At 38.1% G+C, this 142,734-nt stretch overlaps 4 protein-coding genes across 5 annotated transcripts; 2 read left to right on the forward strand and 2 right to left on the reverse strand.

Moving 5' to 3' along the window:
* Positions 1–1,907: 1,907 nt before the first annotated feature.
* LOC127635631 (endonuclease domain-containing 1 protein-like) lies at positions 1,908–3,294 on the reverse strand. Its single transcript, XM_052115789.1, has 2 exons — positions 2,949–3,294; positions 1,908–2,836 (listed from the first exon to the last, which is right to left on the reverse strand). Exons 1-2 carry the CDS (start codon positions 3,252–3,254, stop codon positions 2,228–2,230), a joined length of 915 nt encoding a protein of 304 aa, XP_051971749.1. The 5' UTR covers positions 3,255–3,294; the 3' UTR covers positions 1,908–2,227.
* A 2,068-nt stretch (positions 3,295–5,362) lies between these two features.
* On the reverse strand, positions 5,363–7,319 carry LOC127635632 (endonuclease domain-containing 1 protein-like). Its single transcript, XM_052115790.1, has 2 exons — positions 7,005–7,319; positions 5,363–6,206 (listed from the first exon to the last, which is right to left on the reverse strand). Exons 1-2 carry the CDS (start codon positions 7,293–7,295, stop codon positions 5,613–5,615), a joined length of 885 nt encoding a protein of 294 aa, XP_051971750.1. The 5' UTR covers positions 7,296–7,319; the 3' UTR covers positions 5,363–5,612.
* A 256-nt stretch (positions 7,320–7,575) lies between these two features.
* LOC127635629 (GRB10-interacting GYF protein 1-like) lies at positions 7,576–40,381 on the forward strand. 2 transcript variants are annotated; one of them, XM_052115783.1, is made up of 25 exons: positions 7,576–7,840; positions 9,440–9,879; positions 10,099–10,160; positions 11,145–11,274; positions 11,460–11,555; positions 15,670–15,784; positions 15,929–16,031; positions 16,308–16,501; positions 17,381–17,598; positions 17,702–17,807; positions 18,049–18,198; positions 24,646–24,770; positions 24,873–25,104; positions 25,213–25,391; positions 26,314–26,411; positions 26,495–26,595; positions 26,713–26,786; positions 27,043–27,174; positions 27,374–27,571; positions 27,869–28,050; positions 34,817–34,974; positions 35,081–35,247; positions 35,893–36,004; positions 36,389–38,783; positions 38,869–40,381. In XM_052115783.1, exons 3-24 carry the CDS (start codon positions 10,126–10,128, stop codon positions 36,436–36,438), a joined length of 2,955 nt encoding a protein of 984 aa, XP_051971743.1. In that variant the 5' UTR covers positions 7,576–7,840; positions 9,440–9,879; positions 10,099–10,125; the 3' UTR covers positions 36,439–38,783; positions 38,869–40,381. The 2 variants fall into 2 exon arrangements, with proteins under 2 accessions (XP_051971743.1, XP_051971744.1); XM_052115784.1 differs by having other exon boundaries at positions 25,213–25,379.
* Positions 40,382–42,790: 2,409 nt separating this feature from the next.
* On the forward strand, positions 42,791–100,672 carry LOC127635410 (ephrin-B3-like). Its single transcript, XM_052115445.1, has 5 exons — positions 42,791–43,872; positions 59,421–59,716; positions 85,540–85,632; positions 95,394–95,456; positions 95,842–100,672. Exons 1-5 carry the CDS (start codon positions 43,724–43,726, stop codon positions 96,258–96,260), a joined length of 1,020 nt encoding a protein of 339 aa, XP_051971405.1. The 5' UTR covers positions 42,791–43,723; the 3' UTR covers positions 96,261–100,672.
* The last annotated feature ends 42,062 nt before the right edge of the window (positions 100,673–142,734 follow it).

Consider the following 142,734-nt stretch of genomic DNA (forward strand, 5'->3'; position numbering starts at 1 on the left):
ACATCATGCCGACTTCATGTGTGATCATGCTGCAGGAGGGCTGGAGAGCTTTTTTTTTTTACTATGCCCAAATATATATATATATGTAAGAAAATAGATTGATTAATTAATACAATTATGTAAATCTGATGTCCGTAATTAAAAAAAACTTTTATTATTCAAGATGTGCTCCAGATTTTTATGGTGAAAAGCAATTTATAATGTGAGTTTGACAACACCACCATCTAGTGTGCTAAAGACGGATTTATACTTTTGAGGGTGACCAGTCTACAACATATAATATTTGAAGATAATTTTTCTGAATTTATTAAAAATATATATATTAATGAATGTGCTTTCTACAGGGTGGCTAAACACAAAGACCTGTGAAGAGCCATGTTAAGGGGCACTACGTTAGTAAGTGAGATGATGTCTACTTTGATCATTTTGTTAGTCTGGTGCTGAACTGAGTTCGTAAATAGAGATGTCCCAAAAAGTAGTTGGACACTTAAGTGACAGTTTATCTATGAATTGAATTGCATTAGATAAAATATCAAACCATTATTGTCTGGCACTTAAGAAAATTGATTACTAAATAATGATATATGTGTTAACGCATTTAAGGAAGCAAAATCACATAATGATATCAATAATGACAAACAGTTTGCAGAAAAGAATACAAGAGAAAAACTGAATATAATGAGAGGACTGAAAGAGAAGGCTCATGCATTTCTCCCTTATTCAACCTTCAGCTTCATTACATTTGCATATCCTTCCTCATTTGTGTCTCACTTAGATTAGATTATGGCCTCATGCAATAAAATAAATATCCCACAAGAATACTAATCTCACTCATGGTATTAGTTTTCAAATGAGTGGTCTGTCATTAAGGCTCATCTTGTGTGACTTCTGAATAATTGTGTCATTTTAACAGGAGCTGTATTTAAAGAAAATCCTCTGTTTATGTTTCTTTAGTTTGGGCGATACAGAGTAGTATTTTCTCTTGAGGTTTCTCTTACATATGTGGGCAGATCCTCATGTATGACCATCCCAGTAGCTTTTTTGTTCTACTTGGTGTAGGCCCTCGATAAACCACTGTCCATGCAGATCTTTACCACCTTACAACTCTCTATTCCAAATTCATGTTCTCATCTCTCCAGTGATGGCCAAAACTGGTAATACTTCCTGGAATTGACAAAATGCAAAGGTCTTTTTATTCCTGACAAAAATCGTAAGAGAGGACCATCTGAACATCGATTACAGAGACATAGAGACACTTTTGCTTGATGTTTTTGAATTGTTCATTAACGTTTTTAAAACTGATAAAGAATTTCAGAATGTCCATAGTTCTTTTTTCATGTGTTTCTCACAATGTTATATTGATTTAATTCAGTCACTGTGTTGTTACTGAAAATTATGCCAAATATTAAGAGTTCTATGAAAGTTCAGGAAAGATAATCTGTTGTAATTTGATATAATCTACTCTTTACCTCACTCCTGTGACAATTCTTCCAGCATCCCTCCATCACTCCAACTCCACCTATATTACTAATTTCACTTTAAATAATGCAGGGGGGCTTGACAGAGCTTGAGTCAATTATCACACTCAAGCCCTCCATCATGGAAATGAAGCAAAATATGTTTACCTTTATTTCCCTGAACAATTTTATTAACATTTGAACTTGTGACTCAAACTCAATTGTGGTATTACAAATGTGCGTAATGATGATACTAACCTAGAATTCTCCTTAGATTTTATTGGTTTGTATTAGTAATTATTATTGAAGAAACCACAATAATAAAAGAAATAAGTTGGTACACCTTTTTCAACATGACATCATTGCTTGTTTTCATTCTCACCCTTCAAACCTTCAAAACCAGCCAATATTCATCCTTAAAAAACACTACTTAGAACTTTATGTGGTGTCAGTGAGCCATTTAATGTGTATATGCAAATTGAGGCAGGTCACATTTACATTGTGCATGGAGTACAATGTTAAGATAAAGACAATAAAATGGTTTCCCAAGTGTAGACAAGAGAGCTGACAAAAAACAAAAAAAAATGCATCGCTACACTAAACTAAGCAACCAAAGTTGTTTTCACTCACACAGCCATTTTTTTACACCATAAAGTGACATATTTTCCATAAACAGCTTCAATATCAGACTGCTGTATTTAAACCTTATTTAAACTTCTGAAAAAGGAAACCTCAACCAAAGCAAAGCTGTAAATTGAAGAGGGGTCAGATCATATAGTATGGTACAGGTAGGGAGGAAGAGGGGAAGGAGCTTTGCAGTTCTCATAGAACAGTTGGAAGTTCTGGTCTACATCAATTCTTTTCTTCAGGTACTCCTCCAAGTCCATCAATATGAGCTCATGTACAGCATTCCCCTCCTTGGCATTCTTGGCGAGGGCCCCTTGGGTTGGGAAGTGGATGCGTTCTATGTGTGGTGCATTCCGGTCATAGTCAGTGCAGCAGTAGGCAGACCACACTTCGTCAGGGATGCCAACCCTATTCTGGTTGTTACGTCGGATCATATTACCGGTAGAGGTAACCCCAGTAATTATGTAGGCCGTGCCCCGGCAGTAGTTGTTGAGCCGTACTCTAATGCGCTCTTCATATTCACGCCATGGTCCTATGTTGAACTCCCGCACCTCTGGAACAACATTGGTGAGTGTGTAGGTGGCAGCTCGGTCACGGGGGTCAGACTGGTGCTGGTCGGGGTTCAGATGGCCTCTCTCGTACAGTACCACATCAGAGTAGTCTTCCAAAACGGCCTGGCTATCCTCAAACTTCATATGTAGGTAGCCAGTAGGGAAAGGCAACATGTTCCCATTTCCATCAAGTTCTGCAAGCTGAGAGGAAGTTAATGACATCCTTTACATCCTTTACAATTACAATCTTGACAAGGAAAGACAGTCTTCTTTTATCAAACCCTAAACTCAAAATAAATGGTACCATAGTTACCTGAGGCTCATACATCCAGGGGTAGTCCACACGGCGATCACCCTCTGTTTTCTTGAAGGTATATGCAGAGTACACTGGGATACGTTTTTTAGGGTCGTACAGGGTCACATATCGTGGTTTGTCAGAGTAGCGCTGACAAATCTTTTTGAGTCTGGGATCATTGAAGCCCCGTGGTGGGGTTCCCATGTAGAGTGAATCCTTGCATCTCTCAACATGGTTGAAATCATCAACCACGGTTGCGGTGACCCAGTGTACAGTGAGCCACTTTGTGAAGGTGAGAGCCACAAGGATGACGGAGAGATGCATTTTAGTCTGAAGCAATCCGGTGAACTTCTCAACTGTCTCACTTGAGCGTTTCTCAGATAGAATGAGTGAGTGAGAGAAAGTTGAAGCTGTTTCTTTCGAATGGCTTTGATTAGATAAGCAAAGCAGGAGAACTGATGACACTTTGCCTAGAAGTACAGTGCTGGTGTCCTTAGCAACAATTATACTCCTCTCCTTCAGCAATGAATCCTGAGTTTAAAAGAGAATGGTTTACATGGATCTTGGAGTAAATGCTGTGACGAGGAGGAGGGCATTGTTGGGCCGTGATAGTGCATGGCCGTTGCTGAATCAGCTGATCAGCGGGAGAGTGAGATAAAGAGGAGCCAGAGGCACCAGTTCGAGAGAGACGCACACGGCCCCGCTACATGTGTGTCTGTGTTCGTTTATGTTTCATGTTGTTTTAAGTACATTTTTATCATTAAACCTTTATGTTGACTGTTCAGCCGGTTCCCACCTCCTCCTTGCCCATCCTTATACTGTTACAGTGGTGCCAAAACCCAGATAGGAGGAGAGATGTGCTGTCTCGGAGTCCTCGCTGCTGCCGTCTGCCTGGCGACTGAGGGGTTGCTGCTGGCCACGAGAGCAGGAAGAACCGCTGCCTTCCGCCAAGAAGGGGAGTGGTTCTGTCCGCCGGGTGCCGGAGGACACGCTGCCGTCCACTAGGGGAGGAGCAAGCTGCCCATCCTTATACAGTTACAAATGCATTGTAACATGGTCAGACTATGGAGTAATTATTATGTGCCATAGATTAATTTGACCTTATTAAGGGTGATCACATTTTGAATAGTTTATGCTACCTTAATTTATTAAATGAAAAGAAAATAGAAAAATAGTGACCCAGGACCTCATTCCATCCTCAGTACCTCAACTATTTTTTGGAATTATGTCCACACCTCTTTAGAATTACTCAACCTTTCTCTTTGCAAAATTGCCAATAAATAAATCAATAATGATAATATTTTTTTATCACTGGTTAAATAGCAAAAGTACATAGGGTCATTAAAGACACAAGATATCTAATAGTGACACTTTTTTTTGCGCTTCAATAAATATACAATAAATATATATATATATATTTTCTCTTAGCTATATGACAAATTAAACATCAAAATATATCAGAATGTAATATATTATATTACTTTCTAATCTGACACTTTGGGCATTTTGTAGATCCATTCGTGATAGATATACAGTACATGTGAGGTTGCTAAAGATCCAAGGTATTTAAAAACATTTGCCTAAACACGTGTGTATGTAAGGGTTAAAATTATGCTATGTACATGAAAGATCCCTCAAATTGTGCAGCTTGTTGAGGAGAGGTGCACTTGCTAATACTTTTCTGAACAATTGCCTTGCATGCACCCAAGTATCATGGTAGCTAGTTTCGACTCAATAGTGCTCCTTAAAAATCCTACGTATATACTCCAGAGTGAATATCACACATTATACAGTAATTATCCTCTCCATTATGCCTTAATTTACTGAATGATAAACCAACAGCTTTCTATTGTAGTTATAGATAAATACAGACATGATAGGTCAGAAAAATACAATGTAATACCTAAAACAAACTTTTCTATCTCTTTCTCCATAAATTATCTATGTGTGTTCTCTTATCTGTAGAACTAATCATCGACTTGTATGACTGCCTTCTAAAATGTAAATCAGGCTATTCTACAGGCCCCATCACAAGAGAAGAAATGTCAAGAACAAATTTAGTATTAATGTATAATGAAAGAAAAAGTAATACAGACATAAGCCTGTCGTTAAGGAGCCGGTGTCCTGAGCGAAACCTTGCTTGTATTCACTAATTTGATAACATAAGCTATATTGCCACAGTGTGAAATGACTTGCACACACACACACACACATAAAAACTGATATTTGTTTCAGAAAGACTCTGTACGAACACGTTTTATATGAAGTTTTATATGTAGAAGTTTTATATGTTTTTCAGGTGTTCACAAGTACATCTCAAAAAGGGTGTTACTGGTTATTGAGAGACTGTAGGCAAAAAGAGAAGATTAAGAGTTCAATTCTTTATTTTAGAAGAGTTACACTCAGATACATTGACGTAAACATGCTTATCATGTGAAAAAAGATTTGATGTGGCATTTTCATTTCATGTTAATGGACCTAATAAAACCACTGATGTCCCAGATGACTTTAGTCATTAAACTAATTTTAACACTCTCGGAAGAATTGGAAGAAATTGTGTTACAAAAGTAATTAGATTGTCTACCACTTAAATATTTGGTTACATCCTTGCGTTAGCCCAGGGTTAAAAAATAGCCCTCGGCTAACAAATGGTAAGCTACGTGTACACAAAAGTGTAAAAAATCATCCCAACACGATGCCATCGTTAGGCTTACAGTTGTCAAAGAAAATCTGAAACCTCTTGTCTACAAAGGTGTTCTTCTTCAAAAAATCTTCCAGTTGACTCACGGACATCTCCAAGACCTCCGATCCTTCTTTCTCATTGAGCCCATGGGATGAAAAGGCTGGGAATTTGGATCGTTCTTCAAAGGGTGCATTGTGATCGTAATCTATACAGCAATACGCTGACCACAAGTAGGTGGGGATGGCCACTCTGTCGATGTTGTGTCTGCGGATCATCCTGCCTGAGGTGGTGACACCAGTTACTACATATGCCGTGCCACGGCAGTAGTTGTTGAGGCGACGGCGGATGATGTGCTCATGCCTTTTCCAGTGACCGATGTTGAACTCGCGTACCTGTGGGACCACATTGGTCAGGGTGTAGGTGGCCGCCTTGTCGTCAGGGTGAGCCTGGTGCTCATCAGGATTTAAATGGCCTCGTTCGAAATCGACAATGTTTGAGTAGTCTTCCAACACAGCCTGGGCATCAGAAAAACTGCCAGGAAGATAATCCTGGGGGAATGGTTGCATCTCACCAGAGTTAGAATCTTTGGAGAGCTGCGGCAGTACAATAAAAAATGGTGTGAGTGATATGTTAGTATATTGAATATGAATTCTCATTTTCCTCTTCTTAATAGGCTATTGAATATACCCTGATAGTGCAAGTACATCAACCAGATGCCAATTTGATGTGTGTGTTTATCTGGAAGGCGTATTTTTTAGGTAGTTTGCTAATCTGCAATACGTCTAAAAATACATTTCCTCTCGGATGCCAGTAAGACATTCAGCAGACGTCTTACGAGATGTTTATGATTTAGAATGTTTGTCAATCTGATCTTGTTAAAATGTTAATCAGATGTTAATTCTAATGGGATGCTTTCCAGATGAAACGGTCTTAAACACACAATTCGGAGATGTACGTATGCTATCTGGGTACATTTATAATATATAATAATATAAATACAAAACATATTATACATATGGTGAATATACAAGCATAACCAATATAAAAATGTCAATATTTTCAAATAATTGTAATAGTTGGTAGCCTATATCAAATAACAAAGATTAAGATAATTTATCTGTGCCTTGTTTTTGAGCATTACGCCCTTAGAAATGTTGTTGTAACCATGACTGTAGTAGCCATGCTTAATTTTGTGATTCCTATGGTTTTACTACTATTAACACAGCTAAACTATGGTTACTGTAGTAAAACCATGGTGTTTTTTTTAGCGCATGTTAGAAAAAACAATTGAAAGAGACGTTCGGTGTGAACTTCCCCTAAAACTACTGAAAGTTCTTAAATCACCCTCTTGTGGTCAGTCAAATGGAAGAGTCTATAAGTATGTTAACTACCTGAGGCTCGAACATCCAAGGGACGTCAACCTTCTTGGAGCCGTCGGAGCGCTTGAAAGTGTATGCAGAATACACCGGGATGTGGTCTACTATATCATACAGAGTGATATACCGTGCCTTACCATTATAACGCTGACATATCTTTTTAAGAGAGCGGTTCTCAAGACCCCGTGGGGCGGTACCCATATACAGAAATTCACGACATTCTAGTGAAATCTCTTTCTGCACTTCCGAGCGCACATTCACCAACAGAAAGCAGGCGATCAGCTGTAAAACGGTTCGGAAGCCCATTACATTGAAATAAAACGGATGACTCCTTTGAATAACTTCTTTGGATGTGTCAAGGTGTCCTCATTTTCCATGCATACATACTGAAATGATAGTCAAATAACCTGCGCTCACCTGACGCACCGCTCAGTTGCATTGTCTTGCCAGAACGTGACGCTGTTTGGAAGAACGCACTTTATCTCGTGCAAACTGAAGAAGCGGGTCCCTCAGAGACAACCGCGCATGATTGGACGGATTTGTCATGTGGTTCGCGTCCAACAGCCATTTTTGTAAAACACAAACAACAAGACGACCGAGCGAGATTGAGAAACTCATAGCGACCCTTGCAGATACACGATAAAACTTAAATATACAGTTCAGCTTCGATACACATACAAGATAAGTGTTCAAAACTAGAGACATACAAGTTAAATCGTTGGTTACTGCGGAGCACATGTTTGCAAAAGGAGTGAATTATTTCAAGAAGATCCAACTCTGGAGAAAACAGTGGCTGGCTAGTTTAGCCTAGCCAGGCCAGCAAGCTCGCTTTGGCACATTTCGCAGATGAGGTGCGGACAAAATAATTTTCCAATTTATTTATGGGCAGCGTGGTTAGTGCATTGACTTACATTAGTTGTTTTTTTTACTGATAATCAACTTATGTCATTAGAGGTAGTTACACATATTTGTTAGAGGGGTTAAGAGGCTCATAGTGGAGTGTTGAAGGCCTGCAGCGAGGCGCGAGGGGTCAACTCGAGAATTTTTGAGACTACCTCTCCATCTTGTTTAGGCAACATAATAGCTGTTTATAATTTGATTAATTCTTAACTTCCATTATAAAGTTTCTCTCATTCCAAGCTTGTTGCATGTTTCTGTTATGCAACAGCGCGGTGAGCTTTATTATTTAAAACGTTTTCAAATTAATTTCACATGGGATAATGCAATATATCTTTTGAACTGAATTTTGAGTAACTGTTACTTAATTTCTCGTTTCAGCAAATGTGAATATCCCTATTGTTTTAATGAAACCGTGTTAGAAATACAGTAGGTTTATTTATATACAGTATCAGCAACAGCCAATTGAAAAATATCATTCGTCCACTATTTGTTGTCATCTTTTAAAGGGATAGTTCACCTCAAAATGAAAATGTTCTCAACATTTACTCGCCCTCATTCAATCCCAGATATGTTGTGACTATTTCTTCTGTTGAAAACAATGATTTTTTGATGAATATCTCAGCTCTGTAGGTCTGTACAATGCAAAACTCCAAAAAGTACATAAATGCTGCTTAAAAATAATCCAAATGACTAATTGATCTATTTGGTTTTGGTGAGTACAGACCAAAATCGAACTTATTTTTCACTGTACATCTTAACATTGCAGTCTTTTGGCACGATTGTGATCTGAAACTCCATTACACTTCCTAGAGCTTGACTCATGTGCAGAGCGCTAGGTGGCGCTACAGGAAGTGTAATCTGACCTGAAATCTGATCGCCAAGGAGACTGCTGGTGACAAGATTTATAGTGGAAAAAAGAGTTACATTTTTGGTCTGTTCTAATCCTAAACTGATTTGATATCTCCAGAAGCAAGAACTAAACCACTTGAGTTGTGTGGGTTACTTTTATGCTGCATTTATGTGCTTTTTGGAGTTTAAAATTTTGGTCCCCAATCACTTGCTTTGGACCAACAGAGCTGAAATATTCTTCTAAAAATATTTTTGTGTTCTGCTGAAGAAAATCATACACATCTGGGATGGCATGAGTGTGTGTATACAATGAGAACATTTACATTTTTGGGTGAAATCTCCGTTTAACTCTTTTGCAGTTCACCAAGTTCTATAGTGACAAAATAATTTAAGTAAATATTCCATGAATTCTGAAGTAATATGAGACCTTAACTGATTTATATTAATAACAAGAACTAGAAGAATGTTGTTTAAAATAGCTTTAGATGAAATAGAGTGTGTCACACTGCAGGACTCCTCTGTCAATCATGTAAACTCACCAAATGTTACTTTGGTTATCATGGCGTTTAGTCATTTGAATATGGCTCATGTTATGTCGTTTTCAAGCTTTTAAAATGTACATCTTGATTCTATCTTGTTAGGTATGCAATGTTATTCTTATATTTACTATAAGCTGTTGTGATTTTTTTTTTTCTCTGCAGGTGTGAGGAGTTGGGAGCTGAAGGCTTTTGTAAAAGCAAAATCTCAAATTCAGAACAAAAAAAAAATTAAGAATTTAGAGAAAAGATTTCTTCATCAATAGATACGGCATTACAAACTTCACTGAAAGTTTTGTCTAACAGCAGTTGCTGTTATTAATGCTGCCACCAGTTCTTAATTATGCTGTGTATTTTCTCTAAGGTGTTTTCAGATTGATTCTTTTTATTAAAGATCTGAAGTTATTGGCACATTAGGGTGGTGTGCCATCTTTTGGAGGTCTTATTTCTGGCTTGAAATTCATCAGCTTTTATCTCCCTGAAACTGGCAGCTATTGAAAACTTGTAAAGAGTTTAGAATTAACAAGTCCACCTCCGCACACAGCACCACCTCATTCCTGTCCCCCGTTCATCCTGGTCCTTAAAAGTCCTATTCTTTGGACTAGGTAAGAACTCTACCCGGTCTTGTGTGATTGATGTGAAGTCTGAAAGACCTAAAGCTCATGCAAACATATTAGTAAAGTTAAATTTGAAAGTGGTTATGTTTGAGTTTTGTATTTTTGTAGTGTCTCACATGTGTTTAATGATCGTGATTAATGCCCTCAGTGTTTTGATTTTCATGCGAATTGTCAAATTTTTCATTTTATTTTTCCTTCTGTTAACAGAAATCTTGAGCCCTCTGGACACAGAATATGACTGCTGAGACACTTAACTTCGGTCCAGAATGGTAATTCACACATTTGGGGTAGTTTGAATTTAGATTAATGTGCAGTACGTCCCCTCATTCCCTGTTATTTGATCTGCATTCAGTCTGTTAAGATTGTACTGATGAGGAAAAGCAGAACTACAGAAAATATTATGTAAGCTTTGACTCTTGTCAATGTCCTTTCTAAATAATATTTAATGTACTCAAATGTATGAGCTGCCAGATTCTGTTGTGGGTAAAATTGAGTTTTTTTTTTTGTCCTACTTCCCCAGTCATTTTAATATTAGGAAACAGATGTTTCCCCTTTCTGTGTAGTTTTGTGATTTGTTTTGACTTCAAAATAGAAGTGATTAATGTCTCTTTACTGCTAAGATGAGTCTTAAAGGACTGTTCACCCAAAAATGAATGTTAGCCAGAACTTTTAATGTCCAAAAAGAGGCAGCATAAAAGTAATCCATAAGACTCCAGTGGTTAAATCCTGTCTTCTGAAGAGATATGATAGGTGTCAGTGAGGAACAGATCAATATTTAAGTCCTTTTTTACTATAAATTCTCCTCCCTGCCCAGTAGTTGACGATGTGCACAAAGAATGTGAATTGCAAAAAAACAAACAAAAAAAATAAATGTGAAAGTGGAGATTTATTATAAAAAAGGACTTTAATATTGATCTGTTTCTCACCCACACCTATCATATCGCTTCTGAAAACATGGTTTTAACCTCTGGAGTTGTAAAATTACTTTTATGTTGTCTTTATGTGATTTTGGACCTTCAAAGTTCTGGCCACCATTCATTTGTATTGTGAGGACAATACATCTGAAATATTCTTAAAAAATTTTTGTTTGTGTTCAGCAGAAGAAAGTAAGTCACACATCTGGGATGGCATGAGGGTGTAAATGATGGGAGAGTTTTAATTTTGGGTGAACATTTCCTTTATATCCTGAATAGTTAAGTGTCAATTGCCCATTTAAAAACTAACAATGTCATAATTAATTTTGCTTTCTTCAGGCTCCGTGCACTATCCAGAGGGGGGAGTGTAACGTCCCCTCCCCCTTCCCCTGCAATGCCAAAGTCCAAGTTGGCCGATTACCGCTATGGCCGCGAGGAGATGTTAGCACTTTATGTCAAAGATAACAAGGTGGGGGTCTTGTGGCATTTGTCATAATCGTCCGAGCACAGTGCATGCTGCCAGCTGCACAGTGTAAGACCTTTATACAGTATGCTTTCAGTATAGCGGTTGTCTGAATGTTAAAATGTTCATGTAAAAGTGAATATGTATTTGTTCATTGCCTACCTTTTATTGAGATTTGTTTTTGTATTCAGATCCCTGAAGACATGCAGGAAAAGGAGTTTGCTGCTATCCTGCAGGAAGAACCTCAGCAGCCGTTGGCCTTGGTACCCCTAACTGAAGAGGAGCAGGTTAGCTCTCTCTTCTATGATCACTTCACTAATGGCTCCTTGTAGCAGTCACAATAAACTGCAGTCACTCCATTCTAGAAATAGACACTTTAAACTAGGGCTGTCAATCGAATGAATTACATGGTGTCCCGATTAATCGCATATACAAATATTTGCTGAGAAAGCCCCTCATATAACAATAATTCAATATATAATATTAATATACATATTTATATAATTATACATGGTTCTCTTTAAATATTAAAAAATTATATATTTATACACACACACAGGACATCCGGAAACTATTCACAGCGCTTCACTTTTTCCACATTTTATGTTACAGCCTTATTCCAAAATTGATTACATTTATTATTTTCCTCAAAATTCTACAAACAATACCCCATAATGACCACGTGAAAGAAGTTTGTTTGTAATCTTTGCAAATTTATTAAAAATAAAAAAACAAAGAAAAATCACATGTACTTGCACATGTATTCACAGCCTTTGCTCAATACTTTGTTGAAGTACCTTTGGCACCAATTACAGCCTCAAATATTTTTTTGAATGATGCTACAAGCTTGGCACACCTTTTTTGGGGCAGTTTCTCCCATTCTTCTTAGCAGGACCTCTCAAGCTCCAACAGGTTGGATGGGGAGCGTCGGTGCACAGCCATTTTCAGATCTCTCCAGAGATGTTCAATCTGGTTCAAGTCTGGGATCTGGCTGGGCCACTCAAGGACATTCACAGAGTTGACGCTCCCCATCCAACCTGTTGGAGCTTGAGAGGTCCTGCTAAGAAGAATGGGAGAAACTGCCCCAAAAAAGGTGTGCCAAGCTTGTAGCATCATTCAAAAAAATATTTGAGGCTGTAATTGGTGCCAAAGGTACTTCAACAAAGTATTGAGCAAAGGCTGTGAATACATGTGCAAGTACATGTGATTTTTCTTTGTTTTTTTATTTTTAATAAATTTGCAAAGATTTCAAACAAACTTCTTACATGTTGTCATTATGGGGTATTGTATGTAGAATTTTGAGGAAAATAATGAATTTAATAAAATTTTGTAATAAGGCTGTAACATAACAAAATGTGGGAAAAGTGAAGCGCTGTGAATACTTTCCCGATGCACAGTGTGTGTGTGTGTGTGTGTGTGTATATATATATATATATATACATACAGTGAGGAAAATAAGTATTTGAACACCCTGCTATTTTGCAAGTTCTCCCACTTAGAAATCATGGAGGGGTCTGAAATTGTCATCATAGGTGCATGTCCACTGTGAGAAACATAATCTAAAAAAAAAAATCCAGAAATCACAATGTATGATTTTTAAACTATTTATTTGTATGATACAGCTGCAAATAAGTATTTGAACACCTGTCTATCAGCTAGAATTCTGACCATCAAAGACCTGTTAGTCTGCCTTTAAAATGTCCACCTCCACTCCATTTATTATCCTAAATTAGATGCACCCGCTTGAGTTCAGTTAGCTGCATAAAGACACCTGTCCACCCCATACAATCAGTAAGAATCCAACTACTAACATGGCCAAGACCAAAGAGCTGTCCAAAGACACTAGAGACAAAATTGCACACCTCCACAAGGCTGGAAAGGGCTACGGGAAATTGCCAAGCAGCTTGGTGAAAAAAGGTCCACTGTTGGAGCAATCATTAGAAAATGGAAGAAGCTAAACATGACTGTCAATCTCCCTCGGACTGGGGCTCCATGCAAGATCTCACCTCGTGGGGTCTCAATGATCCTAAGAAAGGTGAGAAATCAGCCCAGAACTACACGGGAGGAGCTGGTCAATGACCTGAAAAGAGCTGGGACCACCGTTTCCAAGGTTACTGTTGGTAATACACTAAGACGTCATGGTTTGAAATCATGCATGGCACGGAAGATTCCCCTGCTTAAACCAGCACATGTCAAGGCCCGTCTTAAGTTTGCCAGTGACCATTTGGATGATCCAGAGGAGTCATGGGAGAAAGTCATGTGGTCAGATGAGACCAAAATAGAACTTTTTGGTCATAATTCCACTAACCGTGTTTGGAGGTAGAAGAATGATGAGTACCATCCCAAGAACACCATCCCTACTGTGAAGCATGGGGGTGGTAGCATCATGGTTTGGGGGTGTTTTTCTGCACATGGGACAGGGTGACTGCACTGTATTAAGGAGAGGATGACCGGGGCCATGTATTGCGAGATTTTGGGGAACAACCTCCTTCCCTCAGTTAGAGCATTGAAGATGGGTCGAGGCTGGGTCTTCCAACATGACAATGACCCGAAGCACACAGCCAGGATAACCAAGGAGTGGCTCTGTAAGAAGCATATCAAGGTTCTGGTGTGGCCTAGCCAGTCTCCAGACCTAAACCCAATAGAGAATCTTTGGAGGGAGCTCAAACTCCGTGTTTCTCAGCGACAGCCCAGAAACCTGACTGATCTAGAGAAGATCTGTGTGGAGGAGTGGGCCAAAATCCCTCCTGCAGTGTGTGCAAACCTGGTGAAAAACTAGAGGAAACTTTTGACCTCTGTAATTGCAAACAAAGGCTACTGTACCAAATATTAACATTGATTTTCTCAGGTGTTCAAATACTTATTTGCAGCTGTATCATACAAATAAATAGTTAAAAAATCATACATTGTGATTTCTGGATTTTGTTTTTTAGATTATGTCTCTCACAGTGGACATGCACCTACGATGACAATTTCAGACCCCTCCATGATTTCTAAGTGGGAGAACTTGCAAAATAGCAGGGTGTTCAAATACTTATTTTCCTCACTGTATATATATATATATATATTCAGTTAATTAAAATGCATTACATTCTTGTAGCGGAAGAGTTAATCATTGATAAGACAATACAAAAAGTGGCTTTAGAATACAATGTATTGTTTACTACCATATTGATCATAAGACAATCATTGGCATACAGTTCACAGCAATCCATTACACAAGTGAATTTGTCAATCAGTTGGAGATTTGTTATGAGGGCTTGTTTAAGGACCTTGTTTACACCTGCGTCAGACTTGTTTTATTTATTTTTATTAATGCTTACAAAACTTTTACATCTAGAGCCAACAGGTATATTAAAACAAACAACAACAAAAAGGAAAATAACAGTTTAAATAAAAATATAAAATTGTTTACATATTTCAAAACACTTTACAGCTTTCTTGTTACTCAAATTGGAAATTGTTCTTAGGTATTGCTGAACCTCTGAATTAAAAATTAAAACTAATGGTTTATAACCAACATACTTATACATTTATGAATACTAAACTTTGCCAACAAAAGCAGAGCATTAATCAAATAATATTCCTTATGAAGAGACATGTCATAGCTAAAAAAAAAAACGAATAAAACATTTTCAAAACAAAGTTGAAAGCTGGGAATAATATGATCTCTAACAATCTTGCAGAAATCAGACCAAAAACAAGTTGAGTAGGGACAACTCCAAAATAAATGAAAAAATGTTTCTGCCTGCAGACCAAAAAATTTATATAAAGAATATATCGACATCACAATTAAATCTCTCTACAAGAAAATAATTAGTGGGGTAGTACTTATAAGTTTTATTTGTGATTAAATATTTATCTCATTCCAGCTACACCCTACGTCAGACATGCTTGTGTGGCGTCTCGGGTGCGTTGTCATAAACATAAAATGTTTAGGTCACTGTGTCAAGTTAAATATAGTTTAATACTCAATCTTTAAACACATCTCGAGATCCCTTAGTTCGCATTTGCGCTCCATCAAGTGTTTTGAACGCAAGAACGTAATGCATGTTTGTGTTGTTCTGCCTACTGAAGTGTTTTCTTCACGGTATAAACTGAGCGTTGCTCATACAGCTGAAATTTAACTTACTGCCCTCTGGAGTAAACAGGTGGTACTACAAGCTTGCATTTCTCAGGAATCTTCCTTATTATGGTCCGGGGGCATTGCAATTTAATTGTTAATTTTTTTAACGTGTTATTTTTTGTAAAATTAATCAAACTGAATTAACGTGTTAAATCGACAGCCTTATTGTAAACATTGAATTATGCCCATGTATTTGTTTATTATGAGAAATATTGTTTATTTCAAGTGTCTGTATAATCAGTCATAATTTTCACTTGATCTCTTCTACTTTTCAGAGAAACTTCTCAATGTCTGTGAACAGCGTGGCTGTGCTGAGGCTTATGGGAAAAGGAGGTGGGGCTGTACCAACAGGTGTAATTAGAGGGCGTGGAAGCACTCGAGGAGGCCGAGGTGAGTTGGCTGCATTAGTCGACAAAGAGGGGTGTTAAAAATACATCAACAATGAAATTCAATGCGTCTAATAGGGAATTTAATTGCTGATCCCAGCACAAAACCAAATGTAAAACCTGCTGCTTTTTTACTTCTTGACTGCAGGGAGAGGCAGAGGAGAGGGTGGACTCTACCAAAGAAATGTGGATGAAGAGGTTGGGTTTGGCCTTGGAAGAGAGATGCACCGCAGCCAGAGCTGGGATGACAGGTGGGTTCAAGCCATGAGTTTTCCAGTAATTTGTGCACTACTAAGTTTACATTCTACGCATACAACTGTCAGTCTGATTGTCTAACTATGCATCTTTTACCATATTAAATTTACAATAAAATATCTGCATCACTTGTATCTAGCCAAATCATTGATTCTGTGGACGATTCTTCATTCTTTAACAGTCTGAAATGTGTATATGTTTAGATCGTTTTTTTTTTTTTGTGCTGAGCTTTAGTATCATATAGTAATGCAGAGGTTTGTTTTGCGGTTCAGAGGTGAGCGGCGCTTCGAGAAGCCTTTAAGGTGTGACAGTGTCAGTGGTGGATTTGAGGAGGGTGGGACAGTAGGACGAAAAGACTATGCCCGCTCGGACAGCAATAACTGGCGAACACTCAGAGAGGAGCAGGAGGACGATGATGGGTCAGAGCCTGGGGGAAGCTGGAGGATTGCAGGCGGACGGCGTGACGGTACATTCGTTTGTTTTGTATATATTATATAATTCCCTTACAAGGCAAGCCAGTCCACTCTGCGGTAGGGGTGCAGCGGTATACTGGTTTCACAGTATGAAAATTGACAGTTATCATACCATGTACATTTGCTTATCTAGGGAATTGGGAAAAAAATGCAACCGAACGGAGAATCTCACCTGCGCGTGCGCATCTTTCCTCCTTGACTGCCTGTCAAACTTTCTTATTTATGCTAATTATTTATTTTCAGAAGTGAGACATTTTTTTAACCACTTCCATTTAAAAAAAATATTTAATTGTTTCAAAAAAAAAAAAAAACTTCTATTTTCATTCCTTCAGATGTCATTGTAATTGATAATAATAATTGTGTAATACAGTGATATATTCTGAGACTGTTATCATACCGTGAAAATGTCATACCGCTGCAGCCCTACTCTGCGTCCATTTTTGGAACTCTCCAGAGCAGGCTTGGCAGCTATTTTTCTATGTAAACAAGCGACATAAAATTACAGCTCCTATCTACTTGAATGAGGAAATACTGAAATTTCCAAAATGATTGGTCAAGATTATTATCAAAGAACATTTTTCAAATTAGCAGTAAACTCTGACAACAGTGGTATCATAAATTGTGCTTCTTTAGCTTAGGTCACGCAAAAAAAAAAAATATATATTTTTCAGGCTGGGTCAGCTAGTACGCATGCATGTTCTTAAGTTGACTGAAAATATCTGAATCAAAAAGGTAATTGGCTCTTTTACCTGTAAGACGGGACTTCCTTTTCTATATCCACTGGACGTTCCAGTTTCTCCCATTCGTTTTAATAGCAGTGGTCCCTTTCTGCTAAACTCTAATATTATCAAATATGTCTCTTTGCCACTTAGATGGTGGTCCTCGTTCAGCAGGTTGGCGGGAACACAGCAGTGGAGATGCCCGTCGTAGGAAGTTCGACTTTGACTTCCGGGATGGAGAGAGTGGGCGGAGAAGGGCTGGAAGTGAGGGTGGAGAGGAAGATAGAGATGGCTTACCTGAGTGGTGTACAGATGAAGAAGAGGGAGAGATGGGAACATTTGACTCCTCTGGAGCTTTTATGTGCATTAAGGTGTTGTGCTTCTTCAAATAATATACAGTTTGTTCCATTTAAGATGCTTTGTCATAATTAACATCAGTTAAAAACAGTAATTGAGCCTTCTGTGACACCACAGAAAAACCACAGAGATGCAATCCCTGAAGACCGTGAACTGGAATTTGAGGCTCTGGAGGAGGAAGAGGAGGGTGGTCAGGAAAATAAGGACATCTCTGCTGATAAACGTGAGGAAAAGCTTGATAATCCAGAATCTCATCTGATTTGAGGCTGTGAAAGGGAAAATTTTACCTGAAGAATTGAGAGCCTTGCTAGCATTTTGCCTTTTTTTTTTTTGGCAACAACTGACCTACAGAAGCTCTGACCTAGAGAGTATTTTAAAACCATTAGAATGTTATAGTTCTTCTGCCAAAATTTTCTCTCACTTTCTTCACTGTTTACTTGTCTTGCTTTTGTTTTTTCTTTTAGGGGAAGATTGTGAGGTAGCATCTGTGTGTGAGGGCGATGGGAAGTCGTCATCTTCTCTTGCTGCGTTTGCCCCTAAACACCCTTCAGATGAAGAGTCTCCCAAACAGATAGTCACTCCTCCCTCAAAACCTGCACCCCATCCAGCTGAAGGTTTGTACAAATTGTGTCAATCTTCAGGCCATTGACTTCTATTTTTCTTCATTTGGGCTACCATTGTTTCAAGAACATGCAATGCAAAACACTCAGAATTAAAGCACCAAGTAAACTTAGGTCAGGCGTGAATGCTAAGTGTCTGCATAGCATACACTTATAGATGAAGTTACTGTTTAAAAACAAATGCTCTGCTCAGGAACTTCTGGGTTCTTTTTGCAGTGGAGATAAGAACTGCTGTCTATGGCGCTTCACTCAAACTGAGCAGAAAAATGCCCAAAAAGTTGTTTTTGGGGTCGAGACTAGGGCTGGGACAATTCATCAACGTAATCGATGTCATCGATTACAGAAATATGTTGATTTGCATAACATGCGTCGGTGCGTCGCAATGGAATAAATAAAATGGCATCACCCGGTTTAAGCATGGATTCCCCGAAGAACAAACTGCGGCTAAAAAAAACGTTCTCATGGTGATCTAAAGCATGGAAGTATTTTAGCCGGAGACCACCCAACGATGTGGTGCTGTGTAAGATATGCAAATTGGAAATGGTTTATCACAGCCGTACAACCGCCATGAACAAACACTTGAAGCAAAAGCATCCCGGAAACACTTGTCAAGACGGCAGCACCGTAAGTCCTGTTTACTTTTTGTCCCCACCCAAACATGATATAGTATTACAACACGTGTATCTGTTAGTAGTAGTCACTTAAAATATATTTTCTAAATGTTTCCTCATTGCCCCCATGTTAAAAATTATTTCTGCACCGCTACTAACGTAACTTTATACCATGCATGATCTAATTTTCTTATTTGGCCGTTTTTTATTTTCGGTTTACTTTAGCAGCCATGCAGCCCTCTAAATTTCGTGTAAATCACTCGCATATGTGAGGAAGTTTCGCACTATGCGACCAAAAACGTCTGTTATTAGACACTGGCAAGTCAAATTTAACATTTCGCTCACCAGTGAGCGCGGAGGAAAAAGCACTTGTCTCATTCTCTTGAACTCCAAACATCTCAGGGAACTGCACCACCACAGCAGCTCTCTTGAGTGTGTGAAGATGAACCACTTCTCAAATGCTCTGAGCACGCCGTCTACAGGGCCGTGCGCAAATCTCCCGAGAAAATATAAACAAGGTATAAACGGATTCGTTTTGTGAACGCAAAGCGCTCCAGTTTCACTTTACGGCCATGTAATGTCAAATATCTGTGGTCATTATGGGTTTATTCACACAGTGTTATAACATGCAGTGAGACCGAGGAGATGCTCTGCTCTATTTCGGAGGAGATGATCAAATGCAAGAAACAGAATCTCAAAGTCTTCCTTCATGAGAAATAAGGGCTTGTGAGTTAACCAGAGAGCCTTAAAATAATTTGTGAAAATGAAGAATTTAAGGCAGAAATATTTTACTATTGCATAATATAATTTAATAGCTATACAGGTTAGCTGGGTTACAAAAGAAGCAAATGAAAACAAAACATTGAAAGTCCGATGGATCAAAAATAAATCGGACTCATAAGAGAGAGAGATATTAGTTATTTAGACATATTTTGATAATTAATATATTATTTTAAATATTTTATAATATTATTTGACTGTCATTCATACGTTTCTGAAGCCTGAAAAGGAAATCCTATACCCTTATTTTATTATATAACCTAAGCTAAATTTGTATAAATGACTTTGTGTGCATGAAGCACACAGTGAGTTTGTATGGTAATTAATCATCATATTCGTGAAACACCTAAAACAGACAATTTATCATCATAGTCCTAAAACAGTAATCATAATCACAATTATTTGTTTGACAATTAATTGTCAGTCAAATTTCACAATCGTGACCCATAATTTTCATTATTAGGTTCCTACCTTGTGAATTTTGTTACAAATGTTTCTTTTACTGAGAGTTGATTAAGCATGCACAAGTTTGAGTTTCCCCCTGAAATTGACTTTTACATTTTACATTTAGTTTAATTTATTTTGTTGTTGGATTGCTAAAATCTCACCAAAATAAAATTAATGTTGGACTGTAAAATGGAGAATACCATTTAAAACGGCTATTTTTGTTGCAGAATAATGCCCTACAGTGCTTACTTTGTTTCTTGTACATTTGTTTAAGATAAGATAATTTATTAAAATATTAATGACAAGTTTTTTTTTTATTTATTTTGGGTTATTTAATTGTTATATTAATCAAGAAATAATAATTACAAATCTTTAGAAAAATCGGCAAATTAGTCATAAGAATAATCGACTAATCGAAGAATTATTTATTTTTAAATCGTTAGATTAATTGATTAAAAAAATAATCATTAGGTGCAGCCCTAGTTGAGACAGCACGTTTCTGAAAGATTTTTGGAGATTCTGTCTTTTTAATATTTCCATCAGGATCAGTGGATCAGAAAAAAACTCAGGATTTGACATAATTAATGAAATTACACATTGGCATTGTTATGGCATCTGCTCTAATGAGACCCAATTGACCCGCAGCTGATGTTGGTGGATTTGAACTTTTTACAAAGGAATTGCACAAACTATGATCGCAAACCTTTTTTTTGTGATTTATCATTTTTATTGATTTACAAAACAAACAAATAAAAGCAAAACATATATATGTAGAATCAACATTTAACCCCTACTACCAGCCCACCTATCTTCAAACACCCCACATGAGCACATACACAAAAAAATTATAATAGTAATCACACACATCAATAACTACACCTCTCTCTCCACTGCCTCACCCCGAGAGCCCTCCAAGAATGCCATGTATTTGCCCCATTTCCCAACAAATGAATCCAAATTCCCCTGTCTTCTAGATGACCCTTCTTCGAAAGCCGCCACCCTCCCCATCTCCGAGCACCAATCCTGAAATTGGGGCACTCCAGCCGACTTCCCCTTAAAACAACTTGTCTGGCGATCATGACTGGTTAGGACCCAAGTTTTGGTGTTTATTCCCTATATTGATGACTGGCCCATTGCATAAAATAGTGTCTGGGGCAAAATGAAATTTAAGTGCCCAATACGTCACACATAAAACTCTGAACCTTCAACCAAAATTCTTGGACCTTGACACACCACCAAAAAACATGGGTTGTGTCTCCAATTTCTGATTGGCATCACCAGCTGGTGGGTGTGTCTTTAAGACCAAGCCTTTGCAATCTAGAGGAGGTCCAATAGAATCAATGTAAAATCTTGAATTGCATAAGGCACAACCTTGCATCTCTAGTTGCAGACTTGGTGTTTTTTAGAATCCTAGCCCACACTCCCCCCTCCAATACCAAGTTTAAATCTTCCTCCCATAATCTCTTGATAGAAGTTAAAGCTCTGTCCCCCAGACTCTGAATTAGCAGGGAGTAATACACTGATGCCTCATGACCTTTTCCAAAGCAGTAATCACCACTCCCAGATTATCTGCCGCTTAAGGGGGTATATGCTACTCCCCAAAATAGTACAGAGCAGGTGGCGCAGCTGTCCTTAAGAACTGAGATCTGGGAATTCCAAAATGTTGAACTAAATTTTCAAAGGATCTCAACACACTGTTCTCCTATAGGTCACCGAGCATATTAACCTCACTCACAATCCACTCTGACCAGCAGAAAGGGGATTTATTTATACATAATTTTGGGTTTAGCCATACGCTCGATGCAACATTTAAATAAATGTCAGAATTAAACACTCTGGACACTTTTGTCCATTTTGAATGCAAATGCGACATAACTGGGTGCAACTTCCTGTTCAATATAAAACCAGGGAGGGGCTCTCTAAGGTGGAAGTGACCAATGAGCCAAATGTCTGAGACTAAATGCATAATAATTAAACAAATTCTTGGGTAGGCCTAGCCCACCTTTGTCAATCGGCCTATGCAATTTACTGAACTGTAATCTGGGACATATACCATTTCCAAATGAAGGACTTTGCTATGCTATCAAATTGCTTGAAATAAGAGAGGGGGACATCTATAGGGAGAGACTGTAGCAGGTAGGTGAATTTTGGAATACAATTCATTTTAATAACATTAACCTTCCCAATCATAGATACATGTAATGAAGCTCACCTGCCTACATCACTCAAACCTTTTTATTAATGGGTCAAAATTAACCAATTCATTTGCTGTGAATACAATGCCACTGGAAGGCGCAGTTCGCTGTCGGAGCTACAGTTTCGAATTTAGACCAATTGACTCTGTATCCTGAGAACTTAGAAAAGGAATTAATAATTCTGTTGAGGCAAGGCATAGATCTAGTGGGGTTGGAGAGGAATAATAAAATATAATCTGTTTAAAGCAAAAGCTTATGCGCCATACCTCCCGCCACCACCCCTGGAAAATCATCTTCCTTTCTTATCGCAGCTACTAATGGTTCCAGGGCAAGACAGAACAATAATGGGGGAAGAGGGCATGCTGCCGGGTGCCCCTATCCAGAGTAAAATAATCTGAAATGAATACATTTTTTGGTAACTCCGCTACCTGATGTCTATAAAGTAACTTAATCCATCCAATAAAAGTATTCTCGAACCCGTACATTTCCAAAATCATAAAAAGGTAATCCCATTCTACCATATCAAAACCTTTTCTGCATCAAGTGAGATGGCAGAGACTGGTGTCGGAATATTTGCCACTGACCACATGATATTGATGAAACGCCTAATGTTATCAGAAGAGTTGCAGTCCCAAATAAACCCCACCTAATCTATATGTATAAAAGATGTAGTCATTTTATCGGTTATTCAAAAGTTTTACAATATTTTTTACATCTAGATCAGAGAAATTGGACGGTAACTCTTATACTCGTTTGGATCTTTGTTTAAGAATCAGACTGATCTGTGCTTGTGTCATGGTTGGCGGAAGCTTTCCACTCTTTAATGATTACGTATAGATTTCTAACAAAAGTGGAGCCAGTTCTGTAGCATAAAATCAAAAGAATTCAAAGGCAAAGCCATCTTGCCTTTAGGCAAGGCCTTCATTACCTCGCCAAGCTCCTCCAAGGTGATCTCAGAATAATTATTTTGCTTAGTTGTCAGTTTAGGGAATTCTAATGGTTCCACAAAGTTTCTAATATCTTCATCAGTAGACAAAGATGTTGAACTATAGAGATCCAGATAGAATTCTTTAAAAGCATTATTATCAATGGCTGAGGTAAATATTTCCCCACCAGCAGATTTCACTGAGGGAATGGTAGAAAAAGACACTGTGCTTTATATATCTAGCCAAAAGCTTCTCTGCTTTGTTACCCAATTTAATATTTGACATTATTGCCCTGAATAGCCAAAACTCCACCTTCCATGACAAAATAGTATTATATCTGTATTTCAAATGGGTCAATTCTCTGAGGCCATCAGACGACATTCGGCGCTTCGTCATTTTTAATATTCCCTTTCAACTCCATGATTTCTCGTGCTTTGGAGGTTTTGGTGAATGAACAATGTATGATTCGACCCCTAAGAACCTCCATAAGTGCCTCCCAAGCCATGCCCACAGATGATACTGAGGACTGGTTCGAACCCATATAAACATTGATTTCAAACATTGATTCTGCAAAAGGGATACATTAAAGTGCAAACTATATGATTTATTTTTTCCCGTATGTTGCAACACCTCTAACCTCACCATGACATGTTTCCAGTTGAGCAATCAACAACAGATGATGTTAGGGATATATATACTGTATACAAATCTATTCTAGAATACATTTTATGGACTGATGAAAAAAATGTATAGTTCATACCATATGGGTTCAAAAGATTTTTACACATCCTGTGAAGCGTCAATGTTGCTCTAGGGAGCTTAAACACTTTTGCTTCACTATGATCAAGGACTGATTCCATCAATAGATTAAAGTCTCCTCCCAATATTATATCATGAGGGGTGCCAGCACTTCAAGATGTACAAAAAAGCCCTGACCATCAGCGTTAGGTGCCTAAGTATTAGCCAAACTTCAAGACATCACTGTAGTCCTTATTTCTTACCTTATTTGCACCGATCAGCCACAACATTAAAACCACCTGCCTAATATTGTGTAGGTCCCTCTCGTGTCACCAAAACAGCATCAAACCGCATCTCAGAATAGCATTCACCACAATTGAGTGGTTATCTGATTTACTGTAGACTTTGTCAGTTCGAACCAGTCTGGCCATTCTCTGTTGACATCTCTCATCAACAAGATATTTCTGTGGAAACAACAACAGTGCATGTGCAAGTCAAGATTGTGTGTGTGTGAGAGGAGGTCAGGGGAGACCTGCATTTGTATAACGCAAGTCTTTAGAAATATAAAGACATATTTATTTCTCTAAACTCTTGAAGAGAAATAGTCCAGTGTCTCATAGCAATGAGTCTAATGAAGTATACTTTGAAAGGCTTGCGTTTGACTGTGCGCAGACGCTTAGCGTTTGCTTCAAAACGATTGTATAATATACTTTTGGGATCAAGACTGAGTTTGTGTTCATGTAGATGCAGCTCCAGCAGGTGTGCGCACACAGCAAACATGGAACTCCTCCCCTCTGTCCAGAGGTACTGGCCTGCCAACAGTAGGGAGGGACACTGAGGAAGAAGATGGCATGAAGCACCTTCAGCAGGTCAGTTTGTTTGCTTGCTTTTGTATACAAACTATGCAAACCATGTAGGTGGCTTCCCATTGATCATCGCTCTTCAACTACAATTCTGGTGTCTGTTGAAAGGAGGCTGAAAAAATGGTGGCGTCCCTGCAGGATACGTCCCTTGAGGAGGAATGTTTTACTCAAGCACTTCAGGAGAGCCACATTGCAGCGGCACACACTCACACACACCCCACTGTACACACACACTCTCATTCCACCCCACACACGCTCCCACACTCTGCCAGCGCTCTTCCCCTCTCCCATGAATCCGCCATGAAGTGGTTCTACAAAGACCCTCAAGGAGAGATTCAAGGTAACACTTTCTCCAAGTACATTTTCATTACTCAAGGAATTTTACGATTTCATTATTGCCATGTTCACTCCCTAATTTGTTGGGCTAACTTGATCATCTCTCTCTCAGGTCCATTCACTACTGTGGAAATGTGTGAGTGGTTTAAGGCGGGTTATTTTGCCATGACTCTGCTGGTCAAACGTGGCTGTGATGAAGGTTTTCAGCCTCTGGGTGAAGTCATCAAGATGTGGGGGCGAGTGCCTTTCTCTCCTGGCCCTTCCCCTCCTCCCCTGCTGGTAAGAAAGAAGGTGAAATATAAAAAAATGGCTTTCATAATGCTTTAAAAAAATGCTCTAATATGCATTTATTACTGACTGTTTTTAAGAATACCCCTTAACCAATGTAAAATCGTCTTTTATAAATTTGTGGCAACTGCAACATGATGAAAGAAACAAGTTCAATACCTAGTTAAATTTATCATTAATAATAATCAGAATTCTTCCACAAGGTAATGAGTTCATTAGCCTAATATTATTACACTGCTCTCTGGAATAATCTATTCTTATTTGTCAATGGCGCCATCTAGAGGTTTGATATGACTTCTGAGTAACATCTGATCCTCTATATAACATACCGCTCATCATGGTGTTGTGAGCCATTTTTCCTGCTTTTCGGATCACTGTGCAATCTCTATTTATGTGGCAAGTCATCTTGTAATAAGATGCATAATGAGCAGTCAGACATTCATTGATTACAAAAACACCAATCGGATGTGAAATTCAGCTGTTCAGTGATTTCTTTCTTCTCACATAATTACATTAATTTCAAAGCAAATCTATGTTTCATGTCCATGTTTTTATTTATTTGGTTAATATCCATGTAATAAGCAAGATAATGTAAAGTCAGCAGGTTATCACATAAATAAATGCCTTAAGGATGATACAAGACCCGTACTGATCACCCTGTAAGATTTTATTTTGCAGTGAAAACCAGCTGACTGTGCATTATCCCTTACATGGTGTAGTAACTTAGAAGATGAATTTAGAATTTAATTCATATGACGTCACTGATCAGGGTTTCTTAGCTTTATTCAACAGCAAAATATGTGGCTCATCCAATCACAAATATCTAATATTCAATCTTTATGTTCAAGTTAATAAAAGAAACGCATACAATTAACAGTAAATAATACATTGACTTATATTTTCTGTTTTCTGTCGGTCTTCTTAGGGGAACATGGACCAGGAGCTGTTGAAGAAACAGTTAGAACAGGCTGCCACTGCAGCTTTGTACCAACAACTGCAAATGAGATTCCAGCACATAAACCGGTACTAGCACCCTATGAAAATGTTTCATGTGTAGTTGCATTACAATATTTTGGGTTTGTTAGTGATGTGAATTTTTTTTTCAGGAGTGGGGAGACTGGAATAATGCCTGCTATGAACAGGTCTATGTCAGTGCCGGACACTGGGCCCATGTGGGACATGCCTACCTCAGTCTCTCAGCAGTCGGGTATGAAACACCATTTTTTTTTTTTTATTCTTCGTAAACATTTACTGGATCATTTATTCTGTCAAGTGCAGTTGCTCCAGCAGATTTCGTAACTGTTTGTTCTTTTGTGTGTTGTAGGCAGTGAGACCAGTCTGTGGGACTTAACCATGAGTAACTCTGCTCAAGGTCCAACGCTTGAACATTTACAGAAAGTAAGAGACATAAATAATACTCAATAATACAGTCCATTAAGCACATGCTTTTAGCCAGAATCTTTTGCAGTAAAGCAGACATTTCCACTGAAGAATATTGGGGAATTTCTTAAGGGCACAATAATGAACAAGCGGTGCTATGAATTCATAATTCTGCTAATAAATATGACACGCATCCCGATCATGTTTCATACAAGTGCTTAAACATAACCTATTTCATGTTCTGTTAATTGAATGCGTTCTGGCTATGTGTTAGATTCAGCAGGAGAGGCGTGAAGCTGAACTCAGGGTGAAGCGTGAAGAGGAGGAGAGGAAACGAAGGGAGGAGAAGCGTCGGCAGGAGGAACAGAAGAGGAGGGAGGAGGAGGAGCTTTATAGACGAAAACAGGTGAGACACCTCTCCGGGCCACAAGTTTCACTCCATTATACCTTCAAATTTACAGCAAAATCTAATGTACATATTTACCTATATAAAGCGCATTCATATGTTGTGTTTGTAAGCAGCGTGTGTGATGCATATAAATTGCATATATCTTTGTTCTTAATAAAATTTATCATGTGTATTGCGTTTTCATATTTCACACCAGAGCCGTCAGCAGCAGGAGTTGATCATGAAGTTTCTTCAGCAGAGCCAGCAGCAGAGTGTGTCCGGGGGCACAGGATGGAGTGGAAGCCAGGCAGGATCTCTTTCTCTGGGCAAGGCTGCAGGAAAGAGCATGGGTTTTCTTGAGCTGGAGTCAGAGAGGCTTCTCAAACAGCAGCAGCAGAGAGCGCAGCAGCAAAGAGTAAGAACATCCTACATCCTCATGAGCACTTTAAAATGCATTTGCATGTGTGGTAAATCGTTTTGGGTCTTGTTTTTATTTTCCTTTAGAGATTTGAAAAATTAAGTTAATTGTTTTTGCTTGAATACAAGAGTGTTTTCATCTGGGAATCTGTTTAAAGGCTCTCCTCTAATTTTTTACTTTTTTTCCACCAGTTGTTTTAGGTTTTCTTGTTTGCTTCCAGTTTTAAAGAAATTACTTTGAATGTGGTCCCACTTGAGCTGTTGCTTTAACACTAATCATGTGTGTTTCGTTCAGCATGGAGGTTTGACGATGGGCCAGTGGAGTGACGGCACAGCAGGTATGTGGGCAGGATCTGGCATGGAAGGGAAGGTTGGAGGTGGCAACCCTGCTATGGGCATGTGGGATGACGCTATAAAGATCCAGGCCAGCCATCGCAACATGGGCCTGAAGAACAGCCGAAGCAGTCCCTCTCTCAGGTACACAAACTTGCACTCACAAAAATTTACTTCTCCCTGTTTACAATGATATTTTTGCACACACCCTTAAAGGAATAGTTCACCCAAAAATTATAATTGTCTTATCATTTACTCACCCTTATACCATCTTAAATTGTATTACTTCTGCAGAAAAAAATATATTTTGATTGAGATATGAAGAATTAATATCCATACAATGTTAGTTAATGTTGTCCAACACTTTCAAGCTTCCGAGTGCACAAAGGCAGCATAAATGTACGATTTAAATTCATATTGGTATTTTTCATTTATAAAGTCCCTTTTGCTTAGTTACATCCCTGCCTGTGTTGGTGTTTTTTTTTTTTTTTTTTTATTGTTGAGGGGGGGATAATTAAATGAAAATGTCTCTGGTTACGTGGTGTAACCCTTGTTCCCTGAAAAATGCAGAATGAGATGCTGCGCTGAGAATAGCGCTTTGGGAACAATCCTACATTGTGACCAGCTGTGAATATGTGTGTAACACGTCAATGAACATTGACTGGAATTTATAGTCTCGGCTGGTGAGATCATTGGATGCACCTGTGGCCAGGCTATAAATAGATGTGTCACCAGCGTGTCATCAGATATTTTATTCTGAAGAGCAGTCCTGGGACATCCCAGTGCAGCAAAGAAGCGCAGCATCTCGTTCCGCTTTTTTCAGGGAACAAGGGTTACACCACATAACCAGAGATGTTCCCTTTACAAAAAGCTTCACTAGGATGCTTCACTGAGAAAAGAGCTTTGGGAACAAGAATACCCACGCCGCCGCACTGAGGCTTTCCGGACACCTACGGTTGTGAAGTGTGCTCACAAGAAAGCGAGAGGTCTCAGACATGAGCTTGAGATGTCGACTCCAGGACATAAGAGCCCAGAGTAGCATGAACATCCAAACTATAACATTTTATGAATGTGTGCAGAGAGGACCAGCCTGCCGCATCACAAACTTGCTGCAGAGGGACCCCTCTAGCCAAGGCTTTGGTGACTCAGTGAGAAGTAGAGGAGATATTGCGCTATTCATAGAGGTGAAGACGTCCTCTTCTGCCCTGTAACATTTCAACCAGATTTGTTCCAAGTGGAGGGAGCCCTAGCACTTAAAATGGTCTCGATAACCTCAGGAGAAAGCCCTGTGTACCTCAGTTGGTACCCTTCAGGGGCCAAGCGTGAAAGGTTCCACAATTCGGGCCGGGGATGAAATACTGTCCCCTGTGCCTGAGAAAGGTCCTTCCTATTCGTAATCGCCCAAGGCGAGCCGTTGAGGAGAGATATTAACCCTGAGAAACATACCCTGTTCGGCCAGCATGGCACTATCAGTAAGAGGCAAGACCCTTGCTGGCAAACTCTGGCCAAGACTCCTGGGAGCAGAGAAACCGGGGAAAAATGCATACAGACGCATTCAGGGCCATGTATACGCCATTGCGTCCAGACCCAGGGGGGCTGGGTGACTCAGGGAGAGGTAGAGGAGACATTGTTCATAGAGGCGAAGATGTCCTCTTCTGCCCTGTAAAATCTCACCCAGATTTGTTCCACTACCTAGGGGTGGAGTTTCCACTCCCCCATCGGTATTTTCTGTCTGGACTGTAAATCTGCTCCCACATATGGGCATCCAGGGATATAAACTGCCCTTAGTGACGGGCTTTCCCTGGGCCCCAAGGAGACTCCGACGTGCCAGAAATTTAGCTTACTTGAACGTGGACCTCCTTGATGGTTTATGTAAGAGCCTACCGCTGTATTGTCCACCCGCACCGAGACATGGCAGCCTCTGGAGGAAGTTTTTCAGGGCCAGAAATACCGCCATCAACTCAAGAGAGTTACTGTGACAACCGAACTGACGATCCTCCCATTCCCCTTTTGAGCTGGACGACCACTTAAGACCGACACCCAGCCCATCAGGGAGGCGTCTGTCGTTAGCAACCTGCGATGACGAGACTCACCTAGAGTGGGACCCAAGGTACGAAACCGGGGTCTGAACTACATAGAAAAGGAACAAAGCCCGCGGTGCGTAACCCTTATTTGCCTTAGGGGACTGGCCTTTGGATGAAACCCCCTGGCTTTTAGCCACAGCTGGAACGGTCTCATGTGCAGAACGCCCGAAGGGATCACCGCGGACACAGATGCCATGAGACCTAGTATTCGTTGATACTGACAAGCAGTGCAACCTTGACCTAGCCTGACATTGCTCAGGGTGTTCTGAATGGAAATGATTCGTGCGGGAGACAATTGTGCCTGCATCGTGATTGAATTCCATATAACCCCCAGATAAGTGATTCCCGGGTGGGAGAGAAGTTAAGTCTCAGACCCGGAGAAACCAGATGAGCTATGACGATATCCCTGTGCTGAACTGCCAGTTCTTGGAGCTGCGCTAGGATCAGCCAGTCGTCTATGTAATTCAGAATGCGGATGCCCTGGAGTCGCAAAGGAGCCAGTCCTGCATCCCTGCATTTCATGAATGTGCGGGTTAATAGGGCTAGGCCGAATGGAAGAACCCAATACTGGAAGTCTTCGCCCCCGAAAGCGAACCTCAGGAACTTTCTGTTCTGTGGTGGTATTTCTATTTGAAAATATGCATCCGTGAGATCGATGGTGACCAGCCAAACGTGATGTTGAGCTTGACTAGACTGGGTGTCCGGCGGCCCCTCCCCCTGGGTGTGGCGAGGAAGGAATTGCCCTAAGGCTTCCTCGTGACTTTTTTTGCCTCCTGGAACCTGGTGATAACTATATTCATAGCGTCACCAAATAAACCAGAAGGTGAAACCGGGGCATCGGGAAGGAAGGTTTTTGTCCTTTCCTCAGATGCCTGAAAGGTTAAGCCATAAGTGTCACTCCATGCTGACCAAAGCAGACATAGACCGGCCAGTGGTTTGGGCCGTCTGCTTGGTCATGCAGAGAGACAGGTCCGTGGCTCGACGAAGCTCAGTGAAAGCCTCTTCGTCGACCGTGGTGCCCACACTCAGGTCCTTCAACAGATTAGCCTAGTACGCCTGTAACACTGCCATAGTGTGCAGGGTAGCGCCAGCCTGACCTGCTACCTGACAAGCCTTCCCCACAAGCGTAGAGGTGGTCCTGCCCAGCTTTGTGGGGAGAGTGGGTCTCTTTAGCGATGGTGCCAGGCGAGAGAGAACCCACAAGTGTCTCTTCTACCGGCATCACCGAATACCCCCGGGCTTCAGCCCCCACGATAGTTGAATTCGTTAACGTCGAGGGCACGAAGACACGGGAAGTATAAGAACCCCTCCATGAATGAGAATACTTGTTATGGAGGTCATAGAGAAAAAGGAAGGGACTGATATAGCGTTCCCTTTTATTGATTTATTTTTGCCACCAGACAGAAATTTGTCTTGTTTGAAGCGGGGAGGTCTGTTGTTAGCCGCTTTATTATTGTGCGTGGCACGTACAGAGATTCAGCGTCCCCCCTCGTGAACCGAAGAGGCGCCGAGGCACGCTAAAGGCTTACGAGAAGGATCAGCTGGATCTGGGGAGAGAGTGAGGGAAGGGGACAAACCCATCTCTCGCTCCTCAACCAGCTCCATGAGAGAGCCCCACGAATTAAGTGTGGGCGCTGACTCCCGAAAGCAAGCGAGGCGAGCGCAAAGCATTTTGCCCGAGAGCAGATCGCAATGCTCGCACCTGCCCCGCTCCAACGCAAGAGCAGCATGCTCTTCCCCCAAACAAACAAAGCAAAACTGATGTGTGTCCCTCTCGGCCATAGAGCGTAAACAAAGGAACACGCATCGTTTGCTCCGACTTTTAAGTCATTCTCTCTTTTTTTTTAAGAAAGAAGAGAAAGGAGAAAATGTTCACTGCGCACTGCCTAACCAATTCTAACTCCTAACAGAGTAAAGAAAGTTTTGACAGGCTTGTGAGAGAGACACACACAGAATGGCTCTGAAGAAAATAGATCTGACGACACGCTGGTGACGCATCTATTTATAGCCTGGCCACAGGAGTGCCCAATGATCTCACTAGCCGAGGCTATAAATTCTGGTCAATGTTCATTGACGTGTTACACACATATTCACAGCTGGTCACAATGTAGGATTGTTCCCAAAGCGCTTTTCTCAGCACAGCATCCTAGTGAAGTTTTTGTAAAGGGAACATCAACATCTCCTGAATCGCTGCCTCGTCATTAATTTTTTTTTCTGTGTTTTCACCCGTTGTGTGCTAATCTGTGCAGTTATGGGTGCGAGCTCGTCTTTTCATGTTGTTTTGTTGGCTTCTTATCACTAATAAACTCTCCCAGTTTCTATGTGCGTGGGTTTGTGAAAGAATGTCGGGATTGTAGTTTAATTCGGGCACATATGGTAATTTGGTCTGCGAACAGTCGTGTTTGTGCGCTTGACTTTAGTGTATGCACTTGCGTCTTTGTTTCTACATCTGTCTTTGCGCACCACTGCACTGCCGTGACTTAATCTGAACTCAGAATCGATTCTGATTCTTTTGAGAATCGATTCAGAATCATTGGAGTATGATACGCGATGCATCGCTGAAACTATTTTTTAGATCTGGCGATGAAGGGGTAATTAAAACCCAAGAAGGTAACTACAGCGTTACCAACTTTTGACCCAAATTAGCCCCTTTCTGTGAGTTCTTGGGGTGATGCAAGAGTCCGGGTTTGTTTAACAAGCTTAAACAGGAGGCAGATGAAAGAGTTCAAGTTAAGAAGGCAGATCAAGAGTTTCAGCTGGCAGTCAAGTTTCGCCAGTTAGAGTTGGGGGTTGCCATGGGTGTTGCTCCCTTCCCCTACCATAAAACCAGCTCCTCCTAGAGGTATGAATCCTCCAACCTCTTGCTCCAACAGTTTCAGTTTCTCATGCCCCTTTTTTTATATATATATTTTTTTATATATCACTCAATTTTGGGTGACAGAAGTGGACTGTTATTTTACTGAGGCTTTCTACTTTGTTAGGGTGGCCTAAAGAAATGTGGTCATTACTTTTACAAGATTGTTTGACAAGTATAGCTCGAGATCTGTTCTACTCTTACCGTTGAAGACCGTTTAAATTATGATGATGTAAAGATGGCAATTTTCATGGCAAATAAGCTGGTTGCATATTGGCATAAGTTCAGAGAACATAAGAAAACTGCTGGTATCATGTTTGATGAGTTAGCTCACGAGAAAGCCAATCTTTTTGACAAATGGTGTAAATCATGCCAGGTCGAGGACTTTTACTCTTTGCCAAAACTAATCCTTTTGGAGGATTTTAAGAAGAATCAACCTGAGCGTATCGTGATCTATCTGAATTAGCGAAAAGTAGTTTCTGTGTCAGAAACAGCACATCTTAGCTTTAGTTTGTGTTGATGCACACTAAAAAAATGTCTAGGTCTATTTCATCACATTCAGACCAGGTGGACAAGGTTTCTATGCTGCAGTTTTCCCATTCAAAATCCAGTCCACTTTGAAAAGAAGAACGAGAGTGATTTTACTGACAAAGTGGGACGTGTTATTGCTTAGCTTTAAAAAAAACACACTGTGGGTGTTTGGTTAAAAATATTACTAAGACTGTTCTACCTGACAAAGTTCCCTCTGTTGACCCATGTTATGCTCCATTTCTCCTGAAAGGGATAGTTTCATCTGTTCTAATCTTGCAAGACACAGTCTCAGTCTTTCATTTTAGATTCTGTTTTACCCGTGTCTGACCACTCATGTATTTCCCATGTAGTGGTTCAGGTAATAGGAATGGGTGTTACAAAGGTTCCATTGCATTATATTAATCTAGAGTCCTGAGTTGGTCTCTGGCTTTTTAGGAGTAAGTTCAGTGTTGCCTGTGAAAGGGGTAATGTTTTAGGCAATTATTTAGCAGGTGGAAAAGTACTGCCTTTACCTGAAATTTTGGATTCTTTAGGTTGTTTGTGTCCTGATGGCTTGTCACAAGATTTTCTTTCAGTGTTTCCTTTGTGTTGTGACTCGAGCTCAAAGCTGTAAATTGAAAGATATGTTGGACTTGTCAGCATCTTCCTTGTGTCAGACAGTAAAAAAGTTGTGTGTGGAAAGTCACATTTGCTTAAGTCAAAGGCTGCTGTGAACAGGATTTTCTGCAAAACCATGTCTGAGACCTTGACTCTACCTGTGTTTAAGGGAAACTTGAAGCACAATGTGTATACATGGCCCTTAAAAGTTGTCTTTCCTCTACACTCAATCTAGAGTAGGCAACAACTTGGCCTTTTTGTTGCTTTGTGGATAGTCTTAATGCGTAAATGGACTCCCTATGTTGAGGAGAATATTAATTGGAGCACTGTGTATCAGACAATTTTTTTCCCTCCACATACCGTCAGTATGTCTCTTAGTTTGGCCCATGATCACCCATGGTCGAGAAAACTAGGGATCACCAAGACATATAGTCATGTTCTGAATCACTATTGGCAAGGCCTAAAGACAGATGTGGTTCAGTATTGTAAAACATATGATGTGTCAACGCTCAGGAAAACCCAATCAAGTAGTGCGAAATGCTCAGATGTGTCCAATAACAGTCATGGCATAATCATTTGAACATGTGCTAATTAACTGCGTTGGCCCGTTGCCAAAACCAAGTCGAGAAATCAGTTTATATTTACCATGATGTGCACAGCAACCCGATTTCCTGAAGCCATCCCTCTCTGTAAAATCACAGCTACTGTGATCATAAGGGCCTCTTTGTTTGTGTAATGCAGAAGAATGTCATAATAGTTTGAGATGGCATAAGGGTGAGTAAATGAGAGAATTAGCATTTTTTGGGAAACTATTCCTTTAACTCTGGAATGTATGTGTCCACAGTGATCAGTACATGCTGAATCGCCGTAAGCACACTGACGATGAGGAGAGACTTCTGAAGCTTCTTCAGGGGATGAAACCTCAGGATGGTTTCACCACTTGGTGTGAACAGATGCTCCATGCGCTCAACACCTCTGCAAATAGCTCCTCTTCACTTGATGGTAACACTGTTCTTTCTCCTGTTCCCTTTTCTTCCTGCTCTATTTTAAGAGTAACTTTCTGAATTGAAATTAAACTTTCTTTATCTTTTTCTCCCATTCTTTGTAGTGCCCACCATTGTGGCATGTTTGAAGGAGGTGGAGTCACCATACGAAGTTCATGACTTCATCCGCATTTATCTGGGTGATACCATTGAAGCCAAAGAGTTTGCCAAGCAGTTCTTGGAGCGCCGTGCCAAACAGAAAGCAAATCATCAGAGACAACAGCAGCAGCAGGTATTTGTTTGATTTTCTGAATGAGTAATTTGTTCTTGCTCCAGGTTTATATGTAATATGTTGTGTCATTTTTTAACATGCTTGTTTATGCACATGAGTGAGATTTTGAATGTGCTGAATCCTTGTAGATGTGTACAGTTTTAGACAATACATTTAAAAACAAATGTATATTATAAAATAGTTTTCAATAGAGATGTTCAGCCGTGATGTCAATTTGTAGGCTAGCCTAGAAGTTTAATTCAGTGTGTTCTCCCCGGAATTTCCTATATGTTTTTATAATAGTGTTTGTTGATTTATGAGTAAAATAAGATATGTGGTAAACATTACTTGAAGATACTTGGACATTTTGTTCTACATTTTAAATTACACACAACATGGGAAATGTACATTTTGAAGCCGCATAAAAAACTGCTATTATGGGAAAACCCTTGGCTCAAATGCTAATTCTCTTCCATATTTTTGGACTAAATCGGAACTCCAAGAATAAGATATCATTGGTGAAATTATAATTATAATTTTGTTTTATTACAACTTGTAAAAATCTGGATGAAAAGCTTACCTATTTGCTTGACCATTTGTTGAATTTTATATTTGAGAGCTGGGATTTTGTTGTATTTAATGACTCTCTGATTTTTCCCTTCGCAGTCAATGTTCCGGGCAGCTCACATGAGTAAGGGCAGCAGTTTGTACGACACTCAGGGAGGAAAAGAAAAGAAAAAGCCTAGCATGATGCTCCACTCTGACCCCAGTATTCTCGGTTAGTGTGCCCACACTAACATAAATACTCACACACCCCAACTCCATTAGATTCAGCTTTGCCCATCAACATGCATACATTACCCAGTATAACCCTTAGGTAATGTAACCTCTGAACTACTGCTGTTTAATCCAAGTTCTGGCCCTTATTCAAATTCTTGCAGTTTGGGTCATAGTCAGTGCTTCATCTTGAGGATGAAGAAGTTGCTGATGTTCTTATTTGAAAAGCATTTTGTTTACTATCATGCCTCAAGCTATAAAAACAACATTAGACATGAGGAACATCTATGAATTAGTCATTACTCTATACCCCAATGGGAAATGTCTTTTAAAAAGTGAACCCACAGACCCCTTACCTTCTGTTCTCCTGTTTCCCTCTCCGCAGGCTACTCATTCCTGGGGGGAGGTGAGCTGGAGCAGGTGGAGGATTACTGACCTCAGCCCGTCTACTTGAGTTTACCTGAGGCCTTAAACCTGGAGCAAATCAGCAGAGGAATGTGCACTGCTCAGCGAGGGAGGGCTGGGACAACCCATGTCCACGCCCCCTCTCCTCCTTTCTCTCTCACTCTGCACTGTGAGAGGAGCAGAAGAGATGGTTATTAGGAGGTTCAATGTGAAGAGGAGATCCTCTTCCGCCTCCCGTCAGTTAAGCACCTTACCAAAACCGTTGCACTTTAATATTTTCATATATGAAATGGAGTTTTGTCTTTTTTTACAATGCAAAAATGTGTGAATATATTGTTGCATATATTATGTGTAGAATTTGTATGAGTATACATAGGAGAGGTAGGAACTGAGCAGTTACCGCTGTATGGAACACCAAGGTTAAGAATGTTCTTAGGGGAGATTAGAGTTGACTGTCTCTCCTAAAAGACAAACACTGTTGTATTTTTATGTAATTGTGAAGCTATAAAAATCAGAATTTGAAAACTTGAAGATTTGCACTTGTTTAACAAAAAAGAAAAAGACAAAAAAAAAAATAGACTAGTTAACAAGGATTTTTGTGAGCACGTGTCAGCCTAAAACAGAGATGAAGAAAAGTCTGCACAAATTGTATTGCTTACTAGCCTGTAAAAAAAAAAAAAAAAAATACACATGCCATGTTTTTATTTTACATTCATCACAATTTTTGTACTTCATTGAGCATGTCTGATAAGGTTACGTTTTTGTTCATGGGCTCTTAGAGACAAAGAGGTGAGTCAAGCATTGCATTTTTACCCTCCAGTGTTTTCAAAGCATGTCTGAGGTGCTGTTTTGCCCATTTGGCTCTGTTTTAATCCGGGTCTCAGCGCATGGTTTTGGTTTTTAAATGTAGCTACTCTGTTGTCTGTACACAAACAATACTTGCATTACAACCCTTCCCCACTTGCTTTGTCCACGATGTGAACTATTGCCTTCTGTACAGAAAGTGTGCGCGTGTAAGTGTAAGGTCTGTTGGGTGGTGTTGAGTCAGCCACCAAGGCGCTGTGATCCGGTGTGTGTTCATTGTTACTTTTTTTTTTTTTTTGCTGTTGAAAAAGGATGATTTATTTTATTGGTCTATACAAAGTATTTGAACTTTATAAGTTGGAGCACTTTCTAAGCTGCTACCTTGTATTTTTTATTTCTGATGATGTTGTATTATGAATGAATGTATTCCAAAACAAACTATGTGCATCTGAAAACAAGGCTTGTGTGTCTCTGAGGAAAACGGACACACCTCACCATTCGGAATATGCCTATTATCTGTGGTTAGATTCTGGGATTCATGTGGCCTGTACTGAGTCAATGGGCTCCGGTTGCTGGTGCTCTTCCAGAAGTCTCTCACACCACCCGGAGATTCCTAATTTCTGACTTGCCGAGCAGACATCTAGAAAAGACTCAAAGGATTGTCTTTTTTCTGTCAGTGCTCTTGATACAGGGCAAATGAGAGCCAAGGATCTGCAGAGTGTAGCAGTATTTTAATTTTTTGAAACCAAATCTAATTTCTTTCCATAATACGTGAATTTGGGATATGTTTTTCATCATATATTTGCCTGAATCCTCTATTAAAAAAAAAAAAAAAAAAAAAAAAATCGACTTTGAGGTCAGAAGGATCAGAGATTTCAATACTTGATTTATAGAAAAGATACATGCTTTAAGCTTATTTCATTCTTTATTCTGACTGGATTATATTTTTGTACAAAAAAAAAGGAGAGAAGGACTGAAAACAGACGTAAGAGTGGACAGTAGCACTAACATAAAAGCCATCCTGGAATCTGGGAAGGAGTGGCAACCAGCTACATTTAGTGCTTCACGTAGTGTCGGATGGAGAACATTTGTGTTCATCACATCCACATGCAAACAGAAGGATAGAGACTTACTGTTCTTTCAAGCTGCAATCTCGCTCTTCATCCTCTGAGAAAAAGCCACTCTCTGCAACACTATCAAATGAAGGAAAATCCTACAGCATTTGAAAAAAGTGGTCATTTGAATGTTCGATTAAAAAAAAAAAAAAAAAAACCTTTATGCCTTTTTAAAAACAATACTGTGCGAAGAGACTGCAGGTTCTCAAGTCTATCTATCATATTTTTTTTTTAAACTCCCCTGTTGAGACTTGAGTCTGTGATGAATGTTTGAAGAAGGGGGAGATGGACTGAAGCAAACTCCTTATTTCTTCACACTTCACTTGAACTGAACCTCAAGAGCACAGATGCATCGTACCAGTTAATAAAATGAGATGGCGATTAATACAGCTATTATACAAGGGACAGAGTTCATGGATAGAAGTGGAACTTAACAGTTGAACTGCAAGGAAAATGGTAAGATTACATTGTTGTATTCAAATTAAATTAGAATTTTGCAGGAGTTCTGTTTGTGGCTTAATGCTGCATTTTGTTTTCACAGCTCTTCAAGGATTGAATTTACCTAGATAGCCATGCTAGGACCAGCACACACCTAAAATCCTCTGATGTCATCGAACTGAACCAAGCAATAGACAGCTCTTTCTCTTGGTTTTTCTTTATTGTCTTTCTCTTTTTCTTTCCTTGATCCTGGCATCGGTAGAATGGGACCCACAATCTAGGTGTATGCTTATGTGTGGAGAGACTATGTATGTCTTTAGAAAGACACTCATGCTTTTGTCTCACTACAGAGTGAGGTGTGGACTGGGTGCCCTGTAAATAATGTAAATGTTTTTTGGTCTGTTTGTTCTTGAGTTCTGTCCATCTTAGACCATCATTTTGGGTTTCACATGCTTTAATTGAACAAAATAGAACTGCACTGGCCAACATTAATGTAACACTCGTTAAAAAAAAAAAAAAAAAAATCGCTGTATTTACACACCTCTTGTGAAACCTGAGCCTGGCTGATTGATGATGTTTCACATACATTGACTTCACTCATACCAGACTGTGGAAGTTTCCTCAGTGTTTTCTATTAATTGTTGGTATGTTAATGTTCAAGTGAATAACTATTGTACTGAAAAGTTTGATGAACATTGGTATGCTGAAATCGTAATGCTAAAAAAGGAGGGAGCTTGCCTCTATCAGTTCAGTGACAATTTTGTTTTTAATTATTTTAAAATTGAAATGATTAGGTTGGTACATACAGAACCTGGGGGTTAGTTTTTCCATTGAGATCAAAATATGTTAAACTTTAAATACATTTTTTTTTTTTTAATTTGTAACTGGTTTTATGTCATTATTTTGGAACTAAGCAGACATCTCTAGAGTCTGTTTGGGCTCAGACCATAATAATTGTTAATGTTACCGCACAGACTTTATTCACGCTAGCGCCATCTTTGTTAATGGGAATGACAACGAGGCTGTGAGGGATAGACTTACATTTTCTTCAATGGACCTTACTGAGGTTTAAATTGTTTTTGGTTCGTTCCGCGATCAAATATCTGTCCAATAACATTCATTATACAAAGAACTCCAGACAACATGAGGTGTGGAATATCAGACGTGATCTTGGAGCTTTATTCCGTTTGTGGACCAAAGATCACTGAATAAGCAGTGAGCACAGAGTAGATTTGACGCCTGCTTAGCAGATATATTCCACTGTGGGGCAGTACAATCACACTGCCAGTTGAAGGCCTCATAGGGGAGATATAGTAATATTGTTCTTTCAGAACACAATGTATCCGAAATCTTTTCACAGCACAAGCTCTATTCCACCATTTGATTCCCCTGGTCCAGTGTTGAGTAAGTTACTCTAATAAAGTAATAACTAGTAATGACATCTACAGTGTAATTAGATTACTGTACTAAATACTATGTCTGAAAAGTAAGTGCATTACATATTACTTTCTTAAACCCTTATCAACCTCGACCAGATGAAAAATACAAGGATATACATGAAGCTGTTCTTTTAATTCTTTCAAATAAATAATATAAAATCTAATACATTATTTGTGAACTGGCCAAAGAATTTAAAGGGGCTGCATTAAATTGAAAACATTACTTTATACATTTTAACATTAGACATTACGTTTTTATTTTAAGTTCGCTGTTGTTTTATATAGAATTGTTAACATCAGTAGTAACTTAAATCAATTAATTAAATTACTGAAAAATTAAGAGTAGTCCCTTTCAATTAAAAAGTAATTAATTACAGATTAGTTTGATTTGTAGTTTAGAAACAGGATTTGAATGAATAGTTTAAAATTCTCTAATCATTTACTTGTGCTCATGCCATCTTCTGCAGAATGCAAATTAAGATTTTTTGTAGAATATCTCAGCTCTGTTGGTTCTCACAATGCAAGTGGATGGTGACCAAAACTTTGAAGATCCAAGAATCACATAAAGGCATCATATAAGTAACCCATATGACTCCAGTGGTTTAATACATGTCCTCAGAAGTGATCCAATCATTTTTTTTCATGAGAACAGACCAAAATGTAACAAATATACTTTTGCTCCTTGGCAATCATGATTTCAAGCATTACTACACTTCCTTTAGCGCACTGCACAAGCAATAACAACTAGGAATTGTAATCGAGTTTCAAATCATGATCATGCTCAGAGACTGCAATCACAAGGTGTATAGTGGAAAAGGAATATATTTTGATCTGTCCTAACTCTGATTGGATCACTCAGAAGACATGGTGTAAAGAAGTTCAATGGAAAGGAGGAGGCGAGAACTGGCTTTTCGATATAAATAATATTTTAATAATACATTTAAACAGAAGACACAAACACACACATGACGGACATGTCCGTAAACGATCTCTCTCTCCCGCACAACCCTCCGCAATCGGCCTTTATCCCTCTCGGAGGCTTGATTAGCCTGATAAGTGACCACGTGTGTAGAATCACGGCCCTGCCACACATGGATTAAACCTCTGGAGTGATTTGGATTGCTTTTATGCTGACTTAATGTGCTTTTTGGAGCTTAAAGTTTTGGTCACCATTCACTTACATTGTATGGACCTACAGAGCTGAAATATTCATTTATTTTTTGCTGAAGAAAATCATACACATCTGCGATGAGGGTGAGAAAATTAGAAGGATTTTAATTTTTTGGTGAACTATCCTTGAAGTCCTGGTGAAGTCCATCAAGTTAAAGGAATGATCAAAATTAATTTCGAATTGTTCCACCTTTTCTTTAAAAATTCAAAAATCGAGGTTACAGCGAGGCACTTACATATACGTTTATGCATTTGGCAGACGCTTTTATCCAAAGCGACTTACAGTGCACTGATTACTGGGACAATCCCCCCCGGAACAACCTGGAGGTAAGTGCCTTGCTCAAGGACACAATGGTGGTGGCTGTGGTGCTCGAACCAGCAACCTTCTGATCGAAATGTAATTTCTAATGTTAAAATGTATCAAGTAAAATGGAATGTAACATTATGTGCTTTAGCCCACTACACCACCATCGCCACCTCTTAAAATAGAAGTGAATGGGGGACGATTTTTGAATGTTAATATACTCTCTATTTCAAAAGTATAGTCACAAGACATAAAGGATATGTGCGTAAACATTAGTTTAGTGTAATATAATCACTTATAAACCTTTTCTGTGCAGATATAGCGAATTTTACAACTTCATTATCATGATGATGTAATGTCAACAAACGCAAAAATGACTGTAAAAATGACCATTTAAACTTCTTTACAGCTCAAATAATACACAAGATTTAACAAGAATACGTGCAAGTGCTTTTATAAAATTATAAGCTTCACATTGCTGTCTTTAAACCCTCCAAAACTTCTGTAACCTCGATTTAAAAAAAAATAACAAATTTTTAAGAAAAGGAGGAACGGGTCGAAATACATTTTTGTGGTAATCAACATAATGTCACAAATGCTGTTGATCGAGCTTAACTTGTATTGAACACCAATCATACTTCTTCTGGTGTTTGTGGTACTGGACTAAAGTTGAGGTGGTTGGATGACCTGACCATTAAAACTGATAGACCACAGGAGTCTTGTAAAATTATTCCTGAAAGAAAATATGCGTGGCTTTGATACCAAACTTTAAAGAATATATATATATATATATATTTTTTACAATATTCTGGCCTTTGTTAACTTCCTTTATATTTGAAGAGAATCAGCGCAGTCGACCCCTTTGAGCCTCACAATTCATATTACAGTTCCTAAAATCGTCGAGACATTTTGCTATTGCTTAAGTGGGAAGACAAACTAATGTTATTTTTTTATGCTGATAATATAAAAAAAAAAATATATATATATATATATATATATACCTCACAGAGAGAGAAGTGCTTCTCGAGTCACATCCACTCGAAATCTCCTCCCCCGTCAGTCAGTCAGCAACACGCGCGCTCACCGCCGGCACGCGAGTCAAAGCGCGAGACTTTGCGGAGCAGTGGAGAATCGGACAGAGCAAACGGCGCGCGCAGCGTCAATGGAATGTAAGAATGCCTCGTTTTTAGTTACCAACGGTCATTTTTCTGAGTGTTTTACAACTGACTGTCGTCAAATGCCGTCGTTTATCTCCTGTTTATGCGCCAAAATCGGTTTCATGCCTTACTGATTTGATGGACTGTGATTCATTAATATGTAAGACAGAGTTGATGGACATCTTCTCAGTTGTTTCAGGACTGAACATCAGATTACTGCATGAGAGTTTGTTTGTTAGGATATTGTGGATATCTGACGGAACTTAGAAATCATACAAGCCAGTTTTGGACCTCGGAGGCGTTTTCTGCACCAGCAGTGAAGTACGGCACAACTTATGCACTTTTGTCCTGAGCTGGACTGAATTATTTGGGGTTGGATATTCATTTTCTCCACAGGAGTATAATTAAAACTCAAAGTCCTTCATAGAAATGCTAATGCTGTGGTTAATGGAGAAACATTTCTAAAAACTCACCCGCAGTGGACCCGGCGCCCACATCTGTCTGTGTGCATTTAAAATAATTTTACTTAACTCACCCGATCCATTATCATAATATTGTTTGAAATTCATCCCAAATCAAATTCATACTTTGACCATATGACTTAGCATTTCCCCCTAACTTACATCTCAGTCTGACAGTTACTTTGGGACATTCAAGTTGGGGTCACCACCTCCCTTGATGGCACAAAGGGTTCTGATGTTCCTGAATCTGCTTTCTTTTACAAATATTCAGAGATTTCTGGTCTGATTTTCCAAAGTCTTTCAGATGTGGATGTTGCGGTCACGCCATCTCCTCAAGCTTTGAGGGAACGAGTGAAGTTCATCCCTGCTGTCCCTCCACCACTCTTTTTCTCTATTAGGTCCCATTAATTTGTCTTGTAGGAGTACCATGGGAGTCCAGACAAGGGGTGCCTGGGCGGGCATGGCGTTCTTGGACTGGTTCAGTGGATTGGGATTTCTCTTAATCTTCCTGATGGAGAGTTTAGCAGTTGATGCGAGCAACATGGAGCCAGTCTACTGGAATTCTTTAAACAGGAGGTAGGTTGGTGATGGATGTTTTTTGCTATAATTCACAAAGAGACCACTAAACTTGGTCCAAAACTTAGGCCTGTGGCTTAGAAGTACTTTAGCTTCTGACTCAGATACCTCTAATATACCACAAAAGCAAAACTAAGTAGATTTTATTTTAGGTTAGTTGACTAAACAGTAGACTAGGCTACTTTATCTGTAGATTAATGGATGCATGTTCGTTTAAGTTTATGTAGTGTATTGTCAATATTTTTGAATAGTCATACATGAATAATAACAGTCATGCTAAATTGTAATATTTGTGAATTTGCATTTTTTGAGGGGTATGTGAAGTTGTTCCAGCAAATGTAAACACTGTTACAATAATAATATTGAACCTGACAGTACAAAGATGATCCTTGGAATTTCCTTATGTTCATTTATATGGTCTAACTGGGCAATATTTTGTACCTTTTCAATACTTAGTCAAGTTAATTTTAAACTTTGAACAGAATTTTATACAGTTGGGACAGGGGTGACTTAGGCCAGTCTCAGTCAGGGAGTCTAGTTAAAGGTTTGGACAGACGCTGTGGTACACTCAACTGAAAGAGACAGGGGGGTATTTTCCAGCTGGCTGCCTCCCGATTACGGGTCGTGTGCATGCCCTCCCTAGATAAGGCATGCATGCTTCACCCACAGTGACACAATCTGTGGAACCCATGCAAAGGTCCTCTAATTTGTATTTATTTATTTATTTTGCTGTTGATGTACCTCTCTGCTTACTTGACTTTAGGACACTAGAAGCAATATTATGAAGAGTGTAGGCCTTGGGTGAGAGACAGATAAGGAATTCCTTGAGTCTAAATAAGAGAAAAAATCTGGTTAAAAAGTAGGCATTGGGTTTGTTAAAATAAAATAGAAAACCTTGTAAACCTTAACAGAACCGGTTTTATAAATCTATACATAATCTATTATATATTGAATACCTTGAGCTTCACTCTGACTGACAGATGGCAGTGAGATTAAAAAAAAAAGTCTCATTCTGCTATGGATAAATATGTGTTTTAACACTACTGAGTCACGCAACATAAAATGAAAAACAATTAGAGAAGACAAACCGATCAGAGCCAGAAAAGATAACGATAGAAGACTAAAAGACACAAGAAAATAAAGATTAAACATTAGATGCTGTGATGTAGATGCTGTGAGAAAGTGACATGAGAGTCACTCATCATATGGAATAAATGTTCCTCTGATCGATGTCAGTGATCAAAGGTCAATGTGTTTACTCTCACCTCACCTTCCACATCCCTTCCAGGTCATTTCTCCCTCTTTTACTCACACATTCTCTCTGTCTCTTTCTCACTCACTCACAAAGTGAATATGCCAACAAGACACAATTGATGAAAATTATCTTAATGTTATCTGCATACAGAGACACCCGCATATTAATTAGTAATGAATGTTTTTCTAATAGCATATATTTAAACTGGCAACAAACTATCAAAAGTCCTATTTGGGTTGCGCAGTTATACCAAAACAAATTAAACGGTACGATATTATCTTGTTGCTAATTTCAGTACCTTATTACAGGATGCTGTCATTAGCAAAATTATATAAGATATGATACATTTGAAATTAAAACAATGACAATTTGAAAATAAAATAAAAAAAGTTGGATATGGCCAACTGTGACCATTAAACAGCAGAAGGATGTAATTTAATTAAATAATATACTACATGCTACAGAATGAACAAGAGGTGCAGCTCTACTGTCATATGATTCCAACATACATGCACGCACACGTACACACACACACACACACACATAAACACAGCACACACTGCTGGTGCTTAATTTTCATGCAGTGTGTTTAGAATATAAACGGCTGTTAACACTTAAATGAACTCCTTCTGTGCAGCTCAGAGATTTCACATGGAGAGTCACAACGGGAGTATCCCAGCATTAATGGGAAGCTTGATATAGCTAACCCGTAAAAACATGAAGAACTCAAATGTCTGTCAAAATAAAGGTCCCACTACTCTTTTCAAATGGATGTGTGAAATTGAAGACAGACAAATATAACTACTGTATAAAAATGTAATATTCAAAAAGTAGCAATAATACTCATAATAACAACTATTTAATATTAAATGGTTATATTGTTATTATTATTATCATCTGTAAGCAATATCACGAATGCAAGCAGCCTTGTTCCACAGGTAATTCGATTTTTTGTTTCAGATTAATGTTTTTGTTAATACTGTGAAGTTTTGTTGTGCAGCATTTTATTTAACAAAAAATAAAATTGAATTTATTTGTAATAAATAAACAATTATATATATATATATATATATATATATATATATATATATATATATATATATATATATATATATATATTTTTTTTTTTTTTTTTTTATTAAAACTGTATGTATCAATTTGATTAAACATTTGATCATAACATTTCATTAAAACATTTAACATGGAATGCAGAAAAATTTAACAGTAAATGCATAATTTGTATCTGTAAGACTTCATGCAGTTCTTTTAATATTTTATTTTTTTAACAGTTAACTTTAATTATTTTTGATTAGAGGATCTATTTAGTATCGATGCAGAGGTACCAGGGCTGGTATCGTATCAAAGCCAACATTTTGGTATCGGAGCAACCCTAGGTCCCATTATGTTGTGTAGTACGGAGAAAAAATTAGACAACTTTGAAATGGTTCAGACAGGTTGTAGAGGGATCCATGGGATAAGAGGAATGGATTTCGGCCCCTAAATGAGTGAAATCAATAGCGAGGGCAGACTGTCTCTCTGCATCGCTCCAGGGGAAGTTGTTGTATAACTCTCTGCCTCAAATGAACATTAAAAATGTAATCCTTCATGGCTCCCTCAATATTTAATGAATCAGCTGCTAATTGGAGACAGATAAAAGCTTGCTTAACTGGGTTAAGCGTTTCAAATTAAAACATTTTAAGGGTAGGAAAAAATTCTTTGGAAAACTGGCGGGAGACACTGTTGAAAGCACACAGTCTGCATCAGATCTTCTTGTGGAAAAATAGATTTCTGACTGTTATACATTAGTAGCATAAAAGCGTTTAGTTTGCCTAGTGAATCTGTGATTGATAGGTTCTACATTTTGAAAGATGTTGTGTAGACCCTCTCTGTGAGTGTAAATGGTGCCATGGTGCAAGTCCCTCCAATATGTCCTACTGTAGCCATTTGAGTGTGCTTTTTTGAAGAGATAAGACCTGACAAAAATGTTGCATTGTTAAAGGGAGATTTTGATTGTGGCATTAAATGGACTGAAAATGGAATTGTACCACTTGACCTCAGTTTCTGGGGTATGAGAGTGGGAGGATAATCCTCTACACAACACCCCTCCATTAGTTCATATGGACTGCTCCATCATCAGTCAGGCAACAAAGCCATCTGTGAAGGGATTACTACCTCTATACACTTTCTCTCTTGATCTTTTTATTTCTGGGGTTAATGTCTTTCTTGCTCTCTTTCACATTCTCCACCATTTTTAGCACCCTAACTTTTTTCTCTCTTCATTAATTTCCTATTTTGTGTCACGGCTCTCTTTCCCAGATTATTTTTTATTGCTAAGAGTTTACTCTTGCTTAACTCAGGAGACTTAATGTTTCATTTAAATGTCAATATTTCATCTAAAATTAGTTTGAAGCACTTAAAATAGAAACAAATGTGACAATTGTTGTCATACTAGGAGTTTGAATCTGTAAAATGAATGTGGAAAGCATAGTGCAGATAATTTGATTGCAAACTATTTTATTGAGAAAAATTTTGAGTTTATATTGAAATCTCTGACATTTGATTTCACATGTGTATCTAAGCAGATCAGTACGGTTTGTGACATTATTGAGATTTCTTCTTGAAGATGAGACACATGTGAGATAACAGGGTCCTTTCTCATGAAAAACATTTGCGAAGTGAGATATTTAAGCAAAAGTCTCCATCTTCTAATTTATCTCATTGCTGTCTAGAAGAATCAATTGAGAGTTTTTTTATTTCTCCGTCAAAGGAATGTTCCATGTTCAGTACACGTTAAGGTCAATCAACAGCATTGATTTAATACATTAAAGGGATAGTTCACCCAAAAATGAAAATTCATCATTTACTCACCCTCATGTCATCCCAGATGTGTATGCCTTCTTTTCTTCTGCAAAATAAAAAGGAAGATTTTTTAAAGAATATTTCAGCTCTGTTGGTCCTCACAATGCAAGTGAATGGTGGACAGACCTTTGAAGGCCCAAAAGGTAGAATGAAAGTAATCCATAAAACTCCAATCATTAAATACATATCTTCTGATGCAATGTGATAGGTGTGGATGAGAAACAGATCAATATTTAAGTAATTTTTTACTACACATTCTCTACCACATTCTGGTGTTGAAGTGACTTTCACTTACAGCCACCTTCTGGTTGGGGGTTGCCAAAGGTATAGACTGATAGTAAAAAAGGACTTAAATATTGATATGTTCTCACCCACACCTATCATAATGCTTCAGAAGATATGGATTTAACCACTGGAGTCTTATGCATTGCTTGTATGCCTCCTTTATGTCATTTTTGGACCTTCTGTCCTAGTCAACATTAATTTCCATTGTTAGGAAATCAGAGTATAATATTATTCTAAAAATCTTCATTTGTGTTCTGCTGAAGAAAGAAAGTCATACACATCTGGGATGGCATGAGGGTGAGTAAATTATGAGAGATTTTTAATTTAAGATACTTACAGTGGAAGTGAATGGTGCCAGTCCATAAACACAAATAAGTTTAGGAATTGATTTTTTTCACACTAAATTCATATATATCACAACACACATTGTGGTTTTACATCTTGTGGCTATACTTTTGAAACAGTGTGTCTTAACGTTTATGTACTGGCCCCATTCAGTTCCATTGTTAGTGCCTTATTGCTTTTTTGTTTGTTTGTTTTTGAAGAGACAAGAGACTAGTTTCAATTACCGGTAGTATTTGTGGTTATCAACATTATTCCACAAATGCTGACTATTGAGCTTAACTTTTATTAACTCAGAACATTACTTAATGGTTCCTGTGTTCTCATAAAGACATATTTGATTTATAACAGCAACCCTTGAAACTTTGCAGCTTGACTTTTTGAGCCTTCAATTTCTGTGTTATGTAGCTGGACCTGCCATCGTCTTGATGAAAACCTCCTTCTCTTGTTTCACTCATATTTAATTTTCGGTTTCAAAGGTGCGTCTCTGGCATGGCTTCAAAGCACTGGCATGATACTGTTCTGTGTGTGGAAAGCGTAATTACAGTTTTAAGATTACTCTGATGATGGTTCTGAATGCAGGAGGGTGGGGTTGGAATTATAGCGGACAACATTGACTAAGATTGCCTGCTATATGTCAGCCGTAAACATCAGCACCCCTGTAAAACACAACAATTATGATGATGACAGATATGGTTTCTTTTTCGGGTGTTATTTCTTCAGCCATTGTCCACTTTTCTGTATGTCATTCATAGAATATGGCTACATAAGATTTGGGTTGTAATGTTAACCAATTTACACAATCTATCGGTCTCTCTCTCTCTCTCTCTCTCTCTCTCTCTCTCTCTCTCTCCCCCCCTCATTTCCATCTTGTTTATTCATCCTTATGTTAGATATGCTTTTATTATTTTTGGAGGAAAAATGTAATTAATTGGAAAGCCTTATATGGTGAATTATGAACAATAGCATTGTCAAGAAACACAATGAAGAAAAGTAAACAGATAGATGAGAATATACATTTGTTTTTGTAGACTAGGTGCATCGTGGTCACGTGTATCCATGTTTCCAATTTATTAATTTCTCATTAGCAGGCTCACATAATTCCGCAGATTTTTGCAGAACTGGAAACTTCATTCATATTGTTCTGCACAACCACTCCCTTTGGTTGTTGGTTTATTACATATATTTTGGCTAATTTGATAATGCCTTCAGCGAACAATTAGTGTTGTGCTCTTAGCTCTGTTTAACACATTTTACCATGTTTGCAGATTTGCCCTGAAAATCAGTGCAGAAAATTCGGACAAGTTTTCGTCTGAGCCGACTGTTTCAGCTTGATCACATGAAAATTACGTGACTGTTGCTGCATTTTTGTAAAGTGATATTATGTGTGGTGCTTAAAGAGAGTAACATTTTCTCTCTTTAGAGTGAGATTTTTATGGTTATTTAAACCCTATTGAATTTTAAATCAACAAAACCTACCATCCTACCCTAAACCTAAAACGTGTCATAAAAAGTAACTGTATTGGATACATTTTTTATGTTTTTTTTTTAAGTAAAGATTTATGATGCTTCTATGACACTTTCAGCTCACGTGTCAACATTTTACGACTCATACTCCGGTCCTTTGCATCGGTTATTTGTAGTCCAGATATGCCGCAATTTGATTGCACGTGAACAAGCTTGTAAATGTAGTTGATTATGTAATGCAAATGTTAAAATGCATTACAGTAGAATATTATGTGTTTATGAACTAATTTTACCTGGCATTTTACTCATTATTTGTGTCAGAGAATAAAAGTTGCTGTTGTAACACCAGAAAAGTGTAGTGATATGCGAAAACTCAGATTCCAAACACCCACACATGCACACACACGCAATCTGCTCTCCCAAAGATGTGCATATACTAAACAGACTGCCTAACATTTTATCCACAAATTTTAGAAAGAATGAGAATCAGTAAATTCCCCCGTGGCTCAGGTTGAGCATGAAAACTGAGAGTTCAGAGAAAGCGAGAGAAAGAACACATGAAAAGTGAGTATAGGGAGTTATCCTTTCTCCCTGTGCCCTCCCCTCCCTCTTTTCCAAACAAAGGGAAGGTTATTTTTAGTGACGTTCATTTTTAATCATTCGGGTGTTTTGAGCTTGATGAGACTTTTCATCTTGGGCTGAGGGCCGTGTGCTCCCTGGAGCTCTTCGGCCTGACCAGCACTTTCCTCAACAGGATCTCAAATGTTCCCATCCATGTGGAGAACAGAATACTACCCATGTTCTACCCAGCAGACAAATTTTAGGCTATTTGTGTGTGTGTGTGTGTGTGTGTGTGTGTGTGTGTGTGTGTGTGTGTGTGTGTGTGTGTGTGTGTGTGTGTGTGTGTGTTTACATATATCCGAGCCTCTGTGCACTTTGGGCATGTCGTTCTCGGCCGTGTGGTAAGAGAGTTTCAGTCCGTCAGAGTTCAGGAATGTGTAAGTTATCTCTAGCCCATAGCTAATTAAATAGCACTGATAAGATCATGAAACAACACTCTCCGAGCCCTTATGATAATCTGGGTGCACTCAGCAGGTCTTGACGGTCATAGACTACACACTTGCACACAGGTGATATCAGGTTTTACTATCTGTAAACTCTTATTATTTGAAAACCTGACACGCAAAACTACCCACACACATTTAACTATCTAAATGAGCATGTATAATAGATTAAATTAAGCTAATTATAATAACTACAGACTATCTTTCCCAATGTATAGGAAATAAAATAAATTTTTAGAATTATTCAAAACATTATTAAAAACATAATTTACTTCATTTAAAAATCAGGTTTTATCAGATATAGCTAACTCCTGGGCACAGTTTGGTCCCCATGCTTAGGGAACCAGGGAAAGGGAATGAAAATATTTACTGTTTCAGAAATTAAAATGAAATCGTGTTAAATGCAAATACTCTAAATAGAGGTGATTTTCCATACTGCTGCAGTGAGGTGAAGTGTAATCGAGGGTTTAGTTCTTAAGTTTGTTTGAGTTTTTTCATTGGCCTTTTGTTGCTTTATTTTGGCCTGCTATAGCATGAGGAAACTTCTGCAGTGGTGAATCAATAAGGAATCTGAACACTTGTTAATTCTGATCCTGTTCTGTGACATATGCATTAATGTGCATAATCACTGATTTGTAAGGCTTTAAGTCAAGGTTACAGTTACCATTCCCACGCAAAAATGCTATTTTTGCCTGTCTTAAAATTATGCTCAAATTAAGATAAACATCAGATTTTCATGCCACATTTTCAAACATAAAAGATCAGTATCAGATGGTGGTGTATTCAAATCATAGTTTACAGAGCTCACGGAAAGAGCTCCATAACATATGTACACATTTCTCTCTGTGATTGCATGTTTTCTTCCATATGAAAGGACATTTGATCCGATTCAAATTTAAACCATCTCTTGTTGTGTAGTAAATCAACTTTTCCATGAAAAAATATGTCTGCAACTCTCTCTAGTGTGGCTTTTTATAGCAAAATCCACAAACCTGAGAGGAAATTTAGTTTTGTCAGGACTGATAACCTTTGCAAAGCATTTACAATACGTTTACTTGAACCATGAACAAAGCTTGTCAGTTCCTTCAACAAGCAAATCTGTTTTTTTCATTAAGATGGAAGAGAAATACATCTAGCATGTCAATTGGTGATCACATCACAGAAAAATGTTGACATGCTCAAAAGCCTTTGATAAATCAGTGTAGTGTAGTCAGAAACATATGCAGCATATTACATTTGCCTCTATCAGTCAATTTGAGGTTTGATTTTTCTCCTTTGTTATCCTGTGGTGGTCTTACTAAGAGTCCCAATGCTTAGTGCTGCTCCCTCAGCAGGGGTTTGACAGCTCTCTGATAGAAATGTCTCATGTTTGGAATGAAGGAAAACAGTTGAGATCTGCAGGGTGGCAGAATTTAAGTTTAACATATCCATTTGCTTAAGCGTAAGTAAAGCAAGTAAGCTGAAATGTGACATTGTGAAATTAATGGGGCCATATTCCACATTCTTGTAGCATTGACATTTTTTTCTAATGTCCTCTTATAAGTTAGTCAAGGTTTTTTGCACCAAACCAAGACATAATTTAGTTTTAGATGGCCATTTTCCACCGTCTCTTTGTCCCTGAGTGTTACAGGCTGCTACTGTAACTTTGGCCATGTACACACTGCAGCTAAATACAGTTGTCAGTTCAACTTTGAGTGGTTAATCCTGTTCTGTACACACATAGTTTGGTAATTTACATGAGTGATAAACGCATTCTATACCCGAATTCACTCCTGAACAATTCAGGTAGTGATAACCGTATTTTCATAAATTCCAGTTAGTGTGTACAGAAACTAAATTAAACAGCTAGTTGTTAATGGCCTGATTAATAGCGTGTGGTAGATGTGTCTGTCTTCTCCTGGTATAAATCACACAAACAGAGGTATGTGTTATTCATATATTCCAGTCTCTCTCTCAGTCCTGGGGTCTCAGTGTAACTCTAGTTCAGAGAGAGTGCTTATACTGTTTAACATTAGCCGCTTAGTCACGTATAAACAAACCATGACAATTCAGTCGATGGCAGCCAACTAAACATTGCCAAATAATAATACATCTTCGGTAGATAATGCCTTTGCTTAAAAATAGCAAACACACTACAGGTTAAACTGGTGGCATTCATGTTTCTTGTTAATAGGCGCGAGATGCTGCAGCGTTGCTATGGTTATCAGTTGTCAATCCTCGTAATTGTGAGAGTAACGCCTGTATTCCGTACACACATGGAATAACATTTTTGGGAATTCTAAAACAATGTGGTTGTCACTCCTGAAATATTGTAGGTATGTAAATGACCTCTATTATGATTAGTTTACCCCTTCACATGTGAAATAAGTAACAATATTCTCTGCGTATTGTTGAATAGGCATTTATGTATAAATGTGGGTGATCCCATGGTAATGTACTCATGATTGTCACATCACTACTGTATTGATTTCAGAATTACAAAATTTATTGTTACTTTATCAAAATTAGCAAATATTTCACAGCAAACATACATGTGTGTTGCATAATTTTTCAAGGTCTTCTACTTCTAGAAAAGCATGAAAACATCCACCAGGAGGCAGTAGACATGTACTACATTGCTTACAACAGGTTTTTCAGCAATGTATTGATCGTGTTGTTGATGTAGTGGCTTCAGAAAACCATGTATTAAATACGATACGCACAGCGTTATAGGGTTAAGCCATGTCCACATGAATACATTTATGTTTGATTTCACTACATTTACACAAGCGCTGGGTATTGACGTAGATTTCCCCATTTGATTTGTACAATTTGATGCAATTGTGATTCAATTGGGAATATTATATTTTGCTTACATTTGAAAGAAATTCTCTCTCAGCTAATGCTGTAAAATAAGAGCATTCTAACAACAGGGCCCAAACTGTGTACTTCAGTTGTTATTTATTTAACAAAAAACAAGATTGATAGCTCTTTCTAGATTCTGTGGGTGGTGGTGCATGGCCGTTCTTAGTTGGTGGAGCGATTTGTCTGGCTAATTCCAATAACGAAAGAGACTTCAGCATGCTAACTAGTTATGCAGCCCCGTGCGGTCGGCGTCCAATTTCATAGAGGAACAAATGCCGTTCAGCCATGCAAGATGGAGCAATAACAGATCTGTGATGCCCTTAGATGTTCAGGGTTGCACATGCACTGCAATGTCAGCATGTCAATCGATTTGGGGATTGTTCAAATTAAGATTGCCATTAATTGGAAAGTTACTATTTGTACCCAGCCCTAGTTTACACCTCTCATAGACACTGTGTTTTCCTCTACTAAAAATTAAGCTTTTCGAAAAAGCTCTCCTTTACTGAATACTTTAAAAAACGATGATGACATTACTACTCTGAAAATATTTTTCAAATGAAAATGGATTAGTGTGTATATGACCATATAACATATGAAAAGAAGTCATTTTAATAACAAATCTCAACTGGTAATATGTATATCTCAAAGTATTTGAGTTTTTAATTTGAATATTTGTTGGTCAGAATGTGATTTTTATGATTATGTAAAACAAAGCAGGAATTCCCTCACAGTCTAATGGCAAATAACGTAATACTTGTAAAGAAAGATTATGCATGTATTTGGGATTATGATTATGATGTGTGTTATTCTAATACAGTGCCATGACTGCCATCATAACTCCTTTTCAGTGTCTCGCATAATCAGATGAAAACTAGTTTTGGGAAGCCCAGCGTTGGCTCATGGGACAATGTTGTGTTGGTCTGAGTGAAGTGGAGGTTTATTACTGAGTGAAAGGGAAAAAAATGAGTGTGGATTCAAAGGTTCCAATGGCCTTTGAAACTCAAGGGTGGTCCAAAGTCACTCGATCTCTGCAGTGCAAGTGTAAAGGAGCCATGGGAATCAAACATAGTGGCATATTACAGACGCACACACACACTTGCGCTATCACAGATACTCCTATGCACACCAGTACAGCAACCGGCAAACTCACCCACCCCAGGATCACAGAATTTAATCTATCTATCAATCAATCTATCTATCTATCTATCTATTAGGCCTGGGCGATATGTCTTAACAAACTATATCTCAAATTATTTAGCCTATTGACGAAATTCAATATGTATCTTGATAATAATGTATTTGCTCTAAAATGGCTCAAATGTGTTTTTTTTTGTTGTAATTATTATTATTAGAGGAACTATCATTTATTCCAAACAGCCATTGTAGTCAAGTAGATTAAATATTTTAAATACATTTAATAAAAATTTAATAATTATTGGTTTGTTAAATACATGCCAGGGAGAATGAAATTCAATAATTTTCATTTATTTGCAATGTCTATGTATATTTCATACTCAAGTAGCAATTTCATTCATAGTAGCTTAATAAAAAAGCATTAATTTTACTAATATTTTCGGGAATGAAAAGGTGTGCAAAGCTACTTCACTGACTTATTTTTGAAACCCCAGTTGAACATTGCATAATACTAAATTATTACTGTGGGGCACGTCAGGTTGATTATAATAACATAATGCTGAAATAGCATTATTATTCTGATTATTAGATTTGCGTTTTACAAAAGATATATATTTATGTCCTGTTTACTTATCCTTCACCTGCGGACTTTTATTTTGACACCAAAAATGCTGTCATATTTACTTAAACTTCACAAGGAGCTTTAATTTCGACACCGAAAAGGCCATGTGTATTTGACAATTTGCAATGTTCTGCATTTCCTGAAACGCTGTAATCTCCTTTTCTGTTATTCTGTGCCACGTTTGTAGATTTGTATAATAAATTGTGACCGTCACTAATGTTTGGAATTGTGCGAATCTATCTATCTGTCTATCTGTCTGTCTCTCTTTCTGTCTGTCTCTGTATGCTATCTAATTACAGCACATTCAGAAAGTATTCAGACCCCTTCATCTTTTTCACATTTTGTTATGTTGTAGCCTTATGCTATAATGCTTTAAATTATCAATTTTTTCACATCAATCTACACTCCATACCCCATAATGACAGCAAAAAACAGATTTTTTCTAAATTTGCACATGTATTAAAAAGAAAAAACTGAAATATCATATTGACATAAATGTTCAGATCCTTTGCTATGACATTTGAAATTTAGCTCAGGTACATCCCATTTCTCTGGATCATTTTTTAGATGATTATACAATTTGATTGGAGTCCATCTGTGGCAAATTCAGTTGATTGGACCTGATTTGGAATAGCACACACCAGTCTATATCGTCTCACAGCTGATAATGCATATCAGAGCAAAAACCAAGCCATGAGGTCAAAGGACCTGCCTGCAGAGCACAGAGACAGGATTGTGTCGAGGCACAGATCTGGGGATGGCTACAAAATAAATTTCAGCTGCATTGAAGGTGCCCGAGAGCACAGTGTCCTCCATATTTCTTAAAAGGAAGAAGTTTGGAACAAACCAGGACTCTTCCTAGAGCTGGCCGCCCAGCCAAACTGAGCAATTGTGGAGAAGGGCCTTGGTAAGAGAGCTGACCAAGAACCTGATGGTCACTCTGGTTACGCTCCAGAGATCATGTGTGGAAATTGGAGAAACTTGCACAAGGACAACCATCACTGCAACACTCCACCGATCTGGCCTTTATGGCAGAGTGGCCAGGCAGAACCCTTTCTTCAGTGCAAGACACAAAAAAGCATATAAAGATCACTCAGACTGTGAGAAACAAGATTCTCTGGTCAGATGAAATGAAGATTGAACTGGCCTCAATTCCAAGCATCATGTCTGGAGGAAACAAGGCACCACTCATAACCTGCTGTGGGGGTGTTTTTCAGCGGCAGGGACTGGGGGACTGGTCAGGGTTGAAGGAATGCAGAACGCAGCAAAATGCAGAGATATCCTTAATGAAAATCTGGTCTAGAGCACTCAGTACCTCAGACTGGGCAGAAGATTCATATTCCAACAGGACCATATCCCTAAGCACATAACCAAGAGTATGAAACTGTGGCTTAGGGACAACTCTGTGAATGTCCTTTAGTGGTCCAGCCAGAGCCCGCATTTGAACCCAATTGAACATCTCTGGAAAGACCTGAAAATGGCAGTCCACCGATGGTCCCCAACCAACCTAACAGAGATTGAGAGGATCTGCAGAGAAGAATGGCAGAAAATCCCCAAATCCAGGTGTGCAAAGCTTTTCGCATCATACCCAAAAAGACTTGAGGCTGTAATCGCTGCCAAAGGTGCTTCAATTAAGTACTGATTTAAGGGTCTGAAGACTTAAGTCAATGTAATATTTTAGTTTTATCTTTTTAATAAATTTGAAAAGTTATCAAAAATATTTTTTTTCTTCTTTGCCATTATGGGGTATGGATTGTAGAATGATGTGGGGAAAAAATTATTTAAAGCATTTTAGCATAATGCTGCAACATGACAAAATGTGAAAAAAACGAAGGGGTCAGAATACTTTCTGAATGAACTGTATATAACTATCCATCTCAGTGTAATGGTGTTACAAAGTGTAGTGTGGTTAATTGGACTTTTGCTTGCATGTCTCAGCCTGATGGAAATGTCACGCTGTTCTCTAAGCATTAGACACTTAGCGGGGAGAGAGAGAGCTCTGTAAAATGCCTTTATCTGCAGCAGTGTTATTTGTGAGGTAAATTTTCAACTTCTGAACAAGGCTCTGTGTCTGAATAGAGGTAGAATGTCAGTCTGGTAAATGCCAAACGTTTTTATTTCTTCATGAGGGTCGGGGTATACGAGCTAGTTTAAGTGCTGTGTCCAAGCTTTTGGCCTCGGATTGAAAAAAAAAATTCCTTGAAATACTGAGTAATTGTGTTTATGTTGGAATTTGCAGTTTGTATTTTGAAAATTAAGGTGATCATGCAGTTGATATGTTGACACATGGATATGATCTCATCACTCACACACACTTTTATACCTATAATACATTACGAGGACTCTCCATAGACTGTTGACTTTATACTAAGGAAAGTTTTGTTCGTTTGTTTGTTTGTTTTATACCCTACCCCTAAACCTAAACCTTTTTGCATTTTCACATTTGCTTTAAACATTGTTTAGATGCCTTTGAAGCCATTGGAATTACACACATATGCACAAATTTTTTTCCTATCATGGCCTTTCCATTGCTTATGATATTTTATATCTCCTTACCAGGGTATGAAATTAACTTTTTTGCCCACAGTGGCTGGTGAATGCCCATTTTTACCAACCACTTAGATTTTTCATACAGAAGGCTGTTCTGAATTATGAAGACACACTTGATAATTCACCTGCCATTTAATGTAATTTGCTATGTATAGTAACTTATACAGCCACAATTATTTGGAATTAAGCAATGTAAAAATAAAATGAACCTGCAGAATTGTGTTCACTAAAACGTGAACTTCTCCTTGGAAATAGGGGCTCTAACTAAACTCAGAGCACCTCCTGAGATGTCTGAGATCCTTTACTGCATTCTCATTGATAAAACTATTCTTGCAAACTGTTTACAGATGACTGAAATAGAGAGGGGTGAGAACTCTATGCATGCGCGTGTTTCGTGAGAAGCCCTCATGATCGAAAGCGCAACATTAAACCTCTGAACACACAGCGAATCAGACACACGCATCAACTGCTCGTTTGTTCTTCAAAATTTAATCAAGTGCTTTCTTCAAATGCACTTCTTTGTGTTAATGACATTTCTTCTCATACTGTATGTCACTCCGAGACGTCCTACAGGTCACCCGCCACAGTGGCTAGTAGATGAGAAAAATTATCAGCCACTGTATGTGAAATACCTGCATTTGGTGGGTAGGCAGGTGTTCATTTTAAAACCTGCTCCTAACCCTCACTTAAACCTAACAGTCACAAAAATATTTCTGTATTTTGACATTTCATTAAGACATTAATTAGTGTAATAGAGTGTTTATTAAGCCATTTTCCTTGTGTGGACTGGTGACTAGGTTTTGCTATACTTGTGAGGATATTTGGTCTCCACAATGTAGGCCAAACCTGATCCACCCTCATTTTCATCACATTGGCACACACAGCCACACGCTTGCCCTCTCACACACTCTTCAGAACCAAAGGGCATGTGTGTTTGCATTTTGAGTAAAAAATAAAAAGTATGAATAAAAGGGCAGTTTCAGCATCAAACAGGGCAGCCGGCCTCACACGCACGTACATGCAAGCAAATATCATACTGTCAATCTCAGTTTCCATGGAGAAAATCATTACTCGTTTGTCTCTCACTCACTCTTCATCTTTCTCTCCTCTTTCTCTGATTCGGCAGGTTTGGTAATGAGAGGGGTTATATACTGTACCCTCAATTAGGGGACCGTTTGGATCTTGTCTGTCCCGCTACGAGTCCCCACGGGCCGAACTCCCCTCCAGAGTATGAGTATTATAAACTGTACCTGGTGTCCTCACGAGAGCAGGCCGACAAGTGTGAGGTGATGGGTGCCCCCAACCTGTTGCTTACCTGCGACAAACCCAACAGCGATATGAGGTTTACCATCAAGTTTCAGGAGTATTCACCAAACCTCTGGGGTCACGAGTTCAAGAACTTTCGAGATTACTACATAATAGGTAAGTGCACAGAATATGAGTGTGTGTATGTATCCTAACACCCTAATACCATGTTCTAAACTGAAGCAACACAATAATGCAACAAGCAAGAAAAGCCAGGTTTATCATGTAAATGAAAATTATTTTTTGTCCTATCCAACTGCGACAAACAGCGAGCGAGATTAAATTTGTTGGTATTCTGTAATGTTGTGGTGGGTTGTCCAGCCCACTGCAAAACCTTGTTGGTCCAAAATCTAATTGTACCTTGTTGCAGTGCATTTTCGGTTTCAGTTTGAACAGACACATTCCTTGTTGCTGGAACCTTGTTTGAGTTAACTTTTTGTGTGTATGTGGAACACATATTCCATATACACCTACTGTTTTTAACCAAACAAATATTTGCGACTGGAGAAGTACAAATATAAAGGAATTTTTATAAACCACTGTCAACAATGGGCTCTCTCTGGACTGTAATGTATGTTGAATATGTGCTTCACACACGCCGTGGTGCAGGTGATATAGGATCAAGTTCTGCATTTGATATTTTCTGATCCCATTTACTATTTATATGAATGGCCAAAAATAAGATTGTAGATAAAGTAATCTTTCCCCTATAAAATGTTTTACAATTTACAAGCATTTTAGGAATATTTGCTAATTATCGGAGTACAGTACACCCACAGGGGTTCTGTCCCTTCACATTTACCTCATATTTGTTCAACCAAAGAGATGATTTAATCGATAAACCTGAGAATATATTGTGTTGGTGTTTTTTTCCCTAGAGAAATCACTTTTAATTAACCTATGTTGGCAGTTGTTCATTTCGACAATATGGCCGTAATGAGAAAGGGGAAGACAGAGCGTTTGTTGCTGTGCGGTTTTACACACGCTCGTGATTATGTGGATCTTAATTGGCTGTAATGGGCCTGTGAGACTCAAGGACATTTAAGAGGAGCTAGACACTACAGCCCGACCAACAACAAACACACACAACATGACCTCAGGCGTGTGTGTGTGTGTGTGTGTGTGTGTGTGTGTGTGTGTGTGTGTGTGTGTGTGTGTGTGTGTGTGTGTGTGTGTGTGTGTGTGTGATTTTTTTTTTTTTTTCTCAGCTATCTATATTTGGTGTCTGTGTTTTTATGAGTTGCGGATGTAAACTATTTATGTGTTTTAATCAGGGATAATGCTGCCTTCATGTGCTATCGTAATTATCCTGTTTAAGTCGTAATTATGAGGATGTCATGCTCATGTGCGCTGATGTAGGAAAGAAAAGGAAACATAGAGGACGTCAGGTTCATTCTTGCATATTTCTTAAGGAACTCTCATTTTGACACAATAATACATGTTAGTCAACTTGTGTCGCTGGCGATAATGGAATTTTGGTCAAATACATGCTATTTAAATGGTTACTGATATATATATATAAACATATAAAAAAAATATATAAAACCTATTATTCACTACAGTACGTCTCCTCCCAACTCGGAAAACCGGGTATCAATATAGTATAATAATATGTTTCTCAGTCATAATTACGACTTGAGAGGGTGTTCATGTGTTACTTTTTAGTAGAAACTTGCATTTATGATAATTTCGATAGCACGTAAAGGCAGTAAAGAAACGATTCAAGGAACGAAAACTCAAAACAAACGGTAGTTTTCATTTTAATACATAAAATTGTATTTTATGAAAAATGGCAACACACCCCTTTTGAAAACATTAGCATTATTATTCAGCTCAGATCATATTTCATTAAACCAAAGACCAAATAATTTATTAAGTAAACTTTAAGAATTACACCACTTCTTGTTGTCTGAATTCTTTCATTGCCCATATCCTTTAATTTACGTTGTTATATTTCTGTTTTATTGACAGATGGCATGTTGCCTATTTTTCATTTATTTATATTTTTCTTGATTATTCTGATACAAATAAACTAATAATGTACTGTATTGGTATTGTACACAGCTCTATAAGTATGTTACATCAAGGCACTGTAGACAAAAAAATAATTAAAATAGACAGGATGTTTGGGTTACAACTGTTTCTGAATAAATTCAGTGAATTTACAATTGCCATTGTTATTTCAAGACAAAGCTTATTAACACACCGTACTCTCTCATTTTGAAAAAGAACATTATTTAACTGTTATTTAGTTTAATTCTAACCAGTTACCATTTGGATCAGAGCTGGACCTGGAACAATGCTTTAAGATACCGTCTCTGCTCAGAACGAACCAAAATGAAAAAATTTAATTTCTAATCCCTGGTTTTAATGTACGATAAAAGCGCAGTTTATTTGTGAAGGCCTTTGTGGCTTTGTTTTGGTGTGTGTGGCTGAGAGTGGTGCTTTTAGCTGGTGCATGTTTCCCCTGTGATCCAGACTGTTTGAAGCTGAGATCTTCTCCCTGCTGAGTGTGTATCAGAGTCTATCAAACGCTCGGAGCCCTTTTGTCAAAACTTTGATCACTGAGCACTAACTGAGTTCCCAGGGGAGCACTTTACCCTTAAAACCATTCAAAAACCCACAGCTTCAGAATCCCTCTCCAAAACCTTCCCTCTGCCATCATGTTCTGCCAAACACACAATCACAGTCAATAATTCACAGTAGTTAGGGAGAGTCTCTGTGTGTGTGTGTGTGTGTGTGTGTGTGTGTGTGTGTGTGTGTGTGTGTGTGTGTGTGTGTGTGTGTGTGCGCACAACTCATTGCATTGCTGGGAGAGGATTTTTAAATGTTAAAGGTAAGATTAAGGGTGCATTTACCTTGTGAATAAGCACATGGCTTCGTTTGCCCTGCCTAAAGCTATTCTGTGATTTTTCAGTATTTCCTCCTTGAATGTCTGTATTCACATGTATGTGTGTGTCGTGCCGGATTAGGCTTGTGGTAAGGATTTGTTAAATTATTGAGGAGGTCTTGTTGGTTTATTTATCAAGGTTAAGCTGAAATATTAGAGATGAACCCTACTCCTACTCTACCGTGTGTGTGTGTGTGTGTGTGTGTGTGTGTGTGTGTGTGTGTGTGTGTGTGTGTGTGTGTGTGTGTGTGTGTGTGTATGTGTGAGTGTGTATTTATCACTTTGTGGGGACCAAATGTCCCCATAAGGATAGTAAAACCCAAAATTTTTGACCTTGTGGGGACATTTTGTCGGCCCCCATGAGGAAAACAGCTTATAAATCATACTAAATTATGTTTTTTGAAAATGTAAAAATGCAGAAAGTTTTCTGTGAGAGTTAGGTTTAGGGATAGGGTTAGGTTTAGGGGATAGAATATAGAGTTTGTACAGTATAAAAACCATTATGTCTATGGAAAGTCCCCATAAAACATGGAAACACAACATGTGTGTGTGTGTGTGTGTGTGTGTGTGTAAACACACACTGTCTATACTGTCTGCAATTAAGTGTCATCATTTATATATAGATTTTAGATATTTAGATTTTTACTTGGATTTAGATTTACGTTAACAGTTAGATTTATGCTTAAGGTTCAGGTTTGAAATTTAGATTTAAGATTCAGAATTTATGATTTATATTTAAGATTTAGGTTCACGATTTAGATTTAAGATGCTGAGTTTACAATTTGCATTTAGTTTGCATTTATTTACACTTAAGTGTTAGGTTTAAAATTTAGATTTAGACGTAAGATTCAGAATTTATGATTTGCATTTATATTAAAGATTGGAATTAGTCTTCAGATTTATGTTCAAAGTTTAGATATAAAATTCAGATTTAAATTTAGATTTAAAATTTAGGTCTAGTTTTGTATTCTAGATTTAGATTTAATATTCAGAGTTTACAATTAATATTTTGATTTAAGATTTAGATTTATACTTAAGATTTAGGCTGGTGGTTTTGATTTAAGATTCTGATTTTAAGATTTTAATTTAGATTTAAAATGTAGGTCTAGTTTTGAATTCTAGATTTAGATTTAAAATTCAGAGTTTACAATTAAAATTTAGATTTAAAATTTAGGCTCATGGTTTAGATTTAAGATTCACAGTTTACTGTTTATATTTATATTTAAATTTATGATTTAGATTTTTACTTAAGATTTAGGCTTGTGGGGGCCTGGGTAGCTCAGCAAGTAAAGACGCTGACTACCATACCTGGAGTCGCAAGTTCAAATCCAGGGCGTGCTGAGTAACTCCAGTCAGGCTTCCTAAGCCACCAATTGGCCTGGTTGCTAGGGTGGATAGAGTCACATGGGGTAACCTCCTCGTGGTCAGTATAATGTGGATCTTGCTCTCAGTGGGGCGTGTGGTGAGTTGTGCGTGGATGCTGCAGAGAAAAGCGTGAAGCCTCCACACGCACTAGGTCAGATTTATGATTTACATTTTCATTTAGATTTAACCTTTAGATCTATACTTAAGATTTGGATTCTATAATTAGATTTAAGATTCAGAATGTACCATTTACATTTATATTTAAGATTTAGATTTATACTTAAGATATAGGTTCATGGTTTAGATTTAAGATTCTTAAAAATAGGTTTTATGAATTGAAATTGAAAAATAAAAGATAAAATTAAAAAATACATTTTAACTGAACTTTGCATTTTAATTTGAATTCTATCACTATTATTGCATTAACATTAAGATTAACTTGCAATTTCTTTTTCACATGTGCCTTCTCGTTTTAAGATTGGCTGCTCTTCCTCAAGATTGCAGTGAAAATGGAATGTTGGATCATCAGTTGCATTTTAGTTTTTAATTTGAAAAGGATGATCCATTGTCACTGTAAAAATGAACATTGAATAATTTAATTTTGGCACATATTTGCAGACACTTTGTGGAAATGAAATGGTTAATGAGGTTTTCTTTTTTTTAATCTGCATTTATTTAAAAAATCTCCATACATACTCGCTTGCAGTGTCGAAACGTACAATTTTTTTTAAAGATCTTCCAAACACATTATCGCATGCTATTACATTTACGTATTTTTAACACAGCTGTAACATTTAGCACAGTACAAAGCCAAATTAATATTAAAACATGTACAATTTACATTTACACAGACCCCATGCTGCTCACTCACTTGCAAAGTTCAGTGCATTTGTGTATGTTTGTGTGTTTGTATGTGTCTGACATGCTGAGCCAGTGAGTTTGCTGTGTGATGGCTATGAGTAGTGACAGGTCCATCTTAAACTAGGTCAGCAATCAGAGCACTACGCCACAATACGTTTGGTGTGTAAACGTGTGTGTGTGTGTAGCCATGTGTGTGTCACAGCTTAGAGTCTGTGTTTATTCCTGTGACTGTCCGAGTTTCCAGCTATATCCCGATTTCTGCATGTGTCGGCCCATCTGATCTGAGCCGTGTGTGTGTTTATATATTCCCCTGATAAAGATCATGCTGTAGGTCTCAGGTTAATTGGATATACAAGGTTTAACACAGTGATTCATTAACCTTCTGGCATTAACGGCTGTTCATAAAGTCATTATATACATACAAACACACAAGCAAGAAATTGTGCAATTATAGAACCATACAAAGCAAGTATTACAAAGATATTATCTCAATAAATACCCATGCAAAGACATGCACACACAAAGAAAGACATTGCGGCCGGTGTATTTCATCACATGAACATTTAATTTGATTGCGCGTTACTAAAGTTTCCACATGGGTAACAATAAAGCTCAGAGTGACATAAACAAGTGCTCACACACACATTGACATACACATGCAGCAGCGGGGGTGAATAAAGACTCTTTTGATGGATGGACGTGTGAGCAGAGGGAGGGAGATTACCGTGTGAGGGATTGTGGGAATTCTCCTCACCAGCTGTTCACTAGAGATGGAGAGAGAGAAGATGAAGGAATATGTGGACAGAGGGAGAGGGGGATTGAGAGAATAGTGTGAAGAGAAGAGAACTGAAGCCCAGTGTCGAGAAATTGTATGTTCATGCTGGTGAAGGCTCTGAGGAGTAGATGTGGAAATATTATTGAACACAAACCACCTTCACATGTCCAGTGTCTAGCCAAGGCTGAAGGTTATTGTGTGTCTAATTCTCTGTTTTATTCCTTTGCATACTTCCTGCATCCTCCTCTAAGTACCCATACTCTTACACAAACAAACACACAGAACTCCTAGTGGCTTTGGCATTGTGGTTTTAGTGGGATTTGAGGGTGATGTTTGAGGGTGATGGCTGGAGCTTATCTCTGTACAGATGTGGCATATTTAAAATGTGGCATGTGCCGATCAGGGTACTGTGTATGCCTGTACTATGTGGGTATTTAACACCCAGAGTCATCTGGAGTACTTTTATTTCACCCTTATGTGTATTTTGGAGCTTCAAGTTGGCAGCTCTTGGTCAGAATAAGCTACAAGACAATTATTTTTTTATGGGTGAGCAGTATTTCGAGAAGGCAGACGAATGGGTTCACATGAATCAGGGATGGCAAATGAGCCTTGTTTCTCAACACTTAAAAAGAGTACATTAAAATGGTAGTCTTCATTTGGGGTTGTGATTGTTTGTGTCAAAACACAAGGTGGGATTTAATGACATTTCACTTACTTTTTCAGACAGAAAGAATTCCCTAGAGCAACCATGATAATTTTCTTCCCAAAATTATTAAATTACTGCACTAAAATCAGGGTTACAGTTTTAATTATTATTAGCATTTTGAACTCACGTGAACTGTTTCTTGTTGGAAGGTCTGTTGTGTTGGGTTGAGACTTTGAAGGGTTCGAAAGGCCCTGTGTGTCTCTGTGTGTATTGTCAGGTTCTATTTCCACTCTCGTTCTTTCCATCCCTCCCAGACCATTGACATACTTCTGAGAGGTGCTATCAGTCAACCCATTAAGATAATTACCTCAGAGGAAACAAGACAGAGACAGAGAAAAAGAGACCTCCTCTGACATACAGTGCCTTACAAAGTATTCATGTTGAATTGCACACTCATAAAGAAATAGTTCACCCTCATGTCTTTCCAAACCTGTATGACTTTCTTTTTCAATTTCTCAGTGTTTGGAAGTCTCAGTAGGCATTGTTGGTTTAGTTATCAGGAGGTGGAAGCAATATCACTCCAACCAGACACTGTCTAAAAAAGGTTGTTCTTCAAAACAAGAAAGAAACTTGTGAGAGAAGCTACAGAGATGCCAACAATCACGTTGAAGGAGCCATAATTCAGTAGCTGAGAAGAGAGTATAACGTCAACCATATAAAGAGCTCTGCATTACACTGGACTATATATGTGGTGGTTGCATAAAAGAAGCCGTCAATCAGAACCATGTGAAAGAATAATACTGACCCTGTTGTGATGTTGTGCTCTGGTAGAGCTTTTGACCTGCATTCAAAGCAATATTCAGGTATGTGGTGCAGATCTCATCCTGCATACACCTCAAAAACACCATACCTGCAGTGAAGTATAGTTGTATAGCATCATGCTGTGGCCATGTTTGACCAGCAGGAAGGGACTGGGAATCTTGTTAAAATAGCGTGAGGAATGATTGTGCCAAAATACAGGGAAACACTGCAGGAGAAGCTGTTTAAGTGTACTGAAAAAAACAAAACTTGCTGAAAAAGGTAGCTTAAATATTTTTTAAAATATAGGGATTGAATATGTATGGACACAGAATTAAAAAAAATTTAAACAGAAAAAAATTATAAAACTAGAGCATAATGTCATATGTTATGGTTTTAGGTAAGCTTATGTTTTATGTTTTGGTTCTACATAAATAATTTGACATACCAGAGCCCCTTTGGTATGGCCAGGACAGGCAACGCTCATCTTATTTCTGTCTGCTGTGAATGAGAAACAGTTAATAAAGCTACACCGTCTATGACGAAATAGTCTCATGACAATTCAAAATCAGAAGACATCATACGACTTTGCTCATACAAAATGTCAGACTTTCAAATCGATACAGCACAGTACCGATTCTTGAACATATAGTTATTTTGAGATGATTCTCAGCAAGTAGCTGGTCGAGCCAGTTCATAAAATCGAACTGAATCAAACTTTATTTCAGGGTTGAAGATGCAAGACATTGAAGTTTCCTACTCAAAAAGAAGTCCCACTGACTGTCGAAGTTTGCAGAGGATTACAGATGACTTGCTAAGTGTTGAGATGTTAATTGCAGTAGCCCAATAAAAAATGTATAAACCTACATTATTATTTTTGAATTCTTTTAAAAATATTTGCAAATGAAGGTCTCAAGAATTAAGTATGCATTTTGACTTAATGACGTTACTAATACAAATTATTAATAATATATTAGTTTTCGCGTCTTTATGACAAGAAATCTGAATTTCATTAACTTGTGTATCAGCAACCTCATACCAGATCAACGCTACATGCAAACAACTAGTAGCCTGAGACCGAGTTCCAAATGAACGAGTTGGACTCATACAGGCTTGGTGGCTCTTTACGAGTTACTAGACCGGTTGCCAAAGGGCCAACTCAAAATGAATTAATCAAACCTATGGGCAGAATCAGAATTCAGCTTTTTGGTCATGTACGACTAAAAAAGAACTGAATTAGCCGGTCACAAAAACATAAACAAGCCTGGGGTGAAATGTAAATTTCTTTGATAACAAACTAAATATACAGAAAATATGCTTATGACTAGTTTTATTAAGTCGAGAGATGTAAATGAATTGTACTATTGTATATTGTTCATTCTGATTATGTTTTACAATGTTATAAGCTGAATCATGATTTGTGGTGAGTTGATTAAGACTAGATTATTCTCTTTGCTTTAGACACGAAGAATATTTAAGTTTTTGTGCATCAGTGTCTGTTGAGATGCAAAACTTTAATGTAGGAAACTTATCCAGGATGTAATACAAATTTGTCATTCGTAGGCTTTTCAACATGCAGGACCTCAGAATGAAACATTAATGACAACAAACACCCTTATTATTAATTAATTGCATAATTATTATAACTTAACTTAATAAAAGGTAGTAATCAGCGATATGCATTCACATTTTTTATTTGAACATGAATAGCTTGACACCGTGATGTTAGAATTTTGTACTAGTGATTAGGGATGCACCAATACCACTTTTTCTCAAATCTCAGTATTGGCCGATCCGATACCAGTGTTGTTTTTTTGCATAATCCGTTTAGAATATTTTTGAACATTTGAAAATGCACGAGTCATATGAACTACTTTAATTGTGTTTTAATGGTTCTTTTATGTCATTTTTTGAGCTTGATTAACGAACATGACTAACACATGTTATTGGATTTGAATCGGGCTCATCGGAACGATACCCGATCTGTCTAAAAGCTCCAGGTCGGTTTTGAAAATTACCGTCCGAAAGTATCGGTCCGTGAAAATGAATCAGACTTCCCATTGCTCCAATACAGTAATACATTTTTAGCTAGCCTCCTATCCAACACTTTACTTCACTTTAAGAAAGGAAATTCCACATTCCACATTTATTTATTTACACAATACAAATGACTAATGTATGTCAATATCCTTTCCTTGTCTCGCTCCAAACCCTGATGTTTGGGTAAGGGTTAAACTTTATGGTTAGATTTAGGGTGAGGTTAGAGATTACAGGAATTTAGGAATCGTGATCTATCGATCGTGATAACACAGTTTGTTGGTTTGTTTATTTTTCTCTTTGGGAGTAAAAGTTGTCAATTTTTGAACAAGCCAACTTGTATGATTTCACCATTTCATGCTATTATTACGATAATAGTATTTTGAAAATACTATTGTTATTCTTATTATAGCTGGTTGGTCTTTGTAGTGTAAAGTGGCTATAGATAATTAAATATATATATATACGAGAAAGAAAATACCAATTACAATTCAGTTGGCTAATAAATGTACAAAAGAAGACCAATTGCAGGGCACTATTCAAATTTTGCAATCACAATGTGTTTACATTTTTTAAGCTTTAATCTTACATTGCTTAAAGGATATAAAGTTTATATAAGTGGAAAAAAGATTGCTCACGCAAGGCTGAAATGATCTACCAAGCAAAGTTTGAATGGAGTCTACACCTTAAGTGGTTCGAGCTGAATTTATTGAAGAAGATTGTGGAGGAGGAAAATAAGAAGAATTTCAATAGTGTTGCCTTGCAAGCCTTCTAATTATTGCAGAGTTTAAGTGCATATAAATATATCATATATCACAGAGAGCACAATGTACCACTGTCTGATCAAAACACAGACACATGCACACTTACCTCATATCTCAAGACAGTAGCATATGGAAACAAGCTGTCACAAGCTGTTTTAACATGCACAGGGGAGAGTTTCAGGGTTAGTTTTAAGGCCTGATATCCAGTGAAACATGGTAAAGCACATTTTATTCCTCTTGTGCTACAGTCATTCTCGAAAATGTAACTGAATTAGAAAAAACAGAATCACTTATCAAGATAATCAGTTTTCAGTTGATTTATGATGTTTAAACTGATTTCCACCTATCAGCCAGATCTGCAGGAAAAGATCAACCTTGAAAAAAAGGGCTGATGCTTTCATTAATTATGAATACATTTTCAAAACCGTGTTTGCTGACAGTTGCCTATGAATAAGGACTGCTGCTGTCTGAAATATGCATATTGTATGACATCAATGTGTAGTACTTTAGTCCACATCAAGCTGTGGGCAGATCCACAGAGATCTGAGATGTTCATCTATCGTGGTACCTCATCAGCAAAGACAGAGTTCATAGAGTTTCTCTCTCTCTTGCTCTCCCTCCTCTTTAACTGTTCCCCTGCGTCCCCACCTCCACATTGCTGGCTGCAGGCTGACTCAGATGTCAGAGTGCGTTATTTCGGCAGGCTGACTCTCAGTAATGTGTCTTTATCTGGGCTCTTTGTGGCGTGGGGGTTTGGTGCTGGGGGCCCCTTTGGGATTGGGATGAGGGAGGAGGCATCACGTCGCAATAACGAGCTCTCGTTTGGTTAATGCCTCTCCACACCTCTTCAAACCTGCATCAAATACTCACCTCCGACACCGGGACATATATTTCACTCTGCTGAATATGCAGTTTGGATGAACTTTGTGTGTTTTTTGTCTGAAAGTGTTGCAGATATTCTTTCAGTAAGTGTGTATCTGAGTTAAAAGGTACTTATTTATGTTAGGCAGGTGATGTGTGTGTGTTCGGTGGCTGTTATGATCTGATTGACAGGGCGTGTTTCCACTTTAAAAGCTGTTAGTGCGACAGTAGGTCTGTTTTCCGGCTTCCTCTCCGCTTTCTCATTGCTCCATCTCCACCAAACATTACTGACATGATGAACATGACCTAGAAAAACCTTTATCATCTCACTCTTGTTTCACTCAGATTGTTCCTCTATGCCTGGCACTCTCGATCTGTCATACTGTCTCAATGTCTCTACTTCTCTCTACATGAAGCTCATGAAACCTGTCAAGAACATGTCTGGGTCATATTTAATATATTTGGAGTGTAAATTGCACAAATGTGTGTTTTCCCTGGCAGAGGGTTTGTATGTTGGTTTCAAGTACTTAGTTCAAACCCCTTTTATAGTAGAATTATTTTTGTGAATTTTACCCACCAATGTACATTTTCAATATTATCGTAATTTTGTTGTGCTGTAGCTCTTGGATAAACAAGAGCAAACATAATGAAACCATATTGTCAAATTATTTTGGAGGATGTTGTCAAATGTGTTTTAAATGTTAGATATAGACATTTTATTAATTGGAGCTGGGTGATTAATTGAATTTTATTTTCAATTATGATTTTGACTTCCAACTACTATGAAAAGAAGATAATCGAGATAAAATAACAATAAAAAAACAATAGGTTATTGTGCCGCATTCCGTTTCGCAATGACAATAGCCTCCTCCACTACCCAGTAGGGCTGCTCGATTATGGCAAAAATCATAATCACGATTATTTTGGTTAATATTGAGATCACAGTTATATAGCACGATTGCTCATTGACTATGGAAACATTATGCATTTATTGAACTTTTTAACAGTGTATTTCCTTGAACTTGAAATGTAAACTGCACTGGGTAGGGGAGGAGGCTATTGTCATATGATAATTATTTTATATTACGTATGGTGGTCAAATAAAGAAAAGCCTCTATCGACATCATCTACAGCAGGGATGCTCATAGTTCTATGGAATGAGATATACTTTATCATCATGTTATTGCAGCAAGATCTACCATGTACAATAAAGTCTATACATTATCACAATACCAAAATTTCAGTTATCGGTAGTGAAATTTGACGATTCTCAATACCAGCTTCAAAACCACAACAAATAATAACAAACTAATTTGTTAATTATGGAAGAATGGTTCTTAATTATTCAAGACTAGTAAACAGTCAGTAATAAAATTCAAATAAAAAACAGCAATGAATGCAAATAGATTAAAAATAATAGAACAAATGAAGAAAATGCAGTGCTTTTAACAACATTAAAAGTTTTTAACAGCAGTAGGCTATCAAGTATTCAAGTAAACATTCAGAATGAAATGCAACTTAAAACCAATTTTGGTCTTCACTGTATGATTGTAATACATTATTACATGTTAAAGCTACTAAAGTTACTCAGTCAAGAGCAGTGAGTTTTCTCGTTTTCTTGTTATGATTGTTTAATTTTTATAATGACACACTAGATGGCAGCAGGTCTATTAGCTTACATTTATACTTACAACTCCAAAATATTAATACAAATGCACTTTTTTTCTCCACTGTTTACATTCATTTTAGACATCACTCTCTGTGTTTACATGAATACCTCACCAAGACGGGTATTTTGGCGGAAGTTTGAAATGTATTTGACTGTTCAGGCGCATTAACGCGAGCATGTTCAGCACACACACATACATCGCCTGTCATTCAAACGGGTGCAGCTGTTACTAGATCGCTAGCGAATTATAAAATTACGTGTTCTGGATTAATTTCAACAGCTGAATAAGAATATTAACTTTCTAATAAGTGACACAGGCCTAGGCTATCACAAATATAGCCAGTTATTTTTTCGTTATTGACGTTTTTATCAGTCTCTTTGTCCAGTCGGGTAATTCAAATGTTCATTCACTTGCCCCTTAAAAAAATCTATTTGTCCTGGACAAGCGTTAATGTTGAGCCCTGATTAAATGTTGTATTCAACATTCTCTGATAAAAAAAATGTCCTCTTCGGTATAGCTCCTAAAGTAAAGGTTTTTTAAAGTAAAAGCTTTTGTTGGAATGGTGGTGTCGTAGTGGGCTAAAGCACATAACTGTTAATCAGAAGGTTGCTGGTTTGATCCCCACAGCCACCACCATTGTGTCCTTGAGCAAGGCACTTAACTCCAGGTTGCTCTGGGGGGATTGTCCCTGTAATAAATGCACTGTAAGTCACTTTGGATAAAAGCGTCTGCCAAATGCATAAACGTAAATTTACGTTGTTTTAGATATTATTTTGGAATTAAGCATAAAAAGACTAATCAAAAGATTGTTTTGTTCCTGCGTATAATGGTCTACAACTACACTCTCTTACCTTTTTGTGCACTTTGATCCATCTTTAAATCACAAAAAACAAACTTCGTTTGAGTTTAATAGAGCTGCATATCGACGATGTTCTTCATGATAAGAATGACCACACACAGTGAACATGACACATATATCATGATTCACTACATCACAAGCCATCACGTTATAATCTAGCTGCAGTAAACCTGTGCGAGTGACGAGCATTCCCACGCCAGAGTGTACATCAGCCGGGAGAAGATTCAGTCTCTTCCCTGGTCTTTTCACGCAACTCATAGACGTGTAGCTGACTGCACAGAGAAATTACAGTTTTGGAGTTTACTTTCAAAACCCACTTCCTTATCATTTGAACTTTAATAAAGGATGCTTTAAAGATATAACGCAGGAGTGTTTAATTATGAAACGGAATGTGGCATGATAATCATTTTATCTCGATAATCTTGTTTTCATAATTGTTGGAAGCCAAAGTCGTAATTTAAAATAAAATAAAATTAATCACCCAGCCCTACTACCCAGTGCAGTTTACATTTCAAGTTCAAGGAAACCCACTGTTAAAAAGACACTTTTTTTAAAAAAAGTTCAATAAATTCATGATGTTTCCAAAATCATTGAGTAATCGTGTTAAATAATCGTGATCTCAATATTGACCACAATAATCGTGGATATGATTTTTGCCATAATTGAGCAGCTCTAATCTCAATTAAAATATCTGTTGGCCAAAAGAATGTTTTTATATATTTGAACGTTACCTTTTCTATTTTTGTTCTTTCATGAATCGTGTTGTGGCTAATATTTTTTTTCCTGTTTACATTTTGCTAAATGTAATGCAGTAGATTTACCTTAAAAATGGTTGTTGTTTTTTTTTTTTTTTTTTTTGTGGTTATGATGGTCAGATGAACTTGCCTGTACACAGGAAATGCCAATTGTTTAAAAGCAGATTCCACTGTGACAACTTACCCCCATATAGTGTGACAACATGCCTCGCTATTTAGGCAAGTTTTCACAAAAGTTGATCAACTTTATCTTTTTTCCTGACCAATATCGTTAAAAATGTGCTATAGATTTTTGGAGCTAAGACTTTTAAATTGTATCATTGTAGTGCTTTAATTTATGCTAATAAAATGTTTTATTTTTTACAAAAACATTGAGAATGTAAAGAGAATCACCATTAAGCATAAAGATAATACTGTATATATACATATATATATAAACAACTAAAAAGTACCAAAAAAAGGTTTGGATGCATTATTGCGATGAGAATGAATATGTTTCACCTAACTACTCTCTCTTATTTCCCCTCATTTTAAATCTCTCTTAATTTAGACTGTGGCCTCTCACCTCAATCATCCCCTGTCCTTCACTCCCTCATTCTGTTCAGTCATCACATTTCCATCCCTTTCTTTCTGTTTCTCTTCCTCTGTTATCTAAGTCCGTTTAAGATCATTAATTCTTAATGTTGCCCTCGTAAAAAAAAGTGTCCATTAAAGGCAGCCCTGAATATACAAAACACAGGGATTCACTTGAATATAGCTGTAGTTTCTGTCATTATTAAACCATGCTTACAAGACCCTGACAGAGCCTCAGCCGCATTAGTGGACCTGTTGGGTGTCTCAATCCACTTCAGTATTCTGTGCTCTGGCCAGGGAAAAACAGTCCAGTGCTCTGTAGTGTTCGCTCTCCACAAATTCCCAGAAAGCACCGTAAAAGCATCAGCTACTCACTACATTCACTTACTAACAATGTTGTCATGTTTTCTTTGGTCTTTCAAGTTGTCCGAATGATTATGCAAGTGTAAATTTAAAGACGGAGCCTTATTTTTGTCTTTAAAAGAGATTCTGTTTGTAGTTATCTTTCATTAACAATGTGCATGAAAGGGAAGCAATCCTGCAAACATTTATGCTGAATATTAAACATTAAAAAGATTAAAAAGACTCCTCCTTTTTTATTTAAATTTGTGTGTGTGTGTGTGTGTGTGTGTGTGTGTGTGTGTGTGTGTGTGTGTGTGTGTGTGTGTGTGTGTTTTCTGCTATATTGTATTGAAGTACTAATATTTATATTGTAAAAATGTTGTGCCTTTTTTGTTTTTATTAATATCTGATTGGCATTTTAAATGTACGTTATCTGTTTTGCTTAATAAAAAAATTGTAGGACAATGGATATTTCATAATGGCACTGTACAATAGTGTTATACAGCTATATTGTTGATAATTGCCAGCTATGGTTTAATGCATGACCTCATAATCACATCACAGTTAATTTATTCATATGTGTCCCACTTAATAGGGCCCTAAAATTGTGTTCATGATATACTGATTCATGTCGTAGGGAACAAGGGAGTGGAATGAGACACAACCGCTCTCTTTTTTTCTGTCTCTCTCTGCAGGGAGCAGCATGTCTGGACAGCTCGGTTAACTAGGAGTTATGTCTTGTTTCATTAGTTGTGGCTGAATTTATTACTCCGGTAGTGAATTTATGACCTTGTTAAAGTAATAGTTTGGTATTTTGCTGTTGTGATTGTAGAAGAGTCTGAATTATGTCCATGTCAATGTTCGGTTCTTCTGTGCACTGCAGGGGTGGCAGTTTTGTGCGCTATCTGGTCACTTCTGCACTGAGCTGAATTGGTCAGTCATTATAGCAGGAAAGCCCATGTGTGTGTGTGTGTGTGTGTGTGTGTGTGTGCGCTTGTGGAAAGGATGTCAGACAGGATTAGCTGTTAATACCTGTCAATTGCTCATCAAAGATGACATTTAAGATTACAGCTTTAGGATTTCAGCCCCTGTGGTAAATACAGACTGGTCCGGTTGTCAGTCACTGTGTGAATGTGAGTCACATGGAAAGCTGCCTTTATGTGTCGTTATGGGCAGTGTCAGTCAGCTGCATTTAAGTCATGTCGGAATTATCCTAATTATGAGATGAATGTATAGCTTGAAAATACAATTTATGAGATGTACAGATTTTCAGAGATTGGGGTGTTAGTTCAAGAATCGTAGCAGCAGCAAATTTGTATTGGCCATAAGGAATAACAATTGTTATTGTATAAAAGTGGTCATGTCATTCATAATTTTTTATTATTTTATTATAATAATAATAAAAGGGGGAGTCTTTTGAATCTTAGTGTTTAATCTTCTGTATAAATGTTTGTAGGCTTTTTTCTCTTTCATGCATATTAAGGAATAAAAGATAATTACAAATAAAAGACAAAAAATAAGGCTTTGACTTCATACATTTACACAAGTTTTTAAAGTGGTCATATCATACATTATTTTTCTTATAATTCTTTTCCCAGTGGTCCACTTATAATGTTGGTAAAGTTGTTTTTTATATATTTTTTCACAGCCATTTCCCACCCTCTCTCTGACCTACAGGAGAGAGCACTTTATTTTATTTTGTTTGATTAATTATTGTTAATTTTATTTTTTTAATTATTTTCTATTATATAATTAGACTAGTTTTTTATTTGTACAAATTGATTTTGTTATTTTTATTTATTTATTTATAATTATTTTTGCTGCTGTGATTTTAAGTAACATAATTTTCTTAAAAGGAAAGAAAAGTTTCTCTTGCCTTCTTCATTTATCAAGTTAAATGTTTGTTATTGAAAAGGTGAGGTATTCAAATAAGCCCATAAGGGTTTCTAACCTCTCCTGCATATCTCTTTAAAAGTTTTGTATTCTTGCATTTTATTGTTGAAATGCCAAACAAATTAATGATAAAATAATAAATGATAATAAATCAAATAACCGATTTGAAGATTCAAAGGTGAAATTAGCAACATCACTTGATCTGCAAAGATAGAGGGTGTGGGTTTGCTCTTGGACCCAGTATAGTTTTTAACTGCCTATGTCTGGTGTAATAAAGTTCATAAAGTTTTGGGCCGAGAAGGACGTTTTGAGTTCTACGGTATGTTTTTATTGCTCCTCAAACTCTTTAATCTAAAAGATAATGATTATTGTGATATGACCACTATAGTCTTTTGAATGTTTGTAGTAACTTAGTGTACTGTTAATAAAGAATAGCTATAAAGCTTGCCAGGAAATACTACTAATTTTGCCTACTCAGTTATTACTTAGTAATTCAAATGTACATTTCCTGTGATTCCTTTTGGCAGCATGAGAATGATAAAAAGAAATAAAAAAAAATATGTATCACACATCTAATGCACATCCTACTGTATGTACTTAATTTTGTTGCACTAGTGCTAAAAATCCTCCACTTTGACAAGCCTTTGTTGATGAGTGCAAGAGAGAGAAATAAATCTGAAATTGCCCAACACATCCATGTTATTCCAACTAAAATCCCTTGAACACTTGACAACGTAATTTCGACTTCCAAACTCAGAAGTTGTTACTTCCCTAGACCTCACAGGCAGCCATTCAGTGACATCATAACAGAAAGAGAGGCTGTGACCAATCAGGCGAAGGGCTCACTTAAGCCATATATCCAATCAGTGCACAGCTCAGTGAAGCAGTGGAACACCTGTTCCTCATAGAAATACATAAACACACTCAGTTGGTGTTACACATCTGCGCAGCGGAAGATGAAAGAGATTTGTTTAACCACAATCCACTTGAGTCCACTCATGACAGGACCTTATATGTTACAGATCACAGCATCAGGACAAAGCACTGAACAATCTAACTCTAGTGCAAGGTGCATTGCATTCCCAGACTCAGGAAAAGTGCATATTTTCCCACTTTTTAGTCTTAGAGTACTTACACATTAGTAAAAGCTCTAACGCCTAAGATCAGAGTTCAGTTTTAAGGGTGTGAAACGTGCTGGATCAGTTTGAAATCAACAGGGGATACAGCAAACTGGATTTCCGAAAGCATAGTTGGACACACACCTGAAATTCTCAGTCAATACATTTACATGCGCAGTTACAATCAAGCTACACATACAGCAGGCTTTTGTGTAGTCGAGCTACAGTCTTCATTTGTCTGTCCAAGTATACATGGAACATATGCATAATAATCAAATATTTGAAGGAAGGCCGAGTTAAATATACATCTGTGTATATACTTTTGGTTGCATGATGGAGCATAACTTTCGTAAACCCTTGCTATGAACCATTCATAAATGACATCCATAAATGTCCTTGTTATGAACCATTCTGATTCAGTTAGGTTTTCCACTCAGGATGGGTTGATTGAACCTTGCGTTTAAACTCAGAATGAGATCAGAGTGTCAAACTCATTAATATGATCCTATATGATTGGGCACCTTACTGATTCTCTGACGAATACAAATGTAATTTTTTTTTTCATTCTATAAAGACATGAAATCTAATCCTCATGTTCCATCAAGGTGCAGTGAGCTGCATTTAAATAGACTTCCTGAGCTGTCCTTAGAAAATCCTGCCCTGATTTTGTATTATTAGAGGTAACTCTCCATTGAAAGGCTTCTTCTGTATATAGGAATGGATTCCCAGATAATCTCTCTCCCACACACACACACACAGTGTGTGTGTCTCATATTGCGTGCTGCCCCCTTTAGGTCTGCCCTGGCACAGCTGCGAGGTAATGAGGTCATGAAGGCCTTCTTGCCAGCAGGAACTTGAGCTTACTCAAGAAAATTACTCAGGGTTTGTGCAGCCTAAACAGATTGTGCTAATTCCTTGTGGGCTGAAAAGGTTGACTTGGCTGCTGCCTTATTTGTTGGGGGTTAAAACCATCTTTTCGAGCTGTTGTTGCTCCCATCACTGGTCATCATGGGTCAATCCCCTTTCCTCAGACTGGGCACTCTTTGGAGTGTGTTGTTGGGGGCAGGGGGAATTTTTGGAAGGAAGGCGGAGTTGGTCAGTATGTGGGTCGTTACAGAATGTCCCAGACAAGAGCAGTTCCTCTTTGTACTATTTGTTCTTCGGCCAGTTTTTCCCTTCTCGTTGGTCCTCCATCACCGCAGATCATCATCTCAATTACTGCACTCGTCCATTGGCTCCCTTGCCTTCTCTCTCCTCACTTGTCTGTGATTTTAGACCGCTCAGGAAAACATGTAGACTGTAAATTCTGAACTCCAGTGTGTCATATCAGTTTTTCATCTTCTTTTTAAACTCAAGGACTCTTGTCTTCATTACCATCATCAGGATGTTGAAAACTTCATTTTTTTCTACGCCTACACACCCGCTAAGCACATTTTAACCTTCCTCTCACCCTGTTCTTTCTCATAAGTTCTTCATTATTTCTTTCTTTTTCTACTTCTGCTGATCAAGTTTAGCTTTTACACCTTTCTCTCTGAACATCCCTGCACCCCTACAGGGAGAAAAGAGAGAGTGAGGGAGATGAGGAACACAATGAGTGCCATTAGGTGATGAATCATTTTTTTACACCTCCAGTGTGTTGACTATTGACTGCCGTGAGCTATAAAAAGGTCATGTTTTAGGATTCAATCCCTGAATGTGTGTTTGTGTGTGCTTACATGGGAGGGGGTGAAGCTGTTATATGCAGGATATTCTCTAAATATAATTCCGGATTTAAGTGAGTTTTGGGTGAATATAATATTTGGCTGTATGGGTAGGAAGCTCTTTGGATAGAATCCAAGTTTTTTTTTTTGGCAGCTGTGTATTTAAACATGAAGACTTCATCTATATTTTAATGTTTTTGACCCTTGTTTAGGCAATGAGAGGTGTATTATGGAGTTTTGAAATTCATGAATTTTAAAATAGTGTTGTGGGCTCAGTACAAGTTAAGCTCTATTGCCATGCTGTCAATTACCCAAGAAAATAATTAGGACTCGTATCTCAAAGAAGGCGAATATCGTGTTTACAGTAATGTACTTAGAATGGAAGTCGATGTGGCACATTTTTTTATTTTTTTATTCTGCCATTTATGTCACTCAAACCTCAAAGAACTTTTTTTTCTTCCACAAAAGTTGAATTTTAAAAGATTTCACAAGGTTTATTTGCCATATAATGACAGTGAAAATGTAACTTCAGCTGTTTTTTCAAAGTCTTCTAAAGTGATATTATCACTTTTTGTGGTGAGTGGAAGGGCAAGTGATATGTCTTTAAATTATATTTTGATATTTTTCAGCCTTTTGAAGATAGATAGATAGATAGATAGATAGATAGATAGATAGATAGATAGATAGATAGATAGATAGATAGATAGATAGATAGATAGATAGATAGATAGATAGATAGATAGATAGATAGATAGATAGATAGATAGATTACCTTCAAATGTTTTTACTAATACATATTTGTGAATGAACAAGGTGTGCAAAGCTACTTCACTGACTTATTTTTTAAACCCAATTGAACAATAAATAATACTAAATTATTACTATGTGGCACGTCAAGTTGATTATTATAATATAATGCTAAATTATCATTATTATTCGGATTATTAGATTTGCGTTATAGACACAGACACTGAGGAAGGCTGTGAGGTCATTTCATCTGTGTTATCCTGTTCAGTGAGATCTAAAAATAAAATTAAAAAGAAATTGAGAAAAAGGACTGCGGATCATTTAGTTTTTGAGACTTTTTAAGGTTTATGGATTTACGCACCCTGAACTTGTGCAGTTCAGGAGTGCAGTTATTCCATTTCTTAGATTAGTCTTGCATTATACAATATATTTCTATTAGTATAATATATAAGTAATATATTTCTGTCCTGTTTGCTTCACCTTCACATTAAGGTTTTTTTATTTTGTCATCGGATTTACTTACTTTACAAGGCGCTTTTATTATTTTGACATAGAAAAGGCAGTGTATTTGACAGTTTACAATGTTACACATTTCCTGAAATCAAATACGGCAGCTTGATGACATCAAACCCCATTGGTTCTTTTGATATGATGTTTTGACATTTGGTTACGAGACGTGATGAGTTGACTTTAGCGATGTAGTCGCCATATTTGATTTCAGTGCTTTATTAATGATTTTAGAGTAAATAATATCTTAAGTTGCATACTGTTTATCACAAAAAAGTGATTTTATCGCTTTATAAGACTTGGAATATAGTGCATGAGTCCTATAAACTACATTAAGCACGTTTACATGCATGTTCTTACATAGATTATGCTTAATAAGCCGACAGAATTTGTGGTCATTTAAAGGCATTCAACTACCTTCCTTTATCTATGTACGGTCATAAATGTTGTAAGAATAAACTGATAGACATGAGTAGATTTTTTGCCCATTACTCCGATTTCGCGTTGCATGTAAACACTTTAACCATCCTTCTCACCAGCTTATCCAATGTGCACATGTGTTGAGCGCATGCCTTTTCGTGGTTTGATGTCAAAAGTGCAGCATAACACGATTATTTCAAATACCATGTAAACAGAGGTGGGTAGAGTAGCCAAAAACTGTACTCAAGTAAAAGTACAATTACTTACATAAATAATTATTTGAGTAAGAGTAAGAAAGTGTCCAATTAAAAGAGTACTCAAGTAGTGAGTAAATCATTACTTTCACAAATTACATAACAGACATGAACTCCCCTATATTCCATTACATAATACACATTGAACATGTACTACAGAATTATTATTCTTATTCTTATTATTAATAGAAATTCTGTCATCATTCACCATCATGTTGTTCCAAACCTGTATGTCTTTCTTTCTTCCATGCAACACAATAAGACAGAATGTTTGCCTGAGTCAATATTTACTTTCAGTGAATGTTTTTTTAATATATATATTGAAAGTGAATGATGACCGAGACTGTCAGTCCCTATATTTTGTGTTCCACATAATACAAAGCCTCACACTGGTTTGGAACAACATGAGGGTAGAGAAATGATGACAGAATATTAAATTATGGCTGAGCTATCACTTTAATGAGATAGTTTACCACAAAATGAAAATGTTCTCATCATTTACTCACCCTCATGCCATCCCAGATGAGTATGACTTCCTTTCTGCTGCAGAACACAAATTCAGATTTTTAAAAGATTATTTTAGCTCTATAGGCCATGTCTTCAGAAGTGATATGATAGGTGTGGGTGAGAAACAGATCAATATTTGTCATTTTTTGCTAGACAGCAGGGGCGATATGCAGAGAAGAATGTGAATCACCAAAAACACAAGAAGAACATGAAAGTGATCTGTTTCTCGTCCACAAATATCACACTAGAGTCTAATGGATTATTTTTATGCTGACGTGTTTGTTTAGCTTTAAAATGTTGCCACCCATTCACTTGCATTGTATGGACCTACTGAGCTTAGAAATGATTCTAAAAACCTTTTATTTTCAAAAATATAATTTAAGTTCAGCAGAAGAAAGAAAGTCATACACATCTGGGGTTGCAAGAGGGTGAGTAAATTATGAGAATTGTAATTCTTGGGTGAACTATCCCTTTAAGGGCTCTTTTCAGATCTGGAAGAATTTGAAATAAGAAGAGAGGCTTGGAAACATTTCTAGTAATTATTACAGTGAAAACATGAAAATGTCCCACAAGGACATTTTATATAATGCTGAAATATAATGCCTTCTTTTGCTATTTCATAGTTTTAAAGTCCTGTGTGGATTCTTGTTTCAGTGTAGTTACAGTTTTCAGTATCGCAAGTATTTAGATCGTTAGTTCTGTACAGCAGTACCGCTGCTCTCTAAATGCAGAGCATGCAGCCTACGTAGGGCACCAACCCTGATCGTGGAACACTCGTTGTGTCTGGAACAACCCCCTATCCACTATATTGTGCACTATTTCGAGTTTTTGCTATTTTGTAGGAGTGTCTAAATTCTGAGTGAGCCACTCGTTCCCTAATTTTGTTCACTCATTCTTACCCACAATGCACTCTAATTTCAAGTGTACATTTCAAGTACACTCGATGATGGTTCATTTCCCATAATCCACCACAGGGAAGATGTACGAGCTGTGAGTTTACTGCTTCCTGTACTCCTACAATATTTCGAGTTTTTGCTATTTTGTAAAGTGTCTAAATTCTGAGTGAGCTGCACTGATTTAAAAATGTACACTTAAAAACTGATGTCATAAGAGCCCAGTTACAGAATCACCCTGAAAATGACCATGTCATTACACAGAAAAGACTGCGTTAGAATTAGAGCCAAAATTTACCTCAGCGTGCTGCCTGAAGTTGGAGCTGTGACTTTAATCTTGAAATATCAGCTTGTCTTGGTGTTAAAAAAAGGCATTGAATGACGAAATTATTCTTTTTATTTTTTTTATTTTTTTTTTATTCTTTTTTTGCACTGTGTGGAGTGAAGAAAGTGTTTCACTTTGAAGAGTTTGATGCTGCTGCACTAATGACTTGAGTGACAGCCTCATCACTCAAGTGGGAGCATCTCATCACGCACAGCTGTGAACTTCCACTCTTGTAAAAGTCCCATTCAATAATCTCTCAATAAATTACACATTAATTCAAATTAATCCCAGTAACGCCACACATTGTAAAGAAGTAAAAGTAAAAAAAAAATAATTAGAAATGTATTTGAGTGAGAGTAAAAAGTACCCACTTTTAAACTTACTTTTATTTCCCCCAAAATGTTACTCAAGTAAATGTAACGGAGTAAATGTAACGAGTTACTTCCCACCTCTGCATGTAAACATGGATTTCTTGCTTTGTCAGATTGGTGTGCATGTTAACATAATCACTACTTCAAAAGTATAGCCGCTTAAATAATTTACCAACCTTGTTGGTGCAAAGTTGTTGTCATTTTGTAAACTCCAGTCCTGACAATGTAAAGCCGGTACACCAGGTAACTTTCACATGATACTGTTAAAAAGACCCTCAGGAAATACATCAGAAATGCTAAATTAGAAGTTTCACAAACTGAGGGATGAAAAATGTATATATTTTCTTTGTTCATAGAAAGCATGTCATGAATGCTGTTGATAGAATTTAACTTGCACTGAACCCAGAACATTTCCTCAAATTTGATTTCACAAAACTTAAGCACTATAGGGTCTTCACAAATTATAAATCTGGGGAAAAAACATCATCACCCTTGAGCACACTAGTGCTTTGAACCTAAACTTCGATTTCATTAGCCAAAGGACAAATTTGTGGCACACCTCTGCCTCTATTCTTTGGGCCCTTCCCTGAGATCAAGCTGCATGTAAAAGAAAACTGTTACCCTTAAGCAGAATAGCTGTTGAATGTTTACTGGCACCCTAAGTCGACAAAACTTGGCATGAGCCCCTCAGCCATCTGTGACAATGTTTTCCTAAGAACATAATAATTAAATGATGCTTTGGATGGGAAAAGTCTTTGTATTTGAGCACCACAGTTTCCAAGCACTGCAGATTTGCTTCGGCATGTGATTCTGAGGTTCAGTAAAATATTGAATGAATCAAATGATGAGTTTCTGCAATGTAGAATTCAGTATTAGCCTTATGAGCGTGTTTTATTTTTGGAAAGGAAAATAAGTTTGAAGATGAAGCTCTCGGTACCACAGAGGGAACTTGAACAGCGTTTGAATGCAGTATTCAGGAGTGGGGTGGTGAGTTATTCAGAGTTACATGTTAAAGTACCAAGTTTTTCAGAGAGGCGCCTCAGCCATGAAATATTTAGTAAGGTGAAGGCTGGAGGATGCGTTGACTATGTGATTCGGAGACTGTGTGCGTGTGTGTGTGTGTGTGTGTGTGGGGGGGGGGGGGTGATTGTATACATTGTTAAAAGGCATCATAGTTGTGGTAGAGTCACTGTTATTCTTGAGAGACAGTTTCCTATATACAAAGCAGCACAAAGACAAGCAAGTACTAAATAGGCATGAAGCAATGCTGTAGAACCCGACCAAGCATGTTGAGAGCATCTTTAACTGTTATGGGTTTTGTGTTGTGTATTTTTATTTTATTACATTTTAACTAGCAGAAATTAAATATAGGGCCTATGTAATTATGGTCAGTTCAGACAAAAACAATTATTGGCTGGTATACCTAATTGCCTCAGAATTATGAGGCCCTAAAACCCTTAGCTTAAAATCTTAGCTTGTCAAAAAGCTTTGATAATTTGCTTTACATTGTGAACACTTTTGAGGAATGAGAAGTTCCATTTTGGAAACTTTTACTATCTTCCACCATTCTAAAATGTCATCGATTATTCTCCATTTTCATTCTCAACTCTCTTTTTAAAATCTTTATTAGCATTATTGCAGTTTGACCAGACAGTATGCAGTATGTATTCATGTGATCTTAATGAAAAGCAGCTGTACAATACTTTATGATGGATGGTAAATTTAATGCCTGTAACATACTTAATATTATTATAAGAACAGTTTCAGAAATTATACATGTTGGCTAGTCCGTTAAATTATTTGAGTGAGTGGCCACACAGTGAGTGCTCTCAAGCGAAGGAGCTTCAATATGTTTTATTGCTGAAAGTTACAGGGTTCCAGTCAAGTGCCTCTGTATTATTACACATGGTCTGAAATGAAATTTCAAGTTGTCTCTGCTGAAAGAAAATGTTTTTTAATCTTTTAAAAAAATATCTATTTTTTCTGGTATTTCCTCCTTTTCCGGAAAGCTACGTCTGATGGTACGAAAGAAGGGATCGACAGCACGAGAGGAGGAGTCTGTGTGACACGAGGGATGAAGCTGGTCCTTAAAGTGGGACAGAGTAAGTACCATCATCATCTTCTACCTCATCATCACCCCTATGTGCACGTTTATGAATCAAACCTATCCAAAAAAAAACAACCAAAAAATCTTTGGATAAATCTCATGAAGAAATGTCCTGGTCATTTTGCAACCCCCCACCCCACCTCATTAAGAATGTGTTTTTTTTGCGTTGTTGTTACTTTATATTTTTAGTAATGAAAATCATTACGGTATAATTTTTTCATTAAAATTAGCATAAATAAAATTCAGGACAACAAATAGCACTAAGAAATGCTTACAGTTATACTATTGCATTTTGCATACTTTCGCATGGGATTGTTTCGAAGTGAAGGGATCCCAGAAGAATCAGTATGAGGGAATCAGCCGTTTATAAATTGTTTTTATATGATTGGCAGTTCATTTTTGAAATTAACATTTTATTGATTAGAAAAACAGGATTACTCAAACAGAACATACACAGAATCAGTTTATAAAATTATATGTTATAACATTTTATGTTTATGACACAACACACCCGAGACGCTATACAAGCATGTCTGATGCAGGTATAAATTGACGGGCTCTTAAACAAGCCCTCATAATAAATCTCCAACTGATTGACAAATTCACTTGTGAAATGGATTGCTGTGAACTGTATGCCAATGATTGACTTATGATCAATAATGTGGTAGTAAACAATACATTGTATTCTAAAGCCGATTTTGTATTGTCTTATCAATGATTAACTCTTCTGCCACAAGAATGTCATGCATTTAAATTATCTGAACATTTTTTATTTTATATATATATATATATATATATATATATATATATATATATATATATATATATATATATATAATTTTTAATATTTAAAGATAACTATGTATAATTATATATTGATATTAATATGTATAATCTTTATATATTGAATTATTGTTATATGAGGGGCTTTCTCAGCAAATATTTGTATATGCGATTAATTGGGACACCATGTAATTAATTCTATTAAAAATTGTAATCGATTGACAGCCCTAATATATATATATATATATATATATATATATATATATATATATATATATATATATATATATATATTTAGATATAAATCTAATTCAACAAATTTATACCCAAACAACACAAAATGTCTCTCTCCACAGCCCGTCACTGGGCACCCTCCAAAAAGGCCAAAAACCTGCCCATTTCCTGTCTCATGCAACCAAACTGCCAATCCGTCTATACAACAAATGATGCTACCTTGCCCAATTCGGTGCACAATTCATAAAAAGAGGGTGTGCACGCTGATTTACATCCCCTCAGAATTATCGATCACGCTGGTGAGGACCCACCTTTTAACATACCTATCGGTTATATCAATTACTGCCCCATCACCCAACACACATAGTCTGGGACAGAACAGAATTTGAGTGACCAGAACCTTGCAAACAAAATTCTGGACTCTCAACCAAAACTTGGAAAGTATTCACAGCACTTCACTTTTTCCACATTTTGTTATGTTACAGCCTTATTCCAAAATGGAATAAAATAATAAAACTAATTTATTAAACATAATAAAATGAAAAAAGCCATGACACTCAAAATTTAGCTCAGGTGTATTCTACAACTTGATTGGAGTCCACCTGTGGTAAATTCAGTTGATTGGACATGATTTGGAAAGGCACACACCTCTCAATATAAGGTCCCACAGTTAACAGGGCACGTCAGAGCACAAACCAAGCCATGAAGTCCAAGGAATTTTCTGTAGACTGCCGAGACAGGTTTGCATCGAGGCACAGATCTGGGGAAGGGTGCAGAAAACTTTCTGCAGCATTGATGGTCCCAATGAGCACAGTGGCCTCCGTCATCCGTAAATGGAAGAAGTTTGGAACCACCAGGACTCTTCCTAGAGCTGGCCGCCCGGCCAAACTGAGCAATCGGGGGAGAAGGGCCTTAGCCAGGGAGTTGACCAAGAATCTGATGGTCACTCTAACAGAGCTCCAGCGTTTCTCTATGGAGAGAGGAGAACCTTCCAGAAGAACAACCATCTCTGCAGCACTCCAACAATCAGGCCTGTATGGTAGAGTGGCCAGACAGAAGCCACTCTTCAGTAAAAGGCACATGACAGCCTGCCTGGAGTCTGGTCTGATGAAACAAATATTGAACTCTTTGGCCTGAATGGCAAGCGTCATGTCTGGAGGAAACCAGGCACCACTCATCACCTGGCCAATACCATCCCTACAGTAAAGCATGGTGGTGGCAGCATCATGCTGTGGGGATGTTTTCTGGGAGATTAGTCAGGATCGAGGGAGAGATGAATGCAGCAATGTATAGAGACATCCTTGATGAAAACCTGCTCCAGAACGCTCTGGATCTCAGACTGGGGTGAAGGTTCATCTTCCAACAGGACAACGACCCTAAGCACACAGCCAAGATAACAAAGGAGTGGCTACGGGACAACTCTGTGAATGTTCTTAAGTGGCCCAGCCAGAGCCCAGACTTGAACCAGATTGAACATCTCTGGAGAGATCTGAAAATGTCTCCCCATCCAACCTGATGGAGCTTGAGATGTTCTGCAAAGAAGAATGGGAGAAACTGCCCAGAAATAGGTGTGCCAAGCATGTATACAAAAAAAGACTTGAGGCTGTAATTGGTGCCAAAAGTGCTTCAACAAAGTATTGAGCAAATGCTGTGAATACTTATGTACATGTGATTTTTTTTTATTTTTTATTTTGTTTAAATTTGCAGAGATTTAAAACAAACTTCTTTCACATTGTCATTATGGGGTATTGTTTGTAGAATTTTGAGGAAAATAATGAATTTAATCCATTTTGGAATAAGGCTGTAACATAACAAAATGTGGAAAAAGTGAAGCACTGTGAATACTTTCCAGATGCACTGTATATCCATCCTCCAATTTGCATTGCCAGCATGTGGGTGTGACTTTTAGACCAAGCCTATACAATTGTAACATTTCTGGCAAGCAATGACACAGGAGCAGACAAAGACGATGATGTAAGAACCCAAGGGAAGTTTATTTACAAGATGAGTGAAATCCAACAATAAGGTTTGACATAATAACATAAGGGCTATAAATACTTTGACATGGGTAACAAGTTAACAAGAAAACCAATGAAAATACAAGCCTGATAACAATATAACAAGACAACAAAACATGAACCAATAACAAGACAAGACTAATAAACAAAGGAACCAATGGGAACAAAACACATGAAACATGGCGGGAACAAGATAATCACATGACTAGACAAGGAAGTGAACACATTTCAAAATAAAGGGCCTGAAGACATGAACAGGACTAACTTTTCAAAATAAAAGATACGAAAAACAGAAACCAACAAAATAAACATGACTTATCTCAAGGTCCAACCACTCAGATGTGGTTGTGACATGGCATGGAGCAGACTGAGGCATGGCTGTGACATGGCATGTAGCAAGCTGAGGAATTTCTGTGACATGCCATGGAGCAGGTTTAGGGTCCAGATCAAAAGATGGTGCTAGCTCAGCAACCATGACATGAAACTCTGGTTTGGCAGCCATGTCGAGGAACTCTGGCTCGGCGGCCATGACGTGAAACTCTGGCTCGGCAGCGGCCATGTCCAGTAACTCTGTCTCGGCGGAGGCCATGTCGAAGAACTCTGGCTCGGCGGCGGCCATGTCGAGGAACTCTGACTCGGCGGCAGCCATGTCGAGGAACTCTGGCTCGGTATCCGCCTTCCCCACAGTCAACGTGAAACCAATGATCTGCAGGGCGAGGTCGATATATTGGGCCAGATTGAGGGGACTGCGAATGCCAGGCATTAAGGAGGAGATGGGCTCATTAAGTCCAACCCAAAAAATGTCCTTGTTGGCGAGCTCATTAAAAGCCACCTGACAGGCTAGGGCACAAAAGTCCTCAACGTAATCCTTCAGGGGACGACTCCCCTGACAGAGGTTCAGAAGCAGAACCGCTGGGTCCATTGTGAGGTTGAGTATTTTGTAACGTTTCTGGCAGGCAATGACACAGGAGCAGAGGAAGACGATGATGTAAGAACCCAAGTGCAATTTATTTACAAGATGAGTGAAATCCAACAACCATAAATCCAATGTGAAGCATAAACAAAACATAAACATGGACTTGGCTCTATTACATTCAACTGGACTTGACTATGACTACACAAGACGCTACACCAAAAATACTCGACAAAGGCAAACATAAGGGCTATAAATACTCTGACAAGTTAACAAGACAACCAATGAAAATACAAGACTGATAACAATATAACAAGAACATATCAAAATAAAGAACCTGAATACATGAACAGGACTAAGTTTTCAAAATAAAAGATACAAAAAACAGGAACCAACAGAATAAACATGACAACAATCTCAAGGGTTTCCAGTAGAATCAATACAAATTCTTAAATTGCATTAGACGCACCCTTGCATCTCTAGATGTAGATTGAAGTTTTTAGAATCCTTGACAACACTCCCTCCTCCAATACCAAATTTAAATCTTTCTCCCATAATCTCTTGAGAGCAGTTGAAGCTCCATCCACCAGACTCTGAATTAACAGGGAGCAATACACTGATGCCTCGTGACCTTTTCCAAAATCAGTAATCACCACTTCCAGAGTATCTGCCACTGCTACTCTATAGTATAGAGCAGGTGACGCAGTTGTAAATACCTAAAGAACTGAGATCTTGGAATCCTAAAATGTTGAACCATATTTTCAAAAATTCTCATCACTTCACTCTCATATAGGTTACAGATTGTATTAACCCTCTGGGTTCTGGGGTGTTTTGGGCCCTGGAGAAGTTTTGACATGCCTTTACATTTGTGCATTTTTTCAGTTGCTTAAAAACACATTAATAGCTAAAGTCTGATAACACTGTATTCAGCACAAACTGGGATAAAATAATATGTGAGCAACATGTGTGTACATGTTTGTATATTTGAGAAAATAACGTTTATGCATGGTTTTTGAAAAAACTAAAAGTTTAAGTCATTGAAATAAGGCCATATAACACATACTAAACATTTGTCCACAAGCCTTTTGGGAACTGGATCTTGTAGCCTAGAGTTTTTGCTACAAAACGATGTGAAAACCATCCTGATCACTCATACAAAACAATATAGTAATTTAACTTTGTAAGACACTTTTAGTGTTAGAAAGGTCATATGCGAGGAGGTGTGAACTATCATGAATATTGATTGTAATTCACACCAGATGAGACAAAAGACCCCCTCCCCTGGGCCTATCAATGAGGAATGTGACAGAAAGAGAATGAATGTGAGGAGACTTAATGAAAATCAAGTTTTAATTTAAAAGAAGTAATCTGACCATACATTACCTTTACATAAAGACTTTACTTAATTTTAGACCTACACTACCGTTTAACAGAAGTCTCTTCTACTCACCAAGGCTGCATTTATTTCATCCAAAATACAGTAAAAACAGTGATATTTTGAATTATTTTTACAATTTAAAAGAACAGTTTTCTATTTGAATATATTGTAAAATGCAATTTGTGATCAAAGCTGAATTTTCAGCATCATTACCGCAGTCTTCAGTGTCAAATGATCCTTCAGAAATCATTATAAGGTGGTGATTTTCTAATATGGGCATATTTAAAGTGAATTTTACTCATTTAACATGAACACATATTTGCAAGCACAAACTTTGTTGATGATAATGAGGCAGCATAAACACTTGTTAAAATATAATCTAAACATTCATATTATTTTTACATCATATTGCATATCATATTTATATCATACTGCATACAATTTAAATACCTGCTTGAGCCGAAACTGCATTTAAATGTAAGTAAAACTTGCATATTAGGACATATTTCATATTTCAATACTCTGAATCCTTGCTGGCAAGTCTGGAAACAGTCCCACTAGTATATAAATTAGCATGTCAACTAATTAAAACTAAATGACTTACTCATCCGAAATTGTATCCTCGGCTGGATCAAGTCACTCTTCAAAATACAAACGTTCATCGGAGTCCCGCTCTTCTTCTGAGGAAAATTGTATCTCTTCATCACTATCCAGGAGTTTTCTCACTTGTTTATCATGCTGTCTTTCAAACGCGCAGAAAAGTGAATGAACTTTGTTTTTAAGGCACAGTCAGGGGCTTCTGATCATCTCAGCACATTAGTGTATGAATAGTGCGCTCTGCTGGTGGGTGTGATCGCATTAGAGATAATTAGCTCAACCAGGTGAAACTGTACATTGCTTTGTTTCATACAGATTACATTGCAGGTGAATATTTGTTTTAAATTTGAATTGTTTTATTTAAAAGTAGACATTTTAAGCTTTCTTTAGACATATGTTTCATGTTTGTGTGATAAGTATTCGCAGAGTTTCAGTTCATTTTTATGACGTGTTTCAGATATATGCTCGTGAACCCAGAGACTGCTGAGAGCTCACCCTTTTTATTTTCTTTATTTTAAAAATGCACAAAGTTTTGTTGTTATTGTGAGTGTACACAAATAAAAGTAGACCCTTTATAGGCTCTAATGATGTCTTACACTTATCTGTATGCCCCAAAATTACTGAGAATTTTATGTTGTTTCCGCTGTAATGACAAAAAAATCCAGCAGGACGCGCCGGCACGTCCTTCGACCCAAGAGGGTTAACCTCCCTCACAATCCACTCTGACCAGCAGAAAGGGGACTTATTAATATGTAATTTTGCACTCAGCCATATGCTAGAGGCAACATTTAAATAAATGTCCGAATTAAACACTCTGGACACTTTTGTCAATACCGTGTGCAAATTTGAGATAACGGTGCGTGACTTCTCCGGTTAGTTTAAAAGAAAGGCTTTGCTATGCTGTCAAAGTGCTTGAAATAAGAGAGGGGGTCATCTATAGTGAGAGACTGTAGCAGGCAGTTGAATTTTGGAATGCAATTCATTTTAATAACATTAACATCAACTCTAAATCACACAAATTTGCTGGGAATAAAATGGAAAAATATTGAATGCCCTGTTTGGGCCAATGGAAGGCGTCCAGCTGAAAAGCCATTACTGGGCAGTATGCTGTCAAAGCTTCAGATTTATATCCAATTGACTCTGTAACTTAGAAAAGGATTTAATAATTCTGTGGAGTCAAGGCATAGTTCTAGTGGGCCGGAGACAAATAATAAAATATCATCTGCGTAATGCAAAAGCTTATGCGCATGCCTCCCACCACCACACCTGGAAAATCATCTTCCTTTCATATCGCAGCTGTTAATGGTTCCAGGGCAAGACAGGACAATAATGGGGAAAGAGGGCAACCCTGCTGGGTGCCCCTATCCAGAGTAAATAATTAGAAATTAATCAGTTTGTTTGTAGCACCGCTACCTTGTGTCTATAAAGAAGGCAGCGACTCCTCTGTCCCCTGGTATATGCCGCAGCTGTGCCTTTGGGCAGACAGCAGTGGCGAGGACTCCACAACAGCGCATCCCTCCTCCTTCCCGGGCTTCGGCACCAATGTACCATGGTTCAAATGGGCAAGGAGGAGGGGGGATCCGGTTGAACAGTCTAAGTAATATTTAATGAATCAAAAAGACACAAAACACAAACACACACATTGCAGCTGCACGTGGCTCTCTCTCTCTCTAACTGCCGCATCCGGCTTGGCCTTATCCCTCTCCTCGGCTGATTTGCCTGATTAGTGGCCGGCCGTGCGGAATCACAGCCAGACCCCACCCTCCTCCTTGTCACAGATACATAAAAGTGCCAACTATATGATTTCTTTATCTCCGTATGTGGCAACACCTCACACCAGGGCGTGATCTGAGACTAAGATGTTTCCAATTGAGCAATCAACAGCAGATGAAATGAGGGACTTAGATATGAAAAAAAGATCTATTCTAGAATAAATCTTATGCACTGATGAAAAAATGTTATAGTCCTTACCAGATGGGTTCAAAAGTCTCCAAATATCTGTAAGACCAAGATGTTTACACATCCTGTGAAGCATCAATGTTGCTCTAGGGGGCTTGCACACTTTTGCTTCACCATGATCAAAGACTGAGTCCATCAAAACATTCTTATCCCAATATTGTTTCATGAGGGGTGCCAACGGCTTGCAACATCCCTTCAAGATCTATAAAAAAGCCCCGATCATCAGCGTTAGGTGCATAAATATTATCCAAAATCAACCTTTGCCCATCAATTTCTGCTAAAACAAAAATGACTCTTCCTAATTTATCATTAATCTGTTTGAGACATTTGAATTGTAGATGCTTACTTATCAATGTATTGACTCTGCTTTTACTTGAGCCAGCACTAAAGAAAACATGTCTAAAGAAACACAATATATTTCTTACGTTTAAGAAAATAAATGTCCCAAAGGAGTGTTATATCACAAAACAAACTCCAGCCGCCAGGTGGAACCAGAACAAAAAGAAACAAAATTGGCGCTCAGTTTCCTCGGACAGTCAAGTGAATGTTCACTGAGTCAGTAGAGACTATCACACCATGACTTATACATTCCATTGACTTTATGAAGGACATCGCTTTCTGTGGGCATGTAAATATTTTGCGTCCATCCTTAGTATCTATTTTCATTTTGGCCAGAAACATCAGTGCAAAAGCAACCTTCCATTGATCTAAGAGTTTCTTGCATTCCTTGAATTGATCACATTTCTCTCTTGTCAAATTTGCAAAGTCTGGGAACAAGAAAATGCTGTGTTTCTTCCGAGAAACCCTTCTTTTACTCCTAGACATGCGTAACACGAGATCTTTATCGGATGATCTCAGACATTTGGCCAGAATTGATCGGGGACTGTCTCCTTACTCGGATCTCTGAGCCGGAACTCTGTGAGCTCAATTGATTTCCAGCTTATGGCCCGTTCGAGCAGACTTGGAAAGAGCTTGTCTAGGAATTTCACCATATTTCTGCCTTCTTCGTCGTCAGGAATTTCAGCAATTTTGGAAGTTGTTTTGCCAGGTACGATTCTCATGGTTTTCCAACTTTTCCCAGAAATGCTCCAAGTCTGTCTTGGTCGCTAGCGGATAAGCAGTTAATTTCCTCTCTGATGACTACAGATGATCTTGTAACCATCTCAGTGAATTTCGTCTCCATAGCAGTGATCGATCGACGTATTACTGCAAGATCCTCCAAGTCAGCAACGCCCTTCGTCAGCATTGCCGACATGCTCAACAGTTGATGCTGAATCTCTTTCACCTCAGTGGCCAACTTGAGTCCCGGGCTTTTGGCTTGTTGCTATGGGGCTTCAACTTGAGCACGTAAGTGTCTTTTAATGACTCCAGAGCCCGAGGATTTTGAATTCTTTGGCATATTGTCTTCTTAGAACAGTTAAGAAGCAGAGTGTAATGAATCTCACCGGTTTATGACATAAAAAGTTTTAAAACTAGCAAAGTGCGCAGAGCTCACCGTTCACACATCTGACCCTCGCATGGTGCCACGCGACTCCCTATGATTGGTATTTCTAAATGAAAACTTTCCTTCCAAAATTAAGGTTGAAGTTTGGAACTTCATTAAGACATTGAGAATTGGGGGTTTAAATGTTCTTAATTGTAATGAAAATAATGTTAGAAAAATCATTGTGAAAACAATGTCAATACAAACAGTCTTAATGGTCTTTAATTTTTTATGCAAAACATAATTTCTTTCTTTTGATTTTGAGGTGAAATATGACCTGGACATTCCTTAACCATCTTTGTGAGGTTCACTTTTATAAATCAATCTGTCTTGTGTTCATTATAGAGGTGACTGAATGTCATGTAATGTATCACTTTCTTTTCTCCCATAGCTGCATATGGCCTTCCCCCAAAGCCCAAACCTGATTCTGGCCGGCCTAACACCAGAACCCCAGGTAACAACCACAAATAATATAGGGCACTTAATCAGATTTAATTTTAGGAATATAAATTTTTCATTGTCTAGTGAATAAAAAAGACATTCTTCTGAAAAGAACACGTTCTTTGAAAATCATTCTTCTAATTTTTTGAGGCTTACACTGTACTGGCTTGTTGATCTCCAAAAGGTAAACATTTTTGGAACCAACAGTGTTGAAGCCAAAAATGTGGCATTTTTGAAGTCTGCTGGCTGAAATCAAAGCTGGTTATGCATTACGACTCTCTAAATACTGTCAAGATGTTTGCAGTAGGTTGGGTGATGATAAAGCTCCAAAAGAAGTCTTGCAGATGGGTCTTTTGTCCATGCAAGAAATTATTTATATGCTCTCTTTCCTCTCCCAGATCTTGACAAAGACGATGGCTCTAAAGGGGGTGACGAGAGGGGAGACAGTGGTGGCGTCTCAAACATCGCCCTCATTGCAAGTGGGGCCGTTGGAGCCGCCTTCCTCCTCCTGATCACGGTAGTAATCGGTGTGGTGTGTTACCGCCGACGGAAAGCCAAGCACTCAGAGACCCACCACCCTGCCCTTTCCCTCTCCTCTCTTACCCCAAAGAGAGGCAGCTCTTGCGGGGCTGGTACCGGGTCTGGCGGGGGCAACAATAATGGCTCAGAGCCCAGTGACATTATCATCCCCCTGCGGACCTCTGATACAGCTTACTGCCCACACTATGAGAAAGTTAGCGGCGATTACGGACACCCTGTTTACATCGTGCAGGAAATGCCGCCTCAGAGCCCTGCCAATATTTACTATAAAGTATGAGAAGACATCAAATCAACCGAATGCACACAGATGACCCATTATGACTTATTGTTCAAGTCCCCCAAACACATTCGCTGTGTGTGAGAGTGTGTGTCCAAGTGACTCTATACTTCTTATAACACACCGTTAATAGAATGGACTTGATGTTAAGCCAGTCGACTGTTTCAATATGTTGCCAACATTAAGCGGTAGAAATCTAGGGTTTATGTAATTGCAGCTTGTTTGCATTTGTTTACACATGTCGATGTATTTGTGTGCGAGTGGATGTGTCAGTTTCACATATGTTGCTCAGGTGCAAGCAGGGTCCAAAATTAACACTCGCCAAATGACAAATGCTTAAAAATTGGCTTTAGTGAGTAAATAAAACAGACTCATCAGTGGATCTGCAATAATACATTTTTTAAATCAAATTAGTAAGAATCATAGTCTGACCCTCGCTTATGTAAGCGACTCAAGTGAATTAATTTAAAGACATACAAACCATTTAAAGAAAACACTTTTTGCAACTCATGAGTCTTCAAACAGTGTTTACCTCAGTAAAAGTTTTACCAGCAGAAGTTCACCAAGGACACTTTTTTCTAAACAAATGCAGTTTTACAGAGAGGAGACTAGCTTGTATATGATGCTGTGAGTGACACAGTGACCCGTGCTGTTTATAACTAATATATAGAAAAATAACAGCTGAATAATCCCATTGTCATAAAGACAAAAATATACATTACAAAATACAGATTCATAGCTGGTAAGAAGTACTTTTGGCTGGTATACTTTCTCAAATCACTCGCCATTGGCAGGTGTTGCAAAAAGTTAATTTTGGACCCTGGGTGCAAGTGAATGTATGTCCTGATGTGTCACACGAGACGAGTTTAAAAAGCTGTGCTAATGGATGGAATCAAGTAGGTTGATGTGCTTTTCCTCAAAACCAAACACTAGAAAGCAAGATTTTTAAATGATTCATGCTCTACCTTTAGAAAAAATACTGTAAAAATAATATGTGCTTCATGCACTTTCAGTATTTTGTTTTCTGATTTCTTCTGATTGTGGACGTTTGTCTTTTCTGAGAGTTTCTGAGCCCAGACCTCAACCTGATTTATTTATTGTGCATCAAAGGAACCATTTTTCATCCCCTACACTTCATTGGCTTTCCATCATTGCTCCTCAGCTCCCAGTTGTTTGTTTTTGAGTTTTTTTTAAACATCTTTATTTGAGGAACAGGAAGTGCTTGTGGAGGAGGTGAAGACTGATGTTCAAATGGTTCAATTGGAGACTCTTCTAAGATTTTCAAGAGGTTGGAGGTCAAAGTTAATAGGTTAAGACAAACCCCTCAAAACTGCCCGTGAGTCATCCACTCACAGTGATTTTAAGGGCTTCTCGCTTTACCCGAGCTTTTGAAGTACTGTGTACGCCATGACAAACTGCTTACCGTAGATGCACATTGCTAGACTTATACCCTTAACACACATCTGCATTACAGCAATTTTTGTTTTCATGTATTAACCCCAATAGATGGACACCAGCTGTGTGTTTGTATGGATTCTAAAGCTTTGTGATTGTTGTTAATCAGACGGTCAAAGAAAGCAAGAATAAGAGGACTACGCCACTCTGCGTCTAATTTAACTCAATCATGTCCACGTTCTCTAATTGGTTCTAAATTACAATTTCATCCTGCTGGCCATTATCACAATCGGGGTGACGTATCCAAACCATCACTGACATTATCACCCCATGCCAGCTGGATGCTTCTAGTCCACAGTTCACTTGAGTTATTTCTACTGACGAGACATGACATCATCACAGAGACATGAAATGAGACAGTGTGATACTGGCCGGAGTGACCTGAGCTTCCTGGTTCAAATGGAACAGTTTGCTCTGTTCATGTTAATTTAAGGATGTAATCTTGCTATCAATACCACAAACACAGGACATGGCTGAAATGGTGCTTTATCATTCTGTTATGTGAACTTCTTTAAAGGTTGTTTTTCTTGCATTTTCTCCTCTTCCTCTTTGCATTTTGTTACTTTTAGCAGTGTTGATTTGTTAATACAATGGGGTCTAAAAGTCTGAGACAACTAGTAAAAATGCTTTAATTTGCATTCTTTTCTAATTGTATACACATTGTGAGCATAATTTGACTGAAAAGTTGTACATAATTTTTTTATAGACTTGAGGTGGCATTGACAAGTTTGTGCAATGACGTTATTTCAGTGTGATTTGAGAAAAAGAGCATCTTTTGTGCTCTGTTGGAAAAACGTTTCAAAAAAGTTATTCCAAGCGACTGATGTTAGAGGCTGTAGCCTTTAGCCTCCTCGCTAATATGCGGCTTCCCATGCCAGCCAACGCCAGTTCAAATTCTACTCAGAGTGGGTTGAGCAGGACTGGTTACAGTGGTGCCGTGACCTGGATGGGAGTGAGGTTTAGGGGGATGAGTGTAACGGGAGCTAGCTGGTACGTCATAGCTGTGTGGTATGTGTTAACCTTACTCCCCTGGCCTCAGGAGGTGCATTAGCGACTGAGGCTAGAGGCTGTAGCCTTTAGCTTCATGCTTTCACCTCCCATGCTGGCTGACGCAGCTTGGAGCGGCTCGAGCAGGACCGGTTACACAAGCAAAAGTACAAATTTAACAAATGGAGTATTTTAAAATCATTTAAATATGCTTAACTTTGCCAGACATAAAATTAGTTAATTAAATGCCAAAGCAAATGATGGTTTGCCATTTACCAAATTATTTAATAAAACTTACACATTTTGTTTACTAAGTTTTAAATGTTCATCCTTATTTAGTTTAATTAAATACTTTAGGTTTATTCTGAATCCATAATATGTTCACCAATTAAAGATTACTTGGATCCATTTAATGGAAATGTGTAGTCCATTCGAAATGTGTAAATTGAAAGAAATTACAAATATTTTTTTGAAATGTTTGGTACAAGCAGTTAACATGACTGTCACAAATTTGCTTACATTTGGTTAGTGACCAAGAAATAGTGCAGAAACTTAATTTTATGTAACTTTTATTTGTTTGATATTTTTCAAAATGTCTATTAAACTTCCTGTTTATTTCCAGGTTTAAATAAATATCATATTTCCATAATCAAATGCTAAAATAAATATAAAAAAAAAATCCTGTATTTTTAGTTGGCAGACTTTTGGACCCCACTTTATATTGAGCATATGAAAGTTGTCTAAATGAAGGAAAACTCTTGGCTTTATCCAACCTACTTTGGTCGTGGCTAGATGGCAACCAACATTTTGCAAAAATCTGTGAAATTTACATTCAAGATTCAGAAACTTGCCATTTGGAGTACAACAGAAATTAAAAGCATTTGTTGTTCATTACTTAACTCTAACACTAGCTTTCACTGAACCTGACAGAAGAAAATACATGAGTGCAAGAATAAAAAAAAAAAAGAGGGTTACCATCTACTCATGACCTAACCTTGTAGAAGCCAGAGCAGCAGTGCTCTTTTGCAACGCAGAAGGGATGCAATGATTGCAAACTTCCATCCCATTTCCTGCCAACAACCTCAATAATGTGGCAGCCACAGTATTCCTGAACTGTTGCCCTCTGCAGGCCTGGAGGAACCTTCACTGTGGTCAAGAAGGGCCAAGACTAGGCCTATTTTTGCTTTTTTGCTCTCTTTCAAGGGATAACGTCTTGTTCACTCCAGTATTATGTGATAGACTCTACTGCCTAAATTCTAAGATGTAAAGCACATTCTAAGATGTATGGGTTAGGCTAGAATTTTACTCTTCGTCATGATCAGCTTCTCTGCTGAGCAAAGAGGACTCTTCTGGCCTAATTAGTGTTGACCTAAGCCACTGAAAGCATTACAATACCTATGGCTAAAACTTCCCATACTGACCACACAAGGACAACAAACCAAGTTTCATAATTTTTCATCAGCTGGGTGTTTTTTGTTTTGTTTTTGTCTGTCTGTGTTTTTTTTTTTTTTTTTGTTATTTAATACTGGGTTTTAGATTTATTTGGACAGTTGAAACATTTTTGTCAGCTAATTTAATATCATAATTTGAGATGCCTTGAAACTGAAGTGATAAATACTTGCATTTCTAACTAACCTTCAACAGTATTTTTACAAACAGTGCTGAATTTATTGGGCAAGAGGAGCACAGCTAAATCTGGATCGACTTTTTCAGTGTTTTAAAAGTCCAGATGGACTGGACGGGACGTGAAATAATACTGATGAAATGTTGAGATAATGCTAAGATGTTAAAAACACTGAGGCAATGTTAAATAAATGTTAATATGTTTAAGATGTTGAGACAGCACATTGGAAAAAGCAATGATTTGGTGCTCCTGTTCTTTTACTAGCTCTCTCTCTCTCTCTCTCTCTCTCTCTCTCTCTCTCTCTCTCTCTCTCTCTCCTTTCTCTCTTTTTTCTCTCTCTCTCTTTCCAATCCTGACATTCTATCAAATAAAGATTACATTCCATGCAGTAAAACGCATTGATAAAAACTGAAAAGTTGTTGCCAATAATTCCACCTCTGGTTTATCACAGCTATCATAAAATCATGTTAACACATAGAATGTTTACATTTTGTGGATATACTTTTGAAACAATGTGTATTTTGGGTGTATGGACTGGCCCCATTGTAACTGCCACTGTAACTGCAATTTTTGCTTTAAAAAAAGAGAGATGAGTCAAAAATATTATTTTTGGTAATCACAATAATGCCACAAATGCTGTTGATTGCACCTAACTTGTATTTAACCCATGTCATTCCTTTAATTCTCATGTAAATAATGCCACAATGCAAAAATTTAATTGGTCCTAATTGGTAAAAAGTAATCTGAATGGTACTAAAAAAGCTTAATATGTTTTAATACTCTCTCTCTCTCTCTCTCTCTCTCTCTCTCTCTCTCTCTCTCTCTCTCTCTCTCTCTCTCTCTCTCTTCTTTTGAATTTCAGTTTAAAGAGACTTGGTCATTTAAAAAAAAAGATTCACCCATCCATGGATCTCTTTTCCTCACTCTTTCTTGTCTTTTCTAATTCCCTCTCACCCGCTCGCTCTATTAACATTGTCCCACATTCCATCGCTGTTGTTGCTCTGATTGTCTGTAGACTGTCTCGATACGGTTCGCTGCTGGTGTGTAATAAGTGCTGGATGACATCACTGGCATTTTAATGGCACAATCATTCCCTTTCCCCTCTGTCCCTCCTGCCTTACATGTTTTGTTCTTTCTATCTTCCCTCTTGGTTCATCTCTATATAAGTGTTTGATGTATTGCCCCCGTCAAGTCCGAACACTAAATCAAATGGGCATTTTAACAGACACTGTAAAAGCCCCTCAATACTAAAACCCCACATGACACTTCACAGTACAGTTGTAAGAACCCACGGCAGCTGTGTTTGAGTGTGTATGTTTGTTCTTTCAGCAAAACGCAGACGAGATACGCATCCTCTGGCAAAGTGTGATAGAGTTGTTTTTCAGTCCAATAATATCTACCCCAACAGCACATTGACAAGCTGTCAAAGAAAAGACTGTTAAGACAGAGGCGCAAACACATGCATTGAATCATGCCACAATTTGGCCAGCAGAGAAATAATATTTTGGTGATACAGGGTATCGTTACATTTTCGGGTTCATAATCATAAAATTTATTTTGGTTCATTTGCACCAGGTTTATTGCACCAGTTTTTCTCTAAAGCATTAACAGATTTGATTTAAATAAAAAATGTTAATTCTGTTAAATTTTCTTTATCTATATATTTCTCAAAATGTCTTGCTATATAGTGACAATTATGTTTAGGGGCGTTCACACAGAATGCATTTTTGCATTCATCAGTGCTGTTTGTCCAATGTTTTTTCTATGTAAGCATGCACTAGACAGACATCTTTAACTGTTGGGCCACGACTCACTGTTTTTCGGTGTCTCACGTAAGAACACCACATTTTTCAGTCACTGTCAGGTTAAAAAGAACTATAACTTTTAAAAAGTAATCCACTATCAATTGTTAACTTCTGTTACATTTTAATCAGATTAATTTACTGATTACTTTGTTTAAAACTTATCACACAATGAATTACTTTACTTTTACGTTACTTTCTTGAACACTTTCCAACAATTTTTTGTTTTCAGCTCAACAAATTCAAAATTGTTCTATTTTCTCCTTGTTAATTGTAACACATGAGTCATGTACACATTCAGCAGTCAAAGAAATGTAAAAAGACATATGAGTACATATGAATATAATTAATATTTTAAAGATATTTTGCAAACATAATACCCAAAGTAATGTACTTAATTAAGTAATAATTTGTTATAATATTGTTTTATGTTAGATTAGTTTTGGAGTTAACACTGATTCATCCAGAGATCCCTTCAGTTGAAATATTTTCACATATATTCAAATATTTAAAACTGCACTTATCTGACAGAGCTTCAGCCTAAACCGCAACCTTAAAGTGGTACCCACACAATATGACATTATAGTCAAATTTAAATGCAGCGAAATTTTCCCAGACTCTTCTGAGTCTGTGTATGATTGACAGGTTGTATCGTACAGTGCGTATGAATTCTTCTCTTCCTCCGAAACTCTCTTTACTTCACTAATGGCTGCCTGAGGGAAGAGGGTCTGTCTGGGCCTCATAGATAGCGGAAGTGTGTGTGTGCCCATATTTGTTTTCATTTGCCTTTTTGTGTGTGTGCAGAGAGCTCGCAAGTGAATTAAAGTCGGCCTTTCTACAGGCTAGAGGTTGGCATTGAATCTTTTTGCTTGCTTATATGGTGCGCATCCATTCAAATTCTTAATGAAAATTAAGCAGAGGTGCCTTTAAGAGTGCACGCAATAACAGATCGGGGGCACATAACCATCGCAAGTGATCTTTCTTATGCCCTATACTGTGCAGACCCCTTTAAGTGGGTACTCTGAAGGAAACATGGCATTACTGTATTAATGTACCCTTCGCTAACACTCTTGTGGAAGGGCCCTTTGAGAAAAGATACATTTCCTCAAATTTGTTTTGAATGAGTTTGAGTGGCGTCCCCTCCCGCAGAAGTGTCCTTCAAGGGAGCAAACAATGAAGTTTGGAATTCACCCCGGAACATCGAAGTGCTATTCCCTTTCAAAAAGCTACACTTATTATGAGTATTATTAAGGAGAAAATGACTGAAAGACAGAGCAAGCAATGTGTGTTCCCTTGTCTACGCTCTATGGCTGAGAGGGACATACATCAGTTTTGCTTTGTATATTTGGGGGAAGAGCATGCTGCTCTCGCGTTGGAGCGGGGCGGGTGCGAGCATTGCGATCTGCTCTCGGTCAAAATGCTTTGCGTTTGTCTTGCTTACTTCCGAGAGTGGGCGCCCACACTTCAATCGTGGGGCTCTCGTATGGATCTGGCTGAGGGGCGAGAGACGGGTCCGTCCCTATCGCTCGCTCTCTCCCTAGACTCAGCTGGTCCTTCCCGTGATCCTGAAGCGCGCTCCGGCGCCTCTTTGGTTAATGAGGGGGACCTTGAATCTCTTGAGTCTGCAGACTTCAAGTTACCCACCTCCGAGCATTCCGGGCATGATAGTAAATCATTGGAGGAATTACTCGAGGTGATTACTTTGCGCCACACGCTTAGTTCCCTTTCTATGTGGTTCAGACCCCGGTTTCTTACCCTGGGTCCCACTCTGGGTGCGTCTTGTCGTCGCAGGTTGCTAACGACAGACGCCTCCCTGACGGGCTGGGGAGCAGTTTTAAGTGGTCGTCCAGCTAAAGGGGAATGGGAGGGTCATCAGCTCGATTAGCACATCAACTGCCTCGAGTTGATGGCGGTATTTCTGGCCCTGAAATACTTCCTCCAGCATTTTAGAGGCTACCATGTCCTGGTGCGGGTGGACCACACAGCCCCGGCCCGAGCTGTGGAACTTTCATGTTTGGCCCCTGAAGGGTACCAACTGAGGGACACTGGGTTTTCACCTGAGGTTATCGAGACCATTTTAAGTGCTAGGGCTCCCTCTACCAGACGAATCTATACCAATAAATGGGGTGTCTTTGAAAGATGGTGCTGTGCACATAATGCAGATCCACTTAACTGCCAGATTGTTTCAGTTCTGGACTTTCTGCAGGAAAAATTGTCTGCAGGCATATGCCTCGCCACTCTCAGGGTCTATGTGGCCGCCATTTCGGCTTGCCATGCCTTGATGGACAGGGTGCCGTTGGGGAGACATCCTCTACTCGCTCCCTTCATTCGTGGAGCTATGCGACTGAGGCCTCCTGCTAGGACCAGGACCCCATGGGACTTAGCAATAGTCCTTGAGGGTCAGGTTGAGACCCCCTTCGAACCTCTAGAGTCAGCGTCTGATAAATTTCTGACTCTCAAGTTGGTTTTTCTTATGGCGATTACCTCTCTAAAGAGAATTGGGGATCTACAGGCTCTGTCTGTCTTGCCAGTCTGTTTAGATTTTGCCCCAAGATTGGCTAAAGTGATTTTGCACCCTCATCCTGACTACCAGCCTAAGGTGCCTTTCTCGACCTTACACCCTGTCACTCTCGAAGCCTTCTGCTCCCCGCTGTTTACAACGCCGGAGCAGGAAAGATTTCACAGACTTATGTCCACCGCACTAGCCAGTGGCGTAAGTCAGGGCAACAATTCGTTTGCCATGGGGGCCGCAACAAAGCAGTTGGGTGAGGGACGCTATTGCCCTGGCCTACGAGGCACGTGGTCAAGCTTCGGCAGTAGGTATCAGGGCTCACTCTACCAGAGGGGTCGACTCCTCTAAAGCCTTGGCTAGAGGTGTCCCTCTGCAGCATATTTGCGATGCGGCAGGCTGGTCCTCTCCCCACACATTCATTAGATTTTATAGTTTATATGTTCATGCCACTCCATACTCTTATGTCCTTGAGTCGACATCACAAGCTCATATCTGAGACCTCTCGCGCTCTTGTGAGCACAACTACACAACCGTAAGGGGTCCGGACATCCACAGTGCGGCGGCGTGGGTATTCTCATTCCCAAAGCACTAACTCAGCGCAGCATCATAAGTGTAGCTTTTTGAAAGGGAATGTCTCGGGTTACTTGAATGTAACCCTTGTTCCCTGATAAAAGCGGAATGAGATTCTGCGTTTCGTTCCCGCACTGGGATGCCCCAGGACTGCTCTTCAGACAAAATACCTGAAGATGCACCTGTGATGCATCTATTTATAGCCCTGCTACAGGTGCATCCAATGATGTCACCGGCAGAGGCTATAAATTCTGGTCAATGTTCATTGACGTGTTGCACACATATTCACAGTTGTTCCCAAAGCACTAACTCAGCACAGCATCTCGTTCCGCTTTTATCAGGGAACAAGGGTTACAGTCAAGTAACCCGAGACGTTACTTCAGATGAGTAACAGGTCAGATAAAAAGTAAGTTCATCAAAATTATAATAATTGATTGCTACCGCATTTAAGACATCGCACACCTGCAGTGTAGAGAAAGTTATTAATTATAATGGTAGTGGTTGCATCGCTTTCAGTTATAGAAATTCAGTTCTTATTTTATAGAATACTGCCATTAACTGAAAGAGCTGTCTGGTTCAGTCAAAGCCAGTTTGTTTGTTTTTTGTTCAAACAAATTAGCCACTAAACTAATCACTTTCAGAAAAATACCATGGTATTACCATTTTTTAGACATGTAGTCTACCACGATAACCATTCAAAGGTACAATCTGTGCCATGGTTCTGACATATTATTGCTGTAAGGTCCTGTATATTTATAAATATTAATGACAGAATACAGTAAAATAACATATGCATATTAAAAGAAACAAAGAGAAAGTAATATAAGAAGTGTCAGTTATAATGACTGGATGAATTGAGGGAGCAGAGATGAGATAAAGTTAAAAGAGTGATGAGCCATGAAAAATATTAAAGCCCTATATCAAAGAAGGGACTGTTACCAGGGTAATACCATGTTACTGAATTATTATTATATTCATTGATGATGCCATCATGGTACTCCAAGGTACTTTTAAAAAATACCAAGGTTTTACTGTGGCGCACGTAATAAACATGAGGTTATCACAGACCATGTGTGAATATAAATAAATAAACAAATGTAATACTGTGGTGCTTTTTGCGTGAAATATAACAGAATAGGCAATTACTTGTGATAAAGGGAAAATAATGAAAAATTATGTGCAGTATATAATACAAGAAAAATGCTCAAAAAGCAAAGAAATTAGTTAGGTATATATAATTACTACTCATTCAAAATAAACACATCACTGCCCTTTTTCTTCCTTCTGCCCCTGTCTCTGCCAAGGTCTGTGAACGTCACTGTGCACAAATACAAGCACACACACTTAATATTGTTTATATGGGGCAATTGTGGGTGATTTTGCTACCCTACACATACATAAAGTGTAATCTTCATAATCATCCCACACAACTGCAAATATACACACAAACAAACACACATGATCCCTTCCCTTTGGTGACAGAATGAGGTTTGTGATCTTGTCAGGATTATCCATGCACTGGTTTCTAGGTCAGCATTCCACCAGAACAGGCATACTCCCTGAGAGACACAGGTCACACATACACATACACACTCATAAAGATTAGCATCTTCCTCTGGAGACACGCTCTGTGCAGTGGCCACAACAGCTTTTAATTATCTTACTTTCTCTAACACACTCATTTTAATAAGCACAATCTGACTCACACACAATACAGACAATAGCGTGCAACAGTGGGGCTCTGAAAGCAAAATCCATATGGCTCTAGTGTCAATCCATATCTTCAGAAGTGATATGACAGGTGAGGGTGAGAAACAGATCAATATTTAGAACATTTTATGCTAGAAATTCTCCTCCCTGCCCATTAGGAGACAATATGCCTGACGAATGCGAATCACCAAAAACAGAAGAAGAAGAATGTGAAAGTTAAAGTGGAGATTGACTGAACAGGAAGGAGGGTTTATAGTAAAAAGGGACTTAAATGTTGATCTGTTTATCACCCTCACCTATCATGTAATTTGGATTTTGACATTGATTTAACCACTGGAGTTTTTTTTAAATTACTTTTATGCTGCTTTTTGTTAATTTTGGACCTTATACATTTTGGCTCCCATTCACTTGCATTATATGGACCTACAGAGCTGAGATATCCTTCTAAAAATCGTAATTTGAGTTCAGCAGAATAAACAAAGTCATATTAATCTGGGATGGCATGAGGGTGAGTAAATGATGAGAGAATTAACATTTTGGGTTGAACTATTCCTTTAAGCACACAGTTTTTTTTTTTTGTATCTTTGTCTTTATCACATTTTCAAATACTTTTGCTTCATATCAAATATAGTAATGTAGTGATTCATCTCTGAGAATTCTTAGGAGCTTAGAATACTATAAGATTTTTTTAAAAGCCTATATTGAAAAAAAAACAAGAAAAATACTTTCAGAACACAAGCCCTGAAAAAGTGGACAATCACTGTTACAGTGTATACTCTCAGCCTCACAATCAGCTTATCACTGCCGTAGATCTCCAAAGGTCTGGTGAATTCTTTTCAAACGCACATGATTAGTATCCCTCATCTCACTTAGACAAAAAATACAGTCCCCTAAAGCATATTCTTCCCTCCAAACCCTCTCTATTTCCCTCTTTCTCTGTTGAGTGGGATTTGAGATGTGAATGAATTTAACCCGTTTCGTCCTTTTCCCTTTTAACTCATTATTGTGCTTGTCGTGGCCTTTAACCCGGGCACTGTGTGGAATGCATGTGAGGGGTTTAGAGTGGGTGGAGATGTGGTGCGGGTCAGGGAATAGGGGGTCGCTCTTTGTTATTTCGCTCTACAAAACAAAACCTGGTGGCCCTCAGACAAAAAGATACAGGGAAAGCTGTGCAGAGAGCCACTGAACCGTGGCCATGTGTGCGTGTGAGTGTGTATGTGACAGTGAGAGAGAACATTTGTTTTTCAAAGGGAGAGTTTGTGGCAGAAAGAGCTGGGATTTATGAAGGTAATACTTGTGAATGTTTAGATTTGGAGAAGTGTAGGGAGGCTTTGGGAGGTGAAGAAACTATTAATGACCAATGAACTTGCATAACTCTCCTCACACACATTAAAACTCAGACTCTGACTTCCGAAGTGTCTCACGACCCTTGCTTTCTGAAGTCTGAGAAGGAACATAAGCTCTGGATTAAATATGATGTAGAGAGGTTAGGACCTCAGTTGTTTCAGTGGTTAAAAAAATAACATAAAAAAAGAGTTGAAGAGAGGATTAGGTTTTAAATCTGGTTAAAGTGTTTGTTTACCCCCCAAAAAAATGTATCATATTTAACTCACTCTCATATTGTTCCAAATCCATATGTCTTTCTTTCTCTTACGAAATACAAAAGCAGATGTTAGGCAGAAAGTGTCACTATTCACTTTAATTTTATGAGAAAAAGATCAATGAAAATAAATGGTGAATGTATGCTCTTGTACATACAATAAAAGGGGTGCTGTCTTGCTCCATAAAATGACCATAAAAGTACTGAAATTCTTATTTTATGCTGGCATTTTGTGATTTTATGGACCTACAGAGCTAAGATATTTTTCTAAAAATCTTTGTTTGTGTTCAGCAGAAGAAAGAAAGTCATGTACATCTGGGATGGCATGAAGATGAGTAAATGATGAGAGAATTTTCATTTTTGGGTGAAATATCCTTTTAAATATGGTGCATCATTGAGATGCAACAAGTTTAATAAGCAGAAGTGCGAATGAGATTTAAGAGCTGCTGTGGATTTTCAATGAATTACGGTTTAAATTTATCTAATTTCCGCACATTAAGCATTATATTGGCTCAATATTGGTAATATTGTGCATAAATTGTATGGGCAACTTAATGGTACTTTTAAGGTGTTTTTGTTGTTTGTCATTTTTGGAGACAGACAGCATCCCCTTTCAGTTTTATTGCATGGAAAAGAGCAGCATAAACATTCATCCTAACATCTCTAATGTTCCTGGTAGAAACAAGTCATTTTGTAGCAATATAAAGATAGGTAAATGCTGACAGAAGACTCATGTTTGGGTGAACTATTGCTATAAATCTGAAGGTTGGAGGAGAGTGTGAGACACAAACCAGCCTGAACCAGAATGGGAATTAATGCTAGTCTTACCTTCTGTTTTCAGCAGGGTAAAGGATACCCTAAACACATGCATCCCCAGCAGAAGAGATGTGCTGTAACTCAAACCCCTAGACATACAATGGACACAAGGACACACATATACTAAGATATTTGCTGACTCTGTCCACTCTCACACTGCCTGTATTTGAGCTGTTCAAAGCAACCCGCTGCTGTCATTGACTGACATTATAGCTCTACATGAGCCACAAACACAAGTTCTCTTGCACTCTATCGCTTGCACTCTTTTCTTTATCTTTTTCTCTCTGAAAGGTTAGTATCTCCCATAAGTACAAATAACAAATCACACCCTTTGTGACATTAAACCTGTCTGCTTTTATTAATGGTCCAGGGGGCTGAATGTTCTTCTGGAGTCCCTTATCTCATAGCTGTCCCTTGTCTCTCCGCTTTTGCCATCTTTCTGCTGTCCCCTGTCTCCTTGGCATCCCCTGCGCTCAATCTCTTTTGAAGTTATTGTCTTGCAGTGCCCATTTTGATGGATCAACATTAAACAGATTGAATATCCCCTCTGCCATGTACAGTATACATAAAAGGCTGCAGCTATATGTCTTAAGCAAAAATATATGCTTTATAAAAGCAATTAGGCCCTCAAGGCAGTGCTAGGATAGAACTGATCGAACTGTGAATTTGGCGACAGGAGGTGGAAAGTTCTGCTGCTGAAATCAGTCTGTGCTTACAGAAATTCAAACCACTGCCCCCAGTGGCCGAAGCTGGAATTAGAGTGGAACCAAAAGCAAATGTTTTAAGTTGTAAATAATGTAATATAGTGATATAATTTTATAATGTATAAATAGTAATGCATATTTTATTACCCCTAAACAAAACCCCAACCCTAAACTTTACCATCAGTGGAGTAGAAGTGTAATTTTAGCTGGACAATGCAACCTCTCACCTTTTCTTATGTAAACATGATTACTTTCTGGTTTACATGGGACCAGAACCTGTCTTTGAAATGACCAGCATAATATGCTATCAGTAGTGACAGAGAGAAAGTTAATCATATCAGAATTAATGCAAACATTTCTAATGTGGGATGCCACTTGTTGGTAATTCAGCTGATTTCAGGGTACATGAACATTTGAAAGCAGCATGTTTATTTTCTGTGTGATCATGTTGTAAAAATGCAATGGTGGGGGTTGAACAGTGAGAGGAAGTTGTGACATTTCATCTTATTTTGCTGATAATTTCTTTCTCATACTTTTTCTACCAACTTCATATTTTGTTACATATGTTTTTGACACAACATTGGATTGTTCATCCAAGCAAGCTAACAAACAAGTAACAAGTCATTTATTTAACTCATTTTAAAGCTAATAAACCAAGATAAGTTTTTGTATAAATTCTGAGGCTTTTGGGGCTTACAGATCAGTGGTTAGAACAGAAAAGAGATATAAGCAAAATATCATTTTGCTTTGTGATATTTTTGACATTCCTGAAAATGAGAGCTTTCATTGAATATATGATTTGTCTTTTTAAGTCCTATATTCATTTTTAAATGTCTACAACGTAACCTCTAGGTGGGGAAATTTTGCAAAACAAATGTTTTCAGGTCTTATTTTGTTATTTTTTGTAAATTAATGCAAAAGTTATGAGATTCTCTGAAAAGTCAAATGACTTCAAATGATACCACATATGGCTTGCCATATAGCGCCTACTCCGCAGAGTTTAAGACATTAAATATAAACAGTTTCAGTTTTGATTTTATGTTGTCTTTAATGTACATTGTAAAAGTTTTACTGTAAACAAGCCAATTTTACTTTATCAAAAGAAGAAAGTCTGTGGTTTTGGTATTTCGTTGCTCTATTCACCATTTTAGTGAGACTTATTTTCTTCTGATTCTCTGTCATGACTGGCACCACTTACTATCACATGTGTAAATAACACCTGTCTTACATCAATACTGTGCTCTCTTTAATGGATAAAAAGGAAACAAGATGCAGGGATTTTCCAAGGACCCAACATGTAATTTAAAGGTAAGACCCACATTAAAATCACGTTTGTTAGGATATCTAAAATTAATCATAAATGTTTTGCCATTCACAATTTCGCCATTCTATCATTTTCATGGGAGCGGGAATAGAATAGTCTCCCTGGCGAATGGCCAGTATATCCTAAAACGTTGAACCAAATATTCAAAAGATCTCAACACTCCACTCTCATATAGGTCACTGAGTGAAATAACCCCCTCACAATCCACTCTGACCAGCAGAAAAAGGGACTTATCAATACATAATTTAGGGTTCAGCCATATGTTTGAGGCAATATTTAAATAAATGTCAGAATTAAACATTCTGGACACTTTTGTCCATACTTAGTGCAAATGCAAGATAACGGGGTGTAACTTACCTTCTCTGATTAGTTTGATAGAAAGGCTTTGCAACTGCGAAATAGGGGCAAGATCTTTCTGTTCAATACAAAACCAGGGAAGGGCTTTCTCAGGTGGAAGCGACCAATGAGCCAAATGCGGTTAGCTGGATCAGGAAAATTGGACGGTCTCTCTTGCTTGGCTCTTTGTCCTTTTTAAGAATCAGACTGATCCGGGCTTGTGTCATGGTTGGTAGAAGCGTTCCATTTTTAATGATTCCGTATAAACTTCTGACAAAAGTGGAGCCAGTTCTGTAGCATAAGATCTAAAATATTCAGCAGGAAAGCCATCTGGCCCTGGAGCCTTGCCTGTAGGTAAGGCTTTAATTACCTCGCCAAGCTCCTCCAAGGTTATCTCATAATAATTGTTTTGCTCAGTTGTCAGTTTAGGGAGTTCTAATGGTTCCACAAAGTTTCTAATATCTTCATCAGTAGACAAAGACTTGGAACTATAGAGATCCAGATTGAATTCTTTAAAAGCATTATTAATATCAATGGCCGATGGTAAATCTGCTGGTGGTAAATATTTCACCACCAGCAGATTTCACTGAGGGAATTGTAGAAAAAGACTCTCTCTGCTTTATGTATCTAGCCAAAAGCTTTCATACTTTCTTCCCCTGACTCAAAGTATGACTGTCTTGCCCTGAATAGCCAAAATGCCACCCTACAAATTATATCTGTATTTCAGTCGGGTCAATTCTCTGAGGCCATCAGACGACATTTGGAGCTTCATCTCTGCCTCAACAATTTTAATCTTCCCTCCCAACTGCACGAGTTCTCGTGCTTTGGATTTTTTGATGAATGAGGCATACTGTAATATCCAGCCCCTAAGAAACGCCTTAAGTGCCTCCCAAGCCACGCCTACAGAGGACACTGAGGACCAGTTGGTCTCCATATAAACATTGATTTCAGCCTTTAACATTTGTTGAAATTCAGTATTTTGCAAAAGGGATACATTCAGGGACAACGGGTCATTCAGTTCTTCAGGCAGTCAAACTCACTCCAATGTCCTTCAAGAAATATTCCATAAAACCAGCTCAGCCAACAGAAGGCATAAGTACCCAAAACGAGCAGATTCATCAACAAGCTGTCCCGAAGAAATGAATCTACACAAAGCAAACTCCAGATTCTAGGCGGAACCAACACAAAAAGAAAAAAAAAAGTCACCCAGTTTCCTTGGACAATCAAGTGGCGGCAACATGAAAATCACCAGACTGCTTACTCCAATGTCTTTACGTAGGATAATGCTTGCTGTGGGCATGTTCATTCTCTATGGCCATCCTTAGTATCCATTCTCAGTTTGGCCGGAAACATCAGAGCAAAAACGATCTTCCGTTGATGTAAGAGATTCTTGCATTTCTTGAATCGATCGTATTTCTCCCTTGTCGAATTCGCAAAGTCTGGGAACAAGAAAATGTTGTGGTTCTTCCAAGAAAACCTTCCTTTAATCCTCGCCTCGCTTAACACAAGATCTTTATCGGATGATCTCAGAATTTTTTACAGAATTGATAGGGGCTTGTCTCCCTCCACGGATCTGCGAGCCGGGACCCTGTGAGCTCGCTCTATTTCCGGCTTATGGCCAGTTATGTCAAGCAGACTCGGGAAGAGCCCATCTAGGAATTTCACAATTTCTCTGCCTTCCTCATGCTCAGGAATTCCAACAATTCGGATGCTGTTTCCTCGATTACGATTCTCCAAATCCTCCAGTTTTTCCCAAACACTTTACAAATCTATCTTGGTTGCTAGCGGATTAGCAGCTAATACCTCTGCGATGATTCCAGATAATCGATCCGTTTCTCGACATCTGACAATCTTGTAAACAACTCAGAGAATTTCATCTCCATGGAAGTAATCGATTGACGTGTTACAGCAAGATCGTCCAAGTCTGCAATGACCTTCACCAGCATAGTCAACACATTCATCAATTCACGGCAGATTTCTTTCAGTTCACCGTCCGAATTGAGTCCAGGGCTTTCGGCTTGTTGCTCAGGGGCTTCTACTTGAGCACGTAAGTGTTTTTAATGTCTCCAGAGCCCGAGGATTTGGAATTTTTTGACATATTGTCTTCCTAGTGTGTATCGAATCTCACTGTTTTATGACACAAATAGTAACAAATCTAGCAAAGTGCGCAGAGCTTGTCATTCACACGTCCGCTCCTCGCATGCCATCATGTGACTCTCACATTTTAATCATCTTAACTTCAGTTGAAACTCTAAAATTGTTCTCTGAAATGCATTGACAGCAGTAATTGGGAAAATTTTCTTTAAAAAAAATCCTGATTGTACACATGAAAACCTACTAAACTGAAAATATTCTGAAAAGTTCTTAGGGGAAAAGTGCAATGGATAATGTATCTGATTTTGATACTTATTATAAATATGTTGTTAAGAACAGTTCAAAAGGATGGATGAGGGATACATACTAGCAAACTCATAGAAAGTAGGATTAAGTAAATCAAGACACACTAAAAAGGTTTAAATCTATTTTTATGTATTCTTTAAAACAAGATGACAGACACTGGAGGCATTAATAATAATGATGATGATGAAGAAGATTGACTTTGATCTACCTATTGCAGTTGGAAGTAAATGAATGGTCATTAGTGCCAATTAGTCTACATGCTAACCGCAATACATGGTAGAATTTAATGTTTAGTGTTTTTGAATCTGAGGTATAACCTGTCAGATTTTGTCATGTTAACAAAGACATAATTCAGTGCATCTGTTCTAAATGTATTTGCTTGATGAGAAAATGAGGCAATCAAAAAGTAACTCAAATTAATCGGATTAAAGTTTTACTAAGTAATCAGTATTTGTAGCTGATTAAATTTTAAAAGTAACCCTCCCAACCCTGATAGTGGAATGTTTCATTTGTAATCTATTTTTACAGTTTTTATCTGTTGTTAATAAATGACGTTTCCTCGGATGATGTGCTTGTATTCTTTGTCTGCGCAGAAGTTTTATGTCAGGTTTGCCTCTGGTCTGTTCCCTATTGAATTCTGCTCGCTGTTTTTGCTTCAGTAGTCTGTCCAAATGCATTTGTATCTCATTGCTTGCATGAGTGTTGCATGTGTATTGCATGTGTGTGTGGCGGACCAAATAATTCCTATGTTGTGGTGTGTATGTGTATGTGTCTCCATGAATTTCTTACTCTCTCTCTCTCTCTCTCTCTCTCTCTCTCTCTCTCTCTCTCTCTCTCTCATTAGCACTGTGTATATTACTAGTGTACCCGTGTTTATTTTGGGGATGGGATAAACAGATTTGTCTGTGTGTTGTGTCTTTTTCCACATTATGATTGCAGGGAAAATTGTGTGCCAGATGAAGAGGCCTGGGAATTTGGAGTGTCATAGTAAATATTTACACAACAGACAATCAGCAAAACATGTGCAAGAGCTCTTGTATGTTTGTGGATGCTTATGCCAGCATATGAGTGCTAACGTGTGTTTGCGAGTGTGTGTTCTTGTGTTTGTCTGTGGCACCGATGCTCTGCTGTGGTTAGTTTTACCTTTGTATTCCAATGTGTACCAGCTGCCATTTGTATTTTTAAAGTGTTTCAGTGTGTGTGTTGTGGTTCTAGATTGGAACTTCGCCCTACATTTATTAGTAACCCAGTTCAGTCAGCTCGAGTGTGTTTTTCTCCCCCGGCACATCAGCAGAATTAGCCAAATTTACCCAACTACTCTCAGCTCCCTCTAAACTGTGTCAGTTGAAGGGCAGACATGCCTTCACAAACAAACACACACACACAAAATTATTTCTATATTCATCCATTCACCCGGTTCAAAATTCCTTGTAGCACTTCACTTTTTCATTTTTGGATTGTGGGTTTTAATATTATTTTCTTTTAATATTAAGTTCCTTCAAATAACAAATTAATTCAAGACAGACAAACCAAAGAATATATAAATGCCCATATAGAAGGATGAATAGATCCAATAGTACACTGATTGACAGAGAGAGTGAGGTACAGTTGGAGATTAGTATCAAATACTAAATGTGTATCTGTCTGGGTTCTACGACAACCAGTCACCTGGCAACGAGATAGACAAAAGCTTGGTTACCTTGGAAACTAAATCTGTCTGTCTGTCTCTTGAAAGAAAAAATTGTTCAGTGGTGGTATTGTGTGTGTGAGTGTGTGTGTTCATCAGGGCCATCAGGGAAGGAGAAAGAGGAGAAGAGTTATAGAATGTCTCTTAGTAAATGTTTGAGCCCCTGCAAAGCAAACAACACTTTATTCCCTGTCTGCATTCCTTAGTTCTGTCTCTTTGTGTGAGATTCCCAAGCTAACCTCTGGTTAACTCAATGGAATGCTATACTAGCATTAGCATGATGCTAATAAAATAAGCCGAATTTACAAGAATCGGTCCTCGGTTACCTTTACATATTTACTCTGAATCCCGCTTTAAGGGGTTTTGCCTTTTAGGGTGGGATAAAATATTTAGTTAAAAAATCTGATAAAATATTTAATCTCTACTACCGCACACCATTAACCTAGCTTTGTTCAAAATTGTCACAAATGTTTATCCTGTCACCATGTCCTTACAAGGTGTGATAGTTGATAAGTTGACAAGCGAAAAAGCATTTCATCCATATGAACCAGAGTCTTAGTCACCAGCTTTGACAAATAACTCGACATTTTGTTGGCCACAAAGTTTCTGTATCTGTGGCATTGTGCTGGGTAGCCCTGCTGAAGTAAATTTTCATTGTTCCAAAACAGTAAAACTCATTGTTACTCATAGCTATATATTAAATAAATAGTTCATCCAAAATGTAAAATGTCATAATGTACTCATGTTGTTCCATGACTTTATTTCTTCTGCAGAACACAATAGGCAATTTTTTTAATGAAATTGTGATCTTTTCAATACTTTGGCAGTTGATAGTGAGATGAGGGTGAGTAAATTACAACATAATTCCCATTTTGGGGTGAACTTCCCCATGGACAGACATATTTGTCACTGTAAACTTGTTGCACTGTGACTGGTTAGGACACATTGAAAGCTAAAGTGAGATCTGGATGCAGTTTCTCTTTTGTTTGTGTTTATATAATTTTCACTTTGAGATCCTCTAGTCTGTGCACAATGAAAACTTGCAGCATTTCCTGACCTTAAAAAACATCACCATTTGAGCTGTTCTCATGTTCTCAGAAGATCATGATCTCTCCAGACCTATCAGCAGCATGTCTGCCTTTGATTTCCTTAAGTAGTTGCTCATCCACAGAGGTCAAAGTTTACTAGCAAATCTTGTTTAGAAGACCAGCTGAACAAAGAGTTCAGTTTGACCTCTTTGTGAGTTGACTACTATATTAGGAGCTGTTCAAATATTTGTTTGAACGGTGTGCTGTTTGGGGATCTTCTGATGACGGATGAGCTCATGAAGAGCAGAGGGTTTGTGTCAGAGGATTAGGTAAGAAAGCAAAGAAGTTACATTGACTCACTTCAGTTTTTGAGATATAGAAAGAGTCCAAAGACTATCAGCTAAATAAAAGCATTTAATGTAGTTTGAAAACATACTGTCTGTTTTTGGGAGTGACAACCTCATTTAAATGCCCGATTAAATGTCAATGGATTTAATGTACATATGGTTGTCGCTACCTGAACATTTCGGGAGTGAATTTGGGAGTTGTAGAATGAGGTCTCAAAGTGTGCTCTATGTGATTAAACACACAGGAGCAGTGCCAACAATATTGGACTTGACAGCAAACCCGCAGCCAGTGAGCAAGCACAACAAACCCATGATACTCATTTTACATGCAAAAAGGGTGTTTATCTACAAGTCTTTAAGGTGGCATGAAAACAAAGATCAGCCTTGGGTTGGGTGATTTTTCAGATTTAGCGATTAATTAGAATCATTCTAATTCTTCTTTTTATTTTAAAATGCGGTATTGAGGATTTGCATAAACTTATTTGCAAACGCTATAGTTAGACACATTGTCAAAACACCAATGGCAAAAAAATCATTTATTTCATACTGTTTGGCTTGATGCCAATCTTATCAGCTGCACCTGTGCACATGCTCCACATGAACGTAACATAGTTTAACAACATGGAGACCGAAGAGTAAGACTTCACATCAGGATGACCTTGTGTCAATGAAAGGCAGTGTAATATTGTACAGTGCGATTGTAGTTCAACTTTATTCAGCATATATTACACTTTAATCATAGCTATGGAGTTATATATACAGTATGTGCTAAAATTATGTGCTTGCAAAATTGTATTTTAAGCGTGCAATATATTTTCAGTGCAAGAAAGTAATTTTTCACACGCACGATGATATTTTTATGTTTATTAAAGAAAATTATATTTCATATAATAATAACAAAAAGACAGTTCAGTGGTGGCTGGTCCATGATAGACTGTAATCTGGTCACATTTATTTTAATAAACTGATCTCTCAGAAAATCCTTTGGTATAGATAGAAGTCAAATTAAGTCCCCCCAAAACTTCACTATTAAGTTAATATTATTTTAAATATATTTTTACACACTTGACACACTTCATTAAATTTATATAATTTCAGATGAAAGTAACTAACGTGACCAAGCTGGTAGCTACGTAAGTATAAACTGGTAACCTAGATAACCAAATACTAGCCAAGAGAACCATACTAAGAGAGCTAGCCAGGTAGTTAGCTAGTTAATAAGCCTATTGGCAGTGTAAAGACTAAAAAATATATTTCATTAAGGTTAAATAAAACAGTTACCGTAAGTCAACTATAGAGCAGCTTTCATGTGGTCATAGTGAGTTACACATTTTATTTCTTGTATAATATCTAAATTCTTATATCTAAAACTATTCCCTTCTAATCTTCCTCTTATTTGTATTAGCAGTATGATCTGTGGTCTTGCCAGCCAATCAAAATTGACCACCTCATCCATAACTGGCTGAAATGATGGCACATTATAATGCTGTAAACTTGTTGAGCAAGCAAGCGGTCAAAGCTATGAGTGCACGCAGAGTGGGTAGTAGGAGAGAGTGAGTGAGCTCTTGTACATGCAAAAAAAAAAAACAGTGGAGTGTCATAAATTTCAGGATTCTGTGCAAATTCACATTCAATCATTATTGTTTGCTCAAAATGAATTAAGCTTTGCAAGAATATACATTGCTTTACAAAACGTCTCAGTTACTGTCGTAACCCCGTTCCCTGATGGAGGGAAGCGATGTTGTGTCAATGTTGTGACACTAAGGGGCCCTCAGATCTTTGAGAAAAGGCCAATGAAAATTGGCGAGTGGAATTTGCATGCCACTCCCCCAGACATACATGTATAAAAGGAGAATGAATGCCCACTCTCATTCAGGTTTTGTGCTTAGGAGCCAAGACAAGGTCCCAGCCATTTCAGCGGCTAGTACAGTGCAGCGTTGTGGCAAGAGGGATACAATGACTCGTTCCCTCCATCAGGGAAAAGAGGTTACGACAGTAACCAAGACGTTCCCCTTCTGTCACTCACTCGACATTGTGTCAATGTAGTGACACTAGGGGTCCCTATAGAAAAACGGCACTACAGCTGAACCGTGTTAGGTGAACTGCCGATGCAGGTGCAAGCAAGCTGCTGTGTGCGTAATGGCAGGTGCATCAGACTGCACGTAACCTCCCCCAATGCCCCACAAGTCATGTAGTTCCCCACATTATATGCAACGGGGAAGGTGTTCTTTTCCTTTCCTATTCTTTCAGGGGGGAAAGACTCCACAGAAACCACATCCTGCCCAAAAGGGCCGGTCAACATGTGGGGATACGACACATGGGCTCACCAGCCTCACATGGAAGAGGCGCGGTGGTGGGTCCTGCCTCGAAGGGGAGGAGCTCCACAAATACAGTGACCGGGTGCAGAGAGAGCTCTACCCAAGGGAGACACAGGTCTGCCGACCGGGAGACTGTACCACGGAAAATACATCACAAATGGTTACTGGAATAATCAGCACCTGTGGAGCACCTATACCAGTAGAGGGCATATTAGTAACCGTAGTGGGTCTGGCTGCAAACTTTTCCACCAAATTCGTGAGCCACAGGGAAGAAGTACATCCAGGCTCTATGACTTCGTGAACTTGATTGGGGGTAAAAGCGCACGTTTCAATAGCCTCTGCAGGGCGAACAATACAGTCAGCAACTCTATACAGTTGATGTGCCAACACAGCCGTGGTCCTGTCCAGGAACAAGCAGCTGCGTGCCTGTTGCACACGGTGCCAAAGCCAGACTTTGAGGTGTCTGTGGTGACCACGACACATCTGGACACTTGCTGTAGGGTAACGCCTGCCCGTATAAACACAAGGTCTGTTCAAGGGCTGAATAAGTAGCGACAGAGGGGCGTAACAGCCCCACGATGTGTGCCGCGCCATGCCCATCTCTGGACTCGAGTCTGAAGCCAGTGCTGAAGCGGTCTCATTTGCATCATCCCGAGCAGCTTGACTGCTGCCAAGGATGCCATATGCCCCAGTAGCCTCTGAAAGTGTTTCAGTAGAACCGCTGTCCTCTGCCTGAATGAGTTCACCGAGTCTCCATGCCGAGAAAAGAGATGCTCTGATCCGGGGAGAGCTTGCTCTTTTCCCAGTTGACCTGAAGCCCTAGACAGCTAAGGTGCATGAGCACCAGGTCCCTGTGTGCACACAGCCACTCTCGAAAGTGTGCTAGAATCAGCTAGTCATCGAGGTAGGTGAGTATGCGGATGCCCACTTCCCTTAACGGGGCAAGAGTTGCCTCTGCCACTTTTGTGAAAACAGGGGACAGGGACAGGCTGAAGGGGAGGACCTTGTACTGATACGCCCAGCCGTCGAAAGCAAACCGTAGGAAGGGTCTGCATCTAGGTAATACCGAGACGTGAATGTACATGTCCTTCAAGTCTACAGCCACGAACCAATCTTGATGCCGGACGCACAAATCTTGAACAGGATTGGAAAGCATTAGCCACGCGTCCAAGCTCCAGGCGAGGGGACGATTGCATCTGATGTACCTGGGGGTGAGGCCTCGCGGTGGGTGGGAGCAGGCAATGCCACGTCGATGAGCGTTGCTTCGACCTGAGGCGGTTCGCTGAGGGGACCTCAAAGCACTTACCTTGCTCTGCGTACCCGGCATAGGGTGGGTTAGCGACTGAAGAGGAGGGCCTCTTGGGCCGTCCTTGAGTCTCGTCACAACCGGCTGGCGGTAGTGGGCACGATTATGTGGCCCAAAGAGTGAGGGAACTCTTTTTGACAATGTGGGTACCGCAGCCAATTTGGTGTGCGGCAAACACAAAAGAAAACAAAAGATTTACCTTCCAGCCCTCCACTAGAGGATGGAGTGGTCTGGGTATTAGCTCGGTAGCGGACATTTCTCTCCCGTGCTGGGGCAAGATGTGCTGTATAGCCTCCGTCTGCTTCTTCACCACCGAGAACTGTTGGGAAAAGTCCTCAATCGCCTGCTCGAGTGCTCGCATTGTGACCTTCATCACCCAAAGGGCGAGGTTGTGATGGAGCACGGCCGCCGCTGAATCAGCTGATCAGCGGGAGAGCAAGGTTAGGCGAAGCCAGAGATGCCGGCTGGAGAGAGAATGACGCACGCGACCGCGTTGCACATGTATATGTGTTTGTTTTATTTATGTTTGTTTTATGTTACTTCAAATTATTAAAGTTTATGTTGTCTGTTCAGCCAGTTCCCGCCTCCTCCTTGTCCATACTTTATCTGCTATAGTAACCAAATGCTGCAATTTACTTAATAATAATATATCAATATGTTAAATAACCATAATGTGAATTAAGACTTTATTATTATTTTTTTTATTTATTGTGTAAGACTTTATTACCACTGTAATACAATAATACAAACACTAATTAAGTGTTTAATTTTGCCTTATTTTATTCAGTTGGGATGTAGGAGTTGATAACAGTTTTCTTGATAATCTCATTCCATATCTGGATAATTGTTGCAATATCATGATATTGCATTATATTAGTTTTGCACAGTATGTTAACTTAATACCCCAAATACTTGGACATACGTGAATGAGAATAAACCTGAAATAGGAATGTGTTTCAGTCACAATGCACATTAGTTAAGAGACAATTTAGAGACATTTAGAATGTTACAAATGCCTATTTCTATTTAAATAAATGTTGTATTGTTAAAATTATTTTTGTCCAAGAATCCTCTTGCAGCAATGCAGGTCTTTGGCATTTACAAATTAGAGACTGATTTACTTGTCTTTTTGTTGTGCATCTGGCCGTCCACTGTCCACTTCCCTCTCTATCCTGGTTAGAGATTCTTTTTTTCAAAACGGTAATGCAGAATAGCCTTCATCTCCCAAACAATAGACTTTATGAGAAAATAGAATTTCAGGGGAAATGTGTTTCTTTTTGCCTATTTTTAACACCAAAATTTTACTTGCAAGTGTAAAGCAACTTATAAGATCTCAATACCTCAGCAAATGGGGGAAAAACCCACCGTATTGTGATTTCCGCATGGTAGCACAACCATTGTCAATTGTTCTAATAATAAGAGAAATGAGTACAAAATTAGCACTTTAGAATGCTTTTGTAAGGAATAGGTGACATACATGTTTGCCATCACAGGTAAATAAAACATTGAATAAATGCCAATTTTGCAATGAATGGTTTTGGCAGTGTTTTTGATCAATTTAATGCATCCTTGGTGAAAGGAAGCATCAATTTCTTTCAAGAACAAAAATGTCTTTGTGTTCTAAAAATAAAAGCATATATAATATATATCATTTTCATAAAGTAACTTGCAACATAATTACTTGAGTAGTTTTTCTGCAAACAACTTATTTACTCTAACTTGAGTCATAATATTTCTCAGTACTTCTACTTGTACTCAAGTGAATTATTTCTTCAGTAGCAGTACTTTTACTTAAATAAAAAAATATCAGTTCTCTTTCCACCACTGTCCATTCTGTATGAAGTCTAACTGTCTCTTTGTTCTCAAAATACTAAAAATGATTTCTTTCTAAACTGTTGAAAGCTCTGTAAATCAAAAATACATTAACAGTAAAATAGCCTTAACCTTTAAATCTGTGACCAGCACCTAGAGATAAATGTGCTTTAATTTGAGCATTTAGGATCTTCAGAACCTAGCGGCAGTTTGTTTGAAGTCAAAGCTTGTGTACATACAGTACATGCTGGCTATACATTTATAGTTTAGGATTGATCTCTCTCTCTCTCTCTCTCTCTCTCTCTCTCTCTCTCTCTCTCTCTCTCTCTCTCTCTCTCTCTCTGAGCTGAGTTTGCATCTGTCTCAGTAACTGAGCTACCAGCTGTCTCTCTGTCTCGTTTGCCTGGTCCTTGTTGCAAAGCTTAGACGCATTCATGTCTGTGTCTTTACTAATGTCACTCTGTCTCACAGACTGCCGTCAAAACAGTGATAAAACCTGACAGGGACAAACTTACGGTGTGTACTCTGCGGCAACAGCAAGCAACTCTCTCACCCCTGATCTCTTCAAGTCAAACAGAATGGAGTGTTAAATAGAAACAAATGGCAATTTGCTATTTCATTTTTTCTCGGACTTTATCTGGCTGTATTAAGTAATTATTTACCTCAGAATAAAAGGCTTGAGATTTCTCACGGGTGGAGGGAGGTGGGGAGGCGTGAGAAGGTGGAGAGAACAATAAGGAGAAAAAAATATTTAATTTAGCGCAAGCTTTTTGAGAGTCAGCTTTCATTTATTTGTGGGAATTTTTTCCAGGCCAATTAAAGTGGCACCCGTGAAAAATGTAGCCAGAGAGATGAATGTCAATATTTGCTCTGCTGTACAGACACACATACAACAGCACACTCACACACATCAGACAGTAATTCACTGGCAGACTGATCAGGTCAATAAACTACAAACCTACTGGGCCAACCTAAAAACACACACTCACTCTCTCTCTCTTTCTCTCTCTTTCTCTCTCTCTCACACGCACGCACGCACGCACACACACACACACACACACGCACAAACTTGTTTTTATATCATTGTGGGGACTCTCCATAGACTTCCATGCATTTTATGGATTTTATACAGATCTAATGATAATTTCTATACAATAACCCTCACAGAAACCTTTTGGCATTTTTACATTTTCAAAAAAACATAGTTTAGTATTTCCCTCATGGGGAATAGCTGGGCCCCACAAGGTAGGTGATCTCAGGTTTTGCTATCCTTGAGGGGACATTTGGTCCTCACAATGTAGTATAAGCATGCGCACACACTCACAAACACACACAAAGATCAAAGATAAAGATCCCCCATTTAGCCTTAACAGACTGTAGGGGCAAGTGCTGTTAGCGAGTACACGAGGGGGTGGGTGGCCAGCACCACACCCGACCGCCTTTGTCTCCCCAGTGTCGATGTTTTACACACTGCACCAGGTACTCATTTTAGGCTGAGTCAACCTAGGGGAGGCCCAGGACCGGTTCAGATAATCGTCACTGGTGTTGGCAATGAGCAGGAATCAAACTCAGGTCACCAGGTTTGTAGCGCAGCGTGCTAACCGCTACACTACCGCTCCAATGTCGTGTACACCACAGATGTAGAGATAGAGAGCCCAACGTTCCGTGGTGTATCTTCAAAGTTGGCATGAAATGAAAATTCACCCTATCTATTTTCAAATCCATGTTATTGATCTTATTGTGAGTGATGCATCCATGCTGATATTTAATCAAAATATCATAACTTGATCATCTGGTGAAATGACAGACTTCTCTCTGGTGACATATGCAGAACTCCAATCATTTCGTTTGCATAACCCCACCCCTTTCTTTAAACCTTGCACGAAGCCTCAGTCACATGTTGGTGAAGATGGCAAGGTGTATTTTCATCTGTTTTCCTTCAAAACTATCATTCATTATCCCAAACTTGTTACATAATTTAATTACAAAATAAATGTAACTGTAATCTGTTACAGTTACTGAGTTTTTTTAAATTAAATTACAGTTACTTTTACAGTTAAAATGTTAACGATTACAAAGGGGGTTACATCTGAATATTTCTGTAAAAAGCTAGGATATGTTGTATAATTTGTTGCTTTGCCTGTTTTTGATGTGCATGATGCCTCCTGCCATTTAAAGGCTGTTTAGTAAAGCAATGCTAGTCTGATGCTTTTGATTGGTTCTCTTGTTTGAATTTGCAGCGCAGCACATCTGTGAATTACATCAATCCACATTGCTGCTGAAAGCTTTAGGCTACAACCTGTCTGAGAGTTGCCAGCATGGCGAGTGATAAAAAATCCAGTGCTGGAAATGTAAAAATAATTTAATCCAGAAATCAGAAAAGGCCGCAAAAAACTTAGCCTACAGTTAACTAAGCAGTCATTTAATAAATTAGGAAAGGCATTGCCTACTCCCACCTGACACACCATGCTACTAATGTGTATTCAAGACGTATTTTAGCTCTGTATTGCTTGGTGCATGTCCAGTCGTTTATTTTACAATGTTAATCTCCATTCATAACAAATTAGCAAGTCTGCTAGCTAGCTGAAGATGTCTTTACCAGCCGCACTTCTTTTGATGAACTCTTTGACAGAATATATATAGATAAAATGTTTCCTCATTGAATAAGGTTGGTAAATATGTCAGATCTAATATTACAGTTATTTCAGCATTGTAACATAACCTACATTAATGATTCACAAGGTCATTGAGTTGTGAAATTCAGGGCACCAATGATTTAAAATCTGTATTTAACCTCATAACGATCTCAAAGTAAAAAGATGTGCTAAAGTCTGATTTTGTGATGCTGTGCTTTAAAATTAAATTATTATAATCTTAATTCAATTGATGAAGGATTTTGAAAGTTTGACAGTAATTAGTGTTGAGTACTCTGTAAGGTTAACTCTGCCTGGTTTAAATGTTTGAAAATGATTAACAGTTGAAAACATTCATTTGAAATTTTGAAAAGTAATCAAAAAGTAGTCTAATTGTAATTAGTTACATTACTTTAATAAATTAATTGAAATATTTACACTACTTATTCCATTTTAATTAGGGTAACTTGTAATCTGTGACCTATTACATTTCCAAAGTAACCTTCCCAATATTGTTGCCACAAATGCTGTCAATTTAGCTTACTTGTATTGAACACAGAATATTCTTTTAAAGGGGACATATCATTTTATTTTTGTTTTATTTGTTTCCCTGCGGTACACTTATAATGATTTTTATTGCAGGAATAACTGTCGTAATTTAGTTTTTCCTGACCATTTTCCACCTTCTCTCTGGTTCTTTAATTAATTAAATAGGATGTTTTTGCAGTTTATGTTTGTAACTTTAAGTGTGTTGAAGTCACTAAGAGAGAGAAAAGGCAGCGCCAGCGCGGAAATACATGACGTCTTTTGGGGCGTTGGGGAAGGTTATGTGCAGTTTGATGCACCTGCTATTTTTGCACGCAGCAGCCTGCTTGCACCTGCATCAGCAGTCCACGTAATACCGTTCTGTATTGTGGCGTTTTTAGATAGGGACCCCTAGTGTCACTACATCGACACGTCGACATTAAAAGTTGAAAAGGGGGCCTAGGTAACTTATTGGTAAAGATGCTGGCTACCACCCCTGGAGTTCGCTAGTTGAAATCCCAGGGCGTGCTGAGTGATTCCAGACAGGTCTCCTAAGCAACCACATTGGCCCGGTTGCTAGGGAGGGTAGAGTCACATGGGCTTACCTCCTCATAGTCGCTATAATGTGGTTCGTTCTCGGTGGGGCACGTGGTAAGTTGAGTGTGGATGCCGCAGTGGATGCCGTGCAGCCTCCACATGTGCAATGTCTCCGTGGCAATGCACTAAACCAGCCACGTGATAAGATGCGTGGGTTGATGGTCTCAGATGCGGAGGCTGCTGGGATTTGTCCTATGCCACCCGTATTGAGTCACAATGCGAACACAAGGACTTAAATGTACATTGGGAATTGGGCATTCCAAATTGGGTGAAAAAGGAAGAAAAAAAAAGTTGTATGGCAAATAATTTTGCGGTTAAATTAAGGTAAAACTGATGTGTTGAGTTTAGGATGTCCCATGTCTTCCTCTCCTGTCTTGGAAGCCCAGTTAGGGGTTGAGCCAAAAGTTGTTTAGCGAGGGCGTGGTGGTTCTCCCGATGGCCAGTCCAATAATGGTTATCCCCTTATTGGCCCCAAAGTGCGTCGGACCACCAGGAAAATGGAATTGTAAAGTATTACCATAATATTAAGTTTATATATATGCTAACCTGCAATCCTATGTTGCATTCACATGTACTACTCACTATTATTTAAATAGTTTAGATACAAGAAAATGCAAGCGACAGCATCTGTGACAGAACGAGGGTTTGGACACTAGAGAAAATGGTGTGTGAAAGAAAGTGCAAGTCATAAAAATATACTTGAAGTACAGACGCTCTGACAATCACGGTTCTTGCTTCACTGCTCAGTTATCTCATCTGCTCGAATAAAACACTTATTCATCTGAATCTTCCAACACACTCAACTGCACACAAAAGTACTTTCACCTTTAACACACAACGGGAGGCACAGTTTCCCAAACACAACTCTATTTATTTCCGTCTGTATGAAAGCCCAGGGCAGCGCTCATAATGATTGTGTTTTTAATTAGTTTGCCGTAAACTATTAAGACAGCGCAAAAACCCAAATCCTCATCAGAGGGAACAGAAGCTCTAACTGCCCTCGGTTTATTTTGCTGTAATAATGTACACCTTAGGAGAGGCTTGTTGTGGAAATTTGGAGAACTTGTGATTCTTTATCTCTCTTTAATTAACTTTTTTTATATATATATTTTGCTCTCATTCAGATTTCTCTGTGACGGTTTTACTGGAAGCAGCATTAGTACAAAAAGAGTTTGTAAAAAAAAATTTTGTTAAAAGACGTAATTTCTAGTTCACATCATGTTTGCCAGGAGTTAATTAACCTTTGGGTTTGACAGATAGCAGTGTGTACAACATGCAAACATATTTTTGTGGCTTGGTTTGGCTCCAGAAATCTTTTCTTTTCTCCAGGGTCTGTTGGTGGAATCAAAACATTAAGATCATTTTCATTCTGATTCGTCACCTGGATTAGTTTAAGGATTTGTCATCTTGTCAGCTTTTTAACATTAGGCAGGCTTGATGCAAGACAGATTGTCTGGGTTGAATTGTGGTGACAACCCAAACCGATGCCACTGTCACCTTTCCACCCTGACAACAAATAAAACTGTTGTGATGATCGTTTGTTTTTGGTGTTTTACTGCATTTAAAATTACAATGGCAATGTGTCAAGCAAGCCAGGGATTTAAAGGAAAATGGGACTGCACGTTGGAACTGTTTCCAAATTCATCGCTTAGATACAGCTGAATAGCATCAACTAAACAAAAGCATTGTTTGATCACAACTGTGCACCTGTCTGGTTTGCAAACCTGTCTATCTGTCCCTGTCTGCCAGCTTCAATAGGTCCAGCTGCTGTTGATTGTGTACACAAGCCACCTTGTCACATTGTTCGAATGTTGGGTCCCAAAAGAAACACCAGGTGAGTGAAAGGGATAAAACAAAAATATGACAAATATCATATTTATCATCTCAGACTATAACACACCTCTCAAAAGTGCTATATTCCATTTATTAAACATGTTGAAAAATCTGATAAGATCACTTTGTAATAAAGTGGCTTACCAATGGGTTTTTAAATGGTTGATGATAATATCTTATAAACATAACAACATAAACTTAAAATAAAAATGAAGTCCTGTAAAAGATTTATTTTTAAATGCTGGCAACTGGTTAATCTTTTTTTTTTTTTTCTTTCATTCAGATAATTTTTTCATAAAAAGCCAAAGGGTTTATCACAGTAAAATTTCAGAATTAAATCACTTCCTGTTACCAGAAATAATTAAGGTGTGTTCCATTTCATGCAGCACCGTGCAGACCGAGCCCATTGTACAATTGGGCCTTGGTTTGTTCCTGGCAGGCTGCAGATGCCCTAAACTCACCCCCACCCTAATCCAGCCATACTGAGCCTGTAAGGCTGAGGAGCCTGCCAAGAACAACGTATGGCACCTTTCTCCCATCGCTGACTGAAGTCTGCATGCGACGGGAAGCGCAACGTGTCTGGTTTGAGGGGTCTCTTTTCAACTCCTCCACCAACTGCAACCGGCAAATCTCGCCGATCAGTAAATCGAGATGCAGTTAAATTTGAACACACCTTAGGCTTCTCTCTTTTTAGTTGATGAAAAGCACTTGCATATGATGTATTAATACAGATTTGATGCTACTGGATTTTGACTGAGAAGCAGGCCTGTAATTCAAATGTAATTATCCATAGTTATTTTTTTTATTTAGGCCTTATTTTGTAAAGAGTTTCCATTTAATATGGCTTATTACAGCTAAAGAGCCAATAGGTATGTGTGTGCTCCCTTCTGTTTTACCCCAATGATCACATTTACATGCACTTAAGAAAACGGTTTATTCCAGGGTTTTCATAGAAAGCGGCGATCTGAAATGTCATGTAAACTGAACACCAAACTAAACACCAGTTTTCTGGCATTTAGTTTACATGACAACTGTTAAGTGTCTCGCTTGTACTGGCCATCTGGCTGGACATCTGGTGGATTGGGCATTTTCCCGGTGGGCCGGCTGAGCATTAGGCCAGTCAGTTGCCCCACTCTTATTTATGAAGTGCTGCCATTTACTGCTGTGCATGAAAAACACCAAATACTCAAAGTATGACGAAACGGCACTACCCGCGATTACACTGCGCAGCGCAAGAGCTGAGCAGGACCGGCCCTCGTACAACACTGACAAAACAACTGTGTTCGCACCGAACAGTGCCGTGGTAAACACAGTGTGAGATATGAAAACCTTAAAGGCTCCGTGCAAAGCTCTTTGAAACCAGAATAAACAGCCCCGACATTCTAAACAGCAGTAATGAGGTAAACAGGAAAATATTGTCTCATTCACAATGGAAATGAATTAGATTATTTTCAGTCCACACATCACCATTCAAATTGCATTGCAGTTAGTAACACTAACTGTAGAAACTATGGTGTTTTGGCAGAAATATTTTAAACATATGTCACTTTAATTATAATTATACTAATATTGTACATTAGAGGAATATGGCCTTTTTATGGCATTTTTTAATAGTTTCTATATGGATATTGTTTTTCATCATTATAAATTCCATATAGTTTGTTTTTTAGAAACCATAATTACATGTGGTAACAAGGAGCATGGTTTTAACTGTGATCATGTTCTTACTAATACCACAGTTAAACACTGAATACTATGCAAGAAACATGCTAAATTATCATAAGGGCAAGTACAAAGAATAATTTTACAAGAGCTTTAAAGTCTGGACCCCCGTGAATTAAGGATGAAGCTATGAGTATTCCTCTGTAAATATGTTCAGTTCTAATTAAACTTTATGGAAAAAGTTTATTCAATAATTAAGATCCTGATGAAAGAGAAATATCATTTAAGTCCTACTGTCATAGCCTTACATAGATTAATGTTTACAGACTTTCTTGTTGTTCATTTCAGTAAATTCACATCTGCCTCCCAATCCGATTATGCAATCTTAATGATGATAACTGCATTTTAAATTCAATAATAATATCACTATATGCAATATGATAATTTCTGGGACTACAGTGGGAAAATCACATACATTAGAGACTATACCCATTTATATACACGAATGCAAAATATCGACTGTCCCTCATGTTTGTATATACACTTGTTTATTGGGGAATCCTGGAGAGGGAAACCCCACTATTGCAGTGCAATTCAGGTTGCGATAGAAACAAACACAGCAACAACCGTGGAATATTTGGAAATAAAGTGGAGAAACAGAGAATAAAATAGCAAAGTCTTGCTTGGATCCCATACACAAGTGTTGCAGGGAAATTACATTGCTGTGGAGAAAGCTGCTTACTCACTAGTAATGCCGGAGTACTGAGAAAGCTGAATACACAGTAAATGTAAGCGCATACACTGGTTTTGAGCCTCAAGCAGCTTTCTTGCAATAAATGGCTTTCTGGTGTCCAAGTAAACATGGTCAGTGTTGGTTGTTAAAGCAGTATAAAGTTGATTCAAGCTTTTATTATCTCCAGAAGAACATGGACTGCATCTCCACTCTCTGTGGGCGCATCAAGGTTTTCAAAAAATTTTAATAATTTGGCCCATATAAGGTGACATATAGTCCAAATACAACCACGCAGTGTTCATGTGTTCATGCAATAGAGAAAACTATAAATGTATTTTATATGGCCATTTGTATGCTTGACATATTTAAATTAATTTAGGAGGCTGCGGAAGGCTGGAAGCAGAACAAGAAAGCACAGTTTCTGCTCAGAACAAACCGCAATTAAAATATTTAATCTTTAATCCCTGATGAGTGCAAATGAGACATTTAAAATGCAGAAGGAACATTTATATTACAATATATTTACTCAAAATTCATTTTAAAATGTTTGTAAATGGAAGAATTATGCTGTCAGTAGATTTTAGACTTGACACAAATGAGAGGATCTGTAACAGTTATTGAACAATGTTGATAATCTAAAAATTGTCAAATAATTTATCAGCAGATTAATTGGCCTGGTCGATATATCAGCCTATCCCAAATTGTTACAGAATCTGAAAGTCTGTTGCTGATCCAGTGTGGTGTATTTCTCTTTGTTGTTTTTTTTTTGTTTGAGTTTTTAATAAATTTTGCTCAAAACTGTAGACATATTCTGTAAACGCAGTCATCCCATCACTTGCCTAATTTGGTGCCTCAGTTTTTTGCCCATGGTTTCGACAGCATATGACAATGCAAGTATTTATTTGTATTTCTTTTTTATATATCAAGTGTATGTGTTATTTTTAGGAATATGCTGTAACTTATTTATTAGTAAACTGAAGGTCACTGGTAACAGTAGAACAATATACACCTTTTCTTTCTTCTGTTGCTGCTGCTAGTGTTGTTTCCTCATTCGTCAGAACTACGAATCTGTCTCTTTCTCTCAGTTTCCTTCAGTCTCTGTCCCTTAACCAAACATAAATTATTTAGACTTCTGTCAGAGGAACCAGTCACCCAGACAACTGAAGAAAAATAGAAGAAAGTTTCCATTTCAAAAACCACATGAACACAACAAATAAACACCTATGCATGTAAGTTACACACCCAAACATTTCTCTGTTTGAAAGTTACTTACCCAGATTGAAGAATTCTGAACCATGTTGTGTGTTTGTGTTGAACGTGCATTGAACTGAAAAGGTGACGGTTACATTGTCTGGGCCGTGAGCACTTCATAAAGGCTATGAACATTTCATCTGCCTTTCATCTTCCAGAACAGAGTGAAAAAGTGAGAGAAGGGACCAAGCGTAAGAGTGAGATGTGTCATACGTGACCGAGTGCTCTGTGTGGTTGAGATATTTGTGCATGGAGAAGGCTGATGGTTCTTGAGAATGAAGAGGATGTTGTCTGCATTCTCCAGATGAGCTGCTCCTCATCTCTCTCTCTCATTCTGTATTCTGAGAAAACATTTAGATGAAAGGCAACTAAAGTGTTTGAAAAATGGACTTTAAAATAGAATAGCAAAATGAGAAATGATAAGTGCAGGAGATGAATGGTCTACATGATACTGTACCACTGCAGAGTCCATTAGAAATGAGTTGTTTAGACTACTGAGGGCAAACGGCACACATCTGCCAGACATGATGAGATGAGAGAGACAGCATTCATTAGAGGTTGGATTAGTTTGGGGGTTAAAAGTTGGAGAGATGATATACTATATGTTCTTGAGACCCAGCAATTAATTTTTGTCCACTGAAGTCGACAGACATAAGCTTTTTGATCATCTTTCAGGAAGCAAACATGTTTTAAGTCCAGGAGATAAGATCTGGAGGATTACACCAAAATGAAAATGATGTCACCATTTTCTAAACATAATGTTGTTCCACACCCATATTTTCTTTCTAAATCTAACATAAATCTAATCTAACACACATATATACATGATGAGACAAGTTGGTGAGTAGTGACAGAAAGTGAAATAACTGATCAGTACAGTGAAGATGAACTCTATCGACAATGCCTTAAGAACAATTTATCCTTTTTTGAGTCTACACCGATTTGCTATCGGATTACCCAAATTATTTGATTAATGCACCAGCATTCTGAGCAAAATATTGGAGATGTACTTGCGTTTTTTTGTGGTGTTTCCTTGGTTCTTGGCGCTTGGTCGAAAGTTTGTTCCGTCGATGTTTTGACTCCTGTATGGTCGACGTTTATTGTCTGTATGAATCAGGTTGATTGTGAAGTGAGGCCTTCTCACTCCTTCTCGGGACGTAGAGTCTCGATTTGCCGTGGATTTCACATGGGTGGACCTGGTCGTGAGCGGAGCGACCAGACGAAGCACGTGCAGGCCGAAGAAGAGTGAGGAGCAAGAAGAGGACGAAGAGACAAGCGAGAGGGCAAGAGCCAGAGTTCTTCCTGTTTTGAACTATTTGAACTAAAATTGGCCGCATCCCCCAAAGGTGTCCTGCAACAATGAGAAGTGACTTTTCAGAGTCACATGATCAACCGCGCTGTCTTTTCCAACAGTTGAGTTACTGTCCTTTGTTTCAGACTCTTAAACATTTCCCGCTTAAAAATAGTGCAACTTTAATGATGCACTTTATATCTTGCAAATGGTATAAGATACATGAAATTCATTGTCATCAGATTTTTCTTCATACACAAACAAATGTTTACATACTAAACATGACAAGTTTTTATGGATGTTATACGTGTAGGTAATAAAACATGTAAAACTCTGGTTACAAAATCGTATTGGTTAAACACATCATTGCCTTTTATCAAGTTCAACCTTATAGGTACCATTCTTAGTAAAATAAGATAAATCATACAGAATTAAAGATTATATTGTTCAATTATAGGTGATTGCTCATCGCTACATACACTTTTAAAGAGGTACATCAGGCTCTAATAATTATTTTGTCAGTTATACAAACGTTACCACAGTTCAGAGGGATTTTCAGCATTATCTAGCAAGGCTAGATTAAGATGAAATGTCTTAGAGTTGTGCAAATCTGATGGTAACCTTGCACAGAGGAAAAGTCTGCTTTAACTGGGTGGGGGTTCTAGTTGGGAGACCGCTAATTTTTGACGTGGAAACATTCCGAACTGAAAAGCTGGGTTTTTCATAGACATCATGTTGGTGGAATTCTTCTGTGTATATAATCCAACAGTGTTGAGCTCAAAAACTAATAAAATGTTAGCAGGGTTATGACAAGAGACAACAAGGGCGCCACCACTTACCCCCTTCCAAGTCAGATGGGATTTTAAAATGTATTCAAGTAAATTACTGAGATATCTACGCCATACCTTAGAAATGTATTTGTGGTTGAAAGGGTAGTTAATACCTTGTGACCACCTCACCAGACAGAGAGAATTGTCCATCTTTGGAAACCGTCACATATTTTTTCTCAAAACTTCAGTTTGCTGTTGTTTTTTTAAGCTACTGAGATATGCAAATAGAAAAATTGTAAGTCATAAATCAACTTCTTATGCTCTTTTGGAAGTGTTGAAGTTATCTGGATGGGGAATCTCACAAAAACTGTCAAGAAATATTTGGATCATATTTCACCCATTTCATATTCATATATACAGTATATATATATATATATATATATATATATATATATATATATATATATATTGTACTTTGCAAAAGTTTTAGGCACATAATAATGCCATAAAAAGTTTTCATTTATGAATTAACATCACATTCAAGTCCAGTAAACATAAAAAAGCTACATCAATATTTGGTGTGACCACCTTTGCCTTCAGAACAGCACCACAGTTTTTCTTGGTTGTTGGCAGATAGTATTCACAGCAGTTCTTCTATCTATTTAGACTGTCTCAATTGATTCGGTCTCTTCATGTACTCCCAGACTGACTCGATGTTCAGTGGGGGGCTTTGTGGGGGTCATGGTATCTGTTGTAGAGCTTCCCATTCTTCTTTTCTATTCTATTCTATTTACAAAAGGAATGTTCGGGAGTTTAACATGTATATTTCCTACTGACACACTAAAGCTGAAGATGTATATTACCATCTTAAGACAAATGCTTTTGTGAAACATGTTATGTAAGGCTTTTGCACTGTACTGTGTGTGTGTGTGTGTGTGTGTGTGTGTGTGTGTGTGTGTGTGTGTGTGTGTGTGTGTGTGTGTGTGTGTGTGTGTGTGTGTATATATATAACTTATTATTGTGACTTTATGGTGTATTACAGTTTATTATATCATCATGCTATGTTATATTATTATTATATTCATATTTGTATAATATACTATATAATATAATAAGAATTTGGGGAAGAACTTTGCCTTTAAAAATCTCATTTGCTTAATCAATTGCTTAATTGTCTGGATTATATTATATTATTTATTTATTTAATTTCATTTAATTTGGAGAAATAGGCACGCATACTTGTTTATGAAAGATTTACCCAGACACAGACCAAAAGTTGGCGGATACCCTCAGGTAGTGGTGATATTAAAATAGATTTCATAACGCTCATAAATAAAAACACTTTTCTCATATCTGCCAGCCAATGTGTTGTTTTTTTGAGTTGAATTATTCTATTTTGAGTGCTCACATATGAACATTCTGATTATTTTGGAGAGTGAGCATGAATTGAACGATTGGCTATTTTTATCTTTTGGAAGCACAGCTATACTGTTATATCACAAATTTACTTGTGACTGTATGAAAAGAGAAGGTCAAAGAGTCAAGCAGGGACTCACCGCTCACTGACAGTTCTCACTGAGACACTGTGACCTCCTCCAACCGGGGTTGATTTGTGGTCAACTGGAGCACTTTTAAACCTGGGCTTTATGTGTCTGTCCAGGGACTTGGGTGTGTATTGAAGAAGGTCAGGAGGAGTTCAAGCATCCAGACTGCACTGGTGCTCACAAACATCTGCTGCTGTTTTTGGCAGCAATACTGCAGCAATCCCAAAGCCTCTCCTGTCATCGGTTCCGATCAGCCATTGGACGCCTGATAGCAGAACAGTGATATCTGTTTTTTTCATTTCCCCCTCTCTCTTTACTCACATCTCAAGTAGAGGAATGTTCATCTGTCTTCAGTCTTCTCTTGACACTGAGCTTCATCATTATTAATCTTTTGTATCTGTAAACCAAGCAGTATTGCATTTGAAAAGAAGTGTCTGCAGTCTTTCCTTGCATTATTATTTGGCAATATGTAAACATGTCACGGTATATTTGAGCAGTACTCATGGAGGCAGCATCTCCTTTGACTCGCTGAGGTTTATCCTGCATTGGCATTGTGGGTAAATTCATTTGCATGATGATTGAGTTCCTCATCTCTGATGATACTCAGGGCCATCTCCAGTTTTTTGCACTCTAGAGGAGTGTGTTGAATTCTGAAAATACTGTAGACATAATAGCACAGTATTTCATTGTGTGATACTGTATCTCTTTAAATACAATGCACACAACTGGACTTTCTATTTTCAGTGTGACTGTAACTGGATGTAATTTGAACCATGACTTTAAGATGCCGCATTTAAGTTCTGCAGCACTTGTGGCATCAAATAGAATTTCAAATATAATTATTTTCTCAAACAACCCCCAGTCTACCAACTATATATATATATATATATATATAAACAGGTAGCCCCGCCCTGAACTCGCTATTAGTAGGCCTAACTTCAATATTTCCTTCTAAAAGCAATTTAAACACATTTATTTACAAGATGATAATTGGTCGCAACTTGAATTAAACATGAAACGCATTGATGTCATGAGAATAGCTATGTTCCATCCAAGTTGCAAATTGTATTAATAGGGATAGCAAAAATTGGGATATCGCAAAAATAATTTGTGGATAAAGAAATATTTCCATCTCATGTGTTTAAGAGATCCAGAATTTCACTTCTGGGAAAATTGGTGCAAAGTAGAACTGAAAATGGAAGTTGACACCGCTGTTGTTCTTACTTGCTGTTTAGAGCATGCAGACAAAAAAAAAGAAAAGCGTGTCAGACAGTTAACTCTGGCATTTCAGAATAACCAGAGCAACATCCGAGATGCTATTAGATGATATTGATGATATTCTCTGAGCGAATTATGTATTCACATGGCTTGTTGAGGCAAAGTCATGTGACTTTTTTAATGTAAATCTACAGTTTATTCTTATATAAATTCTATGGGAATATCATTGATAAATGTGTTTTCATCATAGTTTATGTGCATGTCTTCTTACCATATAAAAACATTTATCCATCTCAAGAGAGAAAATACGGGTTTTTAATGGGCATTTTGGAAAATGTATTTGCATCTTGGCTTTATCATCCAGCATTTTTATGCAATTTCCCACAATTTGCATAAAAATATGTGAATGGAAACCAAGCCTCTGTAGCTTACTGCTATTTGAAACTTTGTATTCTGAATACTATTTACATACTATTTAAAAAAAAAAGTATACAGTATATACCATGCAGTATGAAGTAAACTTGTATTCCAAACATTGGCACATGCTGTACTTTTCCTCTAAAGCCGTGCTACACAAATAGTAATACTCATCATAGGTCAGGCAGGGCATTTGGTGGGAGGGGTAAGAGCAGTAGAGGAACAATTTGAGTTTAAAGAATTACAATTTGAGATTAGACCCAATTTATACTACATCTACTGCAACAAAGCACTTGTTCTAAAGGACATGAGAGATGGTCAACTCCTGCTGGTAATCACTGCTTTAAAGGATCAAAGTCTGTTTGATGAACGTCTGCACCGCTAACAGCATTGGAGCCTGAGGTTCTTGTGTGTGTACATACTTAGCAAAAGTTAGAGGACAAAATTGTCCCCAGTAGTTAGTCTGAATACCTCACTTTGGGGCCAATTGGGACGTCCTCAATTGGAAAAGCGATTTATACTGTATATACAGTACTTTTTTGTTGTTCCTTTTCTAAAATGCTAAATAAGTTTTCTTTAAGGATTTAAGTTAGTCTTTAGTAAGTACACCTATCTTTATATATGTTATGTCCCATTTATGTAAATGAGTAAACGTTTATCTGTGTTTGTGAGTGGGAGGGTGGGATTGTGCATGCTTTCTTCACTAACCTTTGCATGACCCCTCCGTCTGTCTCTGTCCCTTCTCTCTGCTCTTCTCCTCCTCTGCTCCTCCTATCTAATTACATCTTTAGTGTACAGTTGTCACGTAGTTCACCCATCTGATGACCTGAATAAAAGCAATTAAATACAGAGCACTCAATCCCATTCCCTCCCTCCTGTCTTCTCATCTCTCTTTTCACCCACATCTTTGCTAAAATGTTAATTTCTTGAAGCTATAGGTAAGAAAACAGGGCCAACTGCATCATTTCAGAAATGTCATTATCCGTTTTCACCTCTGGCATTTCACGTTTATGTTAAATATGTGCCGCTTTAACAACTGTTTTTACAGTGGGTGACAAATGAATGCAATATTATCAACTAAACTAAAAAATCCTGTGACAACAAGGTAATTGTGCTGTACCAACATGAATTATAAACGCTTTGTAATCCAATTTTCTTCCAGTTTCCCAAGAGTTTCATCATTGTTCTGCATATACACATGAATGCATTAAAATGCACTAATATTATGAGGGTGAATCTCAAGGAAACATGTCCAGGTCACATTGTACACCAAAGTCAAAAGAAAAAAGAAAAAGCCTATTCTTTGAGACATTATTTTTTCACTTTGAGACTATTTTTATAATTAACTTTTGAGTTTTTGTAATTTCCATTATTCTCATTAGATCCTAATAACTGCAGTACAGAAATGTATATATAAATACATTCAAATGTTAGTAATATAAATGATTTTATTTTTTGCCTTAGGTAATGCCATACATCTTACTGGTCCAAACATAGGCTTAATTTTCTTTCTTGAGGTGAAACATCACCTGGACATTTTCTTCACAGGTTTTGTGAAATTCATCCATAAAAGAGGAATAAAAAAAACACAATATAAAAAGGAGCAACATTCTTTTTTTGTCTTTCTTTTTTTTAGCTTGACAAACATCTTGTGTGTTCTTCTCTCCAGTATCCCATTCTTTCAGTGTTGTCTTGAAGTGCAGCAGATGGTTCATTCTTCATGGATATCAGGTCACATGTGTGACATCCCTCGTCCAATCGTCTCTTTATCCAAAATGACTATTGTAAACCCATTATGACTAAAGAGCCTGCAGTTGGCAGATTAAAGGGGCACCTGCTCGCCCTCCGAGTGCCACAGCGGGGAAGGTTGAGCGTTGCCCTCTGAGTGCTCTATGCCCGGATTGCGACGGATAGACAAGGACTTGACCTTCTGCTGAACAATGAGATGAAATTTTAAGCGAAAAAAAAAGACCTGAGAAATAATTATATTGCTCTCACGGCCAACTGAAGTGAAAATTGAAAAGATGGTTGAGTTGGAGAAAAATAAAAAAAGAGAGAGAAAATTGGGTAAGTTCATATAATGGAGCAGATATGACAAGATATTACAGTGGATTAGTTTCAGTTTTTTTCCAGCCATGTTCTATTTTTCTCATTCAGCAATCATCCTAGTTATGTGTATGAGAGAGAAAAAGTGTCTCTGCAGGGACTAAAGGGGATAGTAAGGGACCCGAATATTTAAATTATATCATCATTTACTCACCCTCATTTCATTTTAAACCTGTGACTTTTTTTTCCCGTGGAATACTAAAGAAGTTCAGCAGTTTGTCTGAGCTGCTCTCTTCCATACAATGAAGGTGTATAGGGACAAGGGGTTGTCGAGGTCCAAAAATCACAAAAACAACAACAACAATCATTTTGTACCTTTGTGTAAGGAACAGACTGAAATTGAAGTCATTATTAACACTGAAAATCCTTACAGCCATGGTCACCATTCAAATTCAATGTTTCGGAAAGAGAAGCTTGGACATTCTGATGGAAGAAAGTCAAATGGGTTTGGAATGACATGAGGGTGAGCAAATGATAATTTAATTTATATTTTTGGGTGAACTAAGCCTTTAAATCAATTTGAAATGAACTACTGTCATATTCTCTCTCTCACACCCTGTCTGTTTACTTCCCCGTCACAGTCATTAGTACTCCTAATTAAATTGCTACATCACTAAAAGAGAATGTTGTTATACACAGCTTCTCAGGAAAGGAGACATTATGAGGGTGTCGCACATCTGTTGCAGCTGGCTTTTCTTCTGAGCACTTTTGAACAAGCAACGTGAGGGAAAAGTGAGCATCTAAGGTCATGACAACATCCCACTGTAAATGCATTTGGCTGAACGTGCTGGATCAATGTCATCTCTGTCCCGCCGGACAGTCCTGTAATTGATGAAGTTAGACATTGTGAGGTTGAGAGAAGGGACCCTGAAAGCAGATCAGCCGTTTTTAATCCCAGAGTTAACCAGCGCACCATTTTCAATCAGTGGTTTCAGCTGCCACATGATTTTACTGTACATTGCGAAAGGACGGTTGAAATAAATGGCCTTAGTTGGTGTTTAGTCAGTGTACTCTTGGAAAACTTGTCTATTGTGAAAGTAAAATGATTCCTGACCTTTGTTAATATGACAAAATCCATCTGAAGCTCTAGTCTGTTAGTTCCCTAAAATACCTGGATAAAAGAGTGCATATGTGTATGTTAAAGTAGCTGAATTTGGAGAGATCTGGGCTTTAATCCTCTAGTGCTCCCAAAACTAGGAAGGTTACGAAACATGATGAGAACCATATTTTTATCTTTGATGTTCTGAAAACATGGTTTCTGCCTTTCCAACCGACCTCCACTTGATAACTGGATAACACGCCTTGGCAAAAACATTGTGTCCATCTGCAGTGAATGGAATGAGATCAGCAATTGAATTTGAGCAAATTGTCAGTAATAGATGAGCCAGTGTCATGTGTATCCTCTGAACGAGGCCACCCTCAGTTCGGTCCATGTATATGCCTAGACTTCATAGACCAAATCAAATCAAAATGTGAAATGTGTAATATTTGGTTGTTAAAACACCTCTTATTCCAGTTTACCCCTTCCTTGGCCTTGTGGAACATTCAGACCCATTTAGAACCATTTTAAAAAAGGGCCAAAATGACCCTCAACACCAAAGAAGGGTTAATGTGAACTGAGCTACATCTAGGGACCAGAATATTATAGAGAATTCGGGCCCTGCAGGAAAAAAAAAAAACATTCTTAAACCAGCCAAAGTTGTTTAGCTGGTCTCACAGGCTGGCCAATCCAGTTAGGATGGTCCGTTTTAATGGCGTTAGAGGGATTCTTGGCACTTGTCAGCTTGTCCCCGTCAGATGAACTAGCAAAACACCAGCTTGTTTAGAATGGAAGAACAGCTAGATCAGCAAATGAACAGCTTGACCATACTGGGAGACAAGAATACCAGCGTAAAACACATAAGAATAGCAAACCACCTTAAGCTGGTTTACACTGCATTTAGCAGAGTGTAGGACTCTTGACTTAGGCCAGTGAACTACCTCCTAGCAACCACAATGCAATGCCCTGGAAATCACCTACAACACCCTAGCTTAAAGGAAGAAAATGTACAAAATCTAGTTATTTTGGGACCGCTAGTGGCACAGAAATTGTGTTCGTGGCACACAAAAAAACTGGAACAACTGTCCAAATTTTCCAGTGCAATTCACACTGCAACAGCCCATTACTGAAGATTTCTTAGTGTTGGTTTTCGGGAGAGACTCTGGTCTGCTCCAGGACTGCAGGCTTCTCACCTAGGTAGTTTCCTCAGTTTCTCTCACAGGCCTCACAGCATTACACAGGAACAACTGTGTGAGGGTGTGTTGTGAAAGGTGACCTACATTCTGTGAATGTGATAGAATTAGCTGGTAAACAGAAATTTTCCCTAATTATGTATGATTATCTCTAAGTCTAAAAGGTAGGAATTCTGATGGTGCACAATCTTTCAGGCATGTGATTTCAAAAGAAAACAGTTTATATGGATATCTGTCAAAACCTACATAAATGGCAATTATGCAGCTAGATAAGGCAGAAAATGGTTTATAAAGTCCATTTCTTTTTTCATGTTCCTTTCTTTACTAGATCTTTTCAGTACTGCTCTGTCATGCTGTAATAAGCAGAGATTAAATCAACATTTTCTCTAAATTAAATTTACATTGGGAAAAAAAGGGAAGCAAAAAGCCAATTGTTTGGACCATCCAGAATGTAATGTGTGCTCTATAGTTAGATGACAGGTGCTGTCTTTCACTATCTTTATTTTACCATGCAGATAAGCCTCACTTGTCTTTCACCAGCTCTAACTTCACTATCTATTATCCTTTTTCCTTTCCTCTATCATCCCTCCTTTTATTTTGCTAACCAAAATGTATGATACACCTGTTGACCTTGATGTTAAACTCCTCTCTGTTTTTTAATATATCAGTTTTTCTCTTTTTTGACCAACATTTGTATCTCTCTCTCTCTCTCCTCTATCTCTCTTCCACCTTTTCCAAGTAAATTAACACATCTCTCATACACTATTCTCTCTCTGCATGTCTCTATTCTCAATTATAAATGTCTACACACATGCACAAAAAAGCACCAAGTGACCCCAAAAGCATTAGGACACATAAGCCACATTTAAAAATGTATGAGTTTACATTAGAAAGACCTAATAAAATATAAAACTACATGGCATCTGCAAACAATGGTGCTAGACCTTTTCTCAGAATTAACCTTACTAGGTCATATTTGTAATTACAATTTAACTTTTAACCAACTGGTCCCAAGGTAATTTTTAATGGATGCATGAAATTAGTTCTTAATGATGCTAATTAGTTACTAATGGATGCAAGAAAAAAATATGTAACACGGGTGCCCTAACAGAGTAACAAGATTTGTAATTCATCACAAAATTGACATAAAAAAAAAGTATCCAAAATTTTTTATCTTCAATTGTACAGCAGTGGTTTTGCTTTAGGACCCATATATTATATTGGACATAAAATGGTGACCCAACACAGTACCAAAATGTTAATACTAAAACAAAAAGGCCCTTCAAATCAAACATCAAAATATATTAATATATATAAAGAGTTT

The sequence above is a fragment of the Xyrauchen texanus genome, chromosome 43 (genome assembly GCF_025860055.1).
Source record: "Xyrauchen texanus isolate HMW12.3.18 chromosome 43, RBS_HiC_50CHRs, whole genome shotgun sequence".
Taxonomy (NCBI): Eukaryota; Metazoa; Chordata; class Actinopteri; order Cypriniformes; family Catostomidae; genus Xyrauchen; species Xyrauchen texanus.

Coding starts and splice junctions, on each gene's coding strand:
- LOC127635631 (XM_052115789.1), bottom strand. CDS start 3,254: ATGCATCTCTCCGTCATCCTTGTGGCTCTCACCTTCACAAAGTGGCTC. Junction 2,837..2,948: donor CCTGGATGTATGAGCCTCAG/GTAACTATGGTA, acceptor ACTTCCTCTCAG/CTTGCAGAACTTGATGGAAA.
- LOC127635632 (XM_052115790.1), bottom strand. CDS start 7,295: ATGGGCTTCCGAACCGTTTTACAGCTGATCGCCTGCTTTCTGTTGGTG. Junction 6,207..7,004: donor CTTGGATGTTCGAGCCTCAG/GTAGTTAACATA, acceptor GTACTGCCGCAG/CTCTCCAAAGATTCTAACTC.
- LOC127635629 (XM_052115783.1), top strand. CDS start 10,126: ATGACTGCTGAGACACTTAACTTCGGTCCAGAATG. Junction 16,502..17,380: donor TGCAGGCGGACGGCGTGACG/GTACATTCGTTT, acceptor TTTGCCACTTAG/ATGGTGGTCCTCGTTCAGCA. Junction 26,596..26,712: donor CTCAGTCTCTCAGCAGTCGG/GTATGAAACACC, acceptor TGTGTGTTGTAG/GCAGTGAGACCAGTCTGTGG.
- LOC127635410 (XM_052115445.1), top strand. CDS start 43,724: ATGGGAGTCCAGACAAGGGGTGCCTGGGCGGGCATGGCGTTCTTGGAC. Junction 59,717..85,539: donor TCGAGATTACTACATAATAG/GTAAGTGCACAG, acceptor TTTTCCGGAAAG/CTACGTCTGATGGTACGAAA. Junction 95,457..95,841: donor GCCTAACACCAGAACCCCAG/GTAACAACCACA, acceptor TTCCTCTCCCAG/ATCTTGACAAAGACGATGGC.